This window comes from Tenrec ecaudatus, chromosome 2 (assembly GCF_050624435.1).
Source record: "Tenrec ecaudatus isolate mTenEca1 chromosome 2, mTenEca1.hap1, whole genome shotgun sequence".
Taxonomy (NCBI): Eukaryota; Metazoa; Chordata; class Mammalia; order Afrosoricida; family Tenrecidae; genus Tenrec; species Tenrec ecaudatus.
Genome location: NC_134531.1, coordinates 38218197 through 38362375, shown reverse-complemented (window position 1 = coordinate 38362375; position 144179 = coordinate 38218197). Strand labels below are relative to the sequence as shown.

The 144179-nt window shown below is 44.1% G+C and overlaps 1 protein-coding gene across 3 annotated transcripts; it reads left to right on the top strand.

The window, feature by feature from the left end:
- The first annotated feature begins 55021 nt into the window (after positions 1–55021).
- DAB2 (DAB adaptor protein 2) lies at positions 55022–123064 on the top strand. Of its 3 annotated transcripts, XM_075540965.1 has the most exons (16): positions 55024–55338; positions 65410–65552; positions 99506–99695; positions 101106–101245; positions 102057–102155; positions 105243–105374; positions 106196–106276; positions 106991–107017; positions 107262–107315; positions 107722–107784; positions 113431–114081; positions 115030–115192; positions 119135–119767; positions 121224–121336; positions 121881–121951; positions 122669–123064. In XM_075540965.1, the coding sequence occupies exons 3-15, from the start codon at positions 99605–99607 to the stop codon at positions 121944–121946; spliced, it is 2313 nt and encodes a 770-aa protein (XP_075397080.1). In that variant the 5' UTR covers positions 55024–55338; positions 65410–65552; positions 99506–99604; the 3' UTR covers positions 121947–121951; positions 122669–123064. The 3 variants fall into 3 exon arrangements, with proteins under 3 accessions (XP_075397081.1, XP_075397080.1, XP_075397079.1); XM_075540964.1 differs by lacking the exon at positions 65410–65552; XM_075540966.1 differs by lacking the exons at positions 65410–65552; positions 107722–107784 and having other exon boundaries at positions 55022–55338.
- Positions 123065–144179: the final 21115 nt, after the last annotated feature.

Genomic DNA, 144179 nt, shown 5'->3' with positions numbered 1-144179 from the left:
CACTTTCATCCCACAATTCGTCTTCCAAGTACATGGCTTCAAACGCACTTGCATGTTGACAATTTCTAAATTTGTAACCCCACATCTGTTTTTTCCCCCAAACTCAAAATCATACCCAATTGCTTCCTACACTTTTCTACTCAGACACTTGAGAGTTCTTGGTTCCCACTGCTCCCCATGCTCAGCCTGCTTCCGCCTTAGTCTCCCCTCTCTGTGGATGATGTCGACATTCACTTGGTTGCATGGAAAACAACTCAAGCACTTGTCCTTGGTTCTTTCTTGAATTGGGACCTCTCTCTATTTGAATTAGGTCAGACCTATCAACAAACATCTGTGGAACCGTGTAGGCATTTTGCCATCTTTACTGCCACCTCCCTGGTCAACTTCACTTTTTAATTTATTTTTTTTAATCCAACCCATTATCCACAAATTCTCCAGAGTCACTTTTTAAAACTCAAAACATGTCCATTTTGGCCCATATTTGAATATCATTTACATGATCTTGCACCCAACTAGCTCTCTGGCTTCAATTCTAACCACTCTCTTCTTTTTTTTTAGGCAACTTTATCTACTGCTTCTAGAAGAGTTCAAGATCAGTCTCCTTTGATGAATGTTTGCTAGTATCAGCTTGGAATTTCTAGATTATCAGCTCTTTCTAGATCATGAGTTCCCACACTTACTGCCCCTTTTCAGAAAAAAAAGAAAATTACCCTGACTGCAGGGTCCAGTTAGAAAAAGTGAACCTCTCTTATGTATTTAAAACTCAGGAAGTTTAATACCGAGTTCAATAATTGGTTATGGACATGGTGGAAGAACTGAGCAACCAAAGAAGAGATGATAAAACAACCAGATCAGCAGAACTCAGAAGCCATTACTGTTCTTAGCCTGGGGGTATGTGGTAGTTACATAATCTGTTGTCAATTTGAGAAAATTAAGAATGAAGGGGTAGAGTTTAGCCTGTCAATCAGGTCACAGCTTGATGAACTCATTTAAGGGTGCTAAGGAGATAAATAGCTCACTGGAGGCAGGATGCAGGCTCACTCCCTGGGAGCCATTGCAGGTGACAAGACACATGGAGCTACACTTGTGCCCTGAGCTGGAGGAGCCACATGGAGACCCTTGCCAGTGCTGAGATGCTTACAAAGCCACTGGATCCACAAGATCTTCCACCCACCAGCCTGTGATCTTCCTGCATTTGGTGTCATTGCATGCGTGGATCCTGAAGATGGATTTTGGGCTTCCACTGCCAGGCTTAGTCTTCTATAAACCAGGTGTTGACCATTTAAGTTCTGATATCACACTATCCTTTGGATTTGAATTTTATTATTTGCAGTCCTTGGGTCAACTTCCCAAACTGATGAAAATGTCGACCCATAGTGCATTTGAAGTTCATTCCACCAAATCAGACTGTTAATCAAGCTTTCCATTTAGAGGCTCTGAAAAGATTGCATAACATTGTGCCACAAAAAAAGACCTAATTTGTAGCAGACTGGGGAATGGTTTTGCCACCACAATTCACCTGCTCACACGGCCATCTCAGTGCACCAGTTTTTAGCAAAAAAAACAATATGTCTCTCTTGCCCCAAGTACCTTACTAACCTGACCTCTTTGCTACGTGCCATTTTTTTGTTTCTGTTAATAAAAATGTACATGAAAGGACAGATATTTGATGACACAGAAGAGAAGAAAAACACAAGGGAGGTGCTGTCAGCCATCCAAACAAATGGATTTGAACAATGTTTCCAAGAATGGAGGTGCAGATTTGACAAATGTATTAAGTGTAATGGAGTACTTTGAAGCTGAGAAGGTTATTTTTAAACAAATTTATATACATAGCTTTGAAAAAAAATAAGTTTGGGGCAGGGGATACCCAACATATTCTCTCCTTGGATTCTATATAAGTTTTGTTAAGCAAATTTCCCCAATGGAACATTGCTCCTCGCCTGTTTCCTTCCAATAGAAATGCAATAGCCTTCTTGGAGAAATATATTTAATTGAATGTCAAGTAAGGTTCATTTATCACTCACATATGGGCATCTCTCGATTACAATGACCTTCACATAATCTTTAATAATAGTTTTATTGACACACCTTACACATTCCAATATGTCCATTCACATATAGTTCTGTTCAATCCCATTAGGTGGGGTTATACATACAATCATCAATTCTATCAGCTCACTTCTCCCCCATCTCCTCTCTTCCAATACCCTCAGGAAACCATTACTCCTGCGACTGACTCTGAGGGGTCATCTGTCTTGACTTTCATGTACCGAGGAATCTTAAATATACAAATGAACATATGCAAATCTAACATGATTAATAAGTAAAGGACAAAAAAAACCTTACTAGTAAGGGAAGGAATCTTAATGAGAGGATAGTTATGTGGTTCATCAGAAGCATACTACACCTTGGCTTTATCATCTGTTCGTGTGATCATTCTGAGAGGGACTGTCCGATTATCTTGCAGGTCGATTTTGAGTCTCCATTGCATCCACAGCCCTTTGCAATAAGTTGGTTGCATGTTTTTGAACTTCTGATACCTCTTTGAGTTGACACCTCATGATCTCACAGGCTGGTGGGCTTGGTTGCTTTCTTGCTAGATGGCTGCTTGTTTAAACTACAAGCCTTTAAGACCCCCCACACTCTATCTTTTGATAGCCAGGAACCATCAGCTTTTTTCACATTTTTCTTATGCACCCATTTTGTCTTCACTGATTGTGTCAGGAAGGTGACACATTATTAAAGCAAACTGCTCTTGTACTGAAGCAAGATTTAAGTGGAAGGTCAAAGTCCACCTGCTTCCTTGTTAAATATATATTCAAATACGTATACATTTGTGTATATGTACACATGTATATATGTATATATATGCCCCTCCTAGCCCACGGTTATGTTTATCCATCATTCATCTTTCAGGAATTCAGGAATTCCTCTTGGGAAAAGCTACACACTCCGCACCACCAAGTTTACAACACTTAGTCTTCTCTTGTACAATCATTATTGGCTCCCCGCTCCCCTCCCCCTCCGTGCCTCCCAGGAACCACTGGTCCAGGCGCTGTCTCTGTATGGTTGCCTCTCCTGAATATCTGGTGTAGATAAACACCGAAAGAACATACAGACAGTTACAAGTCGAACAGGAATCGTGACACAGGGCAGCGGACTAGCTCTACGTTACAGAACAGGAAGAACAGGTTAAAAACCATCAGGCCAGTCCCCATTTCTTTCACAGCTCCGTATCCCGGATCCTGCTTATGTAACAACACACACTCCCTTGTAATCTCCAGCAATTGTGTCCGAAAGGTGAGCATCCTGGAAGTCCACCTTGATGCTATTTCGTATGGAAGCAACTGAATGGTCTTCTCCCTCTTCTCTCATCTTGAAAAACTGATGCCCCTGAGGGGTGGTCTCCTTTGGCAACATGGTGCTTGAAATGTGCACGTAGAAGTGATGGTCGATAGTCATGGACACTATGCAGGCTCTCCACGTCAATGTTTGATAGACCAAAATGGAAGATTGCATGACCTGGGGACAGAAGCCTGCCTTCATCCCAGTGTTTATCTGTATAGTAGTGGACTCAAATAACCTGTGTCCTTTCGGGATTGACTATTGTCATTCATCAAAATTGCTTCCAGGTCCCTCCGTATCATGGGTGTTTCCTGGTTTCGTCGCCGTTTGGGGGATACGTACTGTCCCATTATGTGTATGTATCAGAGTTTCTTTATGCATTATTCTACTGATGTGCTATTTCCAGCTATTGTGAGCTATGCTGCAATGAACATGGGAGAGCATACACCTGTTCTTTTTTTGTCTCATCTTTGGGGTATATGCCCAGCAAAGTTATTGCTGGGAGGTATGGTATTTCTATTGTCAGTTGTTTTGCTGTTGTTGTTGGGTGTCGTAGAGTTGGCTCTGACCCACAGCGGCACTAAACACAACTGCACAGCCCTGTGCCATCCTCACACTGGTTCCTATGCCTGAGCCATTGAGGCAACCGCTGTGCCAGTCCCGCTCGTAGTGCGTCTTCCTTTTGACACCAGCCCTCCACTTCACCAGACATGATACTTAGTTGTTGTAAGTATCACCGTTTCACGTTCCACAATGTTGCACATAGTGTACCGATAATTTAAGGGAACATTTAAAACAGAGATTTACTCAAGTTTTGTCTTCTCTCCAGACAAGATATTTGCATCGTCACTTTCATGAAGACGTTTGGATAAGATTTGGAATTCTTTCTTTATCACCAACCCAACCCCATATCTAAGAATACTAGCTGCACTGAATGACGGTGCTTCAAAAGAGGATGTGGAACGATGCCCTTATCTTCCCATGCTCTTTTCCATGAATTTTAGAAGCCCCCCTCATATATCTTTCTCTCGTTGCTGTGCTTGAGGCAATGTGATCCCTTTGAATGCCTGTCCTGAAATCCTTTCCCCTGTTAGCATTTGATCTCCCTGTAGACCCATTTTAAAGCTATTTTTTTTTAAGTGAAGGGGAAATACATGTGGACTGAGCCCCTAAGGAGTCCCTGCTGAGCACGGACCAGAGATGTGAATAAAGCGACTTGCTGGAGATGCAGTTAGGTTAACATTTAACACCCTGTCATTTGATCTCTTTCCTGGCTAATTTAAATTTGGTCTACTTTTTAATATTTTCTGTTTTCTTTTCAATTGAGGTTTTTATCGGTTTTACTTTGTTAGTCTTGTTAGTTGTTGCTGTTGCTTGTTTGTTTTAATGCTGTTCTGTATATAAAATCCAGGATAGGGAAATCCACAGAGACAGTTGTTTGAGGGATGGCAGGGGAGGTTGAAGGGAGAGGAGGACTCATAACCGTAAGTACAGAATGAAGGAAATGTTTTAAACTCTTCTTGATGTGATTGTACTACTGTATTGCATGTTATGTGAATTATGTGCCAATAAAATAGTTAGAAATAAATAAACAAAATAAAATAATTCTACCAATCATTGTTGTTCTGACCAGTTATTAAAATCCTACCTTATCCATATCTACTTCACACATTGATAAGAAAAATATCACTTTTTATATTCTATGCTGTTCATGCTAAATTTCCATTGAAGCATCTATGTGCATTAGGCTGCATTGGTTGGAGTCTAACTCGTGGTTTAGAACAGTTTTGACTTTATCCTTGTTGTTATTAAATCATTACTGAGAAAGTTTAACATTTTCATGCCCCATAATTTAAAAGTTGGAAGAATAAGTTGCAAACAGATTTAGAAAAGACCTACAATGGGTTTAGAGTGCCCTAAAAGTAGTATCATAAATACAGATTGAACATTTTTAATTGATTTGAGGGGAAATATACAGTTAATATTATGTGCCTTAGAATAAATTCTGATAAATAGACTTCCTCACTACAGAAACTTATGTAAATATATGTTTGTTCTGACTCTGAGAACACTACATTATCATTAATTAAAGAGTCTATGTCAATTAAATGGTCTAAAAGCCCTAGAATTTCTCTGTACAATACATCTCTATGACTAAGGATCTCTTTCACTCGAGACTTCTCTTCCATGAAAACAGACATCTTCTCGATTTCTCAATTTCTCCATTTGTCCACCTAACGGCAGCATAGTTATGAGTCAGGATCAACTCGATGGCAGTAAGTTTGGTTTTGTGAGAAGATAAACAGACCCCTGGTGGTACCATGGTCAAAGTCATTGAGTGTGGAGGTTTGAACTCCAGCTGCTCTGCTGGAGAAAGGTGTGGCAGTCTCGACAGTCCTATGGGGCAGCTCCAGTGTGCCCTCTCGAGTCAAGGTAGGTTCACTATGAGTTGGCATGGGCTGAACAGCAATGGTGGTGATATTTACTTTGGATGGGGAGATGAGGAAGCCTTGGTGGCAAAGGGGAAGGATGTTCATTCAAAACCACCAGCTGCCTCCTAGAAGGATGTGGCACTCTGCTTCCATAAAGATTATAATTTTCTCAATCCTATAGTGCAGTCACACCCTGTCTTATAGGGTGTCCATGGGCTATCTTAGGGTGTCTGTGGAGTGTCTTATAGGGTGTCTATGGGTTGTTGCGTACAAGTGGTTCTGAAGTAATATTGAAAATAAAAATAAAACTATCATAGTTTCACTTGAAGGCTATTATTCAGACAATGGTGATTCCATTTGTTCTTAAAAATATGTGTCTCTAGGGCAAAGAATGTACAGATGTGCTTTATACAATTGATGTATGTATATGTATGGATTGTGATAAGAGTTGTATGACTCCCTAATAACATGTTAAAAAATATGTGTCTCTCAAATAAGTTTTAAATTGTGTGAAGAACATGATTGGCTCTTCCTTCTCAAAAGCTTGCCAAACTCTTCAACGGAAGAAAACAAGACGCAAGCCAGCACCACACACATAATTGTTCTTCTGTTTGAGCCGGTTGGTGCAGCCACTGTCAACTATCTTTGCAGGAACTTTCCATTTGTTCTCTGCCCCTCTACTTGGTCAGGCATGATGTTCTTCTCCAGACACTGGTTCCTCCGACAACATGCCCAAAGTATACTTTGCCATCCTTACCTCCAAGGAGCATTCTGGCTGTACTTCTCCTGAGACAGATCTGTTGGTTGTTTTGGCAGTCCAGGATACTTTCAGTATTCTTCACCAGCACCATAGTACAAAGTCGTCAATCCTTCGTCAGTATTTCTGATTCTATGTCTAACTTTCAGATCAATATGAGGCAAGTGACAATGCCATGGCTTGAGGCAGGTGCACCTAAGTCCTCAAAGCAAACTTATTGCTTTCCAACACTTTAAAGAGCTCTTGAGCAGCAATGTTACCCAACGCATTGCATCATCTAATCTCTCAACTTTTACTTCCATGAGCATTGCTCATGGATCCAAGATGAAGTCCTTGCCAATTTCAGTATTTCTCCTTTTATAATGATGTCATCTATTGGTGCAATTGTGAGGATTTTGTACTTCCTTGTGATGAGTTTTAATTCAGACTGAAGGCTCTTAACGAGGCTCTAATCCATGATCCTTCTCAGTAAGTGCTTCCAGTCCTCCTTGCTTTCAGCAAGCAAGGTTATGCCATCTGCATATTGCAGGTTGTTAATAAACCCTCCTCCAATTCTGGTGCCACATTATTTTTCATATATTATAATTTATTTTATTATTTGCTCAGCATACAGAGTGGATAAATATGGTAAGAGGATAGAATCCTGATACACACCTTTCTTGATTTTAAAACATGCAGTATTTCCTTCTGCTGTTCCCACAACTGCCTCCTGAACCATGTAAAAATCCCACAGGAGTACAATTAAGTGTTCTAGAATTCCCTTACTTCTCGAAACCATCCACAGTTTGTTATGGTCCACACAGTCCAATACCTTTGCATAGTCAAACAATATATAAATAAATACTTTTCTGGTTTTCTCTGCTTTCAGAGAATTTGCCATTAACAATGATATTCCTTGGCCCATGTTCTGCTGAATATAGCCTGGACACTGGACAGCTCCCTTTCAATGTATTCTGAAACTTTTGTAGGATGATATCCAGCAAAATTTTACTTATATGATATCAAGGATATTATTCTATACGTTGAGTATTCTGCTGGGTCTCCTATCTTTGCATTGGGTGCAAATATGGATCTGACCAGTGATTCCACAGGAGATGGATGAAGTAGTCTGTGCCCATAAAGGAGTCCTTGGGGTGTGGTGGTTACACATGGGGCTTTGATCCGCATGGTTGATAGTTCAAAACCACCAGCAGCTCCTTGGGTGAAAGACTGGGCTTTCTATTTCCATAAACAGTGACTGTCTCAGAAACCCACAGGGGGGTCGCTGAGTCAGGATTGACTCAATGGCAGTGATTTAGTTTGGTATAGTTCTGAGTAACTAGAGTATATATGTTACCAGTAATGACAGTAGCGATCAATACTATAGATTTGTAGCTGAAGAGCAGGCTCTGTCAATAAAACTTATCTAGACTATATTTTTACTTAGAAGCAAGAAGTGGGAGAAGGGTTGGGGAATAGAGTCCTGCTGATGACCGTAGCAATGGAACCTGAATCTCAAGAGCAAGCACAGGCACTTCTTTGGTATCGGAGGCTGTGATGGTTGGAGTGAAAACCAAGGCCCTGCTGGCACAGAATGAGTGGACGAAGAAACAGAGGATGGCAAAGCTTCTACTGTGTGCAACAGAGTTTGGAGTCTCCTTCCTCGCGATGACCCAGTGGTTTGTATGACATCCTGTTGATAATTATAGATAAAATTGTTCTTCAGACAGTTTCCAATCATCTAATATGAACAACATTTCAGTGGATATTCTCAGATAACTTCATTTGTTAATATCTTTTAATAAGTTCCCATGGATAGTATATGATATGCAATTGATAATTTTTTTCTCTCTCTTTTAGTTTCTTGTTGTGGCTTTGAGTTAGTTTGACTAATAACAATCCTATATTCCTAAAAAAGAAAGAGAGAGAGAGAGAGAGACCATCCAGTTCTATACCATCCTTGCAATCATTAGCATGCTTGGGCCCATCGCTGCAGCCACTGTGTCAGTCCCTCCGTTTGACCAACCATGCTGTTTTTCCCCAAGGAATTGGCCTCTCCTAATAACGAGTCTAAAGTAAGTGAGACAAAGTCTCCTCATCCTCTCTTCTTTCGGTTTAATGGGCAGGAATCTGCTTCTGTTGTTTACAACTACCGACTGTGACTATTATCCCTAACGGAATGAAAGCGGTGCTCCTTGCGATGACATCTTGCTTTGGATATCACAAGTGAAAACATATCTAGACAAATCCTAAGGGAAAGCATGTGGTTACCATGTGAAGTCCAGGTGAGGATTAAATGATGTCACATGGAAGTGCTTTGGAAACTAAATGTGAATGCACAGTTTTCGTATAAGAATGATGGCATCTAATGCAAATCTTACATCAGAGAAACAAATCCACAGAAACTCATATGTATAAGAGACAGTTTTATATAAAGGGCAAGTGCACATCAAGAAAATATCCCAACCCAGTGCTGCCCAAGCCCACAAGTCCAACAGTAACCCATATGTCCAACACCAATCCACAAAGTCCTCCTCCATCACACAAAACACACACAGTGATGCTAACTGCAGGAGGAATGCCAAATCAGTGAACCTGTAAGCATCTCAGCGCTAGCAGGGGTTGGCTGCTCCAGTATCCAGGGCTGCATCGGGGTAGGTCCATGTGGCTTCTTCTGATGGATGTCTTGCAGAAAGTGAGCCTTGCCAGCTAAAGCAGGGAACTGGCTAAGGCAGCCACACCCTGGTCCAACCATCAGAAAACAATAGATGCAAGAACTACAAAGGCAAGGTTCACAGAGCCATTTATCCCTCCGCCATTCAATTAACCCTACATGTGTTTATTGGGCAGATTGGCACAATAAACCTTAACTATCTCACTATGATATTAATATTAATATATAGTCACAGTTTGAATTTTGATAAGTGGAGTGTGAGGAGAGGAGGGTCCCCAACAAATCACAGCTCCAGTAGGCGCAATTGTACAGCGATCATAAGTAAAGATTATAGTAAAGTCATAGAGAGCATGAGAGGTAGAGGAGAGATTGGAATAATAGAGTCAGACACAATTCAGGGTAGCATGCTCACCTCATCCCTGCTTGGTGGTCCTCGTGGGGGAAGCCCGACCGCCAGAGCAGGAGAGATCTCCTGGGAACAAGAGCAAGAGCGAGCCCCCACTTTATTGCTAATCAAGGGTTATATCTCATTAGGGCCGCATGATTACAAGTAACAACATGTCACAGGAAGGGGCAGTGCAATGGGCATACACATGGCAGGAAGGGGATGTATGATAGGCATGAGCATGACAGGAAGGGGAAGAACTAGGGGTGTGCCCATAGGAATGGGAAGGTCTAGGGGAATACATGTGACAAGATGAGTGGACCCTAGATTCATGATGGCAGCCTAACCTTGGTCATCCTAGGTCAGGGTTGACCTCTCTGGGATCTCCTACAAGGAAACAGACAACTACTAACCTTATCAGAAGGGAGTGAGCCCTATTTGTTGTGGATAAACAGTAGTGTCTGTTTGGTCTAAATGGCTGATAACCCCTAGGGAGAATGACCCTGACCTACTTCCGATGACCTCCAAGTGTGCAGTCATTTGCAAGCAGCTAAATTTGGCATATATTTGGGAGAGACAACTTGGGAGAAATCCTTCTGTTTCCCACAGTGGAGAAGTATACTCCAATAACCATAAAAGATATACTAAGCATGCAGTAAGCAATGTAACATTCCAAGCTATCAGATTCTAATTCCCTTTTGTCTGAGGGTTTGCATGAGGACAGAGGTTCTTGAGTTCATTATTATAAGCACTCGGTCATCCCTTGTGACCCTCGGAACTCATCCTTGAGCCTCTCTGGACCCTATAATGAGGAAGTTCCAGAGTTAACTTTGTACCATTAATATTTTATATTCTATTATAGAAAGTGTTACATAGATTACTATCCTTCCTTCTGCCCTTAAGTTTATGAAGGCAGTAGCTATGTGTGCTGCCTCTGTGTCACCCCTGTTGTGTAGACAGTGAAGACACTGTGGTAACATACTCAGTATTAGGAAAGGATGTTTGAATATTCTCCTTTCCAAATACTGTACAACTTTTCATCACAAACACCATACCATGGGAAAGCAGATCAAATGCCTATAAAACTGGTAGAAGTGCAGTGGATGATCCAAATGAATACATCCATAAAAATATATTTCTTAGTGGGGGAGAAGGAAGCATTTAGGAACTAGAGGAAAGTTATATGTTTCATCATTGCTGAATTGCACCCTAACTGGTTCATCTCTTCCCCAAGGTCCTTCTGTTAAGGGGATGTCCAGTGGACTACAAATGGGATTTGGGTCTCCATGTGGCTCCTCCAGTTCCCAGGGCTGCATCAGGGTAGTTGATAATTATAAGATATTTGTGACGTTTAAAGGCCCACTGGTGGTACAATGGTTAAGTGCTCAACTGCTAACTGACAGGTCAGTGGTTCAAACCCACTAGTCATTCACCAGTAAAGATGACAGATTTGGAAGCCTTAAGGAGAATGTCATGTAGGGTCACTGTGAGTCAAAATTGGTTGGCTGGAAATAGGAAAATGAATTTTTAGCTTATCTCTTAGCTAAAGTTATAAGAAGGTGTGTTAATCTGGGTAAACTAGAGAAACAAGTCCAGAGGCACTCATGTGTGTATAAGAAAGAGCTTTATATACAAGAGCAATTGAATACTGAGAAAACATCCTGGCCCAGTCCACATCAAGTCCACAAGTCCAACATTAGCCCATATGCCTGATACCAATCTATAAATCCCTCTTCAGACTCCTGCAGCACATGCACTGATGCCGAATGCAGGAAGATCACAGACCATTGGTGAAAAATCTTGTGGATCCAGAGTTGGTAGAGGCATCTCAGTGCTGGCAAGGGTCTCCGCATGGCTCCTTCAGCTCCAGGGCTCTAGTGTAACTCCATGTGTCTTTTCAAGGAAAATGTTTTGCAGGGAGTGAGCCGGTGTCCCACCTCCGGTGAGCTACTTATCTCTTTAGAGCATCCAAATTAGGTCATCAAGCTTCAACCTGAATTACAGGTTAAACTCCACCCTTTCTCTTAAGTCTCAAATTGACAGCAGATTATGTAATTATCACAGTAGGCATCTTGGTGACACAGTGTGTAAGACCTAGTACTATCTTAAGACTGACAGTTCAAACCCACTAGCTGTTCCACAATAGAAAAATATGGCAGTGTGCCCTCATAATAATCTCCAGCCTTGTAAACACTATGGTGAAGTCCTATTCTGTGGTAAAGGTCAAAATAAATTCTTGAAATCAACTCAATAGCAATGGGTTTGGGCCTGTGTTATAATGATTAAGGAAATTAGGTACACAAAAATATCAGTTGGATAATTCCTACTTAAAATTCATAACAAGGAAGTTGATTCTGGTATGTGATTATAATAGTTCACAATATTTACAAAAGTTTTAGAATGTTAAAGAAACTTAAACCTCTCTATATCTGTGCTCTGATTTTTTAAAAGATTTTAAAGGTTTATTTAAGTCCTAGGGAATGTTCTTTAGAAGACAACTGCTTGAAATAGAAGTTGAGCGTATTAAATTTTATAATATTAATTTTAAATGTATGGAAGAGTTTAGTTAAATAAGTACATAAATGTGAATTACACACATTCAAAATGCTTCCAACAGTGGTTACTAACTGGTGGTTACATAGTATGTCAACTTAATGGTGCCTGAGTGGAGGTAGGAGTGGAGTCCAACCTGTCAATCAGGTGGCAGCCTGAGGACAACTTATTGGTAGTGTGGCCTTTGGTAGAAGAGAGAGACTGAACAGAGATTTCTTCTTTTCTCCCTCCAACTTCTTTCTTGCTAAACCTCTGTGTCTGCCTCCAGGGGAAGCCCCATGTGAGTCACTGATCATGGGAGCCAACCTTGGAGCAGTCTGTGCCCAGCCATGTTCCCATTGACCTCAGATCCATGGGACTCTGTCTCCACAGGCCTATGATCTCCTTGCTGTCTGCTTCACCTTTTCACATCATCAGCCTGCAGCTACATGAGTCTGAAGTGGGCCACAGCTAGAATCCAACCTATGGATTTAAATTAGACTGAGTTGCGATGCTTTCTCAATATAAAATTACTTCTGGATATCAAGTTCTTTCTTATACCTATATGAGTGTCATTTTTCCCCTCTAGACAACGCAGCCTAATACACTAACATTATTTAGATTTATAAATAGAATAATATAATCTATGTGCTGAATTTAAAAGCATAAGTAAGAAATGGGTTTTAAGGTTTTATTATTAATAAATTGAATGCTATGTTTTAAACAAAACTTAAGGCTCAGATTAGTCTAATGAGCATGCAAAAACTGCTTTATTCACATTTACTAAATGTAATTTATGTATTTTTCTCATCCAGCTCCATAGAGTTACAGGGCAGAGAGGAATCTCCAATACATGGATAAAAGGAGCCCTGGTAGTGTATTGAGTGCCAAGTTGGACTTCGAACCACAAGACCAGCAGTTCAAATTCACCAGCCTCTCTGCAATCGAAAGAGGAGGCTTCCTGCTCCCTTGAAGAGCTATAGCCTCAGAAACTCACAGAGGCAGCTCGACTCTGTCCTTTATGATTGCAGTTAACTTGATGTCGGTGAAGTATTTAGAATTTGGGGAAATATCCTCGTATAAATAAAAACCACTCACTCATTTGAAATTTGGTAACATTTTTCAGAATATGAAATATAAAATAGTTTGAGATATGAAAATATACTCAACCTTAGTTAAAGAAATACAATTTAAGATAATTAAATGCTTTTTAAAATTCTGAGTGGAGCAAAACAAATTTGATCTCAAACAATGCTGGGGAATGTACTAAAATACAGACATTCTTTTATTTAGATATGAATGTAAACTAAAATTATCTCTTTGAAATTACATGTCCAACTTAGAAATATTTGTTTTGTATAGAATTATTCAAGTGTATTCATAAAGGTACATATTGAAGAATGTCCACATAGCATTGTTTGTATTTAAAAGATTGAGGTAAACTTTAATTACTATTAATAATGAATTAATAATGAATAGGAAATATCACCTATTGTGTTCATGCGGTGAAATATTAAAAATTAAAAATCATCTTAAAAGAAAAAAGTAAATTTTTCAATGTTAATATAGAATAAGCTTCAAATATGTCAATTAAAACTAAATTATAAAGTCTACATTATTATTGCTGGAGGGTTTTATAGTATATTTCTAATGTATACTTTCTTCTTTCACTGCTATCAAATAGATTCATGCTCATAGTGACCCTACCGCACAGGAGAGAACCACCCCCATGGGCTTCGGAGACTAACTCTTTAGAGGTGTAGAGAGCCATGACTTTGACCCATAAAATAGCTGGTGGTTTTGAACACTGACCTTGCAGTTAGCACCCCAACAAGTAACTCCTCTTCCTCCTGGGCTCACTCTAATGCAAACTAGTATAGTATACTATCTAGTACTCTCATCTAATATATTCAGTACAAATACATAGTAGAAAAATATGTATGTATGTGCATATGCACAGAAAATTTCTGGAAGAAATATAGAGATGCCTCCTAAAAAGTGGTTGACCATAAAGAAGAGTAAGGCCATTCAGAGATTGGACAACATCCTGTTATAGTTCATGAAAAAGGGCTACTACTTAAGTGTTATTTGTGGTTCTGATCGCATCTAACATGAACATTTGCAGAATAACACGATGTTGTATATACAGGTTGTTCAAATCAACATTGGGCATGAATTTTAATGATGTTTCTCTATCCCACTCAGGAGACTTCTTTTCTGTTTCAAAATAGAATGAAGTTTCAAAATAGAATGAAGTTAAAGCCTGGTTTTCCTCAAAGCATGGTTTTATTTCTTGGAGTCTTAGAGTTGGAAGGGTCCTTGGAGACAGTTTAGTAAATGTCATCCACATTTTGATGGTATTGTCGACAAGAGTTGAACACATCTAGGAAGGAGAATCCCCTTGCTCTTTGAAGCAACCTTTTCTGTGGCAGTACAGTCTCACAGTTAAAAAGTAGATATTCAGACAAATTTTGTCTCCCATGACTCTGTCTCTGGTGAGCCATTCCTATGAGTCTAGAGTAAATTGTGTATATATATGTATGTGTGTGTATATATATGTATATATACAGAATTCATATATATGAAGATCTGCAAACATACTAAACATAAAGCAAAATTCCTCATAATTCGATTAATAAGCAATAGCATGATAAATGAGGAAAAATGAAGTTGTCAAGAGCTTTCTTTTATTGGATTCACAATCAATGCTCAAGGAAGCAGCAATCAAAAAATTAAAATGTTTGTATTATCGTACCGGACAAACCTGCTGCAAAAAAAAAATAAAAACCTCTTTAAAGTATTAAAAAACAAAGATCTCCGTTTGAGAAGTAAGGTTCCCAAGTCATGACATTTTCAATTGTCTTCTATTCATGTGAAAGACGAACAATGAAGAACAAAGACTGAAGAAATAGTGATGCATGATAATTACATTTTTGGAGATGAAACTTGAACATACCATAGACTACCAGAAGAACAAACAAATCCGTCTTGGAAGAAACCCTTCTAGAATGCTCGTCCGAAGCAAAGATGAGGAGGTTTCATCTCCCGTACTCTGTGCATGTTACCAGCAGGGATGGGTCCCTGGAGAGGGACCTGGTGCTTGGGACAGTAGCGTTTCAGCACAGAATAGGGAGGCCTGCAGGACAGGGATTGACACCGTGGCTACAACAAAGGGATCAACCATAGAAGGGATTGTGAGAATTAAGTGTTTCATTCCGCTGTGCATAGAATCCCTAAGATTTGTAACCAACTCCGTAATGCTAACAACAGCACGCCCCTATTGTGTTAGTCTAGTTAGACCAGAGAAGCAAATTCATGGACACTCTCATGTGTACAGGAAAGAGCTTTATATACAAGAGCAACTGAATACTGAGAAAACAGTCCAGCCTAGTCCAGATCAAGTCCATAAGTACAAGATCAGCCCATATGTTCGATACCAATCTATAAAGTTCCCTTCAGACTCAGGAAACACTTGCAATGCCGCTGAATGCGGGAAGATCACAGGGCAGTGGGTGCAAAGTCTTGTGGATCCAGTGGCGGTAGAAGCATCTCAGTGCTGGCAGGGGGGGGTCTTCATGTGTCTTCTCCAGTTCCCAGGGTACAGAGTCTATCAGTGTAGCGCCATGTGACCTGTCAGTAGAGCTTCTCTCAGGGAGTGAGCAGACAGAGTCTCCTGCCTTCAAGGAGGAAATACAGGAATTTCCAAAATCCTCAGAGGAAGGCCATGCCCATACAGAGGCTTCACTGGCTACATCCTGATTTACAGGCTAGACTCCACCCCTTCATCCTTTATCCTCTCAAATCCCAAATTGACACCAGATTATGTAACTACCACACCTAATTTACCCAAAAAAGATTTCAAGTTAACTGAAAAAAATATTTTAAGTGCCCATATTCTTGTCTGCATTGATCCTTTCAAATACACATGTCACGAGAAAGTCTTATCATGCAATTTTATGAAAAATTTATTTTTTTAAATGGCCAACAAAGAATATGTTCTGCAACTTTTCTTTCAGGCCTCAAGTTTCATTTCCAAATTTTTTCCTAAAAAGATATAATCTTCTTGAGAGAATGTTAAAAGCAAGAGGATAATTTCATTTATATCAGGAAAAATTGAAAACCCTGAAAAATAAAAGTGGAAAAATTTCCCAAAGACTCTCTCAGAAACTGTAAATGCTCCAGGCAGCTTGAACAAAGGCATGGATTCTGTGGGGGGGGGGGGGGGGTGTTTCCATAAATGGTGACCACTTGTTCCGTTCACAGTCACCTCGGCCAGATTTTGTCACACAGTATGAACAGCATTAATAGACAGATGTAAGTCTGCCATTCCTTCACACACATTCCCTTAACCCAGACAAATAGACGTGTTTGAGACTACAATGGCCAGCTTTGTCTAAGAAATAGCCATTCAATTTGTAGATACATATTATATGCTTGAAGCACCAATCCAGCCCAAAACGTTTTATACCTGGCAGAAAAACAACAATGATGCCTCTTGGGAATATGACCCATCTCTAGAATTCTCAGAAACACTGCAAAGAAAGCATAACGATGAGTCACCGTGGCTTACAGCAACTGACAATCAAATCTAATGCATTTAAAGGAGGATTTGCTAATATAAGCAAATTAAGCTCAGTTTCCAAATAATTCGTCATCCACTTGTGCAAATGAGGTGACTCAGAAAAGTCAGAGTCAAAATTCACCTCACTTTTTTTTCTTTCAGACATTGCAAATGATAGCATGTCTCCCTTATCGCTAACTTTTAAACACAATGTCCATAATAATTAAGGGCTGGAAATATTTCATAGCAATAGGGAAAGAGGAGTATTGCTTAAAATATGAAAGTTCTATTTTATAATATCATTGCTTTTCTTCTCATGAAGCAACTTGTGAACAAATTAACCATATCTCTCTCTGGATAAGCAAGACTTCAGACACTGGCTTCTTCTGGTTTATTTGAATGGGGTTTTCTTACCAAGACACACTTGATTCCATTCCTGGGGGTAGGTATTCACCATTAAACATCAATTTACTCAGCTTTTTAAGAAGACATTATTTTGCCCTTTCTAGAATCTAAATACAAAACAAAATAACTGATTAGTTATTACTCTCTTGTGATGATTTTGTAGAGTGTTGCTGCTCATTTAGAAGTAAATAGATTCCAGAGGAAACATGTAGGATCAAAAGTCTTGATAATGTAGAAATGAGAGGCGTTAGTATAGACAGGAGTTAGACAAACTTGTATTCTGGTTGAGGCTTCTGAGCATCCATGTGTCCGTTTAGGACTTTGGAAAAGGTCACTGATGGAAGGGAAGCTTATCTGAAGATAGAGAATGTAGATTTGCTCACAAGGAGCCAAAGCAAATATTTCTAAGCATAATCCACTCTGTGATATTATTGTAACCTGTCCTCTCTAATTTTCCCTAGCGGTCCAATGGCAATTACTTTTTCCTCTCGGACTGAACATTCTGCGATTCTCAAATACTTTCTAAATAGTGTCCTTCCTTTGACTGTACCCAACCAGTGTTGGTTTGGAACTGGGTTCTGCTAAATCAGGGGTTTTACTCCACAGTGGCGAGTTGGGGTTTGGGTTTGGCGTCGTGGCTTATAAGAACACGGAGGGTTTCCACTTTCCAAGTTTTCTTAACTGGCTGGTGACGCATCCTGAAATAAGAATCCCTGTTTTTCTTTTCAATCATCTTTTCCCCTGCTGGCAGGGTGGCCTGTTAAACCAGTTAAAACATGCTATTACAACACTACAAAACAATAAGGCAAACTGACCTCTGGCCCTTACAGCGTTCACGAACCTGGATGAGTAAATTGGGTAGGAGGAGCCTTTTCAACCTGCAGTCTGCCTATGTCATTTGGAAACAAAGCCACGGCATTTCTGTTTCTCTCCCCATTCTCCATCAGTTCTACTGTCTCCCCTTTCTCACCGCTATGAAACCCACATCTAAAATCCTACCATGAATAGGAATAGCAACCCCAGGAGGGTAGGGGGAGTGTGGGGGGATGGGGAGAAAGGGGGAACCAAAAGTAGTGATGGATATATAAACCCCCAGGGGGCTGAACAACAGAAACGTGGATGAAGGAATACAACAAATGGTGTAAGATATGATATATATATATATATATATATATATATATATATAATTTATCAAGGATTTATGAGGGTAAGAGGATGGGGGAGGGAGGGAAAAGAGGAGCTGATAATAAAGGCTCAAGTAGAAAGACAATATTTTGAAAGTGACAATGGCAACATATGTGTAGGTGTGCTTGATATAATTGATTTATGGATAGCTATAATATTTGTAAGAGCCCCCAATAAAATGATTTAAACTAAAATATAAAATAAAAATAAAATCCTACCATGATATCTCAGACTTCTCAAGGCTTTTGCCCCTAATGTCTTAGAACTCCAGTTTAAGGCTAAAAGTTCCTATTCCTTCACATAATTGGTATATATGGCTTTTATGTGCATTTAATGTATATGGAAGATAATCTATTGACACCAGGACTCCTTTGGAGTCTTCGGGTAGTACAAATGGATAATATGTTCAATTGCTCACACAAAGGCTAGAAGGTCAAATCCATCCAGAAAAAAGAAAAAAAAACATTAGAAGAGAGATCCAGCGGGGTTCTTGAAAAACAACAACAACATTGGACATGATGGAACACCGGTCTATCTGACACAGATGGGGTCTCCCTGAGTCAGGGTGAACTTGACAACCACTGATACTTGTAACAATCTCTTCCTTGCCAGATTCACCATTATTTTACCTTTGCATTGAATGAATCTGCTTCTCAAGACCTCTTTCAAGTATTGAAAAGCAAGGGTGTTGCTTTAAGGACTAAGGTGTGCCTGGCCCAAGCCATGGTGTTTTCCATCTACTCATATACATGTGAAAGTTGGACATTAAATAAGGAAGATTGAAAAAAAAATCAATGCATTTGTATTTTTGTGCGAATGAAGAATATTGAAAGTACCATGGACTACCAAAAAGTACAAACATCTATCTTGGAAGAAGTACAGTAGAATACTTCTTAGAAGCAGGATGGTGAGGTATTCTCCCACATACTTCAAAGAAGTGATCAGGAGAAGCCAGTCTCTGGAAAAAGGCATTACTTTTGGTAAAGAAGAGGGACAGAGAAAAAGAGGAAGACCCTCGGTGAGATGGGCGGGCACGGTGGCTGTAACCATGGCTCTCACATAGGAGCTGTTGTGAGGATGGCCATGCAGGACCAGGCACTGTCTCCTTCTGGGGTACATACAGGGTCACGATGAGTCGGGCCCACTCAACGGCATCTAACAACACCAACACGAAAAACACCGCCAATTAGCAAAGCATTACATACTATCTGAGATCATTATGGTTTATTGTGCCAACCTGGCCGATAAACACATGTGGGGTTAATTGAAGGTCAGAGGGATAAATGGCTCAGTGAGCCTTGCCTTTCTAGTTCTCGGGTCTCTTGCTTTGTGATGGGCAGGCCAGGGTGCAGCTGCCTTAGCCAGTTCCCTGCTTCAGCTGGCAAGACTCACTTCCTGCCAGACATCCCTGAGGAGAAGCCTCATGGACCTACCCTGATGCAGCCCTGGGTGCTGGAGCATCTGTGTGGAGACCCCTGCCAGCGCTGAGATGCTTACACCTTCACTGATTCGTCTTTCCTCTTGCAGTCGTCATCATGGTGTGTGTTTTGTGAGATGGAGGAGGACTTTGTGGATTGGGGTCAGACATAAGGGTTAATGTTGGACTTATGGGCTTGGGCAGTACTGGGCTAGGATGCTTTTTTAATGTACACTTACCCTTTATATAAAACTCTTATACATGTAAGTTTCTATGGATTTGTTTGCCTAGTTTACCCAGACGAACACACTATAAAATATATAATATATCCCCACTTCAAAAATACTAAAATGTGAATAAATGTGCAACTTAGAATTGATGAACTATCGTAACTTCAGCAGAAAAGAGACTAACAAAAGGTCATTACAAGTAAACAAGTGACTCTCCCCGATGGGGCTGTCTGTGTTGGTCATCCCCAGGAGGCTGGTGGCATGGCTGTTATGAGCGGGGCTGGGATCTGAAAGGTGAGCAATTGCAAACTACCAGCTGCAATGCTGGACAAAGCTGCACTAAATGGTTGCTATGAGTCAGCATCGACTCAGGGGTAGTGAGTATAGTTTTTTGGTTTAGTTATCGATGGTCCTGAATGTTGATTTCTTCTTTGAAAAACTGTATTTGATCCCTATTATGTGAAGGATATTATAATCAATTGTGCAAAGACTTGGAGTTAGAAAGCCAAAAAAGGGTGAACGCACTCAGGGTGTCTTAAACTGGAAGGACTGAAGGAAAGAATGCAAGCCTTGAGTGGCAATCATGCAGAATTACATGGTCACCATATTGAACAATGCAGGAAACACCGTTTCAAACGGTAGCATATGATCAGGAGCAGATGGTAGCGAAGTAGTAAGTCCATGACACTGCAACAGAAAGAAAACAAAAAATCCTCACAGTTGGACTATTAGGCGACATCATGATAAAGAATGAAAAGATGGCCGTTGTCAAGAACTTCATTTAGCTTGCATCCGCCATCAGTTCTGACGGAAGGAGCGGCTAAGAAACTAAACAATGTGTTGCATTGAGAAAATTGACTGCATCCTTAACAAGCTAAAGAGCAAAGATGTCACTTTGAGAACCAAGGTGGGCCTGCCCCAAGACACGGTATCTTCAATCACCTCATATGTGTGTGAAAAATTGACAAGGAATAAGGAAGACCACAGAAACTCCGATACATTTGAATGATCATATTAGTGACGAATATTGACCTACCATTGATTTCCAGAAGAAAAAAATAAATCAGTCTTGGAAGAAGTCCAAGACTTCTTCTGTTCTTTGACATGTCAAGAGAAGCCAACTCATTGCCATTGAGGCGATGCCAACTCTTGGTGACCTTAAAGGACGGGGTAGAACTGCCCCTTTGAGTTTCGGAAACTGGAACTCTTTACAGGATGAGAAAGCCTCCCCCTTTCTCCCGAGGAGCTGGCTGCTGGTTTCCAATGGCTAGTCTGGCCGCTAGCAGCTGAGAACACACTAGACCCTATGGGGGGAGGGATAAAAATATATATATAATTTTTGGCAAAATAGCAAGATAGAGGAGATGGTTTACCACAGCGGCTGCAACAATGGACTGAACCCTACCAAGTGTGCGGATGTTGCAGAAAGAGCAGGCAGGGTCTGCTGTGCAGAGAGCTGCTGCGCGCTGGGACCAACTCAGTGGCACCCAACAAAGCCTGGGAAGATCCCATGGCAAGTGCTGGCCACAGTTGTAAACAAAACACCGCCTTTGCTCTTGAGGAGTGGATGTAGCAAACAACTAGGGAATTGCAGTAGAGTGTGAAACTCACTAAACCAAGCAACAGAAAGAATTCCGTGCAAACACAGTGAAAGGTGACCTAATCCACTCTTACAGGGTTTATATGCGCAGCTGTTCAGAAAGGAGGCATCTGAGCCAAGACCTCGAGATGACTAGGAAGATTTAACCATTCATAGGAACAAGGGAGATGAGGAACACAGGGAGGAGACTTGACTATCCAGGTAAAGTAAACAATAGACCACAAGAGAAACATCAGCACTGTATTCTGGAAAGTACTGAAACAAGTTTCTATAAAACGGAGAAGTCCTTGGCCAATGGCGAAACAAAGGTTTGCTTTCAAAATCCACCCCAACACTCCCTGGATAGAAGACTTGGTAATCTGCATTCATAAATATTATAGCAACAAAGACCGTATAAGGCAAGCCTACTCTGTCACATGCACTCAAGAACAACTGTAAGAAGACAGACAGGCCGGATGGACAGCTCATTAGTGGTCTTGCAAATCCTGTTGGGACTTTCAAAATCAATTCCGAGGGAAGCGGGGACATAAGAGTTAATTTAAGCATTAAGTGACAAGATCTTCTGAAATTTTATTTTACTTTTGCTCTGTAATAGCCCTCATGGTGTTATGGGTTAAGTATTGGACTGCCAACTTCAGGTCAGGAGTTCAAACCCTCCAGCTACTCTGTAGGAGAAAGATGAAGCTGTCTGCTCCCATAAAGATTTGCAGGCTCAAAAATCCTTTATAAAGTCGATCTGAATTAGAATCAACTGGATGGCAGTAAGAGGCACTGCTCTGTAAGAATCAAATAAAGCCATGTGTAACTAAATATTCAAATAGTAAGAAATTACTTGTTGGGGAAATTTTTTAATTTCATACTTCCACTACAGCCCCTCCCAACTCTGATCCTGGTAAGAAAGCATCTTTAATTATTTTAGCTCTTTCTTCTTGTAATTACCTCCACATGGTTTTTTTTTAAAAAAAAAAACTGTGCTGCTGTCTTAACATTTTAAATTCTATATAATAGGCAGTGATTTTCTTTCAATTTTTAAAAATTAATAATTTTATTGGGGGCCTCTTAAAAATCATATAACAATCCATCATTCAATAGTATTATACATATATTGCCATCAACATTTCCCAAGCAATTTATTTCAATTTTTTATTCAAGAGAATTTAACTCTCTTAGAGCACTGTTTAAACCTTCTGCCTCTCTTCCCTTTCAGTGTTGCTAAAGCACTCTGTTTTTAGCTATAGAAATAGTGCTATATATTGCTTTTGTCTATCCTTTCTACTTCCCCAGGAATGACCCTTTCAGGTATATTTGGTTGTATACTCCACCCTCCCCCTTCTTTCTCCCCGGGGGGCTTCTCTCTGAGAACCCATCATTCTTTTTCTAAATATGTGGAAATTGGTCTGAGACCTGTCAATTGATTCCAGAGCTATCATCCTGGAAATTATTATCATTCTCTGTGGGTAGAGGCTTTTTTTTTCTTTTCTTGATACTGGCTACACTCCCCACCATCACCCTTCCTGCTACAGAGCACCTTTTAAGAGTTTCCTAAAAGGGGGGGAGAGAAGGAACTTTCTTGAAAATCCTCTTATTCTCATCTTACGTTAATTAACAGTTTGGCTGGCTTAGAACTCTCAGTGGATTTTTCTTATACTGTTGACTACTTTCCCCTATTTTCTTCTAACTTCTGATGGTCCTGCTTAGAAGCGTGCTCTCATTCTGGATTTCATCCTTGGCAAAACAATCTCTCTCTAGGCGTCTTTGGAACTTTTCCTTATTCCATGGCTCTGAACTTGTGCTGTCATGCATTTGGGTGTGGCCTTTTTCCATTCCTTTTCCTGGATATTTAGCTTCGAATTTTCCTTCTGGAGATTTCTATCCTTCAGTATTGGCACATTTTCTTTAGTATTATTTCGGTTATCTAGTCCTGCTATAGCAAACATATCAAAATGGATGCCTTTATTAAAAAACAAACAAAATTATTTCCTCACATTTTAGGAGGTGGAAATCTGATTCTGGGGCACTGGCTCAAGTTGAAGGTCTCTGTCTGTCAGCCCGAGCAGAAGATCCTTGAGCTTCTCTGTTCCTGAGACATCTTTATGTGTCTGAGCATCTCTTCTCACTTTGTCTACTTCTTTGGCTTCCTTGTTAAACTATTTCATATCTTGAAAGAGATTTACTTATAATGTATCCTACACTAATCCTGTCTCATTAACATAACAAAGACAACCTATTCCCACACAGGATCACGCACAGGGCTATCGAGGTTAAGATTTAAAGCACATACCTGGTGGACACAATTCAATCCATGAATTTAGAATTGCGTCCCTCTAGAATTTTTTTGAAAGTTTTTTGCAAGCAAGGTATTTGATTCCCTAAGTTGATCTTCATGGTTCCTAGTTTATCCAATTTTTTAAATGTTTTATGACTCTACTTCTGACAGCATTCCAGAAATTTATCTTCTAACCTACCTACTTGTTTTTCATGAAGCGAAGGGTAGCGCTATCACACTATCAATTACTATGAATTTCATAATGCTTTTATTATTTTTGTAATGGTTATTATTTAAGGATTTAATAGCTTTTCCTGTTTCTCAAAGAAAATGAATAAATAGTTGTACCATTTGTAGAATTTCTGCCTTATCTCACTCTACCTCCATTTTCTTCTTTTTCTTTGTTTGCACCTTGTTTCCTGGGCTCTCTCTCTTCCATTGTGATGGTTTTGCTTAACTTTTTGATAATTCAAAATCATCCATACATATTTGAAATTGGCTTTAAAGCCCGAGACAGAGTCCAAAACCCAAGGGGAGGCAAGGCACAAAGTAAACGGACTTCATCTTTTAGGGGACTGGCCATTTCATGAGTTTTCTAAATAGGGGTCTTTCTTGAGGGTGGTTCTATTCTTCTAGAGAATTAAATGTCTCCTTCCTCATCTTGGGATTGGTTACCCAATTATACGCAGGAGAAGAGAAAGATGAGGGGGGTATCAAGCAATTGTAATAATGAAGGGACTTTCGTTATTTCCAGTAAGCCTAGTAGTGCAGTAGTCAGGCAACCAGCTGCCACCCAAGAGGTCTGTAGTTCGAATCCACCAGTAGTTCCATAGGAAAAAGAAGTGACAGATTGCTTCAATAAAGATTATAGCCTTGAAACCCAATAAAGCAGTTGTACTACGTCCTATAGGGGTGACATGGGTCAGAATTGCTGGCAGCAAGGGTTTGGTTTGACTTGTGTTCAGCTTTGAGTCTCACCCTCATCCTCCTCCATTCTGAGACATCAGCCACTCTTATTCAGTATCTCCAGATCATAAATAATGCTTGATATTTAGTAGTAATAGTGGGGAGAGTGAGAAAAATGGGTTGGGTCAGGGGTATTTACATAAATCAGTGCTCTGCCCATAATGGGTTTTGGGGTGGAAGAATTAGCAGGATCAGTTTATTTGTGTTTCATTTCTTTGGGGAGAGAGTCCATTTATAGAACATATAACAAACTAAGGGTTGGCTTGCAAAATAGGCAAGATAACCAGAGGCTTCCTTGTGCATACTTCCTAATCTGTAGTGATAAATTTCACGTGCTTAAAAATTTTTTTAACCACATCAAAGATGTGGAATTCATAAAAGGTCCAAGTTGGTGCCTCCAACTTATTCCCTGTGGAAGGTCAGAAGTGAAGGTTTCCAATATTCTTTCTAAGGAGCGTGTCTGGTCCTGGTGTTGGGCAGTACCGGGTGGGCTGCTGTACGACAGACAAGAGCAGTGGCCGGGACCCTCTCCAGACATCCAGCAGCTACCTCTGGGGCTGGGAGCCCCTGGCTGGCAGAAGCTTCTCTCTGGTTTTCCAAGATGGTCCCTAATAAGTTACTCTCTATACCTTCCTCCTACTTCCATCATTCAATTATCCAATCTACTCACATAGGGACATGGTTCGATTCAAAAGACTAGGTCATTCTGCATGAAATAAAAAAAAATTGTGTGAAAATGGGGAGTAACCACATCAGATCACAAAATGCAGGCCAATTAAATCATTACCTAAGGCCTAATTATATTCCACAACTGCCAAACCACTGAGAATCATGACCCAGAGAAGTTGACACATAACCTTAACCATCACAGCCAATGTTACTCTCACCTCACTTTAAGACTTGTTACAGCCAGGTGTACCTCATTAATGTCCAAAATAGTCGGATAGTAGGCTTTTACTATTGTCCTAAATCTGAAATATCAGATAACAAGAGAGTTGATAGGTAGGGAGTAATTTTTGTTGAAATAAGAGGGAACTTAAAAAATACTGCAAAATAATTTTGTTTTCATTTCATTCTTTCAAACACTTACATTCTTTCATTCATTTAATAACAATTTAGTGGGACTTGGGAGAGGCAGAGGTTAAACATGTGAGTCCAATCTGCCTCCTTTAACGGAATGGCGCATTTGCTATTTAGATTTGCTATGTTTTAGTTCAAATAATTCCTTCAGTTTATATGTGGAATAAATCCATTTTCTGAACCATAAATTAACAACCACGGTATAAACAGCATGAGAGACATCAAGACAGATATTTGAAGCAGATCTATCCTGAAAAATCTGGAGTACATAGCAATAGTTCCTAGCAAATGTTGCTCTCTGTTCTCTTCTGTTTGTGTAATATTCAGAACCTCAGGAATTTGCTCTTAATCATGAACTAGAATAATAATTTTAATAAAAGCTTGAGCTCACACAAGTGTCCACCATCCCCAATTACTGTTTCCCCCTTCAAAAAGCCTTTTGCTAAAACTTGAAGCAATTTATGCTTATATATTAAATTTCAAACTTGGAGTTTGTTTTTAACCAAGATAAGATTCAACTGCTCTAAACATAGCTCCGAAGGACAGATTCTTCAGCTTCTTTCAAATTTGGCTTTGCAGAACTAAAGCAAAAAAGGTTAAAACATCTTCATTTTGTAGTAGGTTTAATTCATTAAATCTATCATTTGTATGTTTTATTTATTCCTAATCATTTAACTTCCCTTTTCCTTGCTGCCTTTATATAATTGCACTGTTATTGTTGTCAGATACTCTGTAGCCCATCCTACATGCAGCAAAATCTAAAAAGCTACCCAAACACCGAGAACCTTGAAATATATACACACAAATCTCCTTCAAAGAAGAAACGGGTTTATTTGAGTCTGTATGCTGTCTCTTTAAAGTGCCTAAGAACCTGACAGGGTATGGAAGTTCAGCTGAAGATGATAAAGAAATATCAGCATTATACCTGACTGAAGACCAAGAAGAATTTAAGAGCTTTCAAATAAAAAACAATTGAACATGAGAAGAATAGGACTATGAGGTGAGGAAAAGGAAGATGCTCCATGACAAAGCAGAGAGTAAGATCTTTAGTAAGAAGACTATCTAGGCCCAGCAGGCCATGAGGACGATGACCCCAATTAGAGCAGCCAGTCCACAAAGAGGACCACATGGCTGTCCCACTATGAGACATGCCTCTTACTAACCCATAGCCCTACAGGGGACAACACCGGAGACACAGTGTGGGAATTGCACCAGATCTGATCCCGCCACACCGAGACAAAACATTAAGGGGGTGCAATAGAACAGCAAGGGAATGGAGCAGCGAGGTCCCCAGGGAATGCAGAAGGTGGACTTTGGGGCTAGGGCATGGTGCCCCAACAGACTGAACTGGAAAACACTCCTAAAGGCCAACAAATGATCCTTGAACTAACTACAAGCTTTTCTTTCTTGTGTTTTGTTTTGTTTTTGTCCTTGGTTTGTTGTATACTGTTGCTTGGTTTGCTCTGTCTTGTTTTTGTGCATGTTATTATCTCTGCAAGTCTGTCTAAATAAGATAGGTTGGATGAACATTCTGGAGGAGAAAACAACGGGACCGACAGTTCCAGGGGTACATGGGAGAGGGGAAGGTGGGGGGAAAAGTAGTGGTGTTAACAAACCCCGGGACAAGGGAACAACAAGTGATCCAAATTGGTGGTGAGGAGGGTGTGGGAGTCCTGGTAGGGCATGATCAAGGGTAATGTAACCAAGAGGAATTGCTGAAACCCTGATGGGGACTGAGCATGATAGTGGAACAGGAGGAAAGTCAAGGGAAATAGAGGAAGGAGCTGGGAGGCAAAGAGCATTTATAGAAGTCTATATAAAGGCATGTATCTATGCAAATATACTTATACTCTTCTTCATATAAACCAGCTTCTCTGATGATTTTCTCAGAACAAGTATAGTGAAAGGATACAACCCCGACACACACCTTTCCCAATTTTAAACCATGCAGTGTGCCCTTGTTCTGTTCATACAATGCCTCTTGATCCGTGTACTAGTTCCAAATGAGCACAATGAAGTATTCCAGAATTCCCATTCTTTGCAAGGTCACCCACAGTGTATTATGGTCCACGTGGTCAAGTGCTTTCAAAAAGTCAATGAAACAGACGTAAATATCTTTCTGTTGGGGGGGTGGGTGTTTTTAATATTTCTGTTATTCTTTGCTTGAAACCAAGATCCATCTCACATCAGCAATGATATTCCTTGATCAACATGCTCTCCTGAACCCAGCCCGAATTTCTGGCAGTTTCCTGTAGCTGCTAGAAGAGGCTGAATCTTGAGCCGTATCTGCTTTTGCTCAGGATTAGAGAGAAAGACCTTGGAATGTCTGCAACGATCCTCTTTATTGAAAGGGTTGTAGAGTGAGTTCAGCAACCTCTTGGTGCACGGAAAGGCACTCTTGAAAAGATGTATGGATACTAGGTGGTAGGCTGGACCAAAGGATCCTCTGGGTTCTTTAGGACCTGGAGGACCCATCATTCCTAGGAGCCTTGCAGGCTTGGGCCAAGGCAACATTCTCCAACCACAGCTAAAGCTGACTTGGTTTGATGTAAACTGCCTCAAAGCAACGTTCCATCACACACACACACACACACACACACACACACACACACACACACCAGTCTTTATTCCTGTTTGGAGCAGTGGTAGGGAAATGGAAGTCCTGAAAAACCAATTCCAGAGTTTCCTGTTGGCTATATTCTGTCATTCTCTCAAACCACTGAAAGGAGAAGTGACCCGAGGCAGAAGTAGAAAACCTTCCAAAAGTGTGTGTGAGGCGGGCGGGGGCAGTGAGGGGGGTGGCGGGGGGGCGGCTGATTGGATGAACTCGGTCCGGCTCTTCCACAAAAGTCTAGAGAGGGGTGCACTTTCCTCTCTCTAAACAGTGGCATTTATTCACGATGCGTTCTCTTAAACGCAGAGGACTTGAATGTTCATGCAAGGTGCGGTCTTTATTTTAGGAGTAAATCAATTTTTAAAAGAAGTATCCACGGGGACCTGTCATTTTCCTCTTCTATTTTGAAGCTTTCCGTCTGGGAGTGAACTTCACCCAAAATAAGCAGTTGGAAAATTCCTGGTTAGGCCACTTGCTGGGCTTGCTAATGACGTTTGTGGTCAGCTATAACATATATAGCATGCTTTCTTCTTATTGCTGTTTTTTCATGCATGTTTTTCTTCTCTGGGGATTTTTATGGAAGTGATTAAATATTATTTGGTTTCAAGCTGGTGTAAAAGCTGCAGAGATGCAGAAAACCCTCTCTCACTGAGCCCCAGTGGACACACACCACGGAGTCACCAGCACACACGCTTACAGGCAACCTCCCTCGGGCACATCCACATATGCCTTGTTTTTGCTCAGTTAAGCTTTCCTTCCTCCTTGCTTTCTTTTCTTTCTTTCTCTCCTCTTTTTTCCCGCCTCAGAGAGTGTGGAGTGAGGGGAAATGAAAATAAATATGCTTTCCATTTGATTTGAGGCTTGCTTTCTAATAGAGGCCGTATTGTTTGGATGCCCAAGCTGCCGGCTCGTACCCAGACTTAAATGGAGAAATGTTGTTTCAAGCCTTATTCAGAATGACTCAAATATTTTTGTAGGGTGTCGCCCTCCAGGCCACCATTAATGTTTAAGGTTTCACTAGCAAGTCGTATTGCTGTAGGAAAGGATCAGGGGACATTCTTCTCCTACCTCCTTCACCCCATCCCACCTCTCCAAAAAAATCAAATCAAATCAAACTGAAAAGAAGGTCAATTCTGGTCACTTAGGAAAAAAATTCCTGACACATTAGTTCACATTAAGTGAATTGCAGAATATATGCTCAAGAACCAGAATGTTTTTCGCTACATTAAATGAGTTTTCAATCGTGTTATGCGGTGAAGCTAACAATTTTAAGAGTTCTTTTTTTATTAGAAATTTCAACTTTGGTTGAAACTGAGGGAGAAGGGATTATGAAAGAGGAAAACCAGGACTCATGCCAGAATAAACCTTTCATAAGTAATTTTATGGCCATTAAAAGAGCAAAGAAGTCGATTCATAGGCCATATCTACTCATAGACTTCATAAGAGAGGAAAACAACTATTCCATTAAATCATTTCCTAGATGGTTTCATGGGAATCTGTGGATTTATTGCTATATAATCCTGCAGTTGCATCTGCATATTATTTATAAGGTTACAAATGAAATGGCCGTATATAATATGATGGCCTTTAAGTTAAGCATTGGCATGCTAAACAGGAAAAATATGAAACTATCTCCCCTACAAAGATGTACAGTTTCAGAAACCCAAACAGGGTGTCTGTGAATCAAAATCATGCATCCATACCTCTCACACACATATTTTTAAAAAACTCTTACTATCAACTAAACTCACTGCCATTGAGTGACCCCATAGGACAAGGTAGAACTCTTCTTGTGAGTTCCTGAGACGAAGTCTGGATGGGAGCAGTAAGCTTTGTCTTTCTTCCCCGGACAGCTGGTGGTTTCAAACTGCTAATCTTGTGGTTAACAGCCCAATGTATAATATATGTCACAATATTAGTAACAGTCTACTAAAAGCATTCTCTGTAAGGACTTTATATATCCATATTATTAATTGGTAGAAGATATAACCTAGATCATCCAATTTTATTATTTTTAAATGGGTCAAAATCTAGTTTCAGTTCCATAATGCCACTTGTACAGGGAGATACTTTTACTACTACTCTGTCACATTGTTTCTTATATCCTCAATGAAAATTCCATCTTCTATGCCTTGCCTTTAATCCGTCACGGGGAGCAGTTAAAACACATGGGACTTGCCAACTGAGCAAGTTCAGACTCCACTACGATGGCGTCTAACTCAGAGCATTATCAAGGTATTTGTAATCTAAACTAACTCATCGCTTTCTGTTGGAAACAAAAAGCTGCGAGGTTTAATTCTCCGTGTCATATCAATAATGGGCAGTGATAGCTCTTCCAGGCACAAAAGTATTAGATTTAACATTTCTGTCATGATTGATTTTATGTCTTTTATGATGACATGCAGCACAGCTGTTTCTCAAGTTGGAAGGAATCCACACAGTGTTCTTTGGTTTGTCCCAAAGAACAGCCAGTGGCCGTGGAAGAAGTGGGCACAAGTAGACGGATCCCCAGTTCTGCCTACCCACTCTGAAACTGGGAAATGGATCATAACTGAGCAATCACCAAGCTTTTTAGTCTCCCTTGTCACGGACAGATTACCTATGAATTTAGTTTCCTCCTCCCTTGTGCTTTCTAGGGTAAGTTTCTTGCATTGTATTTTCAAATGATCCACTTCTAAAGATAACTATCTTTGCTTATTTCCTGAGCATAGTGGTTTTAATCTTTCAAAGCTGCACTGGTTAGGGACTATGTAAACTCAACACTCCTGACTCCGAGTTGGGGTGCAGTCCAACCTATCAAATTGTGTTGTAGTCTGATGCTACCTCCCTGGGCCTGGCCCTTTGTCTGAGAGAAGGCGACCCAGCAGGCCAGAACACTCTGTGGCCCTTCAGCATCTGTTGGATCTGACTGTACTGTCTGTTTCTTCCTGTCAGCATGCTGCTGACCTTGGACCTCCACGCCCCTTGCCTGTGACCCCATATGGCTCGGCTACCTCATCCTGCTTCCTACTCATCAACTTCCTCAAACCTGGAGAAGCCTAACTTGAACTGGCCTGGACTTACTTATTTCTACAACTATTTGAGACATTGATTGATATAAATCTCTTGCTATATATAAAATATAAGTGTCACTGGTTTTGCTTCTGTAGAGAATCCGCATAACAAAATCTATTTAATTTTGACTGAGTTTTGATTTATTAAGCATTGATGTAAATGAATTTACTAGACCATTATTAATATGGTAACCTGTGGAAACCCATCTGAGAGACTATTCAATAAAAGAAAATAGTATAAATTCTTCAAAATGATGATTTCAGTTCAATATGTTTCTCAACACTCTGGGTAACATTTCTATCTAGCTTATCTCTGTTTTTGTTTGTTGATTTGGGTTGGTCGTTTTGAAAAATAGCACTTCCTTTCCAACCCCACTTCAATTTATGCTCTTTTTTTTTCTGGCTTAGATTAAAGGATATGTTTCTTTCAGAGAGTTTTGTTCAGATGTGCCATAAATGGTGAGTAATCATGAATTAAGAAAAACAAAATGATCATAATTCCAACTAACTGCCATCAATTCAATTCTGATGATCAAAATGATCATGGACAGACATGAATGTTCTATATTAAGGAAATGGCGTGGGAACACCCCTGACCTCCTCTGGCTAAACAAGGGAGAAGTATCCAAGACCACATCTGCCCAAAGACGATTCTGATGAGGCAGATGTCCACTGTGCCTCCGCCCTTTCACTTCCTTATAACCCTATTTGAACCGCAACTCTCCTGCCTTTGAACCTGCTCTTCTGGGTGCAAGAATTCTGTGTAGTGACCACAGAGAATTCACAGCAAGATACGCAATTTGGAGTTTCTTTGTGAAGCTAACACATTAGAAAATGTTCAAGATACAGTTATTTTGCCCACAATGCCTCTTCTCATCCATATTGGAAAGCATGGCTCTCTCTGGTCCCCAATCTCTGAGCCACATGGTCCCTTTACCTCTCTGCCTTGTCACATGCTTCAGGACACTCCTCCCTCTGCCTCCTGATCTCAGTGCCACTTCTCTGCTCCACCTCATAATCTTGGCATTAGTATCTCTGGTGCCTCCAGCACTTCCGAGAGGAAACTCGTACTTGATGGTCATAGAATTCTCTCTTCCCGCTTCTGAAATGGCTCACTTACATATCTGGTAGAATGGTAAATAGGCCTAAGCCTCAATTTAGAATCTTCTACATTTTATTTGCATGTTCCCACCCAGTCATTTAGTGAGATTTGCAAAACTATGAATAGAAGAGTGATGCCAAATAATTTCATTTCACTGTACTCTTCTACATTCTACTGTACTCTTCTACTTCCCTAGACAACCCTGCACAGAGATCAAGGATGCTGAGTTAGCGCTACTAGGCAAGAACCTCTTGACGCAAAGTATAATCCGAGGATCCTACATTTATGTGTACCAGAAGAGCAGCTTCTTTGGGAAAAGGAAGCCCAAAGAGAGAGGAATCGAGGTTGGAAAGTATCGTCTCGGTGATGAAACCAAGCTGGAGATCTCATGGTAGGATTTTTCAAGACCAATGACTTCTCATTGCACATGTCTTTCTTCAACAACACAGATGGCGATGTAGATGCTTGCACTTCTCCGTGTGGATACACAGAAAGCAAATTGAGTCCATCTGTGGGAAGAGATGATGGAGAAGCTCAAATATCAGCATCAAAAACCAACGAAGGGGTTGACGACAGAACAACACATCAATTGCTCACAGGTAAGTTCAGGTTAAAGTTGAAGAAAATTCAGACAAATCCATGAGAACCCAAATATAACCTAAGGATTGAACACAAATGGCAGTAGTCCTGATGAGGTGGGGGAAGACATCAAGAATATCATCCATGAAGAAAATGAAAAATCATTCAAAATACAGAAAATAAAGAAAAGATCAGGATGGGGGTCAGAAGAGACTCTGAAACTTACTCTTAATGGTAGCATAGCAAAAGCAAATGGGGGGAAATGAGGAAGTCAAATAGCTGAATTGAAATTTTCAAAGGGCAGCTTGAGAAGACAAAGTAAAATATTATAATTAGATGTGCAAAGACCCAGACTTAGAAAAACAAAAGGGAAGAACACGTTCAGCCTATCTTACACTGAAAGGACTGAAGAAAAAAATTCAAGCCTTGAGTGATAGTATTGAAAGATTATATGAGCAAATTAGTGAATGATGCAGGAAACATCAAAAGAAGATGGACAGAATACACAGAATCGTTGTATAAAAAGAACTAGTCAACATTCCACCATTTCAGGAGGTAGCACATAAGAAAGAATCAATGGAAGGACTTCAAGTGGCTCTGAAAGCATTAGCCAAAAACAAGGCTCCAGAAATGGATGGACACCAATGGAAACATTTCAACAAGCCGATGAAACACTGGAAGCACTGACTCATCTATGCCAAGAAATTTGGAAGACAGCTACTTTCCAACTGATTGAAAGAGATCCATATTTGTACCCATTCCAAAGAAAAGTGACCCAGCAGAGTGTTCAAACTACAGAACAATATCATGGATACTACATGCAAGTAAAATGTTGCTGAATATCATCCAACAATGGTTTCAACAACACATTGACAAGAATCTGACAAAGGTTCAGGGCAGATTCAGAAGAGGACATGGAACAAGGGAGATCATTGCTGATGTCAGATGAATCTTGGCTGAAAGCAGAGAAGACCATCTTTACTTGTGTTTTCTTGATGCTGCCAAGGCATTTGACTGTGTGGTCCATAACAAACTATAGATAACTATAAAAAGAATGGGAATTCCATAAGACCTCATTGTGTTCATGTGGAACGTGTACATGAATCAACAGGCAGTTGTGCAAATAGAACAAGGGCATAACTCATGGTTTAAAGTCACGAATTTGCTCATAGAATCTTCCATTGTTCCAACTTGAGGCTTGAATATTTTCAGTTCTTTCAACCCAATATACAGTCCATGAGTTCTTCCTTTTTGGTTTTCTAAGTCTAGTCGGGGGTGCACATTTCATTACAACACTGCACTTTGTCTCCCCGTGATGCCCTTTCAAATTTTATGTCCAGCTCTTCTACTTCGGCACTCTTCCACGTGCTTCAGCAACTCTGGAATTGAGAGCAAGTTTCAGTGTCTCTTCTGAAATCCACTTGGCATTTCTGTTCTTTCCAGTCTTCTGGCAGGAAGGCCTTTTGCGTTCTCCATGTATAATTTTGTTGACGCCATCTGACAGTTCAACAGGTTTTTGACGTTCTCATGTTCAATGGTTCAAAAATCTCTTGTGATGGTCTCAAAATTCAGGTTAGATCTGCTCAAGGCTGTATTTTAAGTTTTAAAGGTTGTATTTCAAGGTTTAACTCTCATGGACTTATTTTTATTTTCAACTTCGACTTGAACTTACATCTGAGTAATTGGCATTTGTCTCACAGTCAGTCCTCGCACCAATTTCATGGATGACAGTGAACTTCTCCATCATCTCTTCTCAGAGATTTAATCAATTTGATTCCTGTGTATTCCAAGTGGTGAAGGAAAGGTGGATAGCCACTATTCATGTTGTTAAAAAAATAGATATTTTTACAGAAAAAGTCATTGGTCTTGCAATATTCTATCATGCAATCTCTAGTTTTGTCCCCATCACCAAGACATTGCCACCTTCTGCTCCTTCTTTGTTTCCAGTGTTTATATTTCAGTTGCCAATAACTATCAAGACATCTTAATTGCATGTTTGATAAATTTCAGACTAAAAGAATAGGTAGAATTCATCAATATCTTCATCGCTAGCTTTAGTTATTGGCTGGCACATAAATTTGAATAATATTGGTGTTAACTAGTTTTCTCATTGGCATATAGATATTACCCTATGACGCCCTGCCTTGCATTTTGAGATAGCAAAATGCCCTTTTTGATGTTAAAGGTGACACCATTCCTCTTGAATGTGTCATTCCAATTGTAGACAACCATGCAATTACCTGATTCAAAATGACCAATACCCACCCATTCCATCTCACTAATACCCGCAATGTTACCTAGCGTGTGAGATGTCACCCCTTGGGGGAGGGCCTCAAACGCTCACTGCCATGGGGTTGATGCCGACTCCAAGTTAGACTATGCGACAGGGGGTAACAGCTCCTGCAAGTTCCAACTATACCTCTTTACAGTCGTAGAAGCCCTGTTTACATCCTGAAGAGTGGCTGGCGGTTTCAAACTGCTTACCTTGCAATCAGCAGCTCAAATTATAACCCCTACACCACTAGGGATCCTATAGAATGATCTAGAGGGGGCTACAAAAGCTAAAGCCTACCCTGTATCCTGGATCATGGGTTATAGTACAAAATGTTTTCACTGTGAGGGAAACAAAGTAATTCCCCACCCCCGAAAAGGGGACAGTAGGCTAAATACGTGTGGGAACCTATGGTCTAAGGTCTAAATCTTTAAGTGATCCATCTGGATTTTGATGACTTCCAATTTTCCTAGACTCATTCTTCATACTTTTCATTCTGATTATTAATAGGCATTTGCACATGTTGCTTCTCATGTTGAGACATGCCCCATCAGCAAATGAAGGTCCTGAAATCTTTACTCCATGGACGTCACGATGGTCAAGTCCTCCTCGGTCATATTGGGAGTGCCTTCCAACCCCAGGGACTCATCTTCCGGCTATATGTCACAGTCTTCTGTTGCTATTTGTGGGGTTTCAGTATCTGACACTGTTCCGCTGCGCTTCATAAGGTGTTCAGGAGCTAATTCCTCAAAAGTGGACAGTCTGTTCCTTCTGCTTTGTCTGTTCTTGGTGTGGAAGTGCGAGTCTCATGAAACCCACTGATCTCGAGTGAGCCTGCTGGTACACGCAATCCTGATGACACAGCTTCCACCACTTGTCCGTCACCACCTACCAATTGGCTGTCAATTTGTTGCACTGCGGTGGTTTGCATGTTAGGATGCTGAGAAATATTTAAAGATTCAAAAAGTAGACAGCTTGAGAAGGAAAAAATATTTAAATTCACAACATCTAATTGAAACATGAAGGATAATTAAAAATGCAAATCTACTAGGCTCTTGTCTTCTCTTTCACCAGTTGTTTAAAAAATCATAGACGGTAGTTGAAATTTCTCAGATGGGGGACATGAGGTGCTAGCGTCAATTTAACTCTTGGCACCTTTAGCATCAATGCAGGTGCATGTGTAAGGAGTCCTCTGACATGCCTGAGATCCAATTTTATCACTTCAAAAATCATGCAAAAAACATGGATTTAAAAATGCATCCCATGTGCAAAGAGCAAATGTTGTTCTCACATTTCTGTCTGTGTCCTTGGTCATTAAATAAAATGCATTTTTCTGTTTAAAAAATCACACAATTATACTTGCTTAATTTTCAAGATGACCATGAAGATTAAATCAGAATATATTTGAAAAGTGAACCTGATGTATGAAAAATTAGCATCATCTCCATCAAGATCAAAGTCTTTTGTTTCCTAGTTCTGTCCCATTCACGTTCCTGCCCTCTGCCAAAAACAAATACTACTCAAGCTTGAATAGCAAAGACTGAGGAAGGGAAGCACCCACAGAGAATCTAAATATCAGCAGTGCTTCTAGAGGGTAAAATTGTCGTTTGTAGCCCTGCCCTCACTGAGCACCAGAACAACACCAAGTCCTTCATGTGGATTCTGACTCATATCGACCCAGCAGGACAGCGCAGAGCTGAGCCCCAGGGTTGGTTGCCAAAGTTACAAATCTTCATGGAAGCAGACTGCAACTCTTTCTCCAGCCCGTGCCTGGTGGGTTCAAACTGCTGATCTTTGGGCACGCTGCTGCTAGTCTCTCACCACGGTGTCTCCAGGGCTCCCAGTTCTGACTACTGACTATCAAAAACTCTCTATACAAAAAAAGCTGCTTGGAATTTTGTAGATGGATTTCCTAACTTTAGAAAGGCAGAGAAAAGAAAAGCAAACTCGTAGACATCTTATCAAACAAGCACATGATAGCAATGCAGGCCTCTTTCTTGGGCTACCAAGCCAAATAGACTTTGTACCTGTTTGTTCTCCTCGCTCCCGGAGTGTGAAGCAGTCAGGAAAGACAGGTCATTTTGCAAATCATCTGACTTCAGCCTGAAATCAGTAACCCAGAGAAAAAGAGAACTTGAGAAGTATCGGGGCATCAGAGAGAGGCCCAGAGGTAGACTGGATGATAAGACTTGGATGTTTAGGGAGAGAAATAAAAAAAAGAAAATACTGCCATCGAGTCAATTATAACTCCAGGCACCTCAATATAGTGTCTCTGGGTACAGAAAGCTCCCAGGGGCAACTGGTGAGCTTGAACAGCCAACCTTACAGTTGGCAGCCCATCGCTTACTGGACAACAACACCAGGACTAAATGCTGCCTAGAGATAAGTTGCTAAGATAACTTGACAGATTCTTGGTTTCTATGGGACTTCCAGCAAACACATGAGTCTGGTCCACCTCCCGAGGTAGGGAGGTTGCGGGAGGGGGGCGGAGGGGGCGCAGACAAGTGCTCTCTTGCTCAAGGAGTGCTATCAAACCCAGAATCTAAAATCTGAGCTTCTCAATTCTAAAATAATATTGATTTTCCAATATAAAATCTCCATCTGGGAAGTTTTCTGACATACATCACAGAAATCCTAGATATTGTTTATCTCCAGGACCCAACCCAGTAGCTGTCACCTAAGAATGAATAAAGAAATGAGTGAGCACCCACTCATCTAAGAAAGCAATCACCATTACATATTTTTATTATGGAAATTTCCAAGCACACTAAAAACACATATCAAAAGAGAAAGACAAGACGTGGTGATCTGCTTCTATAAATGTGACAGCCAAGTTAAACACTGTCAACAGTTGCATTCTCTCACTTGGGGTCACTATGAATCAGAATCAACCCAACAACTCCTAAGGATGACACATAACCTAGTCTTGCCCACAAGCTGCTCCACAGGAGAAACTATGTCACTCTGCTTCCATTCAGATTAGAGGCTTGCAGGCCCTCTGGGGACATTCTATACTCTAGGCCACAAAGAGTCAAAATGTCTAGAATTTGGGTTGCTTGTTTTGTTGTTGGTACAATCTAGGCAATGAACCTGGTGGGGTGATAGTGAAGGGTCCCGCTGAATCCAGCAGCAACCCTGTGGGAGAAGGTGACCAGATTTGAACACTGGTAAAGCGGTGACCAGATTTGAACATTGGTAAAGTGGTACACCAGCGGGACACCATTGATAAAACTCATATCCTGGCAAAATAGCCACAGGGCAGCTGAAAATGGTATACTCTAGCTTGTTGTGCATTCTTTCCAAAAATTGGGACTTTTAAAAAATTCCATGGGACATGGGAAATATTGTTTAAAATCGGAACTGTCCCACCAAAAGCGGGATATCTGGTCACCCACCATAGAGTCATTATGAGTCTGACTTAACTCAGAGGCAGCGGTATAGTTTTAAAAAAAAGGGGGGGAGGGGGTGAGGTGAGCCCTGATGTCACAATGGTTAGGTAAATCCTGGGTTGCTCACTGAAAGGTCAACAATTCAAATCTAACAGCATCCCCACAGGAGAAAACACCTGGTTATCTGTTTCCATTCGGATTACAGGCCTAGGAAACCCTATGGAGCAATTCACCTCTGGCTTAAGGGTCACTGTGAGTCAGAACAGACTCAATGGGATTTGATAACAACAAGGAGTCATCAGTTTGTTTCAATGGATCTGTACTGGTGCATTAACTAACTAAACAAATATTTTCTCAAATTGGGGATAAGAGGAATAGTAGAAGGTAGACAAGTTTAGGTGGTTTTCCTCTTTTCAGAGAATAACTTCACCTATTGAAGAGAAACATTTTTAGTTTGGAGGAGGAGGTGAGAAGCCATGCTAACTCTAGTGTTTTAAGAAACAACCACTTGCTGGCAGTTAGTCTATCAAACACAGTAGAAGTGAAATCTTCCCCATTATCTATTTTTGTCAGGAATAGTCGAGTCTGTTCCAATTAAAGTGAACCTATGCACAACCGAAGGGAACACTGCCCAGTCTTGCACTATCTGCACAATTTTTCTTGCGTGTGAGCTCATTGTGCAGCGACGATTGTCAATCAGCCTTGTAAAAAAAATTCAGCGGTTTATTTATTGACCCCAGAAAGATTATTTCAGGTGTGGGAATTCTCCAGAATGGCTGCCTTCCATGTGGAGGTGCGTTATCCCACACAGCTTTGAGCTCTTGGCTCCTTCATAGGCTTCACAATTAAAACAAAAGGGGTACTAGAGTCTTGCACCAGCATATAGATTCTTCAGCCCCTAAGTCGACACAACACTCGTGCTCACAACACATGACCTTGTCCTGCTTCACAACCGTGGCTGCCAAGATTAGGGAAGCGAAACCATCTGTCCCTTAACCACTTGTTAGGATGCAAATGCCACGTTGCGTGTTTGTTTCTCCTCTTCAGTCTTGTCCTCAGGATCCAGGGCAGTGTCTAGCACATCCGAAGGCCCTCTGTTGAGTTGGATCAATGGCTGTAATCGCAAGAAGAAACACACACAGGGCCTGGCCGAAGAGGTGAGTTGGCCTGGCCTCAGGCTGCGAGGGTGCTGCATAGGAGCTCTGTGGGATGCAGCTGGGGAACCAACAGAATTTATGAAGCTAGCAATGCTGTTGTTCATCTTGAGGAACAAAACAGAAGTGAGGTTGCAAGTTCCAGACTAAGTCTACTGAAAAAGAGCCAGTGCCTGAAGGTTCTGAATGTAACAGAGAAAAGGGAAGCATTGATTTAAGCAAACTGTACAGAAAGGAATGTCCCAAGTGGCTTTAGTGACTCACACCATAAGGCACAACAACCAAGGACCACCACCACCTCAGCTCTTGCCACAGCCCCAGCCAGATCTCAGGCACTGGCTCCTTAAGGCTGTCAATCCCACCTACCACCATGAAGTGAAGGCAAGGGAAAGAAACACATTTAAACTGAGCCTTAATGATAATCTAGATTTGATTATGTCCTTGGTTTCCTTCAATTCATCTAATCTTCAGAAGCCTGAGGTGTATGTTACCTCAGACCCATGGCCATTGTGTTGATGGAGGTGCATAGCAACCCTGCAGACAAAAGAGAACTGCTCTTCACGTTTCCAAGACTATAAATCTGTACATTCTCATTGTTCCCCCCTGGAGCAGTTGGTGGATTTGAACTGAAAACCTCATGGTTAGCAGCTCAATCAATACCTATCTCCCTGCTCCACAAGGGGTCCTTTTAAACACCAAAGGAGATTCATAGTTTTTCAGTGTCCGATCAAGATACGGCAATATTTTATAGACCAGAAACAGAACACAGTGTCATCTAAACTAGCTGGGTATGGAATACTTACAGAGAGATCAGCCCTGCTAATCCTGCCTCCGGGCCTGAATGACGATGAGTGACAGCCACTCGAAAGAACATCACCTTCCATCTGCAGGTCTTGAGTGAGGCCTAGAACCTCTTTTGAGCCTTTTACCTCTTCCTCTGTGATTTGGAAGGGTTGATTTCTTCAGCCTCTTATCTAGGACACTACCGGAAAGCTCTAGGGGGCGCGTGCCTAAGACAATGTTGCAAACAAAATGACAGATTATAAGAAAACCTACCAGCCTGTACTGCCAACCAAAAAGTTAGTGGTTCAAGCCTAGCAGCCCACTCCCCAGGACAAAATATTCTACTTCTGTGAAGATTTATAACTTGGAACCCACACGGGCCAGTTCTTTGTCAGTCTGTCTTGTCAAAGGCCTTCCTCTTTTTTGCTGCCCCTCTAGTTTACCAAGCATGAGGTCCCGCTCCAGGGACTGGTCTTTCCATTGTCTTGCGCTGACATTTTGAAACTTATCACAAGTGAGGCTCTGGAAGATATGGTGGTCTTTGCAGAACATCATAAACGGATGACCTATTTCATTCTACCACATACATTATAAACAACTCACTGCCATCTAGTCAAGGCTGATCATAGCAACCCTCTGTGGATTTTTGAAACGATAAGTGATAACAGGAGTAGAAAGCCCAGTCTTTCACCAGTGCTGCTGGTGGTTTCGAACTGCTGACTATTTGGATCAAACCCCAATGTGTAACCACCGTACCACCAGGGCTTCAAGGACCGTATGCATCAGGAACAAGTTGACTATCCAAAATTAAACTTGTTTTAATTATGAGTCTCTGCAGCACAAATAATGGGAAGAGCTGGAAAACACAAACTAGAATCTAATATTCAAGAAAAATTAGTTGGATATCTACTAGATGACAGCAGGATACCCACAGAAACAGCAGTTCTCAAAAAAAAATTTTAATAAAAATTTAAAAAGAAACAGCAGTTCTCAAAGCAAATAAAAGCCCTGTTTTCATGGAGTTTACCTTCCAATGAAGAGTGGAAATAGTAACTATGTCAGTATACCAATTGGTGACAGGCATAAAGGAAAAATATAAATCAAAGAAGTGAAACAGAACTGGGAGACAGCATTTTTATTTTTAAAGTAAACAAATAGCTAAAGTACTTATAGGAGCTAACCAGTCATAAATCCTAGGGGACACATTCCTGGCACAAAAACTAGCGAATGCACAGGCTTGAGATGGATTGGGTGTGGTGTGGTCAGAGAACAGAAAGGTTGCCGGGGCAGGAATGAAGCCAGCAGGGGGAAATCAGTAAGAGCAGCAGACATGAATGTAATAGGCAGAGGTCCGAAGAACACAGCATTGGAGGCCATTTGAAGAGGACTTTGGCTTTGACCCTGATGTAGATGGGAGTTACTGAAGGTCTTTAAACAGAGGAGTGATGTTCTCAAAATCTATTTCATGAGAATCGTTGGCTGATATGTTGATAAGGAGTGGTGGGAGTGATAAGAATCAAAGCAGGAAGAATAAGGAGAGGCTATTACAATCGCTGACGTGAGCAATGATAATGACTTGGACGGAGGTAGCAGCAATGTGGGTGGTAAGAAGCTAGCTGATAACAAGACTAACACTCAAATATATGGCTCTGGATTTTTCCAAGTGTCCGTCACCTGTTAGCATTCATTACAGATAACTGAAGTAAAGAACCAAGAGGTTAAGAAGAGTTTTAATGAGAAAATTTTCAAATGTGGAGAATCTGAGACTTTCTTCTCTCCTTTACCAACAAGGATAACTAGCATGTTGCTACTGTTATTTCATTAGGTGCCATAAGTCCATTCTAAGTCATGGTCTCCCATATGTGTCAAGTAGAACTTTGTAGGGTTGGCAAGCAGACCACCAGATGCCTGTTCCCAGGCTCGTTTGGGTGCATTCAGACTGTCAGCCTGTAGGTTGCAGTTGAGTGCTTTACCATTCCCGCCACACAGGGCCTGTTACATAGCACGCGACGTTATTACTTAACAGTCCTTATAACAAGCCTGCAATGAAAGCTCTATTTTTCATTTGGCAATTGAGAAACTTGGGGTCCAGAGCAGCTAAGTAATATGGTCAGTTATGTTCTAAGTTGGCTGTGGCTCATAGCAACCCTACGTACAACACAACAGAACATGACATGGCCTTGCGCCATCTTCACAACTGTTCCTACTCCTGAGCCCATGGATACAGCCACTGTGTCGATCCTACTTATTAAGGCCCTTCCCCTCCTTCACTCCCCCTTCACTTTACCCAGCATGGTGAACTTCTCAGAGACAGATCTCTCCCGACAATATGACCCAAAATATATAAGACAAAGCCTTGCCATGCCTGCCTCTAAGGAGCACTCTGGCTTTGCTTTGTCCAACACAGAATAGATTGTCCTTTTAGCAGTCCATGATACTTTCCATATTCAGTTAAACAAATAATTTGTATTCAGTTATACAAATACTCTGCAACAGGCTCAGGATCCCAATGTATATATGGCATTGTTGCTTGTCATGTTATACATGTTCACTGTCTTTGAGTCACTTCTGACTCTTGAAGACCCCCCTCTGTATTACAGATTTGAACCACTCCTCGGAACTTTTGTTGGCTGTCATCTCAACAGATGAGGCCACCAGATTTACCTTATCCTGGAAGAGTTTGAACTACCAGCCTTTAGGCATGACTAATCTGAACCTCATGCTACAATGTTAATGAAAAAAAACAATGCTATATTTAAGTGTGTGAGCACTGACATCTGATTGACCATGTTCTAAATGCTTAATTTCCATAGTCTTCATTTCTAGTTAGTTGATCATCAACTTGGTTGATTTGTATTTGGCAGGAATATTGTAAAAAAGGATCTTTCAGCAGCCAACATTTGGCGAAGGAAAGAGTCTGATCCACACACTGTCTATAATGAACGATGTTCGGGAGTCAGCTATGATGCTCACAAAAGTCGATTGTGCAAGCCTATCCCCGCCTTCACATTCACTGACCTCCTCATATAGATGTATGTGTCCCATGGAATGGAAACCAGTAAACACAGTAAGCCATGACCTCTTTATGCATTATTCAGAGACCTGATTTTAAAGCCCCTTGTTGCCTTTAACACAAATTTAAACATCAAGGAGAGAATATTAAAAAGTGTGTGTGAAAGAGAGAGGGGGTAAGAACGGAGTGAAAAGGGAAGGCTATGGACATGCTGGGCATTGTTAATATCTAACAGTTTTTCAAAACTGCTAGTGTTCATTACAAAACAAAACAACAAAAGTACCCACTTGATAGATGAATGTATCTTCAAAATTCTAGTTACCCAGTTGCCCTCAGAACAATGGTGATAGGGTTTCAGCCTTGTCAGAAACACCTGGAGAGTTCCAGACTGGGTTGTCCTCCTTCCAAAAACTCACTCCTAACAGTCTTTCCAAGTGCTGTGCATTCAGAAGCACTGTATTTTTGAGATCAATCCTGTCGTCGAAGATTGATGTCAAAGCCAGTCAAGTGGTGCCCCCTGAGCTCCGCCATCAGCAGAAGCAAAGGACAAGGGTTTCTCTCCTGGTCTGGCCTGAGGGGATGTTCCTTCACCAAACAAAGCTATGGAGGAGAATCAATCTCAATATTAACCACGAAGAAAAGCATGATTTATTTGCCACACAGGGGAAAATGCCCGAGTATCATTTAGATGGAGTTATTATGTCTCAAAGCCAAGTGCTTGAAGAAAATTCATGGTTTTGAATTTTCTCCACAACTTATATCTTCCCAGGATTTATCTTACAGCCTCTTATATCTTGAAAGAACACACACACACACACACACACACACACACACACCTACTACCACCTTCACTTCTACCCAATCCCTTTAAACCGTCCAATTCCAATGGCCTTTCATCACTGTGCTCAGTGGTAATATTTAACTTTCCCTTTTCCTTCTTCCTCTCGCCAACTACTGTCCAGTTGGAGGCAGATCCAGAGTTAGGTGCAGACAAAACAGAGCTTTATCCTTAGTGATATCCCGGAAATGGTGCTAAGGCCATGATCAAAGTCAGAAAACTTAATCCCCATGAGGGAAATGATCTACGAAGAAGAGGACAACAGGAGCTGAAGGACAATGTCAAAAGCAGGTTTGAATAGGACAAGGTGGCCAGAAAGTTGGGGGCAAAGAACTGCAACAGAAACATACAAATAGACTGTAATCAGAGTTCATTTCAAAGTGGGACTGGAGAGTCAAAGCCAAGTCAAGCCTTAAAAACACGGATCCTGGGTACAGAATGCCTCTGTTTATAGCTTACTAAGTCCTGATGAGAATGTGGGTTAGCAATTGGACTGCTAACTGCAAGGTTAGTGGATCTAACCCACCAGCTGCTCAATGGGAGGAAGAAGAGACTCTCTGCTCCAGTAAAGATTTAGTCTTGGAAACCGCCTGTGTCAGAGTCAAATTAACGATGGTGGGTCTGCCATTTATTCACCATGTGACCATAACATGTCTTTATAAAATTGAGAAAACAATAGGTTTTAATGCATAAGACCATTATAAGGAATAAATTAATTAATATTTTGCAACATACTTAGAGGACTGTCAAAGTAAAAATGATTTCCAACCTCAGAAACCCACAGGGGCAGTTCTACTCTGCCCTATAGTGGCACTAGGAGTTGGAATTGACCTCGTGGCAGTGAGTATGAGTTTATTCAATATCGAGCTTAAGGATATGCACACACACATCCATTTGATTACAGTTTAGGGGCTCAGTGGTTAAGCCCTAAACTGTTAGCCCATAGGTTGGTGTCTGGACCCTTCCGTTTGCCCCATGAAAGAAAGATGGCTCCAACAGTCTGCTTCTGTGAAGGTTACAAAGTTGGAACCCCTCTAGGGCAGTTCTGCGTCATTCGAGGGTCTCTACGAATTAGAATCAACTTGACCACAACAGTTTCTTTTGTTGTTGTTTTTTTGTTTTGTTTTTTGGTGTAGAAGATCAAGCTCAAAGTTCAGCAATATTCCGGAAACCATACAACTGATAAACCACGAAACTGGAATTCACACCTAGCCACTCTGGTCTGGTTCCAGAGTTGTTGCTGAATATGGAGTATGAAAACTCACTGCCACAGAGGCGATCCCACCTCAAAGCAACCCTATCTGACAGAGTAGCACTGCCCCTGTGGATTTCTGAGACTGTAAACCTTTACAGGAGTGGACAGCCTCTTCTTTCTCAATGGACCAGTTAGTGGTTTCACACTTCTGACTTTTCACAAACTGCTGATGCAATGCATAACCAACTATGCCTCCAAGGTTCCCTGAATGTAGAATAGTATGCAATAATAAAGAGCCAAGATACTGTTACCATCAGTGCTGCGTGACAGCTAACCGAATCTCATGAAGAAGGTGAGACATGGACCATACCTTCCAGATGGAGACAACTGAGAGGGAAAGAAATGATGAAGACATCCCAGACAGAGGAACGAGCAAGAGCACAGAACTGAGAACCAGGCTGGCATGAGCATGTCCAGGAGGGATTTTGTCCTGGCTAGCAGACTGGGTCCAGGTCATAGGGAACATACACTGGCCCCAAAACCTTCACCACGATCCATCCTTCAGTTTAGGAGAAGCATTGCAGGGCTGCAAAAATGAAATTAGGGAATAGAAGCCAAACACATTGTCCTTGATTCCATTCTGATTCACAGCAAGCCGATAGCGCTCCCCAGACTGTAAATCTTTACGGAAGCAGATCGCCACATCTTTCTTCCGCCAAACCCGTTCTTTCTCTAAACTTGAATCCTAGGAAATGCAGAAGCTGATTCTTCAACCAGGAAATGTAGCCGATCTTTGTTCATCTGGCTCTTCCACCAGGCAACGTGGCCGATCTTTATTCATGGCCTCCTGGAGCTGACATCTCTTTCTCTACTGCTGGAGGCACAGAACACCGTCTCCTGGACTGATTAGCTGACTGACCTTCAAAAATCCGGAAACCCGCACCAAACTTATTGCCATCGAGTCAATTCTGAGTCTGGTTGCATTCAAACCACCATCCTTTCAGTATGCTTAAGTCTTTGTGCTCCCAGGATCTCTTCTGGCCCTAGATCCATCCTGGATCTCTCAATCCATTCATACTGGCAGAGCCCTCCGTAGTTCTCTGATCCTGGGGGAGTCCTCCCCCGGCTCAATAAGTGCCTCTTCTCTGCACACCCTTTCCTGAATGGGTAGGTACAGCGGATTGTGCGCTGGGCTGCTAATCAACATCAGCTGTTCACAACTGTCAGCTGCTCTGTGGCGAGAAGGTGAAGTTCTCTACTCCCATAAAGATTTACAGTCTCAGGAACCCACCTGGGAAGTTCAGCTCTGGCCTACAGAGTCCTCGTGAACTAGACTAGAATCATCTCGGTGGTAGTGAATTTGGTTTGGTCAACCAAGTGTACGTGAATCTTGAGAATTATCACTAACCACCACACTTAGCTCTGGTCATTCAGGAGACTTGGTTAATAATAGTTCTAGGTCTTTCCTAACTGTGTAAACAAAAGAAAGTCAAGATGTCAGTGACTGTATTTCTTAACCTTTAAAACCGGTACACTGATCCTAACCCATTTGGCAAGGGCGCTATAAAGAAAAATATCAGATTGGTTCAGGGATTGACTCAGATAAAAATGGCCTTGTGTGCATAATGTAGTGGAATGTAACCTTGTGTTACCCAATAAAGTTTCCTTGATGGTCTACTGACATTTACTGCAAATCTTCCTAGAATATGAACATATGGAAGGGCACTCACAAGCACCCCCTTAAAGATAATTGATGAGGTCAATTACCCTGGAGTCTGCAGATGGATCCCCATATTTTCTAGTTAAGACATGATTTTGAGCGTTCACACTACATAAAGATAGCAAGTGGTACTCCTTCTTGACTTTACAAGTGGCTGTTTCCCGTTAGGACTGGGGCTATTTGAAGCTGCCTAGGGATCCTAATGCAACCTTTAGAAGGAGCAGGATGGGAGGTTTTGTGGCTTGATTTGAGAAGCTGGGGGTGGAGGAGACCCTGCTCTCAGGAGGAAGAGCAAATCTATGAAGTAAATGGAGTTAATCTTCGGAACCTATTTTCTCATTTTCGACCTCTTCGAGGAGGTGAAACTAATCTATCAGAACAACCCACACCACAGTGCTAGAAACGGGCTGCGAGGTGGTGCCGAGCTGGTTCGGACTCCTAGCCCCACTTTGTACAACAGAATGAAACGTTGCCCAGACCTGGACCACTGTCATAATCGTTCTTAGGTTGGAGCCCACTGGGTTAGTCTATGGCATTAGAGAAGTGCACTCTGGGAAGACCTCGCCCAGAGGGTCAGCCTTAGGAATGTGCAGTTATCGAAGAGCATACTTTACTGAGGATGGCATTTCTTGTCCTGGGAGTGGAAACCATTTGAAGCAAGAATACCCTTTACAGTATTTTAAGGAGCCCTAGTGGCTTACTGGCTTGAGAATTGGCCTGTTAACCACATGGTCAGTGCTTCAAACCAACCAGCTGCTCCATGTAAAGCTTTACAGCCTCCACTGGTTGTTTAGTTGGTTGGTTGGTTGGTTGGTTGGTTGGTTGGTTGGTTGGTTGGTTGGTTGATTGGTTGGTTGGTTGGTTGGTTGATTGGTTAGTTGATTCGAAGGGTAAAGCCTTGAAAACTCTGTGGGGCTGTTCTACTCTCTCCTACCGAGTCACTATGAATCTGAGTCAACTGGAGAGCAGTGGGTTTTCACAGCATTCAGTTGGCCTTGAAGTTTCTGAGGATCTTTCATGAATATGGCTTTCTTTCTTCTCATCAAATGGCCAAATGGAAGAAGAGATAGGAGAATGCCCAGTTCACCGACAAGGACATGATGTCCTTGAGAATCTAGAGGATGTCCCCTAACTTTTGCAGTGAGAGAAGGAACCAGGACTTCAGCTTTGCCCTGGTTCTTGATTCCACTTTCCTCAACTCTGCCATGAAGGCAATCATGGCCATGACATAACTTCAGTTTGCCAGGGGCCACTTCTGAAGCCCCGCTGTGCCACGACATCAGGCATTCGAGAGTGCCGTCCCACAAGCTGGAAGTTCTGTAATCTCTTCTCCACCTGTGAATCTCAAAATGCAATCCTGCACTGGGCGTAGTTGGCAATTGCCTCCACCTGCTCAAAAACGGGGAGGATGCTCTCTCCCTGCTGTTACTGATGTTACAGATCTCTTGGACAATCAGTGGTGCCTTTCATTCCAAGGCCAGGTACATGATTGAAATCGTAAATATCCGCTTATCAGTTGCAGCACATGGGGAGATCAGATCTTTTGCTGAAAACGGGTTTTTGGGGAGGAGCAGGGAGGGCAGGTATCTCCGAGGCGAGACAAGAAGGACACTGCCTGCGGTGGCGAGGGGCCAAGGGGAGAAAGAAACCAGAGTGGGCCAGACAGGTGGTATCTGTGACTCACACCTTATGACTGTTCATTTGAATGAAACCTTGTCCGCCCCTCCCCCCCCCACCCCACACACATAGCTTTCCTGCCTCACAGAGTAGCAAAATGAATATTGTCTTACCCTCTGGAGAAATGCTGTGTTTTCAAGCGTAGTCCCCAAGACGATGTCATCAGAAGCACCCAGAAGTGTTGACTTAAACATGACAGCACTTGTGTCGGTGCCAGACCAGGCAGTGTTTCCTTCTGAGGCACAGAGGTTTGCTCGGAGTCGGGACCCACCAGAAGGCACCTGAAAACAGCCCTCCACGGACACCCATCCCCTCCTTCCAGACACACCTAGGGCTCAGTGTCACCAAGGCAGGACCCAGGAACTTGCCCTTGTGACAAGCTCCCAGGGTGACCACCGAGACCTGTTGTTCTGCAGGCCGAGTTAGATAACCTGGCTATGATGAGCATTCCGCCTTAAGAGGCCTAGAGGAAAACACCCCAATAAATATTATCTGAGAAGCCGGGACAGGATCTCTTTTACAACCGTTCTTTCCCTTCTCTTAAAATTAAGCTGTGTGCACCTTCTTTAACATGATGCACCCTTTCGCTTTAGGAGACGGGCAATGGATCTCTCTGCATGCCGGTGATTTTCACATCTTTTCCCTTTTTATTTGTTTTTTGCCTTCCTTTTCCTCTCCTCCTCTACCCCCATCTCTTCCAGCTCCCCATTGCAAACAACATGGATCCTCCTCTACAGTCATATGTCACACACACAATTCATATAAGACCAAAAGAACTCAGGGCCATCAAGTTACTTCTGACTTACGGTGACACTGTTTAGACAGCGTAGAACTCCTGCTGCGGGGTTTTGAGGGGAACCTGTAAATCTTCACAGGAGCAGGAAGCTTCGTCTTTGTCCTTTGAAGTAGCTGGGGGGTTGGAACTACTGACCTTACAGGTAGAAGCCTAACTGGTAACCCACCAGGACTCCAGGGACCCTTACAACTCATATACTCACACACATAAACAGGGAGGTGTCATTTTGTGCATTGCTAAACTAGAAGCATATTTTACATTCCATTTCTTACTCAATTATAGGGTAGCAATAAGGTCCCTATGAGTCAGAACTGATTGGCAGTGGGTTTTGTTTCTGGAAAACCTAATAGGAATTCTTTCATATGACAGAGTTTAGCTCCAATGCATGCTTCTAAAAGGTTGCTTATGATTTCCTAGTGTGGAGGAACCATCATTTCTTCATCCAACTATTCCCCATCGACAAGCTTGCTTTGTGCCCAGGATTTTCCTGCTATGAATGCCTTTGTACCTGTATATTTCTATATTGCCTACATTTCTAGGGGCAGACCTCTTATTAGGATAGGGGATTGTTTAGTTTTTTGCTATAAGAGTAATTCATATTAGTATTCTTGTAGCATTACATGGATCTTCACGTTTAGTAAGTCTGGCCACTTAGGCACCCGAGGGGCACAGTAGATTAAGCATCGGCAGCAAAGTGAGAGTTCAAACTCACCAGATGTTCCCAGGGAGAAATATGAGACTGCTTCCGTAATGATGATGGTTTGAAACTATGGAGAAGTTCTACTCTGCCCGTAGGGTTGTCATGAGTCAGAACTGACTCAATGGCAGTGTGTTTAGTTTCTTACCAGCTGACTTTGCACTTAAGACAGTATTTTAACCAGTAATTCATATACGAGTACCTTCTTCTCCTTTGTAACCTCTTTATAAAATTTACATTATTAGGAAACTGTAATTGGTTCTGTACCAATGACATTGAAATTTAGATGTCCTTCACCATACAACATTTGAGCTTCCCAATTCTGTCCATTCTACCTTCTGCGTTTCACTAATATTTCACATCATGAGTGGACTGTCGGTCTTGAGAGCCAAGGTGCTATAGAAGTATACTATAGAAAAGAAAGGAGGCAGCCAAGAAACCAAAACAAAAGCAGGTGCCTTCACATAGGTTGTTGCTATTGTTAGGTTAGTGATCCTTCATACAATAGATGGAATTCGAAACCACCAGCCCCTCCATGGGAGAAAGAAGAGGTTTTCTACTCCCGTAAAGACCTATACTTTCATAAACTCACCGAGGCCGTACTCACTGTCCTATAGGGTCGCTACGAGTCTCTGCACGGCATCGACTCGTGGCACTCAGGTTTGGTTTTCAGTTTGGCGCCATCAATGTTACTGTCCTTCAAATGTTTTAGATGATGTGCAAGTGTACGTATGCATGTGTGTATTCATAAATGCATATCAAAACCAAATCATTTGCCATCAAGTCCATTCTTACTCATAGTAACCTTATACGTGTGAGAGCAGAGTCATGCTCTGTCGGACTTTCAGTGGCTGTGATCTTCCAGAAGAGGTGGCCAGGCATTTCTTTTGAGGGACTCCTCTCAACTCTCCCTGCCGTCAAGTCCAGGCCGACTCATAGGGACCCTATAGGACAGGGTAGAAGTGCTCATGAGACTGTAACTCTTTATGGGAATAGAGAGCCCCATCTTTCTCTCGTGGAGTAGACAGTGGTTTTTGAACTTTGGACCTTGCAGTTAGCAGCCCAACGTGCTAACACTATACCACCAAAGTTCCTCTGATTGGATTCAGATTTCCAACATTCTGTTAGCAGCTGAGCATGTTAACTGTTCTATCCAGTGGTCTTTATCTATCTAAATATGAATGTATATGAATTATAGAACTATATATATTGTTGTTATCTGCCATCAAATAGACTCAGACTCATAAGAACCCCACTTGACAGAGTGGAACCTCCTGGATGACCATCTTCAAGAGTATAGATTGCCAGGTCTTTTCTTCCACAGCGTAACTGTTGGGTTTGAACCACCAACCTTTCAGTTAACAGCTGAGTGCTTAACCATTTCACCACCAGGGTTGTTCCTCTGTGTCTCTATGTGGATATATACACATATTCATCTAAATATATATATTCACAAATGTGTCCTGCCTTACCAGTCACCAAGTCTGATAGGGCCAGTTTTTCTGCATTGCTATATATGAAAACCAATCAAGGTCAAAGAGCATTTCCTGCGAACAATAGCTATTCTTTTGATTAAAAAAAATAATGCTATTGAAGAGAGAGGTGAAAAAGAATGTGACCTTGCTGGATCCACAGATGCCACTCTCTCCCTGTTTGACTTGACTGTCTCCCAGTGTCTGGCCCAGTACGGAGGTACTTTGTGGCCAACTGCAGAGTCCCATTTACAGGGGCTGTGAATCAGCAGGATCCAAAATGGGCCGTGTTAATGGAGCAAAAGTAGTCCTGGTGGGGCTTAGAAGACAGGATAGAGACAGGAGCGGAAAGCATTAGGTCTTTGAGCTAAAGGGGGGGGGGGAGGGAGTGGTGGTTGTGTAATTATGTAAGAAAAGCCCCACATAGGAGAGCGCAAACACATAGGAGAGCTCGCACATGCCGAGTTGCTGTGGAAGCACATTCCAGGAAAATCTTAAGAGATTACTTTAATAATAAACCATGCATTCTTCAGCAAGCCATCACGGGATTAACCACCCCTTTCCTAGACTGGGTGCACAGTCCTCAGGGTTTGGTTTGCTTTTGCATCGTTTTGTTTTTCCTTCTCCCTCTGGGGCAGGTTTTGGGCAAGGGGACATGGTGTGGCAAGAGGGCAGGGGACATGGTGTGGCAAGGACCCTCAGTCTTCAAAGGCCGCAGCACCTCACTTTTCCAAATACTCATTTCAGTGCGATAAGAAATGCCTCCCTATCCTCAAGGTTAGTCTCTGGGTGGGCTTGCCAAGTGCTCAGCTTTGAGTTTATTCTTCAGCTGCAAGGATGTTTCTTTGAAACCTACCAGGAAGTGAGCAACTTAGATGTGGCAGCAGACAATGTGCTGCTAGGGACAAGAACAGTTCAATGTTCTCTCTCTCTTTCTCTCTCTCCTGAAAGACTGCCAGAAGCAGTATCACAGTATCAGCATATTGCTACTCTTAACATTTCTGTGTAAAATGACAGAGATGTCAAGTTCAGGCTGGACGCTGGACATCTGCGCCTACTGCCCATAAATGAAATGATTCCCAACCCCCTTCTTTTCTTGAAACTATAGCTTATTGCAGATGAAATCACTTTCTTCCTCTGGCTTCTTAGACAAATCCCTTCCATTTGGTGGGGTAGGATAAACAGAAGTTAACACTTCTTGGTAAGCATTTCTCGGCTTTTTTTTTTTTAAGAATAGGTTAGTGTGTTTTAATTTCTTAGCTGAAAAAATGTTACCCATTGAGGTTAGAAGACAGACTCACTTCTTTTGAATTGTCAGAGCCTGTATTTGCCTGAAGTAAGTTACTATCCTCCTCCAACCCCACCCCCTCCTAACTACTAAACATTTAGAAATGAAACCATCAGTCTGGACGTTGAGATTTTAGAAATAAAAGCATCCAATGCCCCCACTAAACTCTGCTGACTTTAAAGTTCTCAGCATAAATGGTATAAATCCCACCCTAGGATGAAAATGGGTATGGCTCCTGTCATCCACTCAAAGTCTTTTAAATCATAGCAGATTATCTTACAGGAATATTGAAAAGTATGGACAATTCCATACTACTCCCCCGTGCGCCCCCTCCCCCTTTTACTATCACATTCCAGGGGTGAGGAGAAGATATGCAGAAGAGAAACAGTAGGAGGTAAGGCCAGAGAGACGCCTACTCTCCCCCCAGCTCAGGGAGCGCACAGCCTAATAAATGGGCAGCTGTGCCCTCCTGGTTGGCTTAGAACACTGAGACCATCCCTGGCGTCCTGGCCTTATCTGAAACCCCAGCGTCCAGAGGAGAAATGCAAACCCACCGTGTAGCTTAGTCAATGAAACCGACAACCCTCCCAAGCCTCCGCACAATTGGGCATTTTCATAATTAGTCCACCCTGCCTCACAGCCGAAGGGAAAAAGGAAAAAGAAGGAGGAAGAGAGACATGGCTTTCACAATAGTTCCCCGATTCTTAAAAAGTAACAGAGCTGTTGTGGATGTTTTGTCATTGCGCCGGGTTTAAAAATAGGATGGCAATGAATTCCCAGAGTCTTCGTGTTCATTAGATCTGCCCTCTTCTGTCCAGCACTGTGTCGTTATTTTGAAAGGATGTCTTTTCTCACCGCTCCCGTTTCCTTCTGATAGCTTTACGGAACATGCCTAGGGAATGTGTGGAGAGAAACTCACAGTAAGTGTGCATAAGCAGCCCTGGCGAGGGTCACTGGTCTTTAATTTTTGTTTATATCCGCTGAATCCCTTATTTAGATCAGTTCCACCGAAGAGGGCAGTTTTCGTTTAGATCGATTTCATAGAGGGGGTATTGTTTTTCTCTGTGTATATACAGAATCCTATCTCATCTATAAATGCCGTGGGCTTTACATAGACACACATTGACTCCTTACCCACTTAGGAGCATCCCCGTCTGATCTGAAAGGGAAGGGCATGCCTTGCAAGGGGGGCGCCGCCCTTTAAACCTGAGAAGCAGCCCATCTGAGCTGGGTCCCGAACCCCCCCTCCCCCCCCCCCCCCGCCCCAGTCCCCCAGGCAGGCCGGGATTCAAGGCAGGCCTTTGTTCCAGGGCCCCCAGGGGCTAGGTGGACGCCTTGTGCCACATCACTCGGAGTGGCCATCCCGGGAACGGATTTGTGAAACGAAGCTCAGCGGATCCCACCCCTTTCCTCCGGAGTTTCCCTTTCCTGTCCCGATTTGCACCACCCCCTCCCCCCACCCCCCGGCACCCAGCCGAGTCTTTTTCTGTCGCCCGCGCCCGCACCCCCTCCGCCCCCGGCTGCTGCTTCCTCCCCGGGGCTCGCGGGCCCGGCGACCGCCCCCAGCTGGCGGGGCTCGGCGGAGCGGCCGCGCGCCGGGGGCTGGCCCCGCGAGTTAATCAACAGTTAAGTTTGGAAGAGTCGGCGGACACGTTGAGGGGGAGTGACCGAGCGCGGCGAGCAAAAACATCCCGGCGCATTCCTGGGGAGGCCGCGGCTGCCAGCCTCTGATTGGAACCACAGCCCGCGCGGCTCCCAGGCGCCCGGCCCGGCGGGGACTCACACGGGCGGCCGCGGCGGCGACGCGGGGGGAGCGCGCTGCAGCCGGAGGCTCCGGGCCGCGAAGTCATGGTCGCGGTGCCGCGGCGCTAGCCAGCCCGTGAGTAGCTTAGGACGCCCTCCGCCTGGCTCCATGTTTGGAGACCTCGCCCCTGCCCTCCTCGCCTCCCCTCCCTCGCCTATTTCCAGCGTTGGGGTGCAGACCTTGGGCAGTGGGGGACCCTAGTAGCTAAGGGACGGTGCATTTAGGGGTGGCGGGGAGGTGGGGGAGGCGCGGTTTGGTGACCTGACAACTGAGGAATGCTTGTCCGGGGTGCATTTTACCCCGGGGGGTGGGGGTGGGGGGCGTCTGGGTCCAGATGGAGAGTTGACATGTCACCAGCCCCTCCGCGCGTGCGCGCGCCTGGGTGTGCGCGCGTGTTAGGATCCGTGGGCTACTTTCAAGGCGCTGCCACCCACCCTCCAGGGAAGGCTGCTGAGCGCCAACTGAACTCCCTCCCGCAGGGTGTTTCTGGCCGCCGCTGCCGGCCGACATAGGCGGGGGACCCTGGTGTGTGCCCACCCAGGGAAGCCCTTTCCCGGTGACGGACAACGTAGGGCATCAACGTGCACGGTGTCATCCGCTGGCATTCCGAAGAAACTCTCTGCCCCGGGGACTGAACAAACTTGTTTTAAATCCCCGGAGCAGGTAGAGTTTAAACCCGGCGCCTGGCCCCACGCCGTGAGCTGGTTGGGAAGTAAAAGAATTCAAGAAATGGACGGGGAAGGGGGAGGAGGATGGGGGTGGGGGTGCGGGCAGAGGGACTAGAAAATGAATGGGTTAAAACCGAGGCGCCCCAGTAACATAGCGGCTCTCCTAGCATAATGCTGACTGTGTTATTTGCCTCTGCCGGGTGCCCCCCCCCCCCCCCCGCCGTCCCCTGTGACTTAATTCCCAGCCTGGAATTTCGGGTCCTTGACTGCAGCAGGGAGCTGTTGGAATCCAAAGGGAAATTTAACTGGGTTAAAACCCTTTAAACCATCGGTTCTCAACCTGTGGTTCGCGACCCCGTTGGGGGCTGTCGAACGACCCTTTCACATGGGTCACTTGATTTATACCAGTGATGACAGTGACGAAGTAGCAACGAAAAGAACTTTATGGTTGGGGGTCACCACCACAGGAGAAACTGTATGAAAGGGTCGCAGCGTGAGGAAGGCGGAGAACCACTGCTTTAAACATTCTGGATGCTATCTCCACTTCACCACCACCCCCCACTCTCCTCTCCGGCCCAAACCTTTTCCTTTTGCCTTTTATTTTGTGTTTGGAAGGAAAGAGCCACTCTTGTAAAACGAGAAGAGCAGAAACAAGCTTCCAGACACATGGAAAGACTTAAAAATTATGGAGGGGCGACTTCATGAATAGTAAATGTTGCTATTACACTATAAAGTGACTTAATGAAAAAACGTCTGGCCCTTAATCAGGCCAAGGGAAGGGGCAGGGGGAGGTTGGAGGAGGAGGTAAGGCATGACTAACTCTGAAGTCATGGCGAGGAGAGGAGGCAGCCGCAGAAACACCTTGGAGACATCAGACAGGTCCCTTGGAAGGATTTGATAGATGATATCGTGGATCTCTCTTACCATCTCCAGTTGGTCCCCAGCCATGGGCTCTTGGGATGGAGAAATATGTAGGGCTGAGAAATACTGTCATTCCCAAATGCTTGTCTGTAACTCTTCCTTTGCCAGGCTTGCTTCTCTAAAGCAGCCGAATCTTGATTAGGCAGTTCTTTTCGCTCCAAGTCCTGACTCCCCTCCCGTGGCCTCCATGGCATTCGCGCTGCAAGGAGGCTGGTTGCTTTGTGGGGCCAGCAGCGTTTGCGATTTGAGTTCCTTCTCTAATCTGTGGCGAAGGCTCTTTTGGGTGGCGGGCTGGGTAGATGCTCTTGTAAAGTACAGTCAAGTGGCTCCCACTCGGAATGACCCAGAAGTACAATAGAAAGAAGCATGTGGGGTCCTGCACCATCCTTGACATGGTTGCTGTGTTTAAGCCCAACAGCACACGTCATGTGAGGAGACTGCAGTGTAGAAAGTCTAGAAAGAGGATGAAGGAGACCTGGTAGGCTTCACCTGCCTGCGCCTATTTCTGGGGCAGATTCCTTTCGTGACTTTCTTCCTTAAACAGACTGGATTCTTTTTTCCATTCTCGGTATTGTAACTTCCTCTTTCACTTCCCTGCTCTCTTCCTTATCCCCATGACTGCCCCAGAAACAAATTGCTAACCTAGATTTCAAAGTCTGATCAGAAAGCGTATACGGCAGGAGGATGTGCACACGTTGCTTGCTGGTGGCTTCTGCACAGATGATGGTCAACTCTGGATACAGAGGAAAGAAGGAAGCCACCAAAAGCACTTGTTGCAAGACTGGTTCAGTGCAGGGAAGTTTGTAGTGCTACTCAAGGTTTTCTAGAGTTTTAGATTAAGCCAGAAGTCCACATTCCTATGCATTTGACTTATGAGTTGTTACCAAGATCCAAAGGTGAATAGCCTTCAGCCCCTTTGTTCTGGTTAGAGGCAATTGCTCTTAGGACTTACTAGCATGAAGGTGGTACAGGAACTTCTGGAAGCTTGCTGACCAGCCAGTGGGGGGTGAGGGTGGGGTGATTTTATCGGCCTGCTTGGCCATACATCAATTACCTGAAGACTAAGAGAACAAGAAAACACTCCGTGCCAAGCGATTCTGGCTGGCAGGGAACTTTGGGAGGCTGTGGGCTGTTTGTTGGTGCAATGAGTGCATACTGTATCACCTCTCCCACCCTCACATGGCCCTAAGCTGAAACTCGGCGTCATCTTGAAGGGCTTCTGTGATTCTCTTCTTTAGTCTCTCTTCACTGGGGCATTTGGTTATTGCTTTGCTTAGAGACGAAGCTAAGAGGCTGAAATTCTTGAGAAGGCTGCAGAGGATGGTGTGTAGCTGCCTAATGGCCACGGGACAGACCTCTCCGGCGGGAAAGGCTTGCAAGCCCACTGACTGGGGAGGCTTAGGTGACTGATGGAGCACATAAGGCTTCCCCCCTTCAAACAGCCCCAGAATGGAAACCAGATTGGCAATCTGAAACACCTGAGGAACAGGATGTGGTATTTTAGCATGCTCTGTGGAGCGGCTATGTAATTCTAAAGTTGAAGTCCTGCCACCGAATTGCCCAGAGGTAGGCCAAGTCATATTTGGGTGAAATAGCTTTTGCATCAGATACGTGTGCTTAAAGCTCCTTGCTGCTGGGTCGATTCCAACTCCTACCCACTGAGCGGGACAGAGGAGAACTACCTCCAGAGGGGTTGCAAGGCTGTAAGACTTTAGGACAGCCAACTGTCCCTCTCCTGCCCACGGAGCTAGCTGCTGGTGGGGTCAAACTGTCCATTAGTTGAGTGTTTCACAGTGATGCCACCTGGAGTCCTTATGTGTGTTTTGGGAAACCTAACTTATGGTAACATGTCCTGACTGTTCAATTAATACTGTAGTGCGAATCACAAGGAGACCCAGTCCCCAAAGCTTTTCTGTTAAATATATCTATATAAAATGACTTGCTGATGAATGGTGTTGTGTATGGCCACAGAGGGCCAGCGTTTCCATGCTACCTTCAGTCTCCCACCTACCACGAGTAGTAGAGCCCATACGTTCTGGAGCCCCACCCAAAAGACCTCAAACTCACTGCCATCGACTCACTTCTGACTCACAATGACCTGATACAACAGGATAGAACTGTTCCTGTGAGTTGCTGAGACTGGAACTCTTCACCAAAGTAGAAAGCTTCATCCTTCTCCCTGAGTCTTACTACATAAGTTCAAATCCCATCTTCACCACTTCTGGTCACCTGACCTTGGACAAGTTTACTAGACTCTGCCCTTCAGCTTTCTTATCTGGGGACGATAGCAGTAGCTACTGGCAGGTGATGAAAGATGAGATGTGCATCTAATAGGCTTCGAATACCTGACTTGTAAATTTATGTTTTGGTTTGGGGGAACACTTTTTGTTGTTTGTTTTTTGTTTCTGCCTTGGAGAACTGCATCTGTGACGTCTCAGAGCAAATGGATAATTTCTTTTTCAAAATTGGACACCACTTGCCTACCCGAAATAATGTTACTCATTCAAGCATTTCCTAGGAACGCTGTTGCTATCACTGCCTGTGCTCAAGCCCGGACAGAGAGTTACCTCTGTTCCTGGCAAGAAATCTGCCTTTTGGTTTGACCAAGTTGACCTTCTAAAGGCAAAGCCTTGAACTGAGGTACTAGGCTAGAAATAACAATGTTCAGCGTGAGTGTGGTCCATACCATCCTGGCCCACATAGCTGGGGCAGGTTGCCATGGTTACTCCCTTTCCAAAACCTTCCTCCTATCCTGGGAGGACACTTGCCTCTCCTGGGTAGGGCTGCTAACCACAAGGTCCATTCAAACCCACCAGCCAACTCTGAGAAAAGATGAGACTGTCTGCTTCCATAAAGATTTACAGTCTGGAAAACTCTGTGAGTCAGAAAGGACTTGATGGTGGTGGGTTTGGAGGAAGCCTTGGTGGTCAAATGGTCAAGAACTCTGGTGCTGACCCAAAGGGCAGTGGTTTGAGCCCACCAGCCACTTCTCTCATGAAGATTACAGCCTATAGAACTCAGTTCTGCTCTATCCTAACAGGACATTATGAGTCAGAATGGCCTTCCACATACACCACCACCACCGCCACCAGCAGCTTTCTAAGACCTGTGACCTTTGACTACCTGAAACACGCTGGGTGAATGCAGATTTAGAAGTCCAGGTAGCCACCGAGTGAAGGAAGTGGGTCAAGTAGCAAGTCGCAAACCTAGAAAGCTGAGTTTGGAACATTCTCCAGCTGGAAGAAATTTGAGTGGTGCATATATGGTGTAACATTTGGGGTAACATGTTATCCAGTTCTCCCTAGCAATCCGAAACAAACTGGTGTCTTTGTAATAGATGAACTCCCAGCCTTTTCATTTAGCATATCAATTCAGTCTCTCAAGATGGGATACAGAGTTAGCTTGAGGTGTATAGCCTTGGAATAGTAGCGTGGATCAGAGTTTCGAAACCACCAGCCGTTCTGCGTAAGAAAGATGAGGTTTTCTATTCCCGTAAAGAGCTCTAGTTTCAGAAATCCACAAGGCTAGTTTTACTCTGCCCTGTAAGATGGCTGTGAGTCAGAATTGACTCAATGGTAGTGTGTTCCGTGCTTTCCTTTGGGCCTCCTCCTGCTGTAATAGTCAGCATTGGGCTGCGTAACCACAAAGTCAATAGTTCCAAACCATGAGCCGCACCTCAGGAGAAAGATGAGGCTTCCTACTCCTGTAAAGAGATGAGGATTTCTACTCCTATAAAGAGTTGTGGTCTTGGAAACCCACAGAGGCTGTTCGATGGGGTCCTACAGGGTCATCAACTCCATGGCAGTGGGAATTGAAAATGAGGAGGGGGAAAATAAAGTGCTGATACCAAGGGCTCAACTAGAAAGAAAATGTTTCCAAAATGATGATGGCAACATACATACAAATGTACTGGACATAATGGTTGTATGTGTGGATTGCTGTAAGAGCCCCCAGTAAAATGATTTTTAAAAAACAAGAGAGAGAGAATGAGAGAAATTCCTCTAAGGGAGTAGGTCTCAGCATTGACGCCAGGCCAGCCCCATCAGCATAACCTAGGAATTTATAAGCAGTGCAAATTCTTATTCCCCACCCGGCTACTACTGATCCCAACTGAGCTGCAGGGCTGAATCTTTATCTTACAAGGGCCCCTGACAAGATCAGGTTGTCCTCACTCCAAATAAAAGAAGAACTCAATTATCATCAAGTCCAGTCCTCCTCACAGCAAGCCTTTGTGTCACGGGTGGAATTACGTTGCATTTCCTTGGCTGAGACCTTCACAGAAGCAGCTCTGGTGGTGTCGTGCGTTATACATTGAGCTGCTAACCACAAGGTCCGTGGTTCAAACTCACTAGCTGCTCCTCAGGGAGAAAGATGAGGCTATCTACTCCAGTAAAGATCTAAGCTCTCAGAAACCCAATGGGACAGTTCTACTCCCTAAAAAATTTACAGCCTTCGGAAACTCACCGGGACAGTTCTCTCTCCTAGAGGATCACTGTGACTCAGGTTTGACTTGATGACAATGAGTCGTGAATAGTCGGGAATTTCCCACATGACCTTGGAGTAATCTTATGGAGAAAAAAAAATAAAGAAAAAAAGGCCAAGTATTTGAATTCCTACCAAACCCAACTTGCTGTTGAGTCAATGCTGACTCATAGAAAGCCTATAGGAGAGGGTAGAACTGCCCCTGTGAGTTTCCATGACTAACTTTTCCAGAGTAGAAAGCCTCATCTTTCTCCCTTTCAGAGGCTGGTGGTTTTGAACTGCGGCCCCTGAGGTTTGCAGCCCAACTCATTACCACTACCCCCAATGTGCTCCTTTCTGAATCCCTACACTCATGAAAGAGTAAAGCAAGCTCATTTAAACACAGTTCAGTTCTTATAGATTTTTTTGAAGAAACACATTGACTTCAGACGTTTCCCCAACTAGACCATGATTCCAAATTTCACTCTTTTTTTAATTTAATTTAAATTTTTTTTAATTCCACTTTCTTGATTCTAGAAACTCTGGTACAGTCCATGGTTAATGCTTTCCTTCCAAAGCCCTGCCCCACTGCTGGTGTTTCTAAAGAACATAATCAATTTTCATTCATTAATTAGGAGAATATGTCAGTTGTTTCTTTTTAAAATAAAATTCTAGTAAACTAGATCTGGTTTAAAACTGGCTAAAGCTAGTTTTCTTTTTTATTTATGTGAAACACAGTGCAGGTGAAGTTGGTAAATAGTTTCACTGTGTTTTGATGGAGCTCTATGGCTTGAAAGCGCTGTTCCAATCATCCCATTTGACTTTCACCTCAGAAGTTGTCCCTGGAAAGGGCTTCTTTTCTTATCCGCCATAGGATACCTGCTGCCTGAGGTCAGGCCACAAGGAGAGGCAGCCTAAACGAAGTTGGGATCGTTGTGATGCAAATCATGGTGTTTATCTGAATGTTAGCTGTGTGCCTGGCTCTGGACTGCTAATCACAAGGCTGGCAATTCGAACCCACTATGGACTCCTCAGCAGAAAGATGAGACTATCCTGCACCTGTAGAGGTACAGCCCCCCAAGCCCTGTGTAGATCCTGGAAGCCCAGTGACTGGACACCTCACAGAAAGTCATCATCACGGGAGACAGAACCTAGCAACTGCGCCGTTTCCCGCACATGTGACTCAATGCCTCAGACTGGGCTTAGGCAGAGAAAGGTACTTACAGTTCAGAATGAAAAATGCAGGCGGACAATCTAGAAGTTCTTGTTATGAGCTGTCAAGTCAGTCCCGACTCACAGCAGACCCGATGGACCACAGGACAGAACACAGCTTGGCCCTTCGACATCCTCACAATTGTTCTTACGTTTGAGCTCCTTGAGGTAGCCGCCATGCCCGTCCGTCTCGTCTTGAGTCTTCCTCTTCAACATTACCAACTGGACCTTCACTGCCCTTCAACGTTACCAACTGGACCTCCTTTCTCGGTGACGGATCTCTCCTGCAAACGGGTCCAAAGGATGGGCGAGGAAGCTTCAGCATCCTTGATTGTAAGAAATCTTCTGGCTGCACTACTTCCAAGACCGTATCTGTTCGTCTCGCAGCCCACAGTACTTTCAGTATTCTTCCCCAGAACCATAGCTCAAAGGCATCGATTTTTCCTCGGTCTTCCTTATTCAAGGGCGCATCTCAGAAAGAGAAATCCATAGAAGGGGTCCTCCAAGTTAGGGGTCAGGAGCTTGGGTTCAGAACGACGTACAACTGCCATTCAAGACAAGACACGGCACACCTGAGCTTAATTCCCCCTGTTGGTCTTAATTCCCCGCTGTTGGTAACAGGTCACTTTGAAATGAAGGGGATGGGAGCGGACACACACCTACCCACAGAGACTTACTTTGTCGCTTCGGGTTCAGAAATAAGCCTGCGCTAGAAGGATGCTTCTCAGTGACTTGACTCAGTTATGTTCTTTGAGGAATGGCCTTGTTCGTGTTGTTTGTCAGTTGTAGACCAGCTGAAGCCCCAAGGCAAACACATCTCAAACGGAAAATCTTTTGACTCTTCTTCTGTATTTACCTTGAGATCATGAAATGAGCAGCAGAGCATGGCAGCGATTTGTAAACCAGCACCGGCCCGCGAATGTTACCTCTTAAGTTAATGCTTTCAATCACATCTGGGCAGGACGGTTTTCTCCTGAAGCCTAGAGTTAATTGCCCATGCCCGAAGAACTGGAAGGTAAAGAATAACTTCTTTCCTAATTGTGTCCACATTGGACCCAGCTGCGCCCCTGGTTCTAAGCAGTTCATCCCGATGATCTCACTTACTTTTTTTTCTTTAAGGCTCTTATTAGGGGCCAAGACCCTGCTCTAATCTTCTATAGTATGTAATGCAGATGCTAAAGTGCTTTTAGGGTACCATTCAGTGAAGCAGAAATGAGCCAAATGTGTTTGAACATTTGTCAGAAGGCGGTCATGGCTGTGCGAAGAACATTGGACCGGTGTGGGCTTTGGGGTGCATTGTTTACTTCCAGGGGGAACTGTGTTGTTGACTCCTAGGTCAGAGGGGAAGAAGCCACAAGGGTCATATGTAGGAGATGATCGAATATTTGTCCTTCAAAGGAAGTTTCAGTTACTCGTTAGCTGCATCGGTGTTTGGGGTTTTGTTATCCCACGGGGAGTCAGCTGGGTGTGCTTTTCCCCTTGTTTGCCTTTTATCTCAAAATCAAACATCTCAGAACCAAACAAATAGGCAGGTTCCTCCATTTGGACCTAGTTGGTAATGAGGCAGCTCGTTGGGATGTCTGCCTTGGCCAAGGCCCAACTGCTGCTGGTCGAGGCCTTACCAGAACCAGGCAGGTGCTCCAAGTGAAAGGGTAGTGGATTTTACCCATCGGCAAGCTGTTTTCCCAAGGGCACCTGGATGAAATGATGCTTCATTGCCTGGTAACTTGTTCTTCGAGAGTTCTGATGTGCCGAGCTAACGTTCTCAATGACATTTTAAATAAACAACAACCAACAACCAGCCTTACAGTAACCATCCAGGAAATAGCAGATCTGGCCCTTTGAGCTTCTGAGACAAAAATTCTCTGTGGAAGCAGACAGCCTCATCTTTCTCTCACAGAGCTGCCGGTGGGTTTGAATCGCTGGCCGGGTGGTCAGCAGCCCCATGCTTAACCCACAGCATCACCAGGGCTCCTGCAAAGTTGGTTTTAATGTACATCTGGATGCAAATACATACATGCTAGAGGACAGCAGAAATTTTACAAAGAAAATGATACCTTTATTGTACAGATAGTCCCCAACTTACAATGGGGTTCTGCCCACAGACCCCTTCATCGGTTGATGGTGACATGAGTTGAATACCTCACTTCTCCCCACTATTTATTTCCTTTTATTGTCAGTCTCTCTATAAATCCAATCACTATTTGTCTGGGGGATTCTAAACGCATTCCATGTAAACTTAACTCACACCTATCGAGTGGATTCAAACTCCTAGTGGCCCTGGAGGGCAGGATGGAACTGCCCTGTGCCACTGTCCCAAGATGGCAACTCTTTCTGGGAATAAGGTTTTTAAATGTAGTTTCCTTTACTGGACCGTGTGGGCCATAAAATAGTAGGGGAAATGGGTCCTTAACCTCTGTGGCCAGAATCGCATTCACTGGGACAGAGGGGAGAATCAAAGAGCAGCCAGGGGTCATTGTCAGCGTGGAGAACGGGAGAGAGGTCAGCGCAGACTTGTGGAAGCCAAACACCTTGAGTGGGATTTGAATGTCAGATAGGAATGCAGATAGGAGAGAGCGATTAAGGGCTCAGGAGACAACATGAGAAGACTTGATGTGTGCATCTGTCGATTCAGGGGAAGTGGAAAAGGCTAGTCTTTCTAGAGGAGACCTGGTAATCCACTCACGCTCACTCACTGCCATGGAGTTGATTCTGACTCATAGCAACCTTATAGGACAGAGTAGACCTGCCTGTGACTTTCCAAGACTCATTCTGTACGGGGCCAGCCAGCTTCATCTTCTGCCCACACAGGGGCAGGTGTTTTTGAACTTTAGCTAACTGTGATTAGCAGGCCAACTTTTAACCCACGACGCCCCCCCCCCAGGCTCATATCTGAATCTGCAGCCAGACGGTGAAGCTCTCTAACGCTCTGTTGAGCATGAGTGGTGGAATGGGGTACTGACACCTCATGGGAACCAGCCGGGTGGTCAGAAGTCGGACAAGGCACTACTGCAGCACAGTCAAAAGGTAGGTCAGTTACAACTTCAATTTTCAGAGGAACCCTTTTGAAAACTCTCAACAAAGATGTCACCCGACCAAGACTTTCTTCAAGGGTTTTAAATACCACAAAACCTTTGAAAGCCAGGACTCCGGTAAGGCAAAAAGCTGTCCAAGAAGCAAATATAAAATACTTTCCACCACAACAAATGATAGAAAATTGGTAAGACCGCACTGTGTCAAACACGTGAGACCCAGTAAAACAAGGTGGTCCCATTGGCTTCTGGCTTTCATCGGTTTCACTGTATGTTCAGGAATACCAAGGTTGGGTGTATGGAAACTATCAAAACCACTGTTATATGAGTGAGTTAATCATGAGATGTGAGGAACATGATACAAGGTGGTGTAGCTTTATGGGGAACAGGGATTTGCGATAGAGTTTGGGGCAGGACGGCTGGAACATAGTTAATTTTGTGAAGGGAATGGGGGTGAAAGAGGCATGAAAATAAAGAATACTTGTGGAAAATATATGGTCAGATGTATGCCAGATTCAGTAGACACGTGAACAGCCGAGGATGAGAGTCTTGTTAAACAACAGGCAGACTTTTTAGTGGTGTATCCACGTACAATTCCCTTCACAGTTAATGTCTAGCAATGCAAACATTCAGCTTAAAATCTGTACAAGAATTCTTCAGCAGAAACAGGGAACACAACCATGTTCTATTTGAGGATTTTGTCTCCTATGCCTCATACAAGCAATTCATGGTGAGGACTTCAAGGTGAGCACCACATCCCTGTCCTTAAAGAAGGTTGGTGTTACCCAAGTGCCGTCTACTGGGCCTCTTGTAACCAGTGAGTCGACTCTGACATAAGGTGGTCTCATATGTATCACAGTAGAAGGACGTAGGTTCCACAGAGGTTCTGGTGACCGGTCGGTTGGAAACCAGGCCTTTCTTCTGAGCCCCCTGGGAAGACTTGAACCTCCAACCTTCCAGATAGCAGCTGAGCATGTTAACTGCTTGCCCCATCCCCAAGCTCTTGTGACTCTGTGGTGCTCTTCAAATAAAACCATTTCAGGGTGTACGGAGGGGGTGAGGATGAGCCTGGCGGCATTTTATAATATTGCTTCATTTAAATCTGAGGCTTGCCTGAAGATGAGCTTTGATAGTTTGGCCTGATCTGAAAATGGCAGTATCGTACTCACAGAAGATCTGGTGTATAATAGGTGCCACAGAAACCCTTGGCTCCAGAATATAAGTGTGTGTCGCTCGAGGTGCTGTGCTTTTGCATGGACACAAAGCCTGCCACCTGGGCCTACTGTCTTTGTCTGGGCCTTCTGAAAATCATGCTGAGTTGGACCTTTTGATTTTAAGATAGCTTTCCAGAAAACACCACTGATATTCCCTGGCCTTGAAGCGCCAACCCTTTGGTTCATAGCCAAGCCTGTGAACAATTTGCAGGGCCCAGGATTCCCACTGGGCCTGGTGTACTGCAATTCTGCAGCCTGCACTGCCACGCAGGCGCTCTTCCAGATTGCGATATGGTCGCAGTGAGGCTCACCAGCGTTTGATGTAAACATTCCCCATCTAATTAGGGTTTTAAGTGAATGCCATCATGTTCAAGCTGTCAGTGGAAGAAGGGTATTAAGCTCTCAGTGCCAAACTTTGTATCATCCCTGACAAGAAAGCAGTTTATAGAGACCTCCTTGGAGTAGAACTCATCTTCCTTTTTCTTACTAAGCCTAATTGATGGCAATCAATTCCTCAGCCTTCATCAGAACAACTTCCTCCAAAACTCTTAGCGCCAGTTGTAACTATGACTTGCTTGTTCTCTCTCCCCGAGAGGCCCCAGAGAGTAGAGAACACGTCTATCTTGTCACTTTCCACACAGCATAATGCAATGCTTGGCACGTAGTAGATATTCAAGAAACAAGAACCAGATGGCCAGGTGAATGAGTGACTTAAGCTATTCTAACTGCAACATGAATAGTAATATATTATAGAGTGAGCCAAATAGGGAAGTTCAACTCACTGCCTTATGCTCGCATACTCGATTGGTATAAGTAAAGCAGGTCTGAAGATTTTATTTTTTAACATGAAGGTTATTTATAATGAGCAGGATCCATATGGTCTTCTAGTTTATATCTGCCCAGGGCCTGAGAAAGGCAGACCAGCTGTTACTGAAATTCTCCAGATGGTGTGGTCTTTTCAAGCCCTTGATTTAACTACCATCAATGGCGTATTCATGAGAACTCATTCATCTATCTGGCCCTATGGATGCAATCACCTGGGTAATAATATTTGTACTAGTGGGCAGTCTTCAACCTGGGATTTCAGCCAAGGACAACCTCTTAAACTCCTTCTGTTTCTGCTTTCTGAAGGGTCCACCGAACTGCTCATTAATTGATGAATAAATGTTGAGAAAATAGATGAGACCTTGGGATCAGCCCTGGATTATGAAGATTAACACTCTGACAGCCCCACTCCATCCTAAATCAGAGAGCCCTGTTTTTATGATTTGCCCACACAGCTGTGTGACCAGTAGATGTGTTTTCCATTAGGCTTTTTAAAATGCTAAAATTAGCTTGCCAACTCATGACCGCCTACACAGACCCCAATGGGTCCAAGAACCCTGGCTAGAAACCAGCCCCACACCGTACCCTACCAACTTCCCAAATCCCAGTGTGAAAGTTCATTTGAGGTTTCTAATCTAGTCACCATTGGATTCAGAACTTCCAGTGGAGGCTTTATACCGCCGAGCCATTGCCCAATAACTTTGGATAGGCAGGGATCCCTGGGCATCGCCAAGGTTGCTTGCTCTGCAAGGTTGGTGGTCTGAACACACCCAGAGGCACCTGGGAATGAAAGTCTGGTGATCTGACCCCCAGGGCCACAGTCTTCGACGTGAATGGAGCACTTGCACTGTACAACACGAAGAGTTACCACGTGGTGGTCATTGTACAACGAATTGTGTGATTGCTGAATTATATGTCAATAAAACTGTTGGAAAAAGAGAGAGAGTGTGTGTGTGTGTGTGTGTGTGTGTGTGCACGTGACCATAAGTGGGAAAGTCAGAATTGACTCTACAGCAACAGGTTTGGGGAGTTTGTGTGTGTGGGGGGGACGGGGGGGACCTTTGTGTGTGCATAGGGGTTGGGGTTGTTCGCGCCTTACTTTGGATATATACAGACTCGCTGAATGCTTATGGTCGGCAGGATGCTATGTGCTTCAGGTCATTTCTTTTTCTCTTTGAAGATTTTCTTAGCTGTTTATTTTCACTGGTTGAATGTGAGCGAATCTTAATGGGAATCTTTATCCCAAGTTAGATGATAGATTTACCAACGTTTTAAATCTTATTAAGGAGCTTGGTTACAGGCTGGACGGCTAACTTCAAGGTCTAATGTCCAACCAGCAGTCGCTCTGCGGGAGAAAGACGGCCTTTCCACCCCAGTGCAGAGTCAGTCTCAGAAGCTCCCCGGGGCAGTTCTACTCTGTCCTGTGACCACTGTGAGTGGGCACGGCCTTGCTGGCAGTGAGTCTTCTCACTGTTGTAGATGTAGCAGAGCAGCCTCTCCAGCGCAGGATGCATCAGGCTCCCTGGCCTGAGATTGCGGCTCAAAGGTTTATGACCAGGCATCAGCAGAGGAATAATTTCTTTTAGGAAAAGCACTACAGCATATTGGTGTTGAAAATCAAAACGAGGCAGAAAATGTCATGCAAAAAGAAAAAAAACAGCAATATGTCTTCATAGTTCTCTCCCAAGAAACCTATTAAAACCAAAATGCAAACCAAACACACTGCCCTCGAGTCGATGCCGACTCACAGTGACCCTGTAGGGGCAGGTAGCCCGTCTTGCTCCTGCGGAGCAGGTGGGTGGTGGTTTCGCAGGGCTGGCTTTCTGGTTAGCAGCCCACGCACGGCACCCTGTTTAATAAGGGAGACTGGAAGAGAGTATGCGGGTTATTTCAGAAACTTTAGGAACCGGATGCCCCATACAGTTCTGGTGCCACCCCAGAGTGACCAGGAAAACAAAGGAATCCATTGGGAATTGGCAAGTTATTACCAAGAGACTTAGTACTGTTTCACAGCCCTGGATTTGCCTTCTGCTCTATGTGTGGGACTGTTAACAACTGATGGCAGACTTTTTCAATGCATTGATTGAATGAGTATCATGTGTTCATTGAAAATTCACTTATAATTTCTCCTAAACTGAAAAAAAAAAAAGAGGAGAGAGACATAATGGCCTTGGACTTTTTAAAGCAAACCGCAATTCGTTTGTTAATTCGAAGTTTGAGGGTCACTTAGTACCATAACTTGGCAAGAAGGAGCCAGCCTTGCATCTAACATTTGAGATCGTTAGACCTTCACCTTTCAATGGAAAGGCTTTGTTCCTGAAAGATTAGCCAAGTATCTAAATGAAAGGGTTCCCCACCCCCGTCCCCCCAGTGTGGTCACTCAAAGTGGCATGTTTATGCAAATAGCCCATGTCACCCTTCCAACCTCATTGTTCTAAACCTCAGAGTCTTTAGTGCTGTCTAGACCAGTGCTTCTCAACCTTCCTCATGCCGCGACCCTTTTATACAGTGCCTCATGTTGTGGTGACCCCCAACCATCAAATTATTTTTGTTGCTTCTTCATAACTGTCATTTTGCTACTGTTATGAATTGGGCGACCCCTTTGAAAGGGTAGTTCGAACCCCCAAAAGGGTTGGGACCCACAGGTCGAGAACCAGTGGTCTAGACTAATTATATTGCTGTAACAGTTACCAGTTGCGTTTGAATTGATTTCAACTCATGGGGACCCTGTGTATGTCAGAGAACTGTGCACCATAGGACTTTCAGTGACTGGTTTGGGGGAAGTAGAATGCCAGACCTTTCTTCCAAGGCTCCTGAGTGAACTCAAACCTCTAACTTTCCAGTTACCAGTCAAGTGTGTTGAGCTATTTACACCACCACCATCACCCCCAAGACTCTGATATTTCTGTAAGTCCACTCATAAACAATTAACCTACCTTGGAGGCCTGATGGTGTAGTGGTTATATATTGGACTGCCTTCCATAAAGTCAGCAGTTCAAAACCAACAGCCACTCCTCAGGAGAAAGATGAGGCTTTCTACTCCCATAAAAAGCTACAGTCTCAGAAACCCAGAAGAGCACTTCTACTCTGCCCTCTAAGATCCTTGATTTGGAATCAACTTGAGGTTTGGGGGCTCTTTCCTTTGTACAACCCAGCACAGACCTGGGACTTTAGCCAGACTGACATATATATTATTTATGTATTGTTATTAACTTCTCTTCTATAAAGTATTTTCTCATTAATGCACATTCAGACCATCACTGGCGAACTAGCTTAATTCTTCCTGCCTGGAGCAAAGAGGTTAAGACCATACATGTAGCTGGTTTGACTTTCACGAGCTAGCTTAACTTCAGTGTTTCAATTGCCTCCTTATGAAATAACTTAAAATTTTTTTAAAATCGGCATGCCATTGAGTCAATGTGGACTCATAGCAACCTTCTAGGACAGGTTACAACTGATCCTGTGAGTTTCCAAGAACGGAACTCTTCACCAGGGTAGAAAACCCCATCTTTCTACTAGGGAGCGGCTGGCCTTGATCTGTTGACATTGCAGTTAGCAGCCCAATGCATAACCACTATGCCGCCAGCACTCCTCCCTATGAAACAGGGATGATAAAATGATTACATGACTTTTCAGTGGATTAAATGAGAGAATCTTAGTGTCGCATGGTGTGATCAGCATTTGGTAAATCAAACTTATTTAAGGAGCCTGATGGCACAATAGATTTGGCGGCTAACCCAAGGTCTGTGATTGAATGCGCCGTTCACTTGTGGGAGAAAGATTTCCAGCTTTGAAGACTCTGTGGGCCACTGCTACTGTGTTCTACAGAGTTGCTATTAGTTGGAATTGACTTGACTCTAACTTCAAAACATTTATAGTATTCCTTCATTGCCTCTAAGAAACCTCTCTAAACCCCCCTGACTCTGTGCTCCCAAACCGCTTTACTCGGCACTCTTGTTTTTCCCGCGCATTTTTCACCTGAGATCCCACAATATATTCTGCGTTCCTCTCTAAACTCTAAGGGAATCACTGCCATCAAGTTGATCCTGACTCCTGGGGCTTCTATAGGAGAGAGTAGAACTGCCCCTTGGGGTTTCTGAGACTTTAAATTTTCACAGGCACCGACAACTTCATCTAGCTCCCGTGGAGCATGGGGTAGATCCAAACCACTCACCTTGTAGTGACCAGTTCAATGTGTAACCCACTGAGGTGTAATCTAAGGCAGTGGTTCTCAACCTTCCTAATGCCGTGACCCTCTAATGCCTCATGTTGTGGTGACTCCCCCCACCCCAACCATAAAATAATTTTCATTGCTACTTCATAACTGTAATTTTGCTACTGTTATGAATTGGGCAACCGCTGTGAAAGGGTCATTTGACCCCCTAAAGGGGTCGCGACCCACAGGTTGAGAACCGCTGCTCTAAGGGAATAAAACTCAGAATTATTGAGTTGATTCTCCCGCAGAGCAGCTAGTGGTTTCAAACTGCTAACCTTGTGGTTAGTAGCCCAATGCTAACCCTTATGCCCAAACGTGACATATCCCCACCTCTAGAACAGTGCCTGGCACAGACTAGAGGCTCCTTTGAAATAAGCTGCTGGTGCTGGTCCCTGGCATTCAGCCTGAGTCCCTTGTCTCCGATCTCTCGAGCTAATGACTTTAAGAGCAAGGATCAATCAATCACCAGACACCATATGAGCTCAACAAGGCTGTCTTGCGGCTTTTTCGGTTGTCTAGTAATCATTAATTCAGAGCAAAATCTAGAGTCGCTAATGACTTATCATTTGTGTAGTTGCTCTGACCAGGCACAACCTTATATTACATTCTTTTCAGATGAGCTAGAGATGGCCTGTGGAGCCCTAGTGGAATACTGGCTATGCATTGGGTTGCTAACCGCAAGGTCAGAAGTTCAAACCTACCAGCCCACTTTTCAGGAGAAAGATGAGACTTTCTACTCCTGTAAAGAATTTCAGATCTGGAAACCTGCAGGGGCAGTTCAACGCCCCCCGGTAGGGTTGCCATGAGGTGGAATCGACTTCATAGCAATGAGGGAGGGAGCGAACGATGGCCTTGGTTCATCCCCTTAAGCCACGCGAGGAGAACATCCGGCCCACGCTCTGTAAAAGGTCCACGGGGTCAGCAATGCCAGCTAGTCCCCCAGCCCTCACCAAAGAGAAGCAGTTCAAAGGTGTGTTCATTAGCTATTTCGTCAGTCCGGCCCAAGAATGATGTTACAGATACCCAAAGGGTCCTTGGCAGGAAAAAGGCCGGCTGTAGTTTGGTCAAAGGTGCGCTCGGAGCAGCACGGTGGTTATACATGTCGTGCTACTAACCACAAGGTCAGCAGCTCAAGACCACCAGGCTCTCCAAAGGAGAAAACGAGGCTTTCTATACCCGTAAAGAATTAAGAGGCTCAGACACCCTTAGGGCAGTTCTGCTCTGCCCTAGAGGGTCACGATGAGTCAGAATTGACTTCATGGCAGTAAACTTTGGGATTTTTATAGTTTGGCCAAAGGAGCCAGGGGGGGTGGCGGGTTATGAGTTGAACTGCTAAATGAACTGTCAGCAGTGCGCACCCGCATGCCCCACCCCCCCAAAGGGCCAAGGGGCTTTCTGCTCCCATCAAGACTTTCATCCTTGGACACCCAAAGGGTAGATTCCACTCTGTCTTATAGGATCACTATGAGTCAGAAGCTAGTTGGGGACAGTGATTGGGAGGGACAGTTAGGTCAGATGTGACAGCTGTCGAAAGGGCAGTGAGTTTTGTTTCAGTGTAGTTTGTTAGCTTAAGAGGGAGTACATTGCTAGTTTAAAAAAATGTAACTGTCATCATACTTCTAATTTCACACTTTATTATAAGGTTTCTATGGGATGTAGGAAGGCTTGCACACTTTTTTTTTTTGCGCACTATTTTTTAAGGACTTGTCGTAACCTCCTGGTCTGTAATACTGAGTTTTCTTAATAAAGATGGGATTAGAAACTTTATCGTGACTTTCAAAGATGTGTCTTTGCATGTGGCTATAAAGTCCAGCTAAGGAAATAAATGATCTAATTGCAGTCTCCCAAGCTAAGATTATGCCCGCGTAGTATGATGACAAAATTGGAATTGCCACCATCAAGTGAGTCCACCTAATCCTTCGGGGATCCTTTTACAAGTCGCTCTGTCTTAATGACCATCTGAAGAAATCATGAAGGGGCATAACTGGAGCCCTAGCTGGTCACTCGTGTTCACTCCTTGTTTTCCTTAGGTCTTTAAATGGCGATTGCTCTGCAGACACAGAATTGGGCAACAGGACATTAAGGGCCCAGAGAACAGACTGCTCTGAAAAACTGAAAAGCTAATGAAACACATCTTGCTTAAATATTACTTTTTTTTTAATAGACCAAGGAAACTTCCTGTACAATGACTCATTGTTGTTGACATTCCTGTGTAGACTAACCAGAGCCCTTTTGTTTAATTGTCCTTCAGAATACATCGGTTGTTGTTAGGTATAACAAGTAGGTCCCAACTTAGCAACTGTGTACCGCAGAATGAAACGTTGTTGGTTCTGCATCCACCTCACAGCCACTGCTACGCTGGAGCCCGTTGGTGCAGCCACTGTGTACAGCATGGCACCGAGGCGCTTCCGTTAGCCCAGTGAATGGCTCACGTCGTGCAGTGGGGCCTGGAGAGCTCAGGGCGGCTTCATAAAGGGAAGTGGCATTTCGTCTCTTGCCAGTGGCCTCTTACAATTTCCCATCTTACAAAGGCAATGGACTCTGGTGGGAAGGGAGCTTGTGCAACAGGACTGGGGCCAGGGAGAGCCCTCCTCGTCAAATCTGCTCACTCTCGGAGAAGGCCTCCCCACTGATTCGTAAAAGTCAAGTCTCTGATCAACCTCTTGCCCTGAACGCCAAACCTGAGAGTGATACACGGAGCTCAGCGTGCTGCAGCTTCATGGAAAGGACAAACTCGTAACACTTTCTAGTCAATACCACAAGAAGTCGAAAGCAGCATCATTTACAAGTTTTTAGCACAATGGTCAGACAATCTGAGAGTGTCACCATTAATTTGATTCAGGCTTATATGAAATGAAATGGTCAGAACATTCCTCAGTGTTAGACTCACCCTAAAATTATTTGCAGCTGGGGATGCTTTTGAATCATGCTTTAAAAGACACAGATGCAGAAATCTAGACATACGCATGAAGTGATTTGATGAGAATTGAGAGAATGAAACCGAAAGTATGTATATTTTGTTGAAATAGAATTTATATGTCAAGAAGACAAATAAATGGAAATACAAGAGAAGGGGGGAGAAAGACATATACACAGATCCAATAAGTGAGTCTTTACATACTAAACACCAGCAAAACTAGTTTGCCACATTATGTAAACCTATGATTTCAAAACGTGAAGCCCTTCAGGAAGTAATAATTCACTTGAGGCAAAACAAGTTGATGGCTTGTCTAGTTAATGCAAAAGATTCAGTTATCAAGAGAGCCATATAAGGTGAACAATATATTAAATATATTGCTTCATATTAATATCAAGTTAAGACACTAATTACTTGTTCAATCTTACAGACTAATATGTAGATCAAAACTGAAAAAAATAATGTGTTGAATTTGGAAAAAGTGTATTTTTCAGGCTCTGACAAATCACAAATTCATCTCAATTTGAAGTTTATCTTTAAGGCCTGGAGTCCTGGTGGCGCTGCTAATCTCAAGTTTATCTTTAAAAAAGAAAATTAAATATTCAGGACTTGAGCTTTGGAAAATATTGTTCAATGACATAATCAGGATAGTTTCCTTTGGTTCCAATCCCTCCCCCCACAAAACCCCAAACCAACTCACTGTCATCAAGTGGATTTTGACTCATAGTGACCCTGTCAGACAGGTGAGCACGGCCCTGTTAGTTTCTGAGTTGGCAGTTTTTCATGGGCGTAGAAAGCCCCATCTTTCTTCCGCAGAGTGGCTGGTGGTTTTGAACTACTGGCCTGGTGGTTAACAGCCCAACGCTAAACTATCCTTTGGTGCCGTGAGTACACATTTGCTCTTTTTTCCTTTCCCCAGTGCTGGGATGACCATAATCATGCCAAAAGAGGTGACTTACAAAAGTAATCCGGAGAAATATTTATGTCACATTGGTTTCATTATCCCCTAGGACAGTAGTTCTCAACCTTTGAAATGCCACGGCCCTTTAGTACAGTTCCTCATGTTGTGGTGACGACCCCCCCCAACCATAAAATTACTTTTGTTGCTACTTCATTACTGTCATTTTGCTACAGTTATAAATTGTCTTATAAATATCTGATATGCAGAGTGTATTTTCATTGTTACAAATTGAACATAAAAATAGTGATTAATCACAAAATAAAAACAATATGTAATTATATATTGTGAAATATTTCTAATGACAAATAAATGAAGTTTTATCTTGAAGCATGGTGTATGTAGCATGGGTAACAGTCTTCACACCGGGTACTCATCTGTGGGCATCTCTGCATGTGGGCCGACCCACCTGGAGACAGATAGAGGAGCTGTTTCTCGGTTCCTAAGACCATCAGAAATATGTTTTTGGATGGTCTTAGGCAACCCCTGTGAAAAGATCGTTCAACTCCAAAGGGGTCACGACCCACAGGTTGAGAACCGCTGCCCTAAGACATCACTCTTTCTTGAATGCTCTATAACATAATAAGGTTCCTTGAATTATCCGCTCAAACTATTCACAATTGTGCTTCATATTCACCAATTAGATATTTAGTCACTCATGGATGGGAGGGCCAATTTACCTGATCCCAATGGGTAGTTTGGAGGAAGCTTGGTAGCCTGGCGGGTTACGCATTGGGCTGCTAACCACACGACCTGAAGTTTGAAACCCCAAGCCTCTCTGTGGGGGAAATATGAGGCTTGCTACCCCTACTTCTTGGAAGAAGAACAAGGATGGTGAAGTGAACCATTATCTTTGCACATTTCAGACGTGTTGTCAGGAGAGACCAGTCCCTGGAGAAGGACCTCATGCTTGGGGAAGTGGAAGCATGGCCCTCGGGGAGATGGGTTGATGCAGTGGCTGCTAACATGGGCTCATGTATCGGAACAATGTGAGGATGACAAAGGACTGGATAATGTCTTCTTCTGTGGTGCTCAGGGGTGCTATGGGTCAGAACAGACTCTATGGCATCTCACACCACAACTCCTACAAAAAGTTACAGAGTCAGAAAGCCACAGGGGCAGTGCCGCTCTGCCCTGTAGGGTCGTTATGAGTCCATATCAGCTTGATGGCAGTGAGTTTGGAGTTTTGAGTAGATACAGTTTAGATTATGATAACTTGAATTATATATAGTCAATGTCACAACACCTGTCTTACTGAGGCTTTATAAGCACACGTCTTCTCCTAAGTGTTAGCTACTTTGTGGGGATTGGACCTTCCTCTCTCCTTCTGCCTCTGGTTAATGATCTGTATGCACATGTTTCAAAATGTTAGACCCTTTTCTCTTCAGCTGGTCACTTCAGATGTGTCGCAATTGCCATACTAAGTAATGTATTGTAATTTAGATTGTAATGTATTGCAAATTTAGAATGGGTTCGTGTGCTGTCATTTAGAACTTTTCCTCCTAATTAAAAAATGCATTTACTTAGTCCTACCGACATCTTTCAAGCCAATTCTATTTCCCAAAGAGGACGGTGAATGACAAGGTGGCTCATGCACGGCTACCAGCCTTGTTCATCTTCTGCCCACGCTGCAGCAGCTGCCCAGGATTCTTTGTCTCACTTTGAGCACATTTTAAAGCAGTCAGGGTGGCTAGTTCAAGATGTTTTTTGGATCTGTGAGCTGTCGTATCAAAGCTCTGCTTGTATGAGTGTATCGGCACCAGGAGCCAGATAAGAAGTTGACAGGTTCGCCTTTGTGCATGTGTGTGTATACAAGAACTTCCAATCACCTAGGGGTTTCTTATCTGAGACCTGCCTTGTTTGGCTAGCAACCAAAAAACGAAGCGAAGGCGCCTGTGTTCTCTCCGTTTTTCGGGAGAGCGTCCCTGGCTGTTTAAACAGCATTCGGGTTGGTCGCTTCCTAGCTTTCAACAGGCTGGAACCTTTGGATCGAGAGGGAAGAGGGGTGCTTATCAGGTTGCTGATTCACTGTAAACCTGAAACCCCCCACATAAAGATTAGAAAGATCCTTTTTCTTTTTATGCGTCTTTTAGATGTTTTTATTTGAAAGCAACCAAGTCTCCTCTTTGGAAAATCAGTAAAATTATGAAAAATCATCCTTCGGTAATAATTGGTATACCCAGCACATGTCATACAAGTAAACACTAAATGGTTTGAAAATAACAAATAGCTGAGCTGGCAGGTGGAGGGTGGGGGGTAGTTAGCAAGGTCACTCAGTGATGACACCCTAAGTACCTTCTAAGTGAAAGAACACCAGTTGTCAGACAGTTGGTTGCTACGTAGACCGGCCTCCCCTAGAGTTCTCCGGGCTGTGACCTGCCGGAAGCAGAGCACCAGGAATTTCAAGGCATCTCTGGGTAGGTCCAGTTGGTAGCCAAGTACTTAATAGTTTACACCACTCAAGGACTCTCTCCGTGCCCGATAGTCTGGGGCTCTCTTTCCTAACCAGAAAAATCATGCAACCGGCATAAATATGAGCCAATGGCAAGCCTCTCTTGGAAAGTTTATTTTTGTTTTAATCCATTTTTAGGGTAGCTTGAACCCTAAAACAAAGGATATAGTTAGCTAAACGGGCCACCTCGAACTGAGAGACACTCCGGTAAGTTAAATTGTGTTGCGCCTATAAGACTTTGTTACCACAGTTTTAGCCTACAAACAAATCGTTTTTTGTTTTTTTTAATGTTGCCATCTATGTAAGATCACCACTCACAGCCCAGTTTGACTGCCCTGTGTGGGGGCGACCAGGCAGCTGGATTCTCCTTCATGTCAACTCTGGGAAACAGCCTGCCTCGAACCTGAACTGTGCGATAGGAAGAGGTGTGGCAACGCTCCCTCCTCGGCTTTGAGGGTTATGTAAATGAGGGTGCTGCTGGAAAGGGAACCCACCTTGGGATTTAGTCTAATTCCACCAACCTATTGAAGGAGAAACTGCATACCCGGCAGTGTTTCTCACAAGGGCTGTCGGAAGAAGAGGCGGTTAAGATAACCTGGCTGCCTTTTGAAAGTGCCCCGATGTGGCACCAAAAGAAGTCCACTCGTGAATGTGGCTCGTGGTTTATCACCTCATGGTTAGCACACAGACGGTTCTGAAGAACTTGCTTTCTTACCTCTCCCACCATCGGCGTAGGCAGCCAAGAGGAGGGTGGCTGAAATACCACGGGGCTGGACCATGGAAGGTGTTCAGCAACTGCGGGGCTCAGATGAATGCGCTATTGTGAGGCCACATCATAGAGACGCTACCCGTGCATGCTTGCTTAATTCGGGATGACTTCATATGGCAGCAAGAAAACATAACTCCATGGGGTTTCTAGAAACAAACTGCTAGGCGTCCCTCGTACTCAGTTATAAACTTGGATAAAGATACGGAAATAGAGCTAGGAAGGGATCAGTAGGAGACTTCTCACCTTCTGTTAGGAAGACCAGGTAAATGGCAGGGAATCATTTAATGGGGTTCTTCTGACCATCGTGTCTGTAACTCTGCCACATGACCTTTGCCTGAGAGCGCTCGTTAAGAAAATGTGGGGAGACAATGGATTCAGCTGTGTATTACCATCTTGCTGGGTAGAAAGTGAGTGCTTTTTTTATAACATTTTTGGGGCACCTAATTCAGTTCAGTTGTTCAGCCATATCAAGAAGAATTGTATAATCATTACCACAATCAATTTTAGAACATCCATTCCCGCCCACACACACACCATGGTTAAATCGCCGTTAACATGAGTTGTGTAATCACAATCAGTTCTAGTGCTTCTTCCCAGAAAGTGAGCATTCTTAGGATAAAGGGAGATGAAGCCGAGGCGGGGTGTCTCCATTAATACCCGAGATCCCTGCACGTTGGACCTCCTTGATCCAAGAGACAGCGTTGACACCAGAGAACCAGAAGAGGAGCAGAGATCACAGAAGCAGGAGCCAGAGTGGTGGACTTCAGAATCCCTCAATATTGCAGTTTGAGATTGAAGTTTTCTCTTCCGTACGTTCCGCTTGAGAAAGGCCAAGTGTGTCTTCCTTTTCCGTTTTCCAGTTCCAGATCTTTGCACATTTAATTAGAGCACTTCACTTAGTTTCACCCTCTTCCATTTACTTTAGTTATTCTAAATTCAAGTGTAAGTTTCGAGGTCTCTTCTGACATCAGTTTGGTCTTTTTTTGCGTCCCCCCTTCCGCAGCCCTTTTCTACCCCTTTCTTCTGTGAGGACGCTGCCGGAGCAGGCAGTGCTTGCTTCTGTTGGACACAGGGCAGGGTTACTGTGGTTTGGACCTGACTAGAGAGCACTCACCCACAACAGCATCTTTTTCATGATCTTGTGCTTTTTTTCATGTATGATACACTTTTTTTGTTGTTTTGCTTTTTAAGTTTTATTTATTTATTTTTATTTTTTATTATTCCTTATTTTATTAGGGGCTCATACACCTCCCATTACAGTCCATACACACATCAATTGTGTAAAGCACATTTGTACATTCATTGCCCTCATCATTCTCAAAACTTTTGCTCTCCACCCAAGCCCCTGGCATCAGATCCTCATTTTCCCCTCCCTCCCCTCTCTCCCCTCCCTCATGAACCCCTGATAATTTATAAATTATTATTTTGTCACATCTTGCTCTGTCCCATGTCTCCCTTCACCCACTTTTCTGTTGTATGTCACCCAGGGAGGAGGTCCCTTGCAGATCCTTGAAATAGGTTCCCCCCTTCCAACCCATCCTTCCTCTGCCCCCCCAGTATCACCACTCACACCACTGGCCCTGAGGGGATCGTCCACCCTGGCTTCCCTGTGTTTCCAGTTCCCTTCTGCACCAGTGTACCTCCTCTGGTCTAGTCAGGCTTGCAAGATAGGATTTGGATCATGACAGTGGGAGGGGGGAAAGGAAGCATTTAGGAACTAGAGGAAAGTTGTATTTTTGATCTACGTCGCACCTGGACTGTCTCGTCTCCTTCCCAAGACCCTTCTGTAAGGGGAGGTCCAGTGGCCTACAAATGGGCTTTGGATCTCCACTCTGCACTCCCCTGCTCATTCACTATTGTAAGATTTTTGTTCTGATGATGCCTGATACCTGATCCCTTGACACCTTACATGCATAATACTCTTGATGTCACCCCACAGTCCACTGGGCTTCTGGTCATTAATGTTCATTACTGTTCAGTGAGCCACATCGACCTTCGGGTGGTCTCTAATTTAGGTGAGTTCGTCGTTATGCATCGGGCTGCTCACTTCAGGGTCAGCAGTTTGAAAAAACCTACCACTCCACAGGAGAAGGATTGGGCTTTCTACTCCCATAAAGAGTTGTGGTCTTGGGAGCTCACAGGGGCATTACTACCCTGTCCTAGAAGGTAGTTATAAGGCAGCATCAACTAGATGGCAGTGAGTTTTGTTTGGTTTGGATACTTAAGGTCAGATTTTGGCGCTTGTGCACTTGGCTTAATCTTCTTCAACTTCCACTTGCATAGGAGCAATTGATGACCCAGTCTGCCATTGGCACCTGGTCTTGTTCTAACCAATGATATTATATTTCTCCATCATCTCTTTCCACAGGTTTAGTTAATTTAACTTATATATTCCGTCAGCAAGATCTCTGTCTGTAGTGGCCATGTACGTTCATAACAAAGGGTGTTTACAATCATTAAACAATCATTGGTGTTACAAAATTCCATTATGTGACCTCAGGTGTTGTTCCTACCATCAAGGTCAGAGTCTCCAACTACTGTTTCGACTTTGGTTCCAACTTTAAGATTACCATGGCTGATTACATGGATTTCATGGATTTCTTCTTTGGCCTTAGTGGCTGTTTTGTGTTATATTCACTGGTCTCCCGTGTCAGTGTTTACATATTGTAGCAGTGCTAGGCTTCTGGATAGATCCTTAAAATGTTCTTTTTAATGATATGTGTGACACCTGGCACAGTAGTCATTTTAATTATTGGATTCAAAGGGCCACCAGCAGTCTAGTTCAGCTTACTAATGAATAAAATTGTGAGCTGACAAATGAGCTTCTTAGATTTGCTGTAAAAACATTGTACTTTTCATTGCATCATATGCATATCCAAGTTGGACCCTGAAGAAGGAAAACCAAAGAGAAATCAATGCTTGGAATTGCGGTGCGGGAAAAGGATACTGAAAGTGCCCTGGCCCTGCTAAAAGGGACAAACGGATGTATCTTAGAAGAAGTATGGCTAGAGTGCTTGTTCGAGGCAAGGATGGCAAGACTTCGACCTCTAGACTTTGGACAGATTGTCAGGAGAGACCAGTCCCCGGAGAGGGACATCACACTTGGGAAAGCGGAAGGGCGGTGCAGGAGAGGAAGGCCCTCCAGGAGATGGCTCAACACCGTGACTGCAGCAATGGGCTTGGGCTGAGGATCTATTGTGAGGATGGTGCCGAACTGGGCCGTGTCCTGTTCTGTTGTACACCGGGTCCCTATGGGTCAGAACTGACTCGATGGCACCGAACAGCAACAACAATGCATAAGATACTCGTCTTTATGCATTTCACTTTTGAAAATTTCAGCTTTCCTTGACTCCTACTTTGTACCTTTCGCATTCTTATTATTAGTGACTATTTGCTGCTGTTTCTGCTCCTTTTGAATTGTGCCACATCAGCCAATGAAGACCTGGACAGCTTACGCCATTCAGGCCACTGAGGCTGACTCTCCTTTGAGGAGGCAGTTTTTCCTTTGGCATATTTTTAAAAAATCATTTTATTGGGGGCTCCTACAACTCGTATCACAATCCATCCATCCATCCATTGTGTCAAGCCCATTTGTACATTTGTTGCCATCATCATTCTCAAAACATTTACTTTTTTACTTGAACCCTTGGAATCAGCTCCTCATTTCTTTCCCTCCCCCTCCTCCTCCTTCCCTGATGAACCCAAGATAATTTGCAAATTATTATTATTTTGTCATGCCTTACACAGTCCCATGTCTCCCTTCAGCTGTCATATTTTTAATGAGTCTGTTCCAACCTGAACTTCTTTTTCATCACTATAGTAGATAGCATTCTCCTGCTGCTCAGAAGGTTTCCACTGGGACAGTAGGTATAGCTTTCCCTTACATGAACTCATTTGCTTTTTTATTATCCCTTTTTGCAAAAATCAAACAGTAAAGCCTGAGATATACAGGGAAAGGTTGACTCGGGCCAACCACTTCCTATCCCCAGAAAGCCATGTTGTCCTTTCTCCAAAATAAGGATTTCCTAGTGGTGGAACTTTAGTGGTGTGGTAGGTTATAAATTGAGCTACCAACCATGAGATTGGCTGTTCAAACCCATGAAACCCTCTGCTACTCCTTGGAGATAGATGCAGCTTTCTGTCTCCTTAAGGCTTTGCAGCCTCGGAAGTCCACAGAGGCTGTTGTGCTCTGTGAGCCCAAGTCAACGTGACGGCTGTGAGTGAGAACCCTTACAAGGAGTCCTGATGCTGGTGTAGGTGAAGTGGTAGGTCAGTTCAAACCCACCAGCTGCTCCATGGGAGAAAGGGGAGGTTGCCTGAGCCCAGAAAGATGTGCAGTTCTGGGAAACCCTCTCTATGGCCATTATGAGTTGGAATCAACTCATGCCTTGGGTATGCTGGGAGTTGCCATATGTTCAGAAGTAATAGGAATCACTCATGCTCCTTCCACAGCTACCTTACTGTTAGTGTCTTTCTACTAGGTGGTGAAGCACTAGTGAAAGTTTAAGATGGTACTAACTATCATCACCTTAGGCTAAAGTATGCACTTATTTCCTTGCTAAGCTTTTTCCCGTGCGGCCCCTAAGGGGCACGTGTAAAAGAGACAACAGCCAATAAAGAAACAAATACAGCATCTTTAGGAAGAGCAATGGGCAAACACCTCCAAATGCAGAGCTCTGCAAAAACTAGGTGGAAGGATACTGTGTAAGAGCCCAGAAACCCCTGTTCTGCACATCTCACTCCAGACATGCAGAGTACACGTATCATAACCCTGTAAAGAATTCCCAGAGGGCCAATGGGAGCAGAAGTAGCAAGGCAGCGCATATCCTAATTCTCCGATGCTAACCATGTAAAGCAATTTCAGCAATGTGGTTTTTGAACTTCTGTAATTCCCTGGAAGGAGCCGTGGGAGGGCAGTGTGTTCGAGATGGGTTCACTGTAAGGATGGCAGCTTGAAACCACCAGCCCCACAGGAGACACCTGAGACTTTGGAACCCACAGAAGCCGTTCTGTCCTGTCCAGCGGGGTTGCTATGCCTCCGAATTGACCTGATGTCAGTGAGTTTCATTGGTTGGGGTTATAGTTCCCTGCAAAACGACGAGGTTTTCTCTTGTAAAGAGTGACAGTCTTGGAAACTCACAGGAGGCAGTTCGACCCTGTCCTGTGAGGTCCCTATGAGTCAGCTTGACTTGATGGCAGTGAGTTTCATTCTTTGGAAAGAGACCTTGTAGCACTGTGGGTTCAAACCTTTCAGCCGATTATGAGAGAAAGATGAAACTAGCTGCTCCTGTCAAGATGGACAGGCTCTGAATTCCTGTATAGTTCAATATGAGTCAAAGTCTGCTTGATAGCAGTGGGTTTAGAGTTTTTAGGTTTTTTTGGTTTTGTACAGTTCCCACAAACCAAACTTTCCCATCCTTCAATTTATAGGAAAAGTTAGATTAAGGAGAAAGTGAGATTCTAGTGGTCTTGGTCTGTTCAGTCTCGAGAATAAGATTGGAATAAGATAATATGCAAGCATAAGATTGGAGTGTGACTTTCTTCCCCTCTTTGCTTGTCTGAAATGTGAACGCTGAGGGAGGCTATTTGGTAGTCAGTTAATCCAAGCCCCGGCCTCGTGTGTCCATCTTTGCAACCATCCCACCTCTTCAAAAGGCTGTTTGTGGGTGCGCTTACTTGGCTAGGACTGGGATGAGTCCAACACGACTTCATTGCTTCTCCAACATGACTTCATTGCTTCAAATCCGAGTAAGTGTAAGGAGGGGTTCTAGAATTAATCCTTTGGGCATGCCTTTGTTAATACAAGCATATGCCTTGTGCCTGGCTTTGCCGAAAGGCTAGGTCACACGTTCGAAGGGGCACATGTTTCATTATTCTCCAACGCTAGCTCAGTGAGTGTTCAAACTGGGAGGCATTCTTCTGGAACAAGTGAGGAGAACTGTAACTGTCTTTAAAAGATCGCAAACGGAAAGCGTTGTGGTTTCTTGGGAACTTGAATTCATTTGAGTAGTACTGTTTGTCCCAGTGACTGGATGCTCACTTGGCATTGTATTAATCTCCCTGAAAACTTCAATTCTCTCAGCACTCTTTATGATGATGACGCTGCCTTAAACTCTACTGGACATGTTGCTAATAAGAGTTTAAAAACAAAGCCAAGGTCAGCATGTCTGGGGGTGGGTGGGAAACCAGACGAAGTCATTCACAGTAAGTGGAGAGGCTTCAAAGTTGCCAACATTAAATTCTCACAAACTTCCCACCATGGCTTTTAAAAAAAAAAAGAAAGAAAGAAAGAAAAATTGAAAAGGCCAACCACTGAATAGCAGAGAATGTCCTGAAATCAAGTTGAGTTCTTTGATCTCTGGCCCAGCTAAGTGCTTTTCTAAATAACCACACAGGCAGGTACACCTCCTCAGAACAATCAGCGTCGGAGATCCAGAGGTGGCATCTGCCCAGGCCTCGAGCTGAAAAGGCAGGCAGGAAGGCCGAGGGACAGGATGAAGGAAGTGGGAAGGGCAGGGCGAAAGTGTGAGGAGTGCTTTCCATTGCTAGGATTGCAACCAAGGTCAGGACACCAAACGGTTTGTGAACTGCTGAGTGGAAAACCAATAAGCTTTCATCCCTCAGCTCACAATGAAATGTTAGCTCAAACAAATAAAATGTGCCTTCTTCTAAGAAACCTAATACATAGTTGAACCGAGTCTGACTGCTGCTACAGAGACAGAAAAGACTCTAGTGACAGCGTGTAGATAGACCGTGTCAAACCCCTTCCTGGTTTCAGTCCAGAGCCAAAGGAAACGCTGCGTTCAAACTACTTTGTTAATCTACCTTTCTGCTCTTTGCTCGGTATATCTACTAGGGGAAAAATTCCATTTTCATTCAGTCTTTATGCAGTGTGCTTATGTGCTTTGGTCTACACTTGCAAAGTGATTCCACACGAACTGACCTGTCCTGTCTGGGTGAGGGGAAGGCTGGAAGTGGGCTCTCGGCTAGTCCCTGGCTCTCCGGCTGTATCCAAAGTGAGACAAGTGACAGGCTTTCTTGTCCTCAATTTCCTCATAGTTAAGAGGATGCGACCAAAGTATTCGTTAGGGTTCTTCTAACTCAATAGTTTAATTCCATGGTATGTCTTTAAAGGGACAAGTCATTGTTGGAGTAGACCAAACTCAAGCCAAACTTGTGAATGTTGAGTTGGCTCTGTCTCCTAGCAACCAATAGGACAGAGTAGAACCGCCCTCTAGCCGGGGTCCACATGTGGCCCGCCAAGGACATTTATCCAGCCGATCAGGCGTTTTTTCCGCGTTTTGGTTTTTCACTTCAAAATAAGATATGTGCAGTGTGTATAGGAATTTGTTCATAGATTTTTTTTTTTTAACTATTGTCCGTCCCTCCAACGGGTCTGAGGGACAGTGAACTGGCCCCCTGTTTACAAAGTTTGAGGAGCCCTGTTCGAAAGTTTCCAAGTCTGCATATCTTTACGGAAGCAAAGTGCCATAGTATTCCCCTCCCGAGCCCACCCCCAATTCAGATGCCAGGCGTTGGAACCGCTGAGCTTTCCATTAGCAGCCCGGTGCTCTCCCCGCTGTGACGCCATGACTGCGCTGCCACTGCCGGGGAGCAGCCCTCAAACGTGTCTGTACATTGACATCATCGAGCAGTCCCTAAACCACATTGATGCTTGGGCCTCCGCTTCCAGAGGTGATGCACTGATTCGTTGTGTTTGGGGGAGAAGGGATATGTAGAGAGTTGTCCATATTTTCAAAACGCCCCTGGCTGTGTGAGGTCGACCAGCCAAACTGTGAATGCAGTCATGAGGCAGGCTTAGATTGGATTCAGAATCTCTTAGCAGAGAACGCTCTGGGCAACTTAGATTTTGTTCCCACAGTTCTGGTCCTATCAGACGCCCCCTCTGTCGGCTCAGAAAGCAGAAACATTAGCAAATCCTTTCACCTGGGGGCTTCCTAAGTGAAATACAATTTCTTCATGTTTCCACTCCTGGTTATTGGCCCTCTGAGTTAGATTCGACTCAATGATGGTGAGTTTTGAGTTGAGAGTTTTAAGTGTTTAAATATTTATTATTAATAAAGCAATGTTGACTCCAACACAAGACTCTGGCTTCTCCGAAACCTACCTGCTGTTTAATGAGCTGTGTCTGTACACCAGGCACTGAAGCCGCTACATAAATTCATACTGATTTCCTTTATCATGGCGCTGCCAACTATATTCTCATTTTACAGTTCAGGAAATTAATATTAGATAATTGCCTCCAGTCACAGAGCTAAATATTCGTGAATTCCAGGTGTGTGGCTCTCCCAAGCCTGAAATTGTAGTTGCCTCGTTATATCACCTTGTCTTAGTTTCCTAGTGCTGGGGTAACAAATTCTACTGGTAGGTGGCTTTAAGGGAAAGAAATGTATTTCCCCCAAGTTCTAGAGGCTCAAAGTCCAAATCTGAGCATCCACCAGGTTGGGTCCTCGCAGGTAATCCCAGGTGTGCCTGGGTTCCTTGCCTTGTAGACTGTCCTAATGTAGAGTCTATGCCCCTGGTCTCACCACTCCCTCACCCCCCCGCCCTCCCTTATGTCTGTGTCAGCCTTTGTGACGACCTGACACTGCTAGGATCTGAACTGCTTGATCAACCTCATTACATCCGATTGTACTACGGAGAGTGTTTACATGACGCTGCATGACATCCACCAGTAAAGGAGTTAGCATCCCATGACTTCTTTTGAACGGACACTATATCACCCACGAAACCTCTATCTAAAAACCCGCTGTCTGGGGAACTCTATAAGACGTTCGTCTGCCTTGGGTAGAGAGATAGGGACAACTTTCTTGGGTCAGGATTTCCTGCATTTTGTGAGTTCTCAGCATCCTTTCCAAAGGTTAAAAGCGATGAGACTTGCCAGCTGTCAATGTGTAACTCGTGTATAGTTCATTGACCTCTCCGTTTTCTGTTCCTTGGACCCCTACTGCCGTGTCAGCATTTACAAGAAACCTTCTTAAGTAAGATTAGTCTTTTGCTCCAACTATATCTGCTGCAAAAATCGTACTACTGCGCCAATCGGCCTTTTCAGGGTAGAACGAATCTTTTGAAACACATAGGCATCCAGGGGGTGCAGGAAGGAAGGTTTTCTATCCAGTGGAAGGAAGAGCCTAACTTTGCTGCAATGTCGCTGCAAGGTTCCTTCCTCTGAAAAGACTGCTTTGAGGATGATGGTGAAGGTTGTTTGCTGGCCTCTTGGCCCCTGAGATTGGCCTTAGAGAGGTTAATAGTTTTACCCATCTTAATTCAGCCTTTCAGCTGGGAAGGGCCTCACCTTCCCCAAGCCAAGGACACACCTATGCTGACCAGGACAAAGTACCAGGGAGTCTAGCAAAGATGTTCGTACTGCTTTCTTCTTGTTTTTCCTCCGTTCTCTTCCCAGGGTCTGTTTTCTGTGACTCTTTCTGGAAAGTTGACTGGTTTGTGTCATTGAGATCCTGGCTTCTGAAAGCAGTCTGTGACATGCAGATGGAAAGGACTGCGGGTTTGTACCTGTGCTGGTCCTGCCATCGGACTCACAGTGGGTTGCTAAGATGGCTTTGCAGCAAACGACAGGAGGCAGGAGAAAGAAGAAGGAACAAATAAATGAGAAAGCGTCTCCGGTAGATGAAAGAACACAGATGGAGTTCACTTTTGAGCATCACAATTTCCTGTTGTTCTGAGCGCCCTGAGCTAACACATCTCATTTCACAGGGCGGTCAGGAGCTCAGGACTTGGTAGACTGTGTAACTCCCATTCCCTTTCGTGTTAAAAATAGATTCTACACCACCTGGGGAATGCTGCCATCACCCAGTAAGTCCTCGATGCCTCACTCCTTTAACCAACATTCTATGTCAAACGGGTGCTCTGGGATTCAGGATAGTGGTGGATTGTAGAAGAAACAAATTTGTGTTGTCCTATTGCCTCAGAATCCCCAAATCCTCAGGGAGCAGCATTGCTGAGACCATTCCAGCCCTCCTCATGGGAAAGGTAAACCAATATGAAAAGTCGCCAGCCTAATCTGCTCCAGCCAAGCTCAGACCCATCGGTGCCACCATACCGGCAAACCCAGGGTGCTGGAGCCCTTGCATGAATGGCCTGATAGGTTCTCAATCCTATTGGACCAGCCATTCCCTTTTCATAAAGAAAACAAAAATCACTTAGTAGCCCCCTGGCAATTAAAATGTGTATACTCTAGCCCCCAAACCGGCATAAAGCACAGGCATCTATTTTTCCCGTGAACCCCGCCACCCTGCCCTCTTCCCACCGTCATCCTTCCAGCATGCCCCAGGGGCGGTATCCCCACTTTGCGAAACACTGTGGAAAGCCAAACTATAGCTGACCCTTGTGACTGTAAATGGCACAGTCACCCTAAAATGACTCACTCAGTCTTCCGGTGTTCATTGCTTGGAGCTTTCTCAGACTCCAAGAAAGATGTTGCAAGCTGCCACCCTCACCTAGTCACCTGATTCTCGTGATGTGGAAGGAGGAAGTGCCCAAGCTCTTTCAGGGAAGTTGGTGTTAAGTCCAACAACCAAGGGAGGCCTCTTGACTCCAATAGGATTGGATTCCATTGATTTAGGCTCCATCTAAAATGTTCTCTCTGCTGCGAAGCCCTAGCAAGAGGAGCCCTTTCCATGCTTTTCTTCTTATTTCTCTGCTCAAGCTTTTAGGAAGGAGACAGCCTGGCCCAGACATGAGAATAACTAATCTAGTTTAGATGGAAAGCTACCCAGGTGACCTTTGCGAATATTTTTAGCTCCAATTTGTAATCCGCGTCATAATCTCTGACTAATTCTGTGTTCCTTGGTTAACAGGGCCCTTGAGACTAAATCCAGCATGTGCGAAGGCTGCATGTTTAATTGCGATTGTGTTTCTTTGTAAGACAAAATGAAATAAAAACCCCTCTAACTCAGTGGTTCTCAAGCTTCCTCGTTCCGCAACCCTCTCATACAGTTCCTCATGTTGTGGCGACCGCCAACCATGAAATTAGTTTCATTGTTACTTCATAATTGTCATTTTGCTACTGTTATGAATTGGGCAACCCCTGTGAAAGGGTCATTCAACACCCCCAAAGGGGTCGCGACCCACAGGTTGAGAACTGCTGCTCTAACCACTGTAGAACTTTAAATCGGTCCTCAAGTTCAGTGTCATCCAGACATTTCCCTCAGCAATACTCTCGTTGTTGTTAGGTGGCATCCAGTCCGCTCTGACTGATGTCCTATGTCAATCAGCACCAAACACCACCGGGTGCTGCCCCATGCTCACACATTTTCTTCTGTGTGAGCCCATTGTTACATGCACTGTGTTAATCCATCTGGTTGAGGGCATTTCCATTTTTTGCTGCCTCTCTCCTTCACCAAGTGTGATGTTCTTCTCCAGGGACTGGTCTCTCCAGACAACATGGCCACAGTATGTGAGATGAAGTCTCACCCTCCTTGCCTCTGAGCAGCGTTACAGCTGCCCTCTTGTTTATTCTTTTGACAGACATGGTATGTCTAGTATTCTTCACCAGAACCATATTCAGACGCATCGAGGAGTCGTCACTGTTCCTTATTCATTGTCTAACTTTCACATGCACATGAGCAATTGAAAATGCCACGGCTTGGGTCAGGTGCATCTTAGTCCTCAAAGAAACCCCCTTGCTTTTCAACAGTTTCAAAGGTCTGGTTCAACAGGCTTAGCCAAATGCACTGCGTTATTTGAGCTCTTGCCTGCTGCTTCGACGGGCATTGATTGTGGTGGGAGGAAGGTTTTCCTCCAGATTTGCTTCCCTTTGCAGAGATTAATCGATCTAATCCCAACATTCCAATGCATAAGGAAATAGCAAAGAAATCTCTTGCCCCGTGAAGTCCCTTTACCAGGACCAATCCCTTTCCAAAAATAATTAATTCCTTCTGGCTAAATCGTCTGTCTCAAGCGAGCTGAAGTTAATGGGTGTGACAGACAGTTCTGTCCCTCAGTGGGGAAGGATTACGCACTTGCATGTTGGCGTTCAATTGAGGCTTCCCCGCCAAGGAAAGCAAATGTGGAAGCAAACCTTCTTCATCCACCACTCGGACATTTGAGAAGTCTGTGATGGTGGGGAAGGCGGCGGGGAAAGCAGCTCCTTATGTAACCCCTAGGAAAAAGTTGAACGTTAATCAGTCTAGTATAAGACACACACACACACAAGAAAACTTCCCAACTCCCAGTAAAAAGTTGAAGGGAAGACATTTAAAAGATACACACACCACTCTGATAGAAGCTACACATACATACTTTGGTTAAAATCTTCCTATAAGGCTTTCGTGTTGTTTAGGGGACAGGGGCTTATGTTGGGATCTTGGGGCTTGTGGACAGTCTTCCTTCTGCTTGTTGCAGGGATCATAGATCCATTTGCACTTTGTGTGGCCTATGATGGAGACCTACTCTGTGCTCATAACCTGCCATGCAAATCCTTTCCCTCAGGAATTACTGCCGAGGTTGCACTTTGTGGTTTTGTGGGGTTATACTTTTCCCCTTGTCTTCTGCAGCTGTCTTCTAACCCCCAAGTGAACTTCTTTATTCAGTGAAAGGACATGAGCAAAAGGTACCAAACACCTAGAAAATCATTCCCATGCCAGAAAACGTTAGATTTAAATGTCCAAGATTGCCCCACATAAAATCCTTCCATTTATGCCTGGTCCACTGTGTTAAATAGCTTTCATACCTGGTCCTAAATCATGAGATTCCTGTGCTATGAATTACTTGTATTAATGAATCCAAATGTCACCATTCTCTCCCCCAAACCATTTCAATAACCCTGAGGTACTTCTCAGTTTCCTTTAACATTCCACCCCTTTGGAATCAAACTTAGTAAGCTCTTCATTCTTGGTTAGAAATAATATCCAGCAGGATCATACATTATCAAATTTCAATGGTGAGCAACAGTCTTAAATATCTGTTCTCAGGGTATTTTTTCACCCGACCCAATTCTGGCCCATGCAGCTTGTGTGAGCAGCCATGCCTCATGGAACTCGGCACTGACCCAATCGAGACAGACTTGAAGAAATTATCACACTATAAATATTTCCAGAGTCGTCCACAAACAGAAACAATTTTTGAATGCACACTTATCATTCTTGTACTTGGTTAAATAAAAGTAGAGATTAAAAAAAACTATGTAAATATAGCGGTGGAAGTCAAAACAATATAGTGGCGTGGTGTTTTATCTATTTTTATTCTCCATGTTTTAAAACGATTTTTTTTAGGCATCACTTGTGTGCTATCGAATTGGCCCTCTGAAATGTTTTTAGGGAAGAAGTACAACCACAATGCTCCTTAGGCACAGAGATAGCAAGACTTCCTCTCCTCGATTTTGGTCACGTTGTTAGGAACGAACAGTCCTCCAAGAAGGACATCATGGAGGGCAGCAGCCCAGAGAACGGCCACAGTGAGAATGAGGGACACAGCGGCCGCATCGGTATGCTCAAACATCAGTCACACTGGTCGTGAGGCTGCTGCGGGACCGGCAGTGTTTCCTTCTGCTGTCCCCAAGGTTGCTGGAAGTCCAAACCGGCCTGATGGCACCTCCCAGCAGAAACCAGCGTGCATTTGGAAACTGAGGCAATGCTCACCACAACCTAGTGTGAGAATAATTTCACCACCCTTAGAACGCCCCTCGTGTTTGTTGGCCATTCATCTCTGATTTTTGACCCAACCCTGGGCAACCACTGATTTCTATTTCTACAGAGTTGCCTTTCCTGCACATTTCACATGCATGGGATGCTTTCTGGAAGTGGGCTTCTTTCATCTAGCATGTTCATGTCGAGATTCATTCATGTTACCTCATGCTTCAATACCCTCTTTCTGTGCAAACGGTGCATAAGTTATACTTTGCATGTGGCACCATCCCACACGCATCCTTTCCATAAGCATGCTATACCAACACTTTCCCCATCTTGATGAATCCAGTCTCATTGTTTGGTCACGGCATCCAACAAATTGAATGTTAAATCTTCTTGGTGTCTGTTGATGTGATGGCTTAGTTCCTAGCAGCGGCCACTCCACCCTCCACCCTCTAGTTTCTACTGAAGCCCCTCTCCTTGCAAGGTGCTTTCCCTGCCCTACCAACAGCTTTCTCCAATAACAAAAGCGAATCCTTTTTTATGCCCCCAGAAACTGATCAAGGCAGCCTTGCCCACACGAGGAGGTACGCGGGTCTATGCATGCCAGGCCAGGGGCCACTCGGGTCAGCGAGGTTGGTGTGCTGCAGCTAGGTGCGCTCTGGCCTGCCCTCTGCCTGGCCACCACGCTCAGGCTGTTTGACGCTCCTACTACAGGTACCAGGAAAGACCCAAGTGCAGAGGTGCTGAGAAACCCTTGTTCAAATGAGACAGATCTGACTGGCTGCCTGTGGGGCGCCCTGCAGGGCCCGGGCCATGCATGCCCATGCCTGCCCCATGCATGCCCATACCTGCCCTTCGGCCATCCTATCCCAGACTTTCAGATAGAGATGGCAGCACGGAACCTGAGCATGCACAGCCAATGGTGCCCACCCACTGCCCCATCCATCCCAGGTGATGCTGACCCTCCACCCATTGCCTGCATCTTCAGGCAAGTGGAAGCTGTAGTCTTTGATCTTCATCAGGGTTTCGTGCAAGGTTGTATCATCTGCATATCAAAGGTTGTTAATAAATCTTTCAGCCTTGATACTACATCCTTCATATAGTCCAGCTTCTCTCCTTACTTGCTCAGCGTACAGACTGGTTAGATGTGGTGAAAGGCTGCAACCCCATCTTTCCTGGTTTTAAATCATGTCGAATCCCCGCTCTCTGTTCAAATAATGGCCTCGTTGTCCCTGTACAGCCTCCACAGGAGCACAATGAAATGCTCCGGGATTCCTGTTCATCTCAATGTTATCCACAGTTTGCTGTGGTCCAAAACCACAGTCCATAACAAATAAACATTCTAGAATGGTCTGCTTTCAGTCTAGATCCATTGGCTGTTATCCCTTGCTTTATATCCTCTTCCGAATCAGTCTTGAATTTCTAGGACCTCACTGTTGATGTGCCACTGCTTCTAATTTTACTTGCACATGATAATTGTTGGCATAGTGGGCTGGACATTGAGCTGCTAACTGCAGGGTCAGCGGTTTGAATCCACCACACACTCACAGGGAGGCATAAGATTGTTGGCTCCCAATACATTCTCAGAAACTCAGGGCAACAATCTGACTATTCCCTATAGGGTCACTTATGATTGGAATCAACTCAGTTGCAGAGGGTCACTTATACGTATAAAGTATAAACAAAAACTGAAGCCATTGCCATCAACTCGGACTCATGGCTCCCCTGGGTGTTGCAGAGTAAAATTGGTCCATAGTGTTGATTGGCTCAGTCTTCATAGAAGTCACTTGCGAATCTTGCTTCTGGGTGCCACTCAAGTCAAAGTTCACGCTTCCCCCATGGAGCAACTGGTGGTGTAGAACTGCTAACCAGCGGGGCTCTTACGTGGTGCCATCGTGTAGGTTCAAGTTGAGACGAATGTAATAGTCAAGAGCCAACTGTTCACACCACCAGGGGATCTTAACAAAACAGCTGTCATCTGAACCAGTTTTAGGTATACAATTCAGGGATATTGATGTCATCCACCATATTGTTCAGCCAGCAAGTCACAGGACAATGTAGTTTCAAACAACACACAGAGGCTGGCATTTCAATGAATCTGGATGAAATGAATCTGTTAAGACCAAATTGTATGTTTAGCAACATAGCCACCCACGAAAAAAAGCCCTAGATATTAGAGAAGAACAAAAAGGAAAGAAAAATAACAAATAAGGTAATGCATAGATACATCTGAGGAGCCCCGGCGGTGGAATGGGCTGTGTAGTAGGCTGCCAACCACAGCTGAGCAGTTTGAAACCACGAGCTGCTCCGCAGGGGATGGGGAGGGGCTGCTCCCCTCCACCCCATGAAGATTTCTGGTCTTGGGAACTCACGGGGTCAGCTTTACTCTGTCCTGTAAGGTCTCTCTGAGTCAGAATCGTCTCGATGGCAGCAAGTTTGGTTTTGAGCTATAGAAACATACGCATGTAACAAGGCAGAAAGAAACGGGGCATTACTACAAGGTCTCTATCACAGTTCTTAGAAGTGGCTGTATACGCCACCTCGGAGAAAGAAAGCAGGGACCTGTCTTCCAGAGTGTATTTCAGTGGCTGGACAGACCAGGAAACACGCAGACTCGGGAAAACCAAGCACTAAGACCAAACACACAAACTCAGAAAAACCAAGCATTAACCCTTCTATTTGGAAGGAGGTGATCTTGGCAATAAATAGGAGATCATTGGGATGGACTAGGAGACTCGTGTGTGTGTGTGTGTGTGTGTGTGTGTGTGTGCGCGCGCGCGCGCAAGGGGATGGAGTGAAACTATCCGTTTCTAAGAGGAAGAAGTAACATGGGATTGGTATAAAGAAGAGACATGAACCTCACTGCCATCTAGTCAATTCCAGCTCAAAAAGTGAGCCTGGAGGACAGAGGACACTGCTTAACCACCAGGTCTCTTCCTAAGATTGCCACCCGCACCCAACAGCCCACTGCTGTGGAGTCAGTGTGGAGTCATGGTGGCCTGGGTGTCTGATGCCTTTATGCGAGCAGAGAGCCTCGCCTTTCTTTCAGCGAGTGGCAATTTGAACCCCCCCTCCCCCCCCCCATGAGGCTGACAGTCCAGCACGTACCTGCCATCGCCACCAGCACCGTAAACTTGATCAGAAAGAGCAAAGCCTTGAAGAACCTCCCACCCCACAACTGGAATCGAATTCTACCTGAGATGCAATGGGGATCCACGGCAGATTTATTCGCAGATTCAGATGATTCTTTATTTTTTTAAAAAGTCACCCCCGTTCCGTATCTAGAAGGCACGGACTGGAGCTCTGTGACTGTCATCAGAGAAAGAACCGTCCACAACAAGACTCATTATCGGATAAAGGAACTTCTAACAGGATGAAGACCAACATAATTGGACTCAGTCAGGGGACCACCAGCAACCAAAGCTGACTTCTTGGGACTAGAGCTGAGATGTGGTCCTGAGGGCATTGGAGGGCTAAACACAAGGTCAGCGGCTCAAATCCACCAGCGACACCAGTAAAGCTTTATAATCTTAGAAACCCCCTTTCTGTCTGAGGCAGAGTCGGCTTGATGCCGCTGGGTTTGGGTTTTGGTTATTTGAAATCATAAGATAAGGGCGGCGACTAGGATACATGTTGACCGTATGGCCAGAAAGCTAATCTCGGGGACTCCCGAAACCAATCACGTCCCTCGTATGAAATCGAGGTGTTACGTTCATTTCTTAGGGCTTCCATCACGAGTTGCCACACACTGGGCGCGCTCAAACAGCATAACCTCATTCTCACACAGTTCTGGAGATCCAAATCCAAATGCAAGGTGTCAGTGGGGTTGCTTCGTCAGAGAAAATCTTCGTAGCCTCTGGTCACTGGCTGCGCCCTTTGATGTCCCTTAACTTGTAGACGTACCACTCAACCTCGGCTGCTGCCTTCACGTCCCTTGTTTGTCACAAATCTCCCTCCGCCTTTCTCTCACAAGGACACCTGTCATTGACTCCAAGGAGCTGATGGCGCCGTAGTTAAAAATGCTTGGCTGCAAACTGAAAGGCTGGCAGGTGCAGCAGTCTGCTTCCCTAAAGATGCTCAGCCGGAGAACCACTGGGGGGCAGTTCTATTCTGTCCCATGGGATAGCTGGGAGTTGGATTGGACTAGATATCAGTGGATTTGGTTCCATTTAAAAATAAAAACAAACTCGCCCCCGTTGAGTCAAGGTTGACGCATAGCCGCCCCCTGTGCGTTTCTGAGACTGTACCTGTTTACACAAGTCAAAAGCCCGTCTCTCTCCCCAGGAGCTGCCGATTGGTTTGAACTGCTGAACAAGCGGATCACAGCCCACAAATACACTGTGCCACCAGGGCACGGTTTAGTTTGGGGACTTGGAATCAAAGCCCACCTTAAATCCAAGGATGATCTCATGTCAAAGTTCTCAGCTATATCTAAACAGACTCTTTCCCCAAATAAGGGCATATTTATCCCTGGGCTCTAGGGGTGAGCACACAAACGTGCATGTATCTTTGGAGGGCGAGGGGGCACTATTCAACATGTTGCAGGTGTGTAACAGCATCTGTGGCCAGAATGATGGTTCTTGAGGCTGAGATTCATCCACATAGTGGTGAGGACTGCAGCATGGGAGCCTGGGTTACAAACCTGACTTAGCAGCTGTGTAAACAGAAGGTTACACATACCCTTACCTTCCTTTTTAAACAAAGTTTTGATGACTAGGCTAGATTTCTCATGCCAAAGTTCTCATACAGACTTCTTAGCTAAAGGTTCATTAAGTGTTGCCAGATTTCAAATGCTCAAGAAAACCTCTTTCACTCTGTTTGGGGAATTGCAAAGAACTCAGTCCCATCCAGTCGCCTGCCTCTAGAGCTCAGCTAATGAAGACAAGGAGCAAAGGCCACAGAGAGCTCCATATGAGAATCTCAGGTACAGATTTATTATGGTATAAAAGCTGGATTTGCCCAATGATGTGGACAGCTGCCCCTTCCCCCAGAAAAATTTATTTCAGAGGACAGCACTGAAGCTGCAGCTCATGGAGAGGGACATGTCTGATCAGAGCATAAGGGAGCAAATGAAAGGGGAGGAAGAGAGAGTGGAGCACACCCTGGGCCACCAAGCCTTGAGCATAATATCCCTGCTCAGAGCAGCCAATGCAGAGATGACCATATGGCCAGCCCCACTATAAGACACGACATCCCTCCCTGGCCCATAGTCCTACAGGGGACAACAGTGAAGACACAGTGGGAATTGCATCTGATCTGACCCCACCACACCGAGGCAAAACACTAAGGGTGTGCAACAGAACAGCAAGGGGAGCAGAGCAGGGAAATCCCGAGGAAGTACCAAAAAAACTTTGGGACGAGGGCATGGCACCCCATCAGACTTGACCGGAAAACACTCCTAAAGGCCAACAAACAGTCCTTAAACTATTTACAGGTTTTTCTTTTTTTCTTTTTGGTCATTAATTTGTTGTTGTTGTTCTTTTGTTTTCTTTTGTTGCTTTGTTTTGCTCTGTCTTGTTTTTGTGCATGTTATTATCTCCACAGGCCTGTCTAAATAAGATAGGCTGGATGAACAATCTGGAGGAGAAAACATCGGGATTGACAGTTCCAGGGGGACATGGGAGAGTGGGAGGTGGGGAAAGGAAGTGGTGTTAACAAACCCAGGGAGAAGGGAACAGCAAGTGATCCAAAATCGGTGGTGAAGAGGGTGTGGGAGGCCTCACACGGCTTGATTAAGAGTAATGTAACCGAGAGGAATTACTGAAACCCAAATGAAGTCTGAGCATGATAGTGGAACAAGAGGAAAGTCAAAGGATATAGAGGAAAGAACTAGGAGGCAAAGGGCATTTATAGAGGTCTAAATAAAGGCATGTACATATGTAAATATATATATGAGGATGGGGAAATAGATCTATGTGCATATACTTATAGGTTTAGTATTAAGGTAGCAGATGGACATTGGGCCTCCACTCAAGTATTGCCTCAATGCAAGAATACTTTGTCCTATTAAACTGGCATTCCATGATGCTCACCTTGCCGACACGATCGCTGAAGACAAAACAGGTACATAAGCAAATGTGGTGAAGAAAGCTGATGGTGCCTGGCTATCAAAAGATATAGAATCTGGAGTCTTAAAAGCTTGAAGATAAATAAGTGGCCATCTAGCTCATAAGCAACAAAGCCCACATGGAAGAAGTACACCAGCCTATGTGATCATGAGGTATCGAAGGGATCAGGTATCAGGCATCAAAGAACAAAAAATCAAATCATTGTGAATGATGGGGAGTACAGATTAGGAACCCAAGACCCATCTGTAGACAACTGGACATCCCCTTACAGAAGGGTCATGGGGAGGAGACGAGCCAGTCTGGGTGCAATATAGCAACAATGAGACATACAACTTTCCTCTAGTTCTTTAATGCTTCCTCCCCACCCAACCCCACCCCCACTATCATGATCCCAATTTTACCTTACAAATCCGACTAGACCAGAGGATGTACACTGGTATAGATAGGAACTGGAAACACGGGAAATCCAGGCAGATAATACCTTCAAAACCAGTGTTGAGAGTGGAGGGAGGGTGGGGTAGAAAGGGGGAACCGATTACAAGTATCTACTTATAACCTCCTCCCTGGGGGATGGACAACAGAAAAGTGGGTGAAGGAAGACGTCAAAGAGTGTAAGATATGACAAAATAATCATTTGTAAATTCTCAAGGGTTCATGAGGGAGGGAAGCGTGGGTAGAGGAGGTGAAAACTGAGGAGCCTGGTACCAAGGGCTCAAAAGAAAATGTTTTGAGAATGATGATGGCAACCAATTACAAATGTGCTTGACACAATGAATGGATGGATGGATGGATGGATGGATGGATGGATGGATGGATGGATGGATGGAGATGATTTGTACGAGCCCCCAATAAAATGATTTTTTTTAAAGCTGGATTTACTACCTTATGATCTCACTTTGCCTTTAAATTCTACCTGCAGGTACTTGTAGGTTATGGTCATTTGAGACTTCTCCATCAGGAATTGCCTGGTATTGCCGAGTGTCTGCTAGTGCTGGGGTTTGCTGCCTACCCTTTTGCCATGTCTAACGAAGTAGAATCAAGTACAACCAATGGTCAGCCTGACCAACAAGCTGCACCCAAAGCCCCATCCAAGAAGGAGAAGAAGAAAGGTATGGTGTTGACGCAGGGAGGTTGCTAGAGTTAGCCTTCGAGATCTGTCAAACTTTGAGACTTAGGGGTCAGCCACCGATGATGACCTTTTGCTTTACTTCAACCTCCATTCAGTGCTCAACTGCCCCAGAATTCTCACCCTCTGGTGAAGGAGGCCTGGGGTTGACTCCCAGCCAGTGTGCGGCATTCACAGACACCATCCATCATAAGTGGAGATTTTTGTGTTGCTATGATGCAGACCAGGTGTCAACAGCATTTTCTAACTAAGACAAACTACTACTCCTTCCCCAAATCAATCACTAAACCTCCATGGGTCACAGTGGAACATTGTTCAATTTGCACCCGATCATGAGGATGGAGCAGGACGGGACACGTTTGATTCCACGGTACAGGAGGCTCATCAGGCGCTGATTTCACATAGGCTGACAACACGCCCCAACCAAGGAAGCTGGACTTGGCCTGAGGACATTGGCCAAACAAACCCATACATTGTCTTAGAATGCGGAGATCACACCAGTGTGGCTCCTGCTGGAATACATTAGTAATTAATGTCATGGTCATTTGATAAGGGCTAATCTGGTTACCATTTGCTTTCTTGAAGTTAGCGGTCATTAAATATTGAGATCATTTTTTGTTTTTGTTTTTTAAAGACCTTCCTCCTTTGATCTAAAGCCCCAGACTCCTCCATCATTCTTAGTTGAGAAGTTGCCATGACCTGCTTAACCTTTTACCAGGACACTAACGACAGGAATAAGACCGCACAGGCTTTTAAAAGAAGTTGTACCTAATTCCCTTCTGCTGACTAACAGTTTGAAATGCCAGTACTTTACATAGCTTTTGTTTCATTTTCCCATGCATGACCCTCCTTGTAAACCTTTCAAACGACCTTTGATGAAAAAAATCCTCAAATCCTCCTTTACACTTTTCCTGTCTGTCAACCATAGGTTCTGTCCAGTTTGCATCTTAAAGATTTCTTTCTACCTACTCCAATGCTTTAGACAGTCTGAGGCTGTCCAAGTGCCAACAAGTTGGTTTTGACTCATTGTGACCTCGTGTGTGGTAGTGGAAATGTGCCCCACACAGGTTTCTGTAGCTGACTTTTCAGAAGTCAGTTTTTCTTCCAAGGCCCCTCTGGATTGATAGAAAGTGCCAGCCATTTGATTAGCAGCTGAAAGAGTTAACCATGTACATCCCTCTGGCTGTAGACAGCAGTGCAGAGCAAATTTGGGCTCATGTGAAATAAGAAGAAAAGAAGACAGGATGTTTTTGAAAGTTGAGTCAATTGGAGTATAATCAAGATTTATTCTAAGACTCAACAATTGGAGATTTTGGAATGTGCTTGCTTATACTTTGGGCTGATAACTTAAATACACATACAAACTTTATCTTATATTTCATTCTCTCCTCAGGCCCTGGAAAGACTGATGAGTACCTCTTAGCCAGGTTCAAGGGTGATGGTGTAAAGTACAAAGCAAAGCTAATTGGTATCGATGAGGTGCCAGATGCAAGAGGGGATAAAATGAGCCAAGACTCTATGATGAAACTCAAGGTAAGCTGATGACACAAGTGTTGTCGGGATCTTAATGTGAGTGCGTTATTTTAAAAGCTTTTGTTTAGCTACATCTCAATTATTTGAAAGAAAAACTTTTCTAATCACATGATTCATCTTAGAGAGCCTCATTTTATGAGAAGCCAGGAGTTTGCTTGCGTAGCTCAGCACTGTTCTGGAAGTCTAATTTAACCCGATAGAGTAGCTTCCGGGCGCCTTTTCTTTTTGTCAGAGCCACTATTGGGACGAGCAAGATCTGTCCCTATTATTTTCCTTAGTAAGTAATTATAAAAGTTGTGTAGAAAAGTGAGCATCCTGGCCTCACTTTACGTAAAGAAGACAAAATATCCTATTTCAGACCCTTGGAAGAGCGTGTGCTTGAGTTCCGAAAAGTTTTGCCCTTTGTTCTTCTGAATTTTTAAGTTCTAGTACTATTAGTATGTTGCTATGTGTGTGTGGGGGGGAATTAGTTCAGTAATGCAAGGTCTAAAAATAATATCTTTGGAGAAATTCAGGTTCATCCTTTTTACCAATGATTGCTGTGAGACCAAGAGAATTGGAATGACCTTTCCAAGTTCTATCACTAAGCTCAGATGACCTGAATTGATGGGTCATTAGGGACATTTTTCATTCAAGCAATTGAGATACAGGCAAACAAGAGCTTCTGATATTATGCCCTCATGTTCGACATGATCCTTTCATACATGGGAAACCAAGTTGAAGGCAAAGATGATTACCTTTTAAAGGTTTAATGTAGAAGTATTCGGGGATACTTTTAACTAGATTTTCCTTGCTTTCCTAACCTCATCAGGGAATGGCGGCAGCGGGTCGCTCTCAGGGACAACACAAGCAAAGGATCTGGGTCAACATTTCGCTTTCTGGGATAAAAATAATCGACGAGAAAACTGGGGTAAGAATTCACTTTTACTGACACTGTTTCGACCACCCACAGCTGACAATTTGAAATTTGCTACTTGAATTTAAACCCCTGCCCCTTCCCATCATTCCCTTTCAAAATTTATAGGAAACACACACACCCCATACTTATTACTTCTCCAACAGTAACTGACAAAAAGTAGAATTGGAGGTAAGGAGTCAAGATGCTTTATTCTGAAACACATTTGTTATAATTTATAATACGTATGAATCTCAGTCTATAAATCCAGGTAGTCTGTAAAGTAGACTAGGCTAATTTAGAGACCTCATGTACACAGAATGAGAACTAGATGAATAGTAACTTCTGATTCATGATAATACCATGGATTGATGTATAGTTCGTATTTCATTTTAACATATTGATCATATGTGAATTTACCATTTAATCTAATCCATAACATTAGCATTAGGGGCAGTGCTAGCCTGTCCTATAGGGTGGCTGTGATTCAGCATTGACTCAACGACATTGGAAGTGATGCCCTAAAGAGGTGATTGATAATATTCTCTAACATAAGATGACAATGATGGGTCTAAGGTGAACCAGAGACATCTATAAACATGAATGGATTTGGGGTGTGCACTTAATTCTAGCCCCAGTCTAAGAACAATTAGTTCCTATGACATGGCCCTGCTTGATGCTCATCTTCATGAAGAGATCACTGAAGACTGGATGCTATAACAAAGCATGGTAGAGAAACTAGATGGTGCCTGGCTATCAGGGAAAAAACAGCCTCTGGTGTCTTTAAGGGTTGTCTTCAAACAAGCAGCCATCTAAGTGAGGTGTCAACCGTGTTCACATAGAAGAAACACACTAGCCTGTGTGTTCCAAGGATTGTAAACAATATAGTCCACATCTACAGAAAGAAATGGCTTTAGGGCGTACATTGTGAGCCCTTGATTCGCAGAAAGCTGCGGATGACCCCAGTGGAAGCCCCAAATCCATGTGCAGGGTCTGCACATGCATGGAGCCTCCAGTGCCCCCCCCCCCCGATCACGGTGGAGGGGTGGGAGTAGCCCTGCTGGAAGACAGAGCATTGCAAAGTGGACTACGGCAGATGGGGTTGGGCTACAATGCAATATCTTATCATTTGAGCTCCTTTTTGATCCGTTTTAAAGCTCTTTCTGTTTTAAGAACAAGAAAAGGATAAATACCTGTGGACTGAGCCCTTGGTGAATTTCCGCTGACCAAGGATCAGGGATGTGAAGCTTTGTTATCCTGCAGACAGGCATTGGAAAGTGGATTGTTCCAGACGCAGTTAGATGAAAACTTAGTATCCTTTCATTTGATCTCCCTTCTGATCCACTTCAATTTGTTCTAGTTTTTAATATTTTCTGCTTTCTTTTCAGTTGAGGTTTGAATCTGCTTTACTGTGTATTCTTGTGAGGTTTTTTTTGGGGGGGGTTGTTCTGTATTTTGTTCTGAAACTGACTATGGTGATGACAGTACAACTGTTCTCGATGTGATGAAGCTGTTGAGTGGTGTGATATGTGAACGTCGTGCCACCTGGACTGTTGTGTGGGGGAGAAGCTAGAACACCAGCTATGTCCACATTTCTGACTGTGTGATCTTGCTCTTCCTACTCCTTCACCATAAAGAGGTCCTTGCTCGGTTTGTGGTAGCTGTGCTCTCACGCATGAACAGTCTTGCTTGGTTTGTTGAACCTCCTCAAAAGACTTCTTTGAGGAATTTTCTTTCTACTCAGTATAAGATTCTGCCACTTAAAATATTGCATATGCTCATTTTCATTCATATTCTGTGGCTCAAGGCACTGCTGGAAGCCTTCACCCTTTCCTAGGGATGCTTTTTATCAATGTGCAAAACCATCTTTTGAAGTGTGGTGCTCTAGGGCCCTGCTACCTCCCCATTGCCCCTATTTGTCTTCAGGTCCCATGCAAGAGACCCCACAATCCAGCTCTCATATTTCCTTCTCTCAACTTATGTATTTCCCACTCTACTGAAGAATTTGGGACCGTTTCACTTGTATATATTCTTTCAGTTTCAAGGATGCCCAATAGAAATTGTTGAGTGATCTTAGGTAATTTGAAACAAAAGCTCGAACACAGTCAGCTGACTTCCTCCTGAAGGGTTGATCATATTAACTCGAGGACATCTGTTGGGTAGATATTGCACTAGGGAGTGTAAAGTCTGTGGTTCATACCCACTAGTTGCTCAGAGGGAGAAAAGAGAGGATATCTGTTTCCGTGGAGCTATAGAGTCTAGGAAACCCGACATAAGGTGACTGAGTTGGAATCAACACATTGGCAGTAGGTGGATTTTTGTTTGACCTATGTGAAAGAAAAGAGGGGAAAAAAAACACAGAAAAAGTACTACTAAATCCATAGAGACCCCACCACATTTAATTCCTGGGTAATGACACTGATGGCTATAAGAGGCGGAGTAACACTTGGTGCCCCAATCTCCAGGTTGTACTGGGGGGACACATATTCTAATAATACAACAGTTCTTGGTATTATTGTTCTTGGGCACTTGTTCTAAGCCATTAACAAAGAATCTCTAGGGACACTGGCAGCTTATTAGTGTTTATCATGTGTGTTCATCTCTGACTTGGGAAAGTAGGCCCACTGGGGTTGGTTTAGGGGGTGTATCCCTAACTTTAGACATTCTTGATCTCCCAGTTTCAGGCCTTCCTTGTTCAGTAGCATTATTCTGTCTTTGAGCTGTGGAGAATCAAGCATCAAGATTTTAAGAACGGTCATTGTTCCTACCCCCACCCCTTTACATTTTAGGACAGTTGTGGTAAGTGGGTCAGTTCTTGGGTTGCTAATCTTAAGATTGGAAGCCAAACCCACCAGCCACTCGGAGGGCGATAGATGAGGCTGTCCATCCCAATAAACACGAGGGTCTTCAAGGACATGTGTGGGTCAGAATTGCCTCTCTCGAGACTGATGATGGGGTTCCTTTTATTTGGCGCCCCTCCTAGCAAGGCAAACACAGTTCTCACCGTCAACTAGAGGCCAGCTGTTTTTGCCTCTTCGTATCTGCTGCCTCCTTATAGTCGCCTACAGAGAAACTCAGGGCATCTTTGTCTCCCTATGATAGGTAATAGAGCATGAACATCCAGTGAATAAAATTTCGTTCATTGCCCGGGATGTGACAGACAACCGGGCGTTCGGTTATGTCTGTGGAGGAGAGGGCCAGCACCAGTTTTTTGCCATAAAAACAGGACAACAGGTAAGTGCTCCGTCTTGAAGTCTACCTAAAAACGTGTCTCCTACTGGAGGAGCCTGGTTGCTCAATGGCCAAGCAGTTGACTGCCACTTGAAGGAGCAGTGGTTCAAACCCACGACCTGGGGTGCCCGAGAAGGGACAGCAAATGCCCATGTGGAGACTGGAGACCTGAGGGTCGTACGGGAGCGCCCCAGTGCAGCGGGGTATGGTGTGTCTGCCTGTCCACCAGAAACCCCGAGGAAAACAACCGGTTTGTGTGACCTAAGGAATCTTCCTTGTCCTAAATGCCATTTTAATCTCCCACAGTAAGGGACCCAAGTCTTGTGAGAATGGACTTTGGGCTGAGGTCAATACTTCTTTTGGAATGATTGCAAACTAGTCCTAGGAACATTGAAAGGACTTAGAAACAGATCTTGATACCTCTTTCTTTAAAAAAAAAACAACATTTATTAACCTTCCTCTTCTTGCCATATGATGGGCTTGGTGGTCGCTCAGAAAGTAGGGGAGGGGGCCGCAGAGGAACTTTAAGCTCAAGAAACCAAACTCATTGCCACGGAGTCAGTGTTGACTCACAGAGACCCAGGTGGGCTTCCGAGACTACAACTGTGTACTGGAGTAGAAAGCCCAGTCTTTCTCCCTCAGAACTACTGGTGGTTTCGAACTGCTGACCATGTGGATCACAGTACAGTGTGTTACCACTACATCTCCAGGGCTTCTTGAAGAACTTTAAGAGAAAGGTGAAAACCTGCACAAATCAGAACTGATGGGGAAAGCACAGGAGCAAATCTTAAGATTAAAATGCTAATTCAATGTTTTCCATTCAGGCCGAACCACTAGTGATTGATCTCAAAGACCTTTTTCAAGTTATCTATAATGTAAAGAAAAAGGAAGAAGAAAAGAAAAAGGCAAGTACCGCAGAAAATGGGCTCCGTTACCTTTAAGGCCATACAGGCACTCCCTGGGTTCCGAACAAGGTCTGTTCTGAAGTGTGTCTTTAAGTTGAATCTGTAAGCAAATCGCAACAGGAATATAGGATCTTTATTCCCTCTGACTTTAGTGCGCAAGTGTCTAAGGTTGCTCGGTGTGTGGAAAGCCGGGCGGGTGGCAAGGAAAGGGGGACTGTAATGAAGAATGCACTGTAACTTGGGTGCTTATTCAATTGTTTCAAAGTGAGGACACGCTCCATAACCTTAAAGGACAAGTACCAACTGTCCCTAACTTAGACCTTTATAACCTGGGGACTGTCTGTCTTTCGAACCATCTCTGAACTTTATGTACCCAGAGGACTTCTCTGGAGATTTCCAATTTTGTGTTCTGTTTTCCCGATAAGGCAGTGGAAGGCAGTTTTAGTTGGGCACTTCTAATTTGCAGTCTCAAGCGATTATCTCTTTTCTTCCGACAACTTCGTATTGATTCAAGGGAATATACAGGACATGTTTAAATTCAAAACTTAATCCAAATCAAGTATTGATATGAAAACAAGTGGGGTTGCATGGCAAACATCATCACTTGCGAGATCCTCTTGTTTCCTACCCATGAAATCATAAGTGTATTTGTTCTTTTAAGTCCCTTTAGCTACAATGACTCACGCCACTGAATTTCTCATTTCTCATTTTCAGACTGAAGAAGCCAACAAAGCAGTAGAGGTAAACCTGCATCTTTACTTCTAGTGAAATATATGTGTGATCTGTGTAAGCTCCTATGTAACTGTCCAAGCACTCTGGGCCCCAAGGTTCTCACCACATGCCCGTGACCCATGGCATTGAAGATGTAGTGTTGAATGATCATTACCCACATCTGAATTGTCTAGCAAGTCAATACAATAGAAATTCAAAACCTGTAGGCAAAAATCTCATCAACTAAACCCTGAAATATTTGCCATCTTTTCAGAATGGGAGTGAGGCACTGTTGACTCTTGATGATCAAGCTACCAAACTGAAATTGGTATGTATGTGATGTTTGAAGACTCCTGCTTCTCTGTACACAGGTTCTACTTACTGTAGATGCTGCTCAAATCCAATCTGTTTGAGTTAAATGAAATTCCAATTATAGCCTTTGTTTTCCCAAGCATTTATTTAACATTATGGAAATCCACAAAGTAATCTTTTGAGTAGACACATCTGAATCTCATCAAAATCCTTTTTTTTAAAAAGGATTTTGATGGACCAGATGGGTTTATTTGGGTACATGTCTACACATCTTGATTTAAATGTCCCAATACCAAGTCTGTACCAGTAAAAGGAAAATCAACTATTTTTCCTAAATGCTCATTTAGGAAATATTTGCTTCAGTATACAAACTAATCTTTTTTGGTGGACACATCTGAATCTAATCCAAATACTTTTTTAAGGGAGTTGACCAGATGGATTTGTTTGGGGACATGTCTACACCACCCGACCTAAATAGCCCAACAGTAAGTGTTTGTTTTTAAATTTGTAATATACTGAAAATGGCATCTATAACCCAAATCCACAACTAACCAGAAATCATGAACATCTCATTGAAACATGGAAGATGACTTCTGATTTTGCTACCTAATGTGTAAATTAGAACAAATTTGAATTTGAAGGTACTATCAATCAGTGAGTCTGATATGCTAATATAACCTAAGAGGTAAAATCTGAATATCAGATCAGGCTTTCCACTGTTCCTTAGTGGTCCGTGGGACAAGATGGAGCTGAATCAAACTTGCGGAATGGAAGTACTTAAAGGGAGAATCAGCCCCCCGGCCTCTATTTCTCTGCAGCTAGCAGCGGAAGCTTGTTATGAATTAAGACGCAACACAAGCAAGACACCTAGTTATGTTTACCCAAAGCCTATTCTGTTAGAAAAAAAATGTTGATTATTAACATGATAGAGTTTATGAAGCCTTCTTGGTATTGATTGATTCATAACAATCCTATGAGAATAGAGCAGAATTTTTTCTTTATAGACTTGAGAAATGGCGCTCAGTAAAAAAAGTCATTTCTTCAAACAAGGGATACATCTCCCAGGATTTTTCTTTCCCAAACAGGCCAGGAATGAAAATGCCCATATTATGTTGCATGGATTCTTTCAACGTCTGTTCTTCATTCAAAAGTTGCTCAAGTATTTGCTCTATTGAGACAGCAGGGAGTGAGGTGTATAGCACCAGTGACATTGAGGACTTCCTAGGTAGAAGGGAGACCAGCGTTACAACAAGTCATTAAGCCAACTTAGTTAACTACCGTGGGGTGGCATGATGTCAGTATGTAGGGTATTCCTCGGTTTAGAGGTTCAGAGAATGCTTCTAAGGCGGTGAGTTCCTTGCTTTGAACATGAAACAAGAGAGAGAACAGTAACTTGGCAAAAAAGGAAATAGTTGAGAACCATGGGGATGGTGTCTGTCTAGGCGTCTCTTCTGTCTGGGAATTGCCAAGCAAGTCTATTTGACCAAGATCACAGAAATTCAAGCAGCAGAGAAAGAGTAGGTGAGGTGCTAACGTCCCACAGCGCTTTGCAGACTGTCGGCCCTGTGAAATCTCACTGAATAAAGCACCCAGGTTCAAATGAGATGGGAGGTGTAGGAACTGCCCGGACGCTTCTCTGAGTCCAACCCGAAAGGAATCAGAATGTGCAATGTAGCGTTTTAAAGACCTTACGTGCCTGCCATTGAGAAGCTCATGTAATGTTCTTTCATGCAGAGCCCCAACTCCAGAGAGCCTTTCATCCCCCTTAGTGTTTATGACCATGCAAAGGACAAGCATTTAAAAACACTGGATTAGCTCGAACTGAAAGATTTATCCTGGCCCTGCGGTTCCTTTCACTTCTAGACAGCTTTACCCGTAAATTCTGAGAATAATTGGCATTCAAATAAGTATCTTGCGAATAAAGCGGCCCATAGTCAGTCGAACTTCAGTAGATTAGGCAAGGAAGCGTAGCTATTTAATCGGCTCCATAATTTCTAGGAACTTCTGAAAAGTGACGTGAAAAAACAACATGGGCAATTCCTGGTCTCACTTAGGGCCCAGGTCTTGCATCCTCAGAATTGGTAGCTCAGATTGGTAGGAAAAACGGACAAGTTTCAGTTAAAGTGGCGATAATGAAAGCCAAATCCACCAAATCAAATGAAGGAGGGGCCTTCCAAAAGCTTGTGGGGGGCTGGGTGGGGAAGGGGATGAAAAGATCATGGACTTTGTCTACAAACATTTGGAAGCCCCCTCTCTCTGGTAAGTGAGCAAAAGCCTTCCCAGGTGTTGGTTCGACTTGGGCAACATGTTCCTGCCTACGAACCCCGTACCTGTAGATGACCAAATGGGCTGCTCTCCACTTGGTCAGACCAGCGTGTTTGAAAATATTCACATCTTGCAGCAGCCATTGGGAGACGGAAAAGAGAAAGAAACCTAAATGATCCAGTCTCTTTAGTGATGCTCCTGATGTATCTGCTCTGCTGCCCCCGGAAAGTACACAGAATCTTGCAAATTAATAGTGAACCATTAGAACATACTTTTTATTGGAAATCACTTGAGCATTATCTTCCTACACTGCGCCGCAAAGAAGACGCAAACAGTCCTATGGAAAGGCACGCTCGCTAGCTTCAACATGAAAAGCAGTCATGAGAAGAGTTTAAGGCATAATCCACCATCAAGGAGATTACACCTAGTGTAAGGGATTTGTCATATATACAAGTGTCATATAGTCATAAAACACTACAGGGTGGTCCAATGAAGCTGAGGTTGAAATATGAGGGCTAATGGGAGGATCAGCATTTGAGTTGGCACTTTGAAGACTACAGGAAAATAGGGAGTAATTAGACCAGAAATAAATTGTATTTGTTGTAGATAAAAGTCAAGGTCACTGCCACCCCATCCATTCTGGCTCACAGCAACCCTGTAAGACAGAGGGACGGCCCCTCTTCCAAGTGTAAGAGACGGGTGGTTGCAAGCTGCTGTCCTTGCCATTGGCAGCTGGGAGCCACCAAAGGCTTGGTAGGAGGCGGTTCCGGATTTGGCCGGCTCCCTGGGTAGAGTGGTTCAATTAGGTTACTTACTTGCAGAACATCTAGGTTATGGGACTCAGCCTTTAAAGACCTCACCTTTGTGCAGGCATACCTCTTGGTTGCTCACATGCCCTCCCCACCATTGCCACCCCACCTTTCCCTGCCTCCTTGAGAGCAAAGACTAAGTCACTTTCACGTGACTAGTGCTTACCTCTTACGCGCTCAAATATGGCCGAGTGGATGTAGTATTGACAGTTCAGGATGAAATGAGTGAGGCTCTGACCAAGGGCTGGGGGGAGGCGGGGAGGAGGGGCGAGGGAGGGGGATAAGGAGTCTCACATCCTTCCGGTATAATCGATGAACTAGACTATCAGTCTCGGATTAACAAGTCAACCTGAGGAGAGCCTTATACATTTTACTTGTAGGGTGACTATTCAGAAGTCTAACATTGTGGTTCCTGTTTGGCGTCCTAAGAACTTCTCCTGAAGTACTTGAAAAGCCGAGCACTGCCCGCAGGGAACACCCCACTGGTCTAACCAAGAGGTGGCTCACCAGAACAGAATGAACCCTGAAATCACAAGCTTTGTAATAAACCTTGCCCAGCTACTCTTGATTATCCAGTGATCCCTACATTGAGCTATCCCAGTTAATTTATTTGATTTATCAAAAATTCTCTTAATTGCAAGTTGTTTCTTTTGATACAGTTTTCTGATTACAAAGAGAAAACCTAATTTTTAGAAATTGTGTTGTTATTCTCCTTAATAAAAGAAACCAGAAGATAGAATCCCCTTAGGTCTGATTTTGCTCTCTTCTGCGGCCACAAAGTACGACCTACACTTTCTACTTGTCCTTAAAAAAAATCAAGATTCTCTTTTTGCTTTCTGCTTTGAGAATGTCATATTCCCTTGAAGTAGTTTTGGTCGTCGGTGATCAAAAATAATTAGTAATCTGATCAAAATAGCACTAGATCTCTCACTTCCATTTCAGGCAGGCATGTTTTACTGTTCGTGTGCTTCTGTAGCTAGCCTAGTTAAATCTTGAGTGGATCAAAAGCATTTGATTGGATGGTTTGTCAAGATGACAGCTCCATTTTAGGATGAATCCTTAGTCATGTCATTGATTTTAATAAAGCTCTGTCACATTCATTCATCGAATTTGCTGCATTTGTGCCAGGAATGTTATCTTACCTAATCATTGTGAACTCAGATAATAAATACTCATTCACTGCCATTGAGTTGATTGCAATTTATAGCAATCCCAAGGACAGGGTAGCTTTCCAGACTATAGCTCTGTACAAGAGTAGAGAGCCCGATCTTTCTCTCAAGAAGTGGCTGGTGGTTTCAAACTGCTGACTTTGCAGTTCACAGCACAGCCAGTAACCACTGCACTACCATAGTTCCTGATAATAAACACAGTCCATGCACAGAGAGGGAATGGGAATGACAGGTGTGTGTGCTTCATTTAACATGCATAGTATGTGCTGTGCAGTAGGTTGTTCAGTGAGTTGGATGCTGTGCTCTCACCGTGTGAGAAGCTCTGGGAACCCATGTCCAGTCGTCCTGCTGCTCCTGGAGCTGCTTCTGGGGGTCAGTGGATGAGCCGGGGACAGGAGCACAGCAGGAGCAGAGTCCCACACGCTGTTCTGCCCCAGCATCAGGAGCAGCCTAACTCCACAGCCCCCACACTCCGGCTGTTACCTGCTCCCTGGACAAAGCCTGGGAGCCTGCTCACAGAGCCACTGCATGAGTTTCACCTGCCTGCATCCTACCTGTGATCCTATATTGCAAGTGTCTAGATTCTGGGATCTCTATAAAATTATTGCCCCAAACTTACTGCCATTGAATCATTGCTGACTCATAGTGACCCTTTCTGAGGCTGTAACTCATTAAGGGGGCAGGGAGCCTTATCTATGTCCTCAAGAGTGGCTGGTGGGTTTGAACCATTGACCTTGCTTTTAGCAGCCCCACCCTTACTCAACAGCGTCATGAGGGCCAGAAGGAGACCCGCTGATTTCCTTTTATTAAAAGTATGGGACCATGGACACATTAAACAAAGCATACCTGTAAGATTTACACCTTTTGTATGTCTTTTGCAAAGCGTCCTAAATCCATCCCTCCATTCTACGTGTAACTTCAAGACTAGGTGTCAGTTTAAATAGTCCATAGAGAAGGGCAAGCTAGGCATGTCTAATCTATTTTGCAAAGCGTCCTAAATCCATCCCTCCATTCTACGTGTAACTTCAAGACTAGGTGTCAGTTTAAATAGTCCATAGAGAAGGGCAAGCTAGGCATGTCTAATCTATCTTTTAGGAAATTGCACAACAAGGGAGGGCTATGTGATCTATTGTGTTAAATTATACCAGTGATTTCAGTGTCACTGTCCTAGAAGGGCATCAACACCAAGGTCATTCCTAGAGGAGGGGCCAGGATGGTGAGGAGGAGGGAGCCACCCCGGCCAGCGCCTGTTATAAGAACCATAAATGTTTCAGCAGCATAGCAAGTAGATAGGTGTTAGGTAAGGAGAGACGTCCTCTCCCCATCCCAAGGGAGAACATGGGACAAATTATGGGGAACTATATTCAACTTAAGTGTCCTAAGAGCCCTAATGATAAAGCAGGCATGCGGTAAGCTGCTTAGTCGCTCATTGAGAGAGGTGAACCGCGATGGTGTCAGCAAGCTCAGTTGGACACCTGAAGTCACGTCTCACTTTGAAGCTCAATAAACTTAGAAAGTCACTTCTTCCAAGGAATGGATTGCTAGACTCCCTGCGTCGTCCTGCACCATGGATTGAAACAAATACCGTGACCTCATTCGGTGTGACTATGTGAACCAGACTGCACAGAGAGATAAATAAACTGGTTGGCTGAATGTAGGGCTGACAACGTTGAAAATGAAATAAAAGGGCATTGGCCAAAGGACAGCAGCCGGCAAAAGCACACAGCGAGATGATGGGAGTAGATGATGGTCAACTCGTTTGCCAAGGCCAGATTCCAACAGGAATTTTGATGAACCTGGCGATCTTATGTAACTTTCTTATGTGAAGTCACAACATGGACTAACTCTTTCTTTTTTTTTTTCTCCTTCCTCTTTCCAAATGTAATAGGAAAGCAAAGATATCCTGTTAGTGGATCTAAACTCAGAAATCGACACCAATCAGAATTCTCTAAGAGAAAATCCATTCTTAACCAATGGCATCACCTCCTGCTCTCTGCCACGACCAAAGCCTCAGGCATCCTTCTTGCCTGAAAATGCCTTTTCTGCCAATCTCAACTTCTTTCCTGCCCCCAACCCTGATCCTTTCCGGGATGACCCTTTCACTCAGCCTGACCAATCAGCACCCTCTTCGTTTGATTCTCTCAAATCTCCAGATCCGAAGAAAGAGAACTTGAGTAGCCGGTCTCCTCTACAAAGTAATGGGCCCTTGACTGGTGATGTTGATTACTTTGGCCAGCAATTTGACCAGATCTCTAACCGGACTGGCAAACAGGAGGCTCAGGCAGGCCAGTGGCCCCTTCCAAGCACACAGCCCCAGCCAGCAGTGAGAACTCAGAATGGGGTCGCTGAAAGGGACCAGAACGGCTTCCATATCCAGTCCTCCCCGAACCCTTTTGTGGGAAGCCACAAAGGACTTTCAGTACCGAATGGCCTAAAGCAGGACTTGGATAGCCCTGTCCAGTCCTCACCACATGACTCCATAGCCATTATCCCACCTCCACAAAGTACCAAACCAGGAAGAGGCAGAAGGACTACTAAGGTGAATTGTCTTCTCCACATCTCCATTGGCAGAATGCATGTTCGGTACCAAAGGGTGGTGTGATAGACGCTCTTTTTCCTGCTGCTCTGGTAGCTTCCTGTGTGGCTGTAAAATAGAAGGTGGGACGAGATGCATCGGTTCTCCAGGAATATCTTTCTCTAATCGCCATCCTCCTTCAGCCTCTCGCTCAGCAGTGTGTGTCACACCTTGCTTTCCGTTTGCATGTCTTGTCACTTCTTATTAACTAAACACGAGTTTTTCCATTTTTAATGCTGCTATGCTTCTGTACTTCTGGTAAGTTTGATCACCATGTTCGGGGTGGGGAGGGCAGGCGGTCCTGTGATTCCCGTTCTCCCGCACCTCCCATAGTGCCCCATGTGGCTGTGTCCCATTTTTAAGTGGATATCCTCTTTTAAATGCTGATGGTGCAAGTCGTTGTTTCAGGGCAGACTCATAGGTTTGCTGCTGCCTCTCAAGTGCAGCTTCCTGACAAGTCATTTCAAATGAACTGTATGTTGACTTATAGGTATCTTTAGTGATCTGGCGCTGAAACCTACAGCCTGACCTAATGGTTAAGGCTGAGACCCTCTCTAGGAAGACTGATTTAAGTCCAGTATAAAGATCAAAAATATTTAGGCACCTTATCTCTGGCTGTTGCCCTCTCTGCCCCCTGCTTCAAGCATCTAGCTGATATGTGGAGACTGGACGACTGCGTGGATAAGCAAGAGAGATGATGTGTGGAGAGTCCGAGGTTGTATCAGACACAGAGACCCTATATTTTGTCCATTGCAGATATCTGCGTGTGTCTGTGTGTGGGTGGGTGGGTGTGTGGAAGTGCTCATTGTTGATTAGTAAAAGGAAAAGGTCTTTGCAGCAAGGAGTGGAAGAGCAATGCCGTGTTCCCTTCTCTGTCGAGTAACTCCTCCGTTTCCCTCCTTGTCCTGTCAGTCTTCAGCGAATGACTTGCTGGCATCAGACCCCTTTGCTCCTCCTGCCTCAGAATCTCCAGGACAGACGTCACCTATGGGCCAACCTGCAACCCCTCAGGCCAACCCTCTGGATCTCTTCAAGACAAGTGTTACTGTCCCCATGGGGCCCCTCGCAGGTCTAGGTAGGTACCTAGAGATGGAGTTCAGTGTGATTCTGCTGTTGTCATGGATAACCTAAAAGTAAATGGGGAAGGGGCTTCAGAGACATAGGGTGGTCCATGGACATCAGAGTTGAGCCTTGGGAAGCCCTTCTACCACTTGTACTCTGTGCACCCCACCACCCTTGAGACTCCTGAGTTGTAACCAAAATTTGGCCCATTGGCCACGTAAGCAGAGACCGTTTTCAGCATTTGTATTTACCCAAACCAACTGTCAACAGCTTCCTGGAAATCAGCTAGAAAGGACTTTAAAAGTCAAACCAGCTTCCGTGAGGAAAGGGAGCTGAGATGAGAGAGCCTTGTTGGGAAGAGTGGAAGGAGGCCCCTTCTTTGGAAGGCTCCTAGAGAAGGTCTGCAGCAAATGTCAGACATCGGATGGGAGCTCTGGGTTCTAGGTTGCTGTGAACTAGCACATACATCTCCGAACACTTACATCCTGAGCAGCTCTTTGCTGATACTCTCTTTGATTAGGTGACTTCCTTAGTAGTCAGAAGATAAGTATTAGGAGCCATTGGTAAGTGAGAAGAGATGGGGTTTTATCAGATACCTAATGTGCCTGAGGCTCTCCTCCAGGAGCACCATTGAGCCCACAGTGGCAGGACGAAGGAGAACACCCCTGGGCTGAGAGCTGGCCATTTTGAGAAATCCCAACAATAGTCTTTGCTGCCCTGCTGGGGACTCTTTGTTTTCCTGCTTCTTGGCACCCCTATAAGCTCCAAATAGAAGCTGGCTTGGGAGGGAGGTAGTATTAGGAAGAGGGGAAGCACTCCGCTCTCTTTGGTAAAACTGGACCATGGATCATGACTTTCCTTGCCTCCTGCCGAGCCAGTCCTCAGGATCGTTTTTGCTCCCATCTCTGCTGCGCTCATGTAAGGAACATGTTTTGATTCCGCCCTGCTAAACTGGTCCAGCCCCATCTGCCATAGGGGAACTGATTTTTGGTTTTGTTTTTTAAACCCAATGACTGAGTGGATGAACTCCATACTTGCATTTCCATCGAGAGATTCTCATTGCTTCGGGTTTCCCCTCTGTCTCCATGGCTTCTCCCCAGCCCCCAGCACGCACAACCCCCACGACCACCACCGCAGCCACCATCAGCAGCACAAAACAGAACTGATTGGGTCTTCCCCTTCTCAGAAGGGCAGACAGCTTGATGCAGGTCTCTAGACAAGACCAGGCCATATCACAGTGCTTTGTAGTCTGTTATGAATGGCCTAAAGGATTTTTACTGCCAACATTTCACAAGTCAGCCTGAAAATACAGCTGGACCCTATAACTGTTCATTGATTCAGACAAAGTGAAGCTTCTTGGCTAGGTGCCGCTGTTGAGGCCTTGGGGTCTACAACTGCAGAATCCAGATGCTTCCTTCACGTTGGGACTTGGCACTCAAAGAGAGCTCCACAGCCTAGCACCCGTCCACTAGCCGGGATGCTCGGCCAGACCTTGGGAGGTTGTAGGTCTGGCTTCCACTGGAGCCAGCTGGGAGATTCTCTTGTGGAGAACTGGAGGCAGTGGGGGAGGAAGAGAGGGTTGAGCTCTCAGCTTGGACTTGCTACCCTGGGTTTTAACCTCACTTCAGAAGATAATAAAATCCACTTTTCATACCCACTCTCCCTTTCTTTACCGCTTACCCTTACGCTCTCCAGTGCTGCCGTGCATGCTGGGAAACATGGTGGGTGGCATCTGGTGGATGGGAATGAAGGCTGGCATAAGTTTATCCAGGGAAAGCCTTCAATTCTTGGCAGAAACATTATTTTTCTCTTTGACCACCACTCCCACAAGTACCATCTATAACTAAAGCCACACATTTTCCTGTGGGAAGGCAAACAGTCCAACGTGACAGATGATAGAATGTATCCCCTATGGCTTCGCCTATCCACTTGGTAGAAACTATTAGTGAGAGACTTGACTTGGGGTAATGGCATTTTAATCCATGTTTTTAAGTGCTAGCAGTAACTTTGTTCAAAGTAAGCCACTGTTAGAAGCCTGTATTGTTGAATCTGAGAGGCCATTCCTCCTGATCTGCCGTGAAAGGAGTATGGTCTATGATTCAAATGAAGTCTAACTTCTCTTTCTGGTATCTAAGTATTTGCACTAAACACCTTGAAAAAAATCATTCTCTCTTTGCCAGGAAGGCAAAACAGGAGGCTGGGTGCTGGCTTCCGAGTCAGCATGCCTGGGTTCTAGTGGTGGCGTGTGCAGACTGTGACTTGCCCAATTGAATCCACCTTCTGATATCCAGTTTCCTCACTTCAAAAGCACCTTTTCTCAAGCCTTCCACACCTTGAACAGACCGATTGTGATCGTGGCCAGAGAAGGCTGGACTTCCTGATGACACAGGGAAGTCAGTGCCAATCTCCAATGCAATGAAGCTTTTATAGACAGGACAGCTTGTTAGCACCTGAAACACTGTTATCTTAGTTATTTCTGACCCTGGAACCAAAGTTTTCCTGAGAAAAGTTTTGGAAGTCTTTCTTTGGTTTAGTTAGAAGACTGGGATAGCTAAAAAGTGCTCTCCTCGAAGGGTTAAGGCAAGTAGGCTTTGAGAGCAGCGTCTCATCCGTGAATGAGGCTGACTTAGGCTTTCTGTTAATGGTGACAGTTTCACTGGATTGCTAATACATTTTGGAAGAATCAAGAAAGAAAAATGCCCTACATACTGAGAACAACATGCGGGGATGGGCCTCCCAGGAAGAAGTTGATTTAACTCGTTTCTGATCAAGCTGGCATTGAAGCCAGAGATGTTGACATTCTCCCATAAAGATCAGTGGCGGCTCCAACACAGGCAATTAGTGCACAAGGTTTTTGTTTTCTGTTCTTCTCTAAGCCTCCCCTCCTCCTTCAGTACGCTGGCCCAACTTCTGGCAAGGTTTGGTGAGTGACGCGTGGCAGGAAACGGTTTTATTCAACACAGTCTTCCCTAGATCACTAGCCTTTCCTCGGTTTGACACATAAAAGTCTAGCACTCTCTCGGCTCCAACCAAGTTTTATCTTCTGTTTATATAGCTGTGTTGATCTCGTCAGCATTCAAAGTGAGTGAGGGAGCTCTGACACGGTTAGTTTGTGACGGGAGCCTGTGGGGCTCTGAGGCACATGCATGAGGGTGGGCCTCCCTGTGACTCCCCAAATACGAGCCCGCTGCCAAATTAAAAGATGCACTTGATTATTGAGAGGACCCCATGAATGATCTTAATTCGTTATTTCAGAACTGGCATGCATCGGCTATGGCCTTGGCTTCTGGTCACTTTTCCGTAGCCCCCAAGATCTACCGCTCCAAGGGACATCTACAGTTTATGGACAGGCTCAGTTCCTGGCTTGAAACATTCCTGTATATATTAAAAGGGCTATATTTGTTTTCATGACTGAGTATTTATGGACTTCATGGTCCTTCCAGTGAAAAAAGTTAAATAAAAAAAAAAGGCGTACCTCTACCTCCCCCTCTATCTCCCCCAAGAAAGAACATGGAATTTGAAATGCAAACAAAACTTGAATGAGGTCTATTCTGTAGGAGCTGGTTAAGCTGTGCAATGAGTTAAGCACATGGAACGTGCCTGTAGTTCCGTATGAGTTTATGATATGGCTTCAAGCTTACTGAGGGCAGTTGCCACGTAAATGATCTATCCACGCTCCCTGGAGAGTTGTCCTTTCTGAAACACAGGAAAGACCCCTCTTCAGGGAAGTGGATGAGGAAGCCTCTGCTTGGATTGGTCAACAGGGATCGTAAAGAGCATCTATGTCTGGTTGGAACGGTTATGTTTCTTTGCTGCTCACGGAATTCTGCGCCCGTGTCTACAATGTCCAGCTCTGAGTAAAATCTAACAAACTCAGTGGGAAAAATACACAAAAAGAGAGAAAGAACTTCTTTAAGCCTGTCTCCTGAAGCCATTGTCCCCGCTTCTCTTCCAGGTGCTATGCCAGTCACCCTCCCTCAGGCGGGCCCATGGTCCCCACCATCTTTAGTCTGCAATCAGCCAACTTCAATGGCCCCAGGAACCATGATGAGTGGCCAGCCTGCAGGATTTGGCCAGCCACTGGTTTTTGGCACGAGCCCATCGGTTGCAGGTTGGAATCAGCCTTCGTCCTTCGCAGTCCCAACTCCCCCTCCTGGCACCACTGTTTGGAGCTCTTCAGCCTCTGTAGCACCCAACACTTGGCCGTCAACAGCTTCTCTGGGGAATCCTTTCCAGAGCACTATTTTCCCAGCTCCTGCTGGGTCAGCCCAGCTCCCTTCTACGCTCCCCTCTCTTCTGGTCACCCCTCCTCAGCCACCTCCCAGAACTGCCGGTCCCGTGGACGTCTCCAATGATGCCTTCACCGCTTTAGACCCACTTGCAGATAAAGAGGTCAAGGAGGTGAAAGAAATGTTTAAGGACTTACAACTGAAGCAGCCACCTGCAGTGCCCGCCAGGAAGGCAGAGCAGACACCTCCTGGGGCTTCCAGTGCCTTCTCAAAGTACTTCAACAGCAAAGTGGGCATTCCTCAGGAGAATGCAGAGCAGGATGACCTTGATGCGAACCAACTGTTGAGTAAGATCAATGGTGAGCTACTTACTTCTCTGTCCACTGTACCCCACAAGTACCCAGTGGGGCATAAGCCCAAAGAGGTCCCTCGAGAACCCGCTGCTACCCACCAAGGGGCTTGCTTCTTGCTTCTTTGGGGAACCCAAGGCTATGATACAACCATCTTAAGCATTGACCTCAAGGAGCTGACCAGGGAGCTCCATTTCTGTGTTGTGCTTAGTTATCACTAAGGGCAGGTCTAATGCTGCCCTCTAGTGACAGTTATGTTTTTAATTACTTTATTGCTGTTGAGACTGTACACAGCAAAAAGGAAAAAAGACACCAAGTGTTTACAGGAAACATTCAAAGATAATGATTACATTCTTGAGTTGGGCATCTGTTTTCACCCACTTTTCCTAAGTTGTCAACTCACTGACCCCTGAGGCTCTTATCTGCTCTTTCTGGTCGCTATCAATTTGATCTCTTATAAACCCACACCAAACTCATTGTCATCAAGTCAACTCCGACTCATCGGGGTGAAAGAACAGAATTGGACTGCCTCCTCGTGTTTCCAGGGCTGCTCATCTTGCTGGAAGAAGGGTGCACACCTTCCCCATCTTTCTCCTGATGGGTTAGACTCGTAGACCTTTGGGTGAGCAGCAAACTCTCTAAACTCCTGCACCTCCGGACTCCAATGATCCCCTACAGCTATATCTTAAAAGGGCATCATGATCAAGCCTGACATTCTTAACTCATTAAACTAACTGTTGCTTGACTTTTAAGAAGCCTTCAAGGGGACATTATGGGTTGATGGTATAAAGATGGTCTTACTCCACGGCACTCTGAAAGTCCCCACTTTTTGATCATGATTCTTCATTTAAAATGTGTAGTGATTGTAGCCAGGGACCATCCAGTCTGTCTGGTCTCCTGGGAATGGAGGCAGTGGTCCATGGAGGCAATTAGCCACACAGTCCTCCTCCTCCTCCTGACTCTCCTTACTGTGGTTCCAGGCAAATAGGTACCAATTGTGTCTTTGAGAGCCACTTGCAACTTTTTAAGAGTCCGATTTCTAGTGACAGTTCTTAAAAGGGCTGTTAAGAGCCATGGGGCTCTTTACAATGGGCTGGATATTTGGAGCATGAGCGAAGAAAACCTTACCCCTATTCCATAGCCAAGAGGAAATTCTCACTCTATTTCTATTTACATATATGTCATCCACCTTCTGAGAAGGGGTACCCTGCCAGTAATAAATCATTGGGGATCCTGGTATTTGGTGGTGGTTTCTGTTCCACTACTATAAATTTCCCAGTAGGAGGATGGACCTAATTTACTAATGTCCCTGAACTGTACCTGTGAAGATTGTTGAAATGTCAAATGTGTGGTTGCCACTGACATTTAGTCTGGACCTCATGTCCAAAGATAAGCCTGATCAAGGACTTGTGCATCTATTTAGGGAAGGCTTGTTCACTGACTGCTCAGATTTTTCTCCTTCCAGAACCGCCAAAGCCAGTTCCCAGACAAGGTGTCCTGCCAGTCACCAAATCTGCTGACAATGCATTCGATAACCCTTTCGCTAAAGATCCTTTCAATTCATCGCCACAAGTCCCTGTAAGTATTTACTACAAGAAGAAGCTGTTGTTCCATGTGCTTGCCACGGGCAGCTACTGCTTTCCGGGTACAATGTTGATGGCAGAGCGTTTTTGACTGAGATTTGTCATTAAGAACTATCCAGAAAGATTCCTTATTTTACAGGGACTACCAGCTCTTGACTGTGAGAAATTCATTTCATCTATTAAAAAAAAAAAAAAAAGTGACTCACTGTCTCAACCTGGCTCCTGGAAGCATTTCTGGAGAAAATTAAGTCATGATTGAACAGATTTCTCAAGAGAGTTCAGATCTTAGTTTTCCACCCAAGGTTCTAGACACAGACTTCCTTCCCAGTGTGGGAAAGCGAGCCTGGTTTACCTGAACTTCGATCTCAATGTAGCTACTCAAACACTTGGTAGCAGGAAATCACAAATCCCTGCAAGGTCCTTACACTGTCTCCTGGTCCGTGACCTAACTGGCGTTTAAAGGCATTTCAGAAGTTTTAGTCCTACTTTTAAATGGTGACTATCTGAACACTTACCAACCGAATGGTTTCTCTTCCTAGTTGGCCCCTCCTCAGTCCGCAGCTCCTGATGTTCATAGAGCTCCTTTTGCCAACCCATTTGCATAATTTCTGTAAGTAGAAATTCTAGTGAGTCTCTCTTGGGTGGTTGGGTGGGTAGGGTCGCACAGAAGACAAAAAAATCTAATTTTAGAACTGGGAAGAAATTAAATAAATTAACATAGGACTTACAGACCTGAAAACCCATACTTAGCTAATTCAATCATGGCTCTTTTTATATACATCAAAAATAGTATTGTACTCCTTGGAATATGAATTTCTCTCAGATCTTGTATTTTTTTTTAATCTTTCAGTTCTGTTAAGGTAAAACTCAGTATGATGCCTAAAAGCTTTCTGCCTCTTTACATTTTCATTGAAGTGATTGCAAAGCTTACTAAGAATAATGTGATTTCCTATCCATCACCACTACCAGTTGGCTATTGAATCTACTCCTACTCTTGGCAACCCGTCTGTGTCGAAGTAAAATATACGCCATAAAGTTTGCAGTGGCAACTGCTTTGGTTTGGTGTCATGGAGGATTGGGGGATGGGGGCCAATCTCTAGAGTCTTTTCTTCTTAGGTGAGGAAGGAGGGCTAGTTTCAGCCAACCCACTACATTGAGTGGTGGATGTTATCAGGGGAGAATGGCTGATATTTTAAGCACTTGTGTATCTACACTCAGTAGCTCCTCATAGCAGTCCTAGGTGTTCCTAGACTGGACTTTTTACTACTGACTCAATTCCGTCTCATGAATTCTAACTACACGCTTGTTCTTCTCTATCCCTCCCTAGGAACTTGATATGCTGACTACTCCAGAGGAACCAAAAGGTTGACCTGAGTTATCCAGGACAAAGCTAATAGCCAGACATGTCCTGACCTTTGCCCTTGTTCCAGCTTTGACATCTTATCTGATGCCTTGTATCGTGCTGCTGCTTCCTGTGTAAAGCGCTTTTCATTTCTGTCTAGGTTAAAGCTAAACTGAGCTAATGGCTTTAAATAAATTAAGAACCTAAATTCTCTAGCTGACATGTAAATGAAGTAGTTTCCCTACTGGAACCTTTGCCTGTTGGATCCCTCGAACCTTCTAGCATGCTCAATCAACTCCTCTCGGGTTGGGAGATGCAGCCACCACAAATTCCTCAGATCATACTGTTTTGAATAAATTTTCAAATCTGCACCATTAAAAATTGTTTGGAGTTCTGTTTTAGGGTACAAACCCTAAAGATATTTCAGGGGAGGGGGCAGGAGGGGGAAACAAGGCACCTTCCTAAAAAGAAATTTTGCTTCTGGCCAGTTGTCAAAAGTAAAATTGAAATCAGTCTACCTTCTCTTTTGGCATCTTGAAGTTTATCATATCTAAAGACCTTTTGAAAGTTGTGGCTACCAGTACTTCTGAAGCTCGATTTCCTCCTACGGGCAAGATCCTCTTTTGTCCAGGCCCGGTTGGCTATTGCAGGGCAGAGGAGAAAGCACGAGGGATGCATTTCTTTCTCCGTTTCCTTCTGATGCTCTTGTCAGTCATTTTCCCTGGCTTAGATGGCATTGCCTCCCTTCCACCTGCAGCAGGATGAGGTGGCGGGGAATGCTAATCATTCCCAGAGCTGGAGCAGTTCGGCCACCGTAGTAATCAAATCCCCCATCCCAATAACAAGAATGGTGCACGGGCGCAACCTTTCATCTTCCTGTGGAATAAGTGGTCACTGTTGGGTTGCAGGTTCCAAAAAGCAGTCAACGTTGAAGGACTATTTGAAAGAGCATGGCATTGCAGAGCTGGAGAGGATCATGCCAAACACATCAGGTGCTAGGTCTCAGTTATCTGGTAACTGGAAAACTTTCTTGAAGTCTAAGATCTCATAATTAATAGGGAGATTAAGTGGGGGAACACTGTAGGAAGTATTTGCTATTATTATTTAAATGCTGATGTCTACCACATTTCTGGGGGGACTTTCTCAGTTCACTTTCACTCCTACTGCCAGGACAGTGCTGAAGACTCTGTATGTTTTTGCCAAAATGAGTTTTGTTTGTTTGTTGCTGTTTTTCATGTTAGGTGGAAGGGGTTTGATTTTGTGTTTGTTAATGTTGTCCCTTGACCCTTAATGCTCAGGTTCTTGTGGGTGTTCATCAGCCACATGCAATGTTACATTTAGATGGATGAAGGGGAAGACTGCTCAGGGCCCAAAAAGGATGTGGGCTCATGGACTTCTGTTGCCGAGTCCTCAGTAGTCCAAGCTAACGTTCTGTAGCTACTGGATTAATGGGGACAGCTGACCGTGTATGGTTTAGTTTTCCTACTCAATCTTCATAAACGCATCCTACTCAATCACCATAATCGCTTCCTACTCAATCTTCATAAATGCATACTTGAAATAGTATGTCAAGTATCCAAATAGTTAAAATGTGCTGAACTAGAGGCAACTATGTCAGGCCATTGCATTTTTGAAAGCAGGTAAAATTTTGAAAGCGGTATTTAGCCACACAGCTGTCGTGTACAAACTTATTTTCTCTGGTGCACTTTTCTGTGTGCAAGTAAAGCTTTACATTTACTCATTTCCACAAACTGGAATGGCAGACTCTCATGTGTCACCAGCAGTTAATTCTGATAGTGTACCCTCACTCTGTGTTGACATTGAAGCGCAATGTTACAAGTAGTTTAAGCATTGGCTTAAGAATTAAGTTTGTGAACTGCACAATCAATGGTTTAAGTCTACCATCTGCTCTACAGGAGAAAGAGGAAGCTTTTTCTTCCCGTCGAGGTCTTTTAATTTCTGAAATTCTATAGTTTTCTTCTATAGATCCCTGTGATTTAGAGGTCAGACTTGCTTCCACCCAATACTTTTCTAACCAGCCATCCCTCCCACACAGCACTCTCGACTTCTCTGCAGAATTTGATCATTGCTTGAAATGACCCCATACATCTCCCAGGCCATAGTCATTATTGAGGGGGTTCTTAGCGAAGTTAACGGGTGGCGATTTAGGACCCGGAATGCTCTGTGTAGAGTTGTTGTCATCATGGCTCCTCTGTGACAGCAAGCATGTCTCTCAGGGTCTCAGCCTCTCAGTCATGTGGCCTCTGCCCTGTGAGGGCAAAGTTTAACAGAGGTCCTTTAGCACTGCAGATAAATACCCAATGCACATTCCATCCTATCACACGCCTCAAACGGAAGGTGCTCAGGTCTAGCTCCGTGGGTCAGCAAACCTGGCTCTCTCAATTAAGTGCCGGGGGAACTCCCTCCACAAGCAAGCCTCCTGCCTGAAGGCACTCCACTTTCTACCGTGGGCCAAGAAGCCTGATGCTCCGGCTCTCGCTTATGCTGCTGCAGTGTCTCTATCACTCCTCTGCTGCCGCAGTTCTCCGGCTCCCAGATCAAGTTTCAGTGCAACAATCTTGGGATCCAAAGGACACATGCTACCCTGCAATCTTGATGGTAGTGAGATCCTGTTTCTACTTCTGAGGTGGCTCCTGTAAGCCCAGTGGGATGACAACCTGACCAATCCCCTCGAGAGACCCTCCACTTTCTCTGCCTGAGCCCACCCAGTCATGCAGTGGGGGTTACAGTCTATGGCTAGAAGAGCCATGTCAAGTAATGCATTGCTCCACAAACACATCGTTTCCAGGTTACTTGCATTATCACACCTAATGTGATAAGGTGCTGGTCACAAAGCTGAGGGGAAAGCAGACATTCATGAACTAGAATCACAGACTTCTGTCATCTAGTGTCTTCTCTCAGCTTGGCATAGTCCTTGCCTGGAATTGAACATACTGGATAAAATCTCAACAGACATTCAGTATAAAAAGTATTCATTAGTGAATGATTGGCTCACACCTGTACTCTGCTTCTCCTTATTCGTTATCCAGTCCTGTTTTATCCACTTTATTAAAACAGCTGTGTACTGGCAGTCAGGGGCAGATAATGCAGAGGGGATCATATTGCTGAACACCTGGCACTGAAGAGCGTTTCCTACATGACCCGTTAGTCAGGTCTTGCTTGGAAATAGAAATCTTGGTGTTAATCCCAACTCTGAAGAGTAAGGTGAACCCATCTTTGGAAGATTCAAAGATTCATACCGTATGATAGTGGAGTTAACATTATCTTGTAGTGAGGCTACAGGATGGCAGAACTGCCTCCATAGGTTTTCGGGGGTTATACATCCTTACAGAAGTAAACTTCCATGCTTTCTCCTGCCAAGTGGCTAGTGCTTTCAGACTACTGACCTTTGGGTTGGCAGCCGAGCACTTAACCACTGCGCCACCAGAGATTCTCTCTCAGGGACAGGGAACATCAATGGGTATTTCCTGCCTGGAATCTTCGGGACTCCTGCCCTACCTACTCTCTGCTGTATCTCCTCCCAAATCCTTTAACTGAAACATGACTCAGTACAAAGGCAGCTTCCAGGAAAGTTGAAAGTAACCTCCAGATGAACTGGAGAAAGCCGCTTGTAAGAGCGTTACACTGAGAGCCTGGTTTACCCCAGCGCTCTCGAGCGTCACCATGGGCCTGTGTGCCTCTCCCTGCAACTGAATCTATAACGATCTTTCCAGAGGTCAACCTTCACCCCTGTGTTCAGTGAAGTAGAAACTGTTGTTGACCAAGTACAGGGAGATGCTTACTGAAGTACCCTTGCAAAGCAGAACGATCTTCATAGTCTCTCGACATTCGATGTTTAGCTGGTTCCACACATGGCGACCTGTACACCAGGCTTACAGGTTGCCCAGTACTGTGAGATCTTCGTGATCACTGGGATGTTTGAATCCATGACGGTAGTGACTGCAGCGTGCCTCCCAACCCAGGGGTCTGTCTTTGAGCATGATCTCTGATACTATTCTGTTGAGGTTCGCCAGGTTTTCATTGGCTCGTTTTTTCACAAGCGGTTGTCAGGCTCCCCCTCACTCTCCCTGGTCTGGCTTAGTCTGAAATGTCTGCTGAAGCCTGTGTGCCACTAGTGACCCTTCTAGTTTGAGGGATGCTGTTGGCATAGCTTCCCGCATCATAGCAACATGCAAGCCACCCAAGTACTACCATTGAACAGAGAGGTCCTACTTTTGGGGAAAAGAAAATTATTGGGGGATGGGATTCACACCTGTGTTTCTGAAGCTCTCATTTAGGCATCAAATACTTCTAAACCAAAAACCACATTTAAGCAGTGTCCCCCAGATTGCTCACATCAAAGCAACAAAGAAAGAAAAAAGTACTTATTTCCCCCCAAAATATTCTTACATTGTGGATGGCTTGACTATGAAACACACACACACACACACACACACACACCAAGCAAACAAACAGGAGAAAAACCTGACCCTAGACCCTGCCATGTGGCATCTCCTGCAGGTTTAGCTCTTGCTTCCCGGTATTAAGTGGCTGCCGTCTGCTCCAACTCTAAGCAGTCTCTACTGTACTTTGTTGCACAAGCCTGCGTGGCACAAAAGAGAGGTTTGCACCCAGTGATTTCAAACTCTCCGATCACAGCAGTGACCAAAATGTCTAGAGAGGGCCATGCCGAAGGTGACTCCTCGTTCCTCGGTGCTGGAAGCAGCGAAGAGAAAGGACTGAGGCTGCAGCTAACTCAGGCATGTGACCAACCCCGGAGTCACCTGACGGCTGAGGACTTTGATCCATATTCCCGGAACATGCTCATTCCAAAGTCTTCCCGTGAAAGACAGGTGCTCCTCCCAAGTTCCTGGTAAATATTTAAGCAATTACCGTCTGAGGAGATTGCTACATACGAATTTGCTTAATCTTTGTTGGGAAATGGCATGCTTTAACCAACTCCCTTCTATGAAAAATAACTAAAACTCCTGTTCTGAACCAAAATGCCAAGTATCAACTCACACAGAACCATGTCCTGGCAGCGTCTCTGTTAGCAGGTCCTCATTACAGCACTGCTGATGGCCACAGGCCAGCCATTTGTCATGTTATCTAATGATTTGCCCTTGTGGGTCTGGAATTGTGTACTTAATGACTCAGCCTCTACTTCGTGCTAGGTGCCGCACTGAAATCATGCCCCAAGTGCCAGTCTTTAGGGCCATGGCTGTGTGTGCTTTTACCGTGACCAAAAACCAGGTGGCTGGCTTTCCTTAGGGGCAGTAGTAGGGGGTGACAGGCAGGCCGAGACCCACCCTAAAAGACTTCATGATGATGTCTCCCTCCTGATGGTAATTGTGAAGCTTTCTACCAACTACTCCCTTTTCATTTTACCTTAATTGAAAGACAAGGGAGTCCTGGCCATCCTCACGGTTACAGGGGCACAGTGGCGATACAGTCATAGCATTCACTCACCGTCCATGCAAGAGATGTGGGTGCCAATCCCAGCCAGGGTACATTAGACTCAGACATAGACAACCACCCAACTTTCCGTAGAGGTGGGTGTGTCGCTGAGATATTGATCTGGTTTCAGCAAAGCTTCCGAATGGAAATGGATAAGGAAGTAAGCCCTAATGAGCTAGTTCTGCAAACCCACAGACTACAACCATCCAGTCTCTGATTCATGGGGGCTGGTACAGAACTGGGCAGCATATGGTTCCAGTGTGCACAGATTTGCCATGATTTAGGATCGGCTCCTCAGCAGTTAGAGCAACAACAAAGGACAGAGGGTGACCTGACTGGGCTGGAGCTGATGCTCTGACCTTGCTGGATGTGGCCGAAGCTGCCTCTACCAGTAACTCCTCATGCTGACTGATCATCGCAGAATCCTTCCGTCAGGGGGCGGTTGAGAGAACCGTTGGATGGAGGAGCTAAAGGAGAGAGAGGAAGGAGGAGAAGGGAAGGCTTGGTAGGGCATTTGCCTCCCCATCCCTCTCAGTGGCCCCAGAGACTTGTTTAGAGGGCCTTGATGGTGGAAATCGTAGGACTAGATGCTGGAGGAACTCCATTGAATGAAGGGCCCAGGCAGTGCGCCACTCATGTGGCAGTGAGGGAGGAGGGGTAACAAGCATAAGGAGAGACTCACAGCAGCTAAAACAAGTTGAGATAGTTAAAGTTTATTGTGCCAACCTGGCCAATAAACACATGTGGGGTTAATTAAAGGGCGGAGGGATAAATGGCTCAGTGAGCCTCGCCTTTCTAGTTCTCGGGTCTCTTACTTTCTGATGGTCAGACCAGGGTGCAGCTGCCTTAGCAGTTCCCTGCTTCAGCTGGCAAGGTTCACTTCTTGCAAGACATCCTCAAGGAGAAGCTACATGGACTTACCCCGATGCAGCCCTGGGTGCTGGAGCACCGTGGGGAGATGCCTGCCAGCACTGAGATGCTTACACATTCACTGATTCAGCTTTCCTCCTGCAGTCGGCATCATTGCGTGTGTTTTGTGAGATGGAGGACTTTGTGGATTGGTGTCGGACATATGGGTTAATGTTGGACTGTGGGCTTGGGCAGCACTGGGTTGGGATGTTTTCTTGATGTGCAGTTAACCTTTTTATAAGACGCTCCCTTATACATAAGAGTTTCTGTGGATTTGTTTCTCTAAAGTACCAGAATATCACACAAGTAGAGAAGTCTTTTTCTCACGTAAAAAGTCTCACTTGTGGCTGCTGGTGTTGGTTCCTCAGCTGTACCGTCAAGAGCACAAACTCCTTAGATTTTCACTCCAACATTTTGGCCTTGTGGCTGTTTGTTCTACTATTCATTGTCCTGTGATCAATCACAATCTGGCTGCATCTCTCCAGATACGATGTTAGTGCTCAGGGCTAGAAGGAAACTATACCATCGGTGTCTGTTTGTGACATCAGGCATTCCAGTTTCCTTCTTCAGTCAATCAGCTGATGTTTCACTGGCCAGACTTGTTCACAGGGATATAGATAGCTGTAAGGGGGGGGGCTGGGAAAGTGAGCATTTGTGGAGTGGTTACAAAATGGGCTTCAAGTCACAAGGTCAGCAGTTCAAAACCAACCACTCTGAGGGAGAAAGAGAAGACTTTATCTTCCCATAAAGAGCTACAGTGTCAGAAATGTACTCAGGCAGCTCTATTCTGTCCTACAGGGTCACTGTAAGTCAGGATTGACTCAGTGGCGGTGAGAATCATGGAAGCAGTTTAGACTCGCGATCCAGGGGAAAATGACTCTATGGGGCTCCTGGCTCAAATGCTGATGGGAAAAAAGTGTCATCAAAGACCTTGAAATAGAGCACCTTTGGCCCTTTCCTCTGTAATTTCTTGCTTAGTTTATCTCAGTGTATTTTACTTGTTATTTAGTGTCAGTCGAACAAAATGAAGGTAAAAATCTTATTTATTTATTTTATTTATTTATTTGTAACAATTTTGCCACTAACCTTTAGTTAATATATGGAATCCCTGGATTAGACAATTCACAACTACTCGCAGACACATAATGTGTGCATATACATTTTATTCCTACTGAAACCGTGACAATGCTGCACAAAACTGAACTCTTTCACATTTCACTTCCTGACGCTTGGACATTCGCCCAACGTTCTCAGTTTTGACTGGCTGATGTTACCCATCCTACTTCATTGACAAACCCAGAAACTCTTTGACTTCCTGTGGGGCCCCTGCACAACTCCTTGGGGCTCATTCTGAGAATGAGGAAGTTTTGCTTTTACTTGAGGAAATCTAATGAAGTAGGAGGAGTCCTTAGAAGGAATGAACAGCGGTTCCGACCAGAAACAAAGGAAGACTGACACAGGGAGGAGAATCTACAACTAGATCCAAGCAAAAGAGGTGGAGAGCAAATCAGTAGCTCTGATGCCAGGTTCGGCATCTGTAGATGTCAGTGCAGCAAGTGGTTGGGGCTTGGGGGAGTTCAAGGGCTCGTGAAGAATTCATACTTGATCAAGGACTCCAGGCATAGTATGAAAGAGGGGTCCACAGGAGGCCTGATTGTAGGCAGAGCAATCAAGGAGCTCAATAAAGTCAAAGAAGGGGGATTTGAGGAGTAGGAGAATAAGACATGTGAAAAATATTGGAAAATTTGGTCACAGAGTAAGTTGTTGACATTGTCTAAAGCCATGCCATTCTCAAGCAACATGATAGCATGGCAGTGCACAACCAAGAATTAAAATCAATACGGGTAGAGCTGAAAAAATCGAGAACAAGGGAGCTCAGGTGTTGCCCGCAAGAATTCTAAAGGTGAGAATTTGAGTGGAGAGAGAGAGAAAAAGATAAAAGACACAGCCAAAGTCTCCAGTGACTATGGGTGGTCAGGAGCGTTGGTGAACAGAGGGGAAGGGCAGAGCCAGACACTGAACTTCAAAAGAGACGAGCTGTGCCGACTCTTTCTTTAAACTGCAGAGTTGTAATGCAGTGAGCTGGGCCCTAAGCAGCTCCATGTGATGGTAAACAGATCCGAGACACAGGAATCCTCTGACTGTACAGGGACAGCTAGGCTGACATCACCCCCACTGAACTTCACACACAGCCCAGAACTGCTGGCTAGAAATAGCCTTTCCTCTTCGTTAGAAAAGTGTTCATCTGAGAGTGCGAGAATAAAAATGGCACAGAACCAGTAGGAGCAAAATGTGGGGATGATGTTGCTGCTGCCTCTGTGTAACATCAGGGGTGTTACTTCCCCTCTCTGTAGATCATTTTCCCATCTGTACTGAACCACTCATCCATTAATGCAAGGGAGTCGCAAAGATCTACCCAGGCCGAATATGCGCTAGGCACGAGGCTAGATGTTAGAGTCAGAATAATACAGAAAACACACGTGAAAAACCAATGGAATGAAGTTGATAGTCCTCTCTATATTTATTCTATTTAAACATTCAACTCACTGCCATCAAGTGAGTCAATTCCAACATATAGCGACCCTCTAGGACAGAAGGGGATTGCCCCTGCGGACTTCCAAGGCCGTAAATCTTGGGGTCTCATGTTTCTCCAAAGGAACAACTGAGATCACGAGTAGGAAAGTGAAGACATCATTGGTTATAGCTTCCTGTTGTTCTTCAAGCCCCATTCATGCTTTGCATATATCTTCTCTTTCATGTACTATTTCAGTATCTGATAACTCATATCTATGACCATTTGAAATATATATATTTACTTGTGTATACACACACACACACTTGAGGTAGTTACATGATCTGTTGTCAAATTGAGACTCACGATGAAAGGGTGGGGTTTACTTGTCAATCAGGCCGCAGCTTGTTGACTACATTTGGAGGCACAAAGGAGATAAATAGCTCACTGGAGGCGGGACAGATACTCCTTGAGAGACTCTCGACTGACAAGAGACCTGGAAGGAGGTTGGTGCCTGTGAGGGCCCTGGACCTGGAGGAGCCATGTGGAGACCCACGCCACTGCTGAGATGCTTCCACTGTCACTGGATCTACAGGACTATCCACCCACTGCTCTGTGATCTTCCTGTACTCAAGTGTCATTGAATGTGTCTCATGAGTCTGAAGAGGACTTTATGGATTGGTATCGAACATGTGGACTAATATCAGACTCCTGGACTTGATCTGGACTGGGCTGGGATGTTTTCTCAATATTCAATTGCTCTTCTATAGAAAGCTCTTTGTTAAACACATATGAGTCTCCCTGGATTTGTTTTCTCTAGTCTACCCAGACTAGCGCACTACTACATGACTGTTTTGTGCATTAACAATATAAGGAGCCCTGGTAGTTGTGGAATTGAGTTGGGTTGCTAACCAACAGCTGTCTGAAACCCCCAACTGCTCCAGGAAGGAAGATGAGGCTTTCTGTTCCTATAAATAGAGTCTCACAATGGATGGATGGATTGTGATAAGAGTTGTATGAGCCCCCAATAAAATGATTTTTTAAAATAGTTATAATCTCCCAGCAGCAATTCTACTCTGTCCTCTAGGGTCACTATAGCTCAGAACAGACTTGATGGTAGGTTTGACAATGTATGCCTGGTAGTGACAAATCACAGTGAAGGGCTAAGCAAGAGTAGCATTGGCTGTGATGATTAAAATTATATGTCAACCTGGCCATCCTTGAAGTTAGCAGTCGAATGCTCAATCCACTATGCCTCCAGGGTTCTGCATTAGCAGGCAGACCAGAAATAACCTGCTTTCAATTGATCTCAGAAGAAGGGGATGGCAGGGTTCAATCAATCATGTTAAAAATAGCCAACAGTTGATCTTGTATATTTCTTCCTTATCTCTTTATAAGCACAAATGTACCTAGCTTCTTTGAGCCAGTTTCTTTATGGGGAATCAAAATGGCCTCAAGATAAGCATATAGAATAACTGTTTGGAATAAACATTATATTTAAATGTTGATGTGTATATTATATATTAATCAAACATGAAAATGACTCATGAAATATTCTCATGCTGCACTCAGCTGAAGTCAATTAAATTAGAATGGGATGGAGTGAACAGGTATCAACATACAGGTAATCCCCACCTTACAACAGATTTGAGTGACAGTGAACCACACTTATGACTACTCTTTTTTCTCTTATTTTCTTTCTCTTTTGACAAACTTTGTCATTAGTGATACGTACAATACACACTGCTCTCGTGTGTAATCTGCAGACATCATCATTCTTATGCCAGCACCCCAAGACAGAGAAAGTTCAGATTTATAAAGATTCTGACTGTGGTAGTTACATTTTTTCATGTCAACTTGAAGATGCATAAAAGTGTAGGGGTAGAATTTAGCCTGTCAATCAGGTGATGCCTGGTGGGTATGGCCTTCTCATGGGGACATGCTTTTACCTTCCTGTTGTCACTCAGAGAGCTTCCAAAGCCACTGCCATTGAATCCACATGACCTTGTACCCACTGGCCTATGATCTTCCCGCATTCTGCATCATTGCATGTAACTGAGTCTGAAGAGAGATTTACAGACTAGTATCAGACTTATGGACTTTAGTTGGACTGGGCTGGGATATTTTCTCAATATTCAATTGCTTCTTGATATAAAGTTCTTTCTTACTCATATATGAGTGTCACTGATTTATTTCTCTGTAGGAAACAGAAAGATTTCTCCCAGTTGTCTCCCCCAAATATATGTTTGACTTAGGACACTGCTTGCAGCTAATGGTAAATGATTGTCAAGTTACCTCCCTGAAGGCTGTCAGTTGCCAGACAATTGTCTGGGCCCACCACAGGTGGAGCCAACTCCCTGCTGGTAAGGACAATGGGCTATTTCTCCCTAAAGGCTTGTGACCATTAGTCTGGTCTCTCTGTTGATGAGGTTTACATCCTACTGATAATGGTTTCTACAGTGAGCCAGAGAATAGGTCAAACCTGCTCAGTGACATCCAAAGTTAGGCTACCATCCTGAGTCCAGGATCCGCCCATCTTGTCACATGCATGCCCCCAAGCCCTCCCCCTTCCTATTGTGTGTATATCCCTAGTTTGTTCCTCTATCATTGCTGTATAACCAATAGTGCAATCCCTTCCCGTGACATGTGTCTTTACCTGTAATTAGTGGGCTTGCACCTCCCCAAAGATATATAAGCCTGGGTTAACCATGAAGATCCTCCTTGGCCCCTCTCTGCTCCCCCTTACTCTCCCCTCGTCCTCGCTCCCCTGTTCTCTTTCCCCTTGTCCTCCTTCCCCTCCCCCTCTTCTGCCTCCAGTCTCCCATCTCCAAGTGGACCACCAAGTGGGGCAGAGGTAAGCATGTTACCATGAAATGTGTCTGACTCCATTATTTCAATCTCTCTTCTATCTCTTATGCTCTCTATGACTTTACTATAATTTTCATATATATCTTAGACCGTACAATTGCGCCTGTCAAACCCCAATTAGTTGTGGGGGCTGGCCTTTCCGACACATTTCTCCAGGCAACATGACCTAACAAACTGGCCATAAAAGGCAATAGAATAAAACCAGAAAAGAAATGAGCACTGAACGAACGTAAAAGTCAGCACTTATTTACAATGGAGTCGTTTGAAGGGGACACCATCATCATAAGTTAGAAACTATCATAATTTTAAAGCTCCCCAGAAGATGTTCTTAAGCAACCGGGTGGGGGGGGTGTTAAATCATTTTATTGGGGGCTCGTACAGCTCTTATCACAATTCCGTACATACATCCATGTGTCATGCATATTTCTATTGTCTGTCTCCCTGGGAGGGGTTTATATATAGATCATTGTGATCGATTCTCACCTTCCCCTTCCCCTCCTGGTATCTCTACTCTCAGTATTGGTCCTGAGGGGTTTACCTGTCCTGGATCCCCTGTGTTTCCAGCTCTGATCCGCACCAGTTTCCACGCTCTGGACTAGTCTGATTGTAAGGTAGAACTGGGCACCCAGGGTTTTAAGCGCAGTATTTTGAAACTGCTTCATTCTTTACAAAAGTCCCCATGACCGTGAACACGTAAGCAAACAGACTTTTGGATGATCAGGGATACAGATTTGCAGCTCACACTCTGTCTTGCCAACATGTACATTTCTGGAAGAAGAGACCACAGCCCTCCGGAAAAGAGCCCTAGGGGTGTCCCTATTCAGCCCTTGGCGGCAAAGTGAAAGATGGGCAGTTAAAGCCAAGCCAGCGGCTCCACGGGAGAAAGACCTGGCGGTCTCCTCCCATAAAGAGTATTCCTTAGACAACCACGGGGGGTGTTCTACTCTAGCTCGTTGCCGAATTGCTAGGACTCGAAATGGACTGAAGGCCTCCTGGGAACAATAGCAGCTCCTGGAGGTTATTGCGATAGCCGTTGGAAGCTCCCCTGGATTCTTCATAATCACCTATATCTCAGCTATCAAGAACGGCCAAGTCTGTACATGCATTTTACCTTGCCATGTGGGACTAAGCCCCAGAGTCCATTCTCAGATTGAACAAAAGGAAACTAAAAAGTCTCTGTGGCCGTGCCTCCCTTTCCATCAGCTCAGTTAGAGCCTCTTGCTGATTTTGAATTCCTAACTTCTTAAGAATCACCCCAGACCGTTATTTCTTTTCAATTACACATGCTTTTTCCAATCTTGGATTTCCCAAGGTGAGAAGTGTTTTTGTTTTGGGTTTTTTTATTAATGTTTACAAAAATATTTAAATACAACAGGGGCGCTAATCTTAGTCAATTTACCATTCACCACCCCATTTCCCAAATGTTCTCCTATTTTCCAGTAAAAAAAAGGAAGGCCAAGAGTTGCAACATGACTTTACTTTGATTGGACTTCAGGTCCTACGCAGTCCAGTTTAGCAAAACCCTGACCTCCCGCAGACCAGCAGCGACTGCCCCTCCGGTCCTCTGCCCCTTTGCAAATAAATGTGATCACAGGGTGCAGAGAAAATTCAACATCGTCAGAAGCAACCTGGCCACTCCACTGGCATCTGCCTGGCAGTCAGCATGTCCGCCGGCGGGGGGCTTGCCATCGCAATATGCGTTTTACAAATAAGCATCCTGGCAGCACAGTCTGTTCCAAGGTAAGTCAAGTGTTTCTCTGTTTGGATCTGCAAATTTACTGTGAGATTTGTCATTTCAAGATCCAGTCCTTCGCCACAAAGCAAGGGAACATGCTATCACCGCCAGTGACAGACATAGCCCCCGAATTTGGGAAGGGGTTAAAAAAATCCAGCAGGGTCGCCTCTGAAAGTCTTCTAAGAAAATCTCCTGCTGTTTCTAAGGATTTATTTTAAACAAGGGTCAATATGAAGCGAGAGATTTCTGTGTGTGTGTGTGTGTGTGTGTGTGTGTGTGTGTGTGAGTTCTAATATACTTGGAGTTCAGAAATATAGCCGGCCTTGTAATCTGGATGGATTGGAGTCCGTATGATACATTAGTGTCTCAGAAGTCCAAAATCAAGGAAATCAGTATTTCCCTCAGTCTACTCAAGGGTCAGCACTTTTGACTATTGGTTGAATAGCCTTTTGCTCCCGCATTAAGGAAATATTGATCATTTTGCTTCTCTTTGCCTCCCCAAGTTGTGTCTAGAGGTACACAATTTGCTCTTGAACTTAGCGTCTTTGGCTAGGGTTTGTGGACAGTGTGGAGGAGGAGGTGAGGCAGCCAGGATCTCATTTCTTCCACTCCAGAGGAGTCATCAATGGGTACACCTGCTAGTCACTTTCCCAGAAAGATTCTTGCTTCCTCTCCCCTTCTTGGTCCCTAATTAGGAAAGTATAGTCCAGCGGTTCTCAACCTGTGGGTCGCGAACCCTTTGGGGGTAGAATGACCCTTTCACAGGGGTCGCCTGATTCATAATAGTAGCAAAATTACAGTTATGGAGTAGCAATGAAAATAATTTTATGGTGGGCGGGTCACCACAACATGAGGAACTGTATGAAAGGGTCACGGCATGAGGAAGATTGAGAATCACTGGTATAGCCTGTGGCAAAGCCATCCAGAAAATAAATCAACTGGACATTAAGTGTTTTTTGAGCTCTTACCAAACCCAGAATAGCTGGAGGTAGGGTTGTACAATGGAGCCTAGTGGAACGATTTTCAAGCCTTGACTGCCAACCCCAAAGTTGGCTGTTCTGAGTCTAGTAGGAGAAAGATGTTTCAGTCTGTATCTGTAAAGATTTTCAGTCTTGGGAACTCTATAGGGGCAGTTCTATTCTGCCCCAGAGGGCCGCTAGGAGTTCAAATCAACTTCAGGGCACACACAGCAAATGCAGGGATCCTGGGGGGCGGGGGGCGGGTAACTCTGGGTGGTTTAAAGAGTTAAGCAACCAACTACTACCTAAAAGATTGCTAATTCAAAGGGTCTTGACCAGTCATCTGCATCCAAAAGGTCACAGAATGAAAAGTCTCTAAAGTAAAGCTCTAAAATGCAGATGGTCACCCTGAGTCAGGATTGGTTGGGCAGCAGCTGGATTCTGTTTCAAGATAGCGTTCCTTCCACTTAGAAGCTACCAAAGAAGATATTAACCCGAAGGCTCAATACTGAGCCTTACTCGACAGAATAGTCCAGAGTTTGGCAGTACAGTTGGAGAGAAAGATCTGCCCCAGTACTATTCCTCTCCTCCATGCAAAACTATAGCCTACATCCAAATTCCTTCTGGTCATTTGACTCCTGGTTTACTCAAATTCTGTCCAGGACTTGGATATTCATCTCTAGCAACCACTTGCCTATGTTTTGCTTGCAAGTGGAGGCTGCCATTCAGGCCAGGCTCCACCTGTCAAGTGCTTACTTCTCAGTTACATGTACCACAAGGAGACACACAAGGTGCCAAAAAGACCCACAGGAGCTCTGGATCAGTGCTTAGGCCACCTTCCCTTCATTTCACTTCTGCTCCCCACGTTTCCTGAGAAACATTGTTGCATTCAGATAATATTTTCACTCACTGGGTATCCTTGATGGAGGATTTGGAAACGTCAGTCGATTGTGATTCATAGTGAGTTACCCTGTGGAACAGTGCAGAACTCCACTGCAGGCCTTCTGAGACGGAAAATCCGTACAGAAGCAGACAGCCTCATCTTTCTCTCTTGTAGTGACTGCTGGGTTTGAACCACCCACCTAAAGCTAGCAGCCTAAAGCTTACCTGACAGCAACACAAGGGTTCTTAACTCGGGGAGACAGCTGCTGGAAATCATTTTGTCCTCTTGTGCTTCACCTTGTCTAAAAACATAATAACAATTTAAACAACTCATGGTCTGAGATTGTGGCGCCTACCAATCAAAAATGAGAGGTGATTGGCCACCCACAGCCAGCTCAGACAGGACCAGACGTTCCCCTGTGCCCAGCCCCGGAACTCCAAGCAGCTACAACGCGAAGTTTGCTTTGGCCTTTGGTGAATTTCTCAGGGTTGCCCTGCTTTGAACAGGCTGAGCTCTTTGCCTTTTGCTATCAGGCCAAAAGCAAAAACGTTGTATTCAGATCGATCATGACATGTGATAAGGAAAGTGTTTGAAAACTAGATGAAGAAGGAAAATTTACAAGTCATTTCTGAAAATACAAGCTTGTTAAGAATGGAGTCGGTTCTGGAGCTAGATTTCCTGGGTTCACCATGAGGCCCCATCACTTGCAATGAGTAGATTTGAGCAAGTCTTCTGCCCTCTCCATGCCTCTGTTCCCCCACATGCAAAATGGTGATCGTGATACCAAAATACAAACCCGCTTCCGTTGAGTTCATCCCAAATCAGAGCAACCCCATGCATGAACAGGATTCTCTTGGCTGTCATCTTGACAGAAACAGACCCCCGGGCCTTTCTTTCCTGGCATATCCCTGGGTGGGTTCGAACTGCCAACCTTTAGGCTAGCAGTTGACTGCAAGCCACTTGCCTCATGCAGGTGATAATGATGTGGTCGGTGTTGGGTGCCATTGAGTCGGTTCCGGCCTTAGCCACCCGACACACACGGAATGAAGCACGGCCGGGTCTTGTGCCATCCTCACAATTGCCCTTAGGTCTGAGCACGTTGTCTCAGCCACTGTGTCACCCCTCCCATGGACGCCCTTCCTCTTCTTCACTGTCCCTCCACTTTCCCAAGTACGATGTCCTGTTCCCGTGACTGGCCTCTCCTGACAACATGTCCAAAGTATGCACGGTGATGATGATGCTAGTATCTACCTAATAAGATTTTTGTAAGCATTAAATTGTTACATATGCAATGTACCTGGGAAAGCCATGCCTGCCATATGGTAAGGATTTAATACATGTCGAAAATTTTAAAAAATAGTAATCACGTGGCTCTTAGTTTCACTTTGATATGCCTGTATGTTTAGGAGAGGAAGGGAGGGAATTCTAACTAGCCATCAGGGAATGGCGTGTGTCTGGAAACACTCTGTCTTACGCTGCAGAGAGCTGTGGTTACTGATGAACTGTTGATGGGGTTCATCATCTGTTTGCAAAGAGGAGTGTGCTCTGAGAGCAGGTCATGAGGAGAATATCAACGCTCATGTCTCTCAAAGTAGAATTGAAATGTTAAAAACCATCTAGAGAACAGAAGAGCTCACAGCACAAGTGCTGGGACCAGGTGGCCTAGGTTTGATCCCCAGCTCCACGTCTTACTCATTATGTAACTAGAAGCAACTTCCTTTGCTTCTTTAAACTCAACTTCCTTACATGACAAGCAGGAGTAAAAATAGCATAACCTGCCCCAAGAAATAACATCAGATAAAAAATGCCCCGCACAGTACCAAGTAATGGTTCCGTGCTCTATGAGCATGCAGATCACGACATTTCTATTTAGAATCTGCAAATGACAAAATGTTCATACGGTTCAGAGGTCCAGAATCTACCAAAGCTCCTCAAAGCCTTGTGTTCCCCACTCATGAGATGGTTGTGAGGATTTGTAATATCACATGCATAGTATTCATCTGCCTCCCACTTACACTCCCCTACTACAATTCTAGGTTTTTAAAAATGTAAATTAAAGTGTCTCAGTTAAACTAATTATCAAGAATCAATTCTGACTCATGGTTACCTCAAGGGTGTCAGAGCAGTGCTGCACTTTCTCAGGATTTTAATGCCAGATTTGGGGTGGGTGGGCTGATTTAAAAATAGATCAGCAGGACTTTCTCCCAAGGTCCCCCTGGGTGAATTCAAACTCCCAACCTTTCAGTTACTGATAAGCACATTACCCATCTGCATGACCCAAGGATTCCTATATTTGAGCATAGAGTCATACCAGGATAAGTCAAAAGTCTTGCGATTAGGGTTTACCATTCTTGTTACCATTCTTTGATGGGAACAAGGGCTGCCCAATGAGAACTTTGTTGGGAAACCTCAGCCCATCCATTCCACAGCCCTGACCTTGCCCCCAAGAACACTGAGCAGGAACATGGCTTCAGGCCCTCGAGGGTGCCGGCACCATCGTTTTGATGTGGTGAAAATCAAGTGTGTAGACTTAGTTGGAGGATGTGCTTAGAAAAAAATTGCTTCCGTTGACATTTGTCCTGTAGAGATTTCTATAATTTTGTAGCAATTCTTTCTGACCCACCCTCATGTATCATCTTACTATTCCCCCTTCCTTTTACAAAAATGATACTGTTTATCATAAGTGCTGTTTTGTAGTTTGCTCTTTTCTTTTTACTTACCAAAACTCCTAGGAGACCTTTGTGAATTGGTAGAGAGGGATCACCCCCCTCCTTGAAGCTCTTTAGTTCTCCAGTCACCCTGCAGTTCAGGTAAGCCGCTCATGATTGGCGAATAGTTGGGTTGTTCTCCAACTTTTGTACTGCAAACAGTGTTGCAATGAATACTCACATGCATATTATTTTGTAAGTGGATAGGGACACCCCGGGGGATGAATTCCCAGAAGTGAGACATCTAGGCCAAAAGTGAAGCAGCTCAGTGATGTTGCTGCAGTGGCTCAATGGCCCCACTAGGGTGCGTGTTAGTGGACATTTTCCCCAACTAGACTGGGAGTGCCTGTTTTGACCTGGCTTTCCCAGCGGGACTTGTAGCAGGCTGTCTTCTGGGCATATGCCAGTCTCAGACGTGAAACAATGCTGTGTCTGCATGATTTGTTTTTATTTAATTGCTACAAAACCAGAGAAAGCTTTATTACACCAAAATACTAAGATGTGAAGCAACTGTCTCTGAAGCCACCACCACCTCCCATCTATACCTATAGGTTTCTGAAGATAGTGATCCCATCTGTCTAGCCCTGCCCCATGATAGACGGTGCTTTTCACTCCCATAAAGAGTCAGCATCGACTTCACATTTTGATATTTTAATAGATGTTTCTAGGATTTCCTAGCAAGATTTTTTTACTTACCCTTGTATGGAATGGGATCTCGGAAGTCTAGAAAAGAAAGATAAGCAACCCAAAATATATGGAAAGGTTGTCAAGAAAACCACATATGACCTGTAAACATATAAAAACAGGACAAAGTGACTGAATAGGAGAAATAAATGACATATTTTAATATTTCTCTTAAAAGATCAAACTGTGAAGTGATTGTTGACCAACATGGCATCCTTCCAGTCTACACACTTTTGACGTGGTATCTCTGTCTCTCAAAGGCTCCACCCAAGAATTCCACAGTCTTCACTTAACACCACGTCAAGTTGACAGTTTAGGCATCGTCAAGAGACTCACATTCTTTTCCTTTAAAATGTCCTTTGAGATTGAAGGGCCAAGAGCAGGTCTATAGGGTAGATGAGGTAAGACTTTCTTACTAAATTGTGATAGGACAGCTGCTTTTACCCTTGAAGAATGAACAAATACGATATCATAATTGGAAAAACAATTGTTTTCAAATCGTTTTAGTGGGGGTTCATACAATTCTTAATCACAATCCATACATCCATCCATTGTGTCGAGTACATTTGTACATTTGTTGCCATCATCATTCTCAAAACATTTACTTTCTACTTGAGCCCTTGACATCAGCTCCTCATTTCTCCCTCCCTCCCCACCTCGTCCCATGAACCCTTAATAATTTATAAATTATTATTATTTTGTCATGTCTTACACTGTCTAACATCTCCCCTCACCCACTTTTCTGTTGTCCATCCTGTAGGGAGGGGGTTATATGTAGATCCTTGTGATCGGTTCCCCTTTTCTTCCCACCGCCCCCTTCCCCTCCTGGTATCGCCACGCTCATGATTGATCCTGAGGGTTGATCGGTGCTGGATCCCTGTGCTTCCAGGAGGGTAAGAGAAACAAATTTCTGAGCACAAATTTCCTGGACTTTTTCTCACCCACCAATGTATTTTCTTAAACTTTACTTTTTTTTTTTTAATATCTTCCTAAAAAGTCCCTATGATCCCTGTGTCTTTTAAAGAAATCCCAAAAGATAGTTGCCAGTACCTTCTGAGCTTATCTCTATGTCTTGGATTTAACTGGCTTAAGAGACCTCCTTGGTAGCCGCTATACTAATGAGACCTCCTTCCCGCCCCCCCCAACAGTTGTATTGGCACATAGTTTACATATTATGCAATTCAATAGTTCCATTGTTCAGTCATATCAAGGAGAATTGTACCATCATTACCACATCAATTTTAGAGCATTCCGCCTTCCATCTCCCCCATTGCCCCCATAGTTATATCATCTTTAAGATAAGTTATGTAATCTAGATCTCTTTTTGGGAGGGTTAATGAGACTAAGACAAGCATTTTATAGAAAGAATTTGTCTGACGTCATCTATTAATTGCAAATATGTGTTTAAACACATCTGTTTGGAATAAACCTGCACATGTATTCCCTGAAAATCTAGTAGCATTGTGTTTTTACATCCTGTGGTAGTTAGATAATTTCATGTTAACTTGATAAATAAGTGTAGAGACGGAGTCTAGCCTGTCAATCAGGTCACAGCCTGATGGTGCCTCCTTGTGGGCGTGGCCTTCTCATAAGGAGATCCTGGGAAGCTGCTCTCTCCCACTCTCTCCCTCTTCACCTTCAGGCCAGTGAGCCATGCTGAGACCTGTGCCAAGCCTGCGATGCTTCTAACACCATTTGATCCACAAGACTTTGCACCCACCCACCTGTGATCATCCTGCATTTTGTGTCATTGTGTCTTTGTGAGTTTGAAGAGGGATTTATGGACTACTATTAGATTTAGGGACTAGTATCAGACTTATGTACTTGATCTGGACTGGGCTGGGATGTTTTCCTGACATATAACTAATAAATGATATAAAGCTCTCTCTTACACATATAAGTGTCACTGAATTTGTATCTCTAATCAACCCAGCCTAACACACTGTCACTGAAATGAATTAAAGTTTCCCTTGTCACTGAAATGAATTAAAACTACTGTCCAACTTGTAGTCTATATATTGATTTATATACTGATCTAAGTATATCTATATATATGATATGCGGGTAAATTCTAACTCACAGTGAAATTCTAATTTTCAGGTAAATTCTAACTCACAGCAGGACTTCTTCACGGGGTTTCCAAGGTTGTGAATCATGAGGAAGCAGATTGCCACCTCTTTCTTCTACAGAGCAGTTGATGAGTCCAAGTGTTGGCTTATTTTTATTACCAGCTGAGCAGTTAACCACTGCACCAGCAGGAATCGTGGGAAATCATATTGCATTGGGATCATCTGTTTCCAAACATTTCCTTAAATTGCTACAAAAGCAAAGATGTCACTTTGAGGAGTAAGTGTCACAGACTCTAGCCATGGTGTTTTCAATCCTTTCAAATGCAGGTGAAAGCTGGACAATAAATAAGGAAGACCAAAGAAGAGCTGATGCATCTGAATTATGGTGTTGGTGAAGAATGTTGAATATTCTATGTACTGCCAGGTGAACAGGAGCGCAGACAAATGGCTCCTTAGAAGCCAGGATAGCAGGATGCATTTAGTCATGTTGTCAAGAGAGACTGGTTCTTGCAGAGGAGGTCATGTTTGGTAAAACAGAGAAGCAGCAAAAAAAAAAAAAGGAAAGAAAGACCCTGAACGAGATGGATCCACCCAATAATGGCAACAATGCGCTCAAACATAGCAACACTTGGGAGCACAGCTCAGGACCATGCAGTGTGTCGCTCCACCATACTTAGGGGCTCTATGACTCAGAGTCAACTCAGTAACTCCC

Bases quoted from the DNA above. Each gene is read 5' to 3' on its own strand.
- DAB2 (XM_075540964.1), top strand. From the start codon at position 99,605: ATGTCTAACGAAGTAGAATCAAGTACAACCAATGGTCAGCCTGACCAA. The intron at 107,018-107,261 runs GTAAACCTGCAT...CCATCTTTTCAG, and splicing joins AAGCCAACAAAGCAGTAGAG to AATGGGAGTGAGGCACTGTT. The intron at 115,193-119,134 runs GTAGGTACCTAG...CTTCTCTTCCAG, and splicing joins GGGGCCCCTCGCAGGTCTAG to GTGCTATGCCAGTCACCCTC.